Consider the following 112,008-nt stretch of genomic DNA (forward strand, 5'->3'; position numbering starts at 1 on the left):
ATACAACGATAATATAGTCCATGAATAAGAGATCTGAGATTACAGATAATTACAATCCCTCCTCTATAGTGGAGGTTGGTTTATGGGTTTTAGCCGGTTACACCTACAGTCTATGGCCTTATCTATGAGTTACACTCGCTGTCTTTTTGATTCCTCACAGTTCATTATATTTGTACTCACTCTGGTGTTTCAGAGAATAACGCACAGCACAGCCCAAACAACAACTCCGTTCTTGTTCGGAGCTCACACGCGATCTGCGGAGGCTCCACTACGGCGGCAAGCACGAGTGTAAACAACGCTTTACCAGTTCACACGCGCCAACAGTCACAAACCGCCGCAATACTGACGTTAAAGAATGCTTCACATGGCGGCTTTTTTACTCTGAACAAAGTGAAGTATAACACAACAGTGTTGGCGCCAACAGCGGGCGGCTCCCCCATTTGAACAACTTCTATTCAACATGTTACCAACGTTACCTCCGCTGCCGCCCAAACGGAATGATATCACCACATATCTCAAGTCCCCACGTTATACACAAAACATACACGACTTTACATACATTAAAGAGGCTGTGTAACACTTTCTAACTGGCTTGAACGTGAACGTAACCGCGATACTGGACCAGTGTTTAAGCCAGGTAAACACCGGGAAAGACTGGCCTGTGTTAAACAAATACAATTCAAGTGTCTACTATAGCATAGCGCTGGCGCATTGCCGAAGCAGTAAATGCTGCATGTAGCCGTAAACATCACCATGTTATACCATTATAGCGGGGCTTACATAGTATTCTACACACAGTTAATAGCGTAGCTAACAAAGCTACATGTGGTAGCTAGCTAACTAGTTGAACTCATTTAATTCATCTGTCAGTTGAAGTAGGTCAGTGCACATTACTGATAACATTGGTTGTCTAGTAAAAAACACACTTACCTAACTAGGGAAACTTCAGGTCCAACTTCAGTCCCAGCTAGTTAGACTTTCCGTCCACAAGATGTTCGACCACCACGCTCCGCATCGCTGTCAGCCCCGACTCAGACGCGAAACCCCGTACATGACAGCAACACGCATGCGCGCCGTCGTTACGGGGTTTCCAACTAGAAAAATAAGGCTTCACTCAGAAATGCTTGTTAAACCGTTTTGAAATGACTTATTAGGATGAAGATAGGGAGGAGTTTGCTGGCCTGGCACGTTTTTGTTAGTTTCATATGGCAAAGCTTTGTTTCTAAGTCAGGTTGATTCGAAAACATTTATGAGGTCAACAATTGCTAGTTGGCTTTTTTACAGTGTAGGGATTCTTGGTCTCCATGGGTCACCCTTCAGGTTCCCCCCCCCCCCCCCCTCTTTACCCAGGAGCCCCTTCAGGTTCCCCCCCCCTCTTTACCCAGGAGCCCCTTCAGGTTCCCCCCCCCTCTTTACCCAGGAGCCCCTTCAGGTTCCCCCCCCCCCTCTTTACCCAGGAGCCCCTTCAGGTTCCCCCCCCCCTCTTTACCCAGGAGCCCCTTCAGGTTCCCCCCCCCCTCTTTACCCAGGAGCCCCTTCAGGTTCCCCCCCCCCCCCTCTTTACCCAGGAGCCCCTTCAGGTTCCCCCCCCCCCCCTCTTTACCCAGGAGCCCCTTCAGGTTCCCCCCCCCCCCCCCTCTTTACCCAGGAGCCTCGCCTGTCATCCCTCAACCCCCTCCCGCTTTCCTTTCCTCCACTCTGATATCTCCACCATGGAAATTCTCTTATATACATGTTTATTTATAGTTTTCTCACGTGTGATTTTATTATATTATGCATGTTATTACTCACCTTTTTAACTCTTTTAATTGTCCTTCATTGCTAATTAATTTATGTTTTTTTAATATAAGACAACAGTAGAAGACACGATGGATCAGGTGACGGCTCAACGAGGAAAGAAGAGGCGACGGACACTCATGTTGTTTATGTCGGTGGTTTAATTTCTATATAAACACTTGGCACACTTGAGTTAACCTGACTGGTTTTACATTCAGCCTTCAGACAGAAAACAGGGGACAGAAAACATCAAACTCACATCAGCTGATCGCCAGGTTACCTGTTGTTGTTATCATGGCTGCTCCAATTGTTTGATCACTCTTTCAATCTGCCCTTTGAGTGACACTGCTGAACTACATTTCCCACAATGCCTCCATCACAATAGCCAGATTAAGGCTGTGTATAGAAGGTCAAATATATATATTATAAATTATTTACCCAAAGCCATTAATTCTTTCTAATAAATAGCTTATTAACATACATAACTATAATGAAGTCAGTATTCTACTACAGGGTCTTAAAGCTGAATCAGCTCTCTGAGATCAGGAGGTGACACTAAATATATTTTCACCTCACTCATAACAACACAGGGCATGAGTTTAGTTCAACTCTGTGATGTTCCAGCTGTGTGAAGCTTAAGGTGGAAGGTTGAGCTCTCGTCCAATCAGAACTTCTGTTTAGACTGTTGGAGCTGCAGCAGCTCTCACTGATGATGTGTTCAGAGAATAATAATAATATAATAACTACGGCTTATGTTATGTTTAATTTAGTGGTTGTTTAGAACTTCAGCTTTCAATTCATTTGTTTATCTGATGTTTTCTGTCTATTGTAATAAATCAATATATATACAATATATATATATATATATATGTATATAATACCATCCTGTAGCACCAACACATTAAACTTTCTGCAACTAAACAAATTAAGGCTCAAGATTATATGTTAGGTCGCCATGGAAACTCATCTACATCCACAATGGCACAATCAGAAGAGACAGTTGGTTTGATTGACAGTTGGTTTGATTGACAGCATGCCACTCTTCAGACTTCTGTTCAGTCACCATGGTGATAGTTTTAAAGCTGCAGGTACAGCCGGACGAGTCTCATTAACAAATACTGTTTTACTTCTTCTTCTCCTCTCCTAACGATCCAGATCATCCATTCTGTTTCCTCCGTCTTTCTCTTTCTCTTCCATTTTCTGACTGTCATCCTCCCTTTTTTTCTCCTGCTTCTCACCCTCTTTCTCTCCCTCCTCTCTCTCCTTCTCCCTTTCCTTCTCCCTTTCCTCCCTTTCCTTCTCCCTTTCCTTCTCCTTCTCCCTTTCCTTCTCTCTCTCCTTCTCCTTTTCCCTTTCCTTCTCCCTCTCCTCCCTTTCCTTCTCCTTCTCCCTTTCCTTCTCCCTCTTCCTTTCCTTCTCTTTCTCCCTCTCCTTCTCCCTTTCCTTCTCCCTAGTTCCTCCCTGGTTCTTCAGGTCCTGAAAGACCTCGGTGAAGAAGTGTGGGTCAGCATTGATTCTCAGCATGTCAGCACTCAGCCAGTCGATCAGCTCCAGCGCTCTCTCCCAGAATGCATCACGGCTGGACTCCACTAGGAAAGGTTTCAGGGGGTACGAGATCTCGTTGCCCAGGTAGGAGTAGGCCAGGTAGAGACAGGTGAGGAAGGTAGCGTGGAGCTCCTGCTCTGAAGACATGTCCTCGTCCACCGCCTCCCTGCACAGCAGGTACACAAAGACCAGACTGGCAGGACTGATGAAGCACTGGTCCTGCAGGGGGACAAGAAGAGTAGTACTACTCAGAGAGTACTAGTACTATAGAGACAAGTAGTACTGCAGAGAGGAGAGTACTAGTACTATAGAGACAGAACAAGTAGTACTGCAGAGAGGAGAGTACTAGTACTGCCGAGATCAGATAAACGTGTACTACTTCCAAAGCATTGAACTTTGGGGGCAGAGCCTTCTCCATCACTGCCTCTGAAACGCTCTCCTCAACATATCAAACATTCTCCCTCACATCCTGTTTAAATCTGCTTTAATCTTTAATCTATTGTTATAATAATCAACACAAGGTAATCCTTTGTTTTGTTCTTCTTCTTGATATGTTTTTACCATGTTAAGAGCCTCTGAGTACCCTTTAAAGCATATAAGTACACATACTAATAAACATAATTACACATTTTAGCAAGGATGGACACAATAAGACAGAAATAAATGAGCACTATACGGTTTGTTATTGAATTGTGAGGACGAGTTTGAGGACTAGATGTAGAGGTCTGGGGACTAGATGATGAATGAAACCGACCTGCCAGCCTTGAACCAGAAGCGCTCGGTCAACGTTTCTGAACCACAGGACGATCTGATTGGACGAGAGCTCCTTCAGTTTGACACAACGTCGACACAGAAAGTCAGAAAGACATCGAAGGAGTTCACCTGTGGACGCCTGCAGAGGAAAGGAGACAAGGAGAAGATACCAGGAGAGAGGAGACAAGGAGAAGAGACCAGGAGAGAGGAGACAAGGAGAAGAGACCAGGAGAGAGGAGACAAGGAGAAGAGACCAGGAGAGAGGAGTCAAGGAGAAGATACCAAGAGAGAGGAGACAAGGAGAAGATACCAAGAGAGAGGAGACAAGGAGAAGAGACCAGGAGAGAGGAGACAAGGAGAAGATACCAAGAGAGAGGAGACAAGGAGAAGATACCAAGAGAGAGGAGACAAGGAGAAGAGACCAGGAGAGAGGAGACAATGTAATACAAAATATATTATTAATGAATTAATTACATTTATTCATAATTAATATATATTTTTTGCAATACTCAGACAGTCGTATCTGGTTGGTGGAATTAAATGTTCCATAAGTCCCGCCTTCAAGAGCAGACTGGCCAATCACAGCATTTCTCTCTGGATGGGACTGCGGCTCAGTGGAGAGCAGGTCCTTCAATCAGAGGAACCGGCTCAGGCTCTGCTAGTCCATGAGCAAGACAATTAAGCCCAAAATAGCTCCCGTAGCTGTGCCTACGGTGTAGAAAGGTGATAGAATCTGATGACTGCAATGGATTCTGTCAGGAGTTCAGTTAGTGACAGTGTGGTTTCCATGGTAACTGAGCAGCAGAGGGGGCGGGGCTTGGCTCATGAACAAGTTTCATAAACAGCTGGTTCAAAATATTCATCTAAATTCACTCTGATTTGAACTTTAAATGTGTTTCATTGATTTAAAATGATGAACTCCTTTAATGTCTAAAGTGAGAGTTGTTAGTGTTTGTTCAGTTTATATTGTCATTTATTTCATGTTCATGAATCTACATTAAGTATAAAATGTAAACATTAAATACAGAAATAAGTTGTGTGTGAATGTACTGTTTATGCATATTTTTTAGGGAGAATATATATATAAATAACACACACACATATATATATGTATATGCACAAGCACACAAACTCACTCACACACACACACACACACCTGCACCACCACCCTCCGTGGTGAGATGATCAGGTCTGGCCTTCCCTGGTTCTGGTTCTGTTCCGGAACGGTGGGTACGGGTACCGGGATGGGTCCGTGTTTGTGTCCGACCTTCAGAGCTCTGTGGCGGCTGTCGATGGCCTGATCCGGATGCTCCTGCTGCACGTGTCCAGGCTCGGACACCACGGGCTTCACCTTCTTCCCGCCCTTCCTCTTGGCTCGTGCGGCAACGAGGCGTTTCTTCCAGCTGAGTGCGTGCAGCAGTACCGGGTGCCGCTTCTTCTTCTTCTTCTTCTCGTCCTGCTCCTCTTCTTCCTCGCAGGTCTCTGGTGGTCTCTGCAGCGCAAGCTTCTCCGGCCCGCGAGCTGCAACTTTGCGCGAGCCCGGAGACAGAGACAGCGCTGTTCCCATGACGACTACAACACCGAGCAGCGCGAGCCTTTCTGCAGCAGCGGAGGAGCTGTCTGACTGTCAAACCGTTAAGAATCTAAATCCATCATGAAGACAAATCAATGACCTGTCTGTCTCTCTGTGGTGGTCTCGACGTGTCCCCCTGTCTCTACCTGTCTCTCTCTCTGTGACGCAGCCTGATGGACCATGAGGGCGGGAGTCCTGCAGAGAGCTGTCCGTGGTGCTGAACCGGTTTAAAGCCGCAGTGAGGCGACACATCAAAGGGATACGGCTATTGTTATGATCATATCATTATTAATATTATCATGGTTATTATTATCATCGTTATTAGTGTTGGAGATTATTCTCTATTTAATATTATTATTAGTGTTAATGATTATTATATATGTATTATAATTTATTAGTGTTGGAGATTATTTTATATTTAATATTATTATTAGTGTTAATGATTATTATATATTTAATATTATTATTAGTGTTAATGATTATTATATATTTCATATTATTAGTGTTAATGCTTATTATATATTTATTATTATTATTAGTGTTGGAGATTATTATATATTTAATATTATTATTAGTGTTAATGATTATTATACATTTCATATTATTATTAGTGTTAATGCTTATTATATATTTATTATTATTATTAGTGTTGGAGATTATTTTATATTTAATATTATTATTATTATTAGTTCATTCAGAATAAACTTCACTGATCAACAAACTAAACTGAGTTTTATTTCAGTTTTATTTTCTCCACTGAAAAGAACTTCATTTAGACTGAGTTCAGTTTTGCATAAAATAATATTATGCGAAGTGGATTGCAGGGCCGGTGGTTCGAACCCCGGCTCAGGCTCCACTAGTTGCTTGTTGATGTGTCCTTGAGCAACACTTAACCCCAAAATGTCTCCTGTAGCTGTGCCTACGGTGTAGAATGTGATAGAATCTGAATTGTAAGTCGCTTTGGATAAAAGCGTCTGCTAAATGACTGTATTGTAATTAATTTGTATTAATTTAATATATCACTTTGATCTTTGATCAACTCAACCAGACAATCAATAATCAATAACTATTGATCTGCTCCCTCCTTCAGTTGATTCATGATTATTTATTTGAGTGTCATATTCACTTGTTTATGTAACTTTATCATTTTATTGATTAGTGATTATTTACTTTCCCTCCAGAGATTTATTTAGTTTGTAACCTGCAGTTCACTGAGTCTCCGCCAGAGGGAGCTCTTCTATTCTAAGTACTGAAGTACTTCTACCACAGAGTATCACAGAGTACCGAGATACTTCTACCACCGAGTATCAGAAACTACAAGAGTACTTATTTATATATATATATATATATATATATATTTTATTTATATATATATATATAATTTTTTTATTATATATTTTTTATCATTTTTATCAATAATTGTATTAAATTAATTTCAGTTTATTCTCACTGAGCTTTCCGTTATTATTGTTTTCGCTGCTTTGAGAAATCTGTTTTTAAAGGCGCTATAAAAATAAAGTTAGTAGTAGTAGTAGTACTTCTACCACCGAGTATCCCAGAGTACTGAGATACTTCTACCACTGAGTATCAGAGACTAAAGTACTTCTACCACTGAGTATTACATTAGGTGTGCTGCTTTATATTTGCTTGTAATATTAAACATTATATTATTATATAATAAAACATTAAATATATTTTTAAAAACGTGTGTTGGATTCTTAGACTAAATATATTTAAATGTTACATATTATTTTATTATTAATGTTCTACCCTGTGTGTGCGCGTGTGTGCGCGTGTGTGTGTGTGTGCGGGTGTGTAGTGGGCGGAGCCTGTGGCAGCAGAAGGCTCATTGTCTGAGGCCGACTCTCTCTTTCTTTCTTCATGTGGGGGAGGAGAGGGGGAGGATTAACCGGCTGATCTGCGACACGCGCTCACACACATTTCATATTACCAACACAACAGCTTCATCTGGATCAGCATCCTCTTCATCAGCATCCTCTTCATCATCATCATCATCATCAGAAGCAGCATCATCAGCGGCGGCGGCGGAGAGGACGAGAGACAAAGAGACACACAGACAGACGGAGAGACAGACAGACGGGATGGAGAGACCAGCGATCTCTGCCGTCTAACGACAGACAGACAGGAGACACAGACAGGAGACACAGACAGGAGACACAGACAGGAGACACAGACAGGAGACACAGACAGGAGACACAGACAGGCCTTCATCACCTCGACCGCCCGTCTGTGTTCTGTGTGTGATGGCCGACCACATGTTCCTGCCGCTGTGCGTCTGTTGAGTGTGTATTGTTGTAGGTGGGTGTGTTCACTGTGTGTGTGTGTGTGTTCGGTGTGATGGGTAACGCAGAGAGCATGGAGACCCAGCTCGCAGTGATCCGGTCCAGAGCCGCTCCGGTTCGACTCCCGATGCCCGACCCAGCAGAGCTGGAGGAGCGGTTCTCCATCGCCCTGGTAAATACACACACACACACACACACACACACACACACACACACACACACACACACACACACACACACACACACACACACACACACACACACACACTGAACGTTTGATATGAATGTATAAATGTTGAAATAATAATTGTTTATTGATACTGAACTCTATTCTATTTATTTGATTTAGTAAATCACAGATTTCTGTCTTTGTATATATTTATTATTTCTGTCTTCGGCTTTATCATCAGTGATGAAATGATCACATTCTCTGTTTTATTCTGGTTTCCATGATTGTGTGTCTTCCTGTTTGGGAGCTGGTCTTCACTGAACCTGAACCTGAACCAGATCCGTCTCACATTCAGACTTCGACTTTACTTTATAAATGTTCCAGAAATATTTCTTTACTTTTGGTTTACTGGAGTTTAGAGAACAGAAACAAGTAATAGAGGACTGGGCTGAGATCCTGGGTCTGGAGGGTCTGGAGGAGGACTTGGGGGGTCTGGAGGGTCTGGAGGAGGACTTGGGGGGTCTGGGGGGGTTTGAAGTTTTTTGGATATTTCTCTGGAGGTTTTGGATAGCTGGCTGGATTTAAGGGGACCGGTTCTGAATGTTCACTAGAAGTTCTAAACTCTTTTTTGGACAAATTGTTTCAGAATTCGATGAATCTTCCTCCTGACAAGGTGCGTCTGCTGCGTTCCTATGACAACGACAAGAAGTGGGAGCTGATCTGTGATCAAGTGAGTGTGTTAATAAAGTTCATGAGTTTGAATCTGTTCTAGAACCAGGACTTAGTTTGGTGGTCCGAGACTCTTCACAGAAACATTTATTAACAATATTTCATCATATTAACAACGACTTTCTGTAGTTTTACACACTGATCGTTGTCACACATTACACATTATAATTCATTCTCATTACAACAGTTGAGTCATTTGTGATTTCTGGTGGGCGGAGCCTCACATGTGATGTCATCCTGCTTCAGGAGAGGTTTCAGGTGAAGAACCCTCCTCACACCTACATCCAGAAACTCAGAGGCTTCCTCGACCCGGCAGTCACACGCAAGGTGAGCTGGGAAATGTAGTTCATAGACGTTTACAACAGAAGTCTTGTTGTTCTGTTTATTGTAAGACTATTTTATTATTATTATTTACATCATTATTACATCTAAATGTCTTTCTTCTGTCTGTCTGCAGAAGTTCAGAAGAAGGGTCCAGGAGTCGACTCAGATGCTTCGAGAACTGGAGATTTCTCTTCGCACAAACCACATCGGGTACCCGTCTGTCTCTCTGAAACTCTGTCGCCTGGAAATTACATTTATATTCAATTCATTTGTTAATGAATCTGTCCGGTCGGTTAAATGAATGTTGGCCTCTGGGTTAGTGTTCAGATCATCATCATAAAGCAGACAGCACCGTTCTGAACGCGTGAATGAACTCGTCATCAGTAAAACTAATTATTTGATGTTCGAAACAAACGACACGAGTCGACAAAACAATGCAGACTTAAATATGTCAACATCCTCCTTTCTTCAACACAAACAGCTTCTACAACCACCAGAGATTCACTGAAGCGTTTCTCTGTCAGAACGAGTCCTTCAGACTCCAACATGAAAACTATTAAAACAGATTCACGACTGAAAGGACTCGTTAGTGTGAAAATACTGATTCATTTCAAGGTTTAGCTTGTTCCACATAACCTCTCTCTCTCTCTCTCTCTCTCTCTCTCTCTCTCTCTCTCTCTCTCTCTCTCTCTCTCTCTCTCTCTCTCTCTCTCTCTCTCTCTCTCTCTCTCTCTCTCTCTCTCTCTCTCTCTCAGGTGGGTCAGAGAGTTTCTGAATGAGGAGAATCGAGGTCTGGATGTGTTGGTCGAGTATTTGTCCTTCGCTCAATATGCCGTCACGTGAGTGTGAACAAGCTAAATCCTCCATCGTTACATATTTGCATGTTTCTTTGAATTCTCCCAGTTGGAACCTTTAAAGGTGTTTAAACTGTTGTTCGTTGAAGCCGGTCCTGTTCTTGTGTTCAGGTTCGATGGAGAGCCGTCTGAGTCTGGAGGTGAGGTCTCGTCCATCGACTCTCCCTGGAGTCGGTCCATAGAAGACCTTCATGGAGACTGCAGCCTCCCATCCCCGTCCTCATCTGTTCCCAGAGCAGCTCGACACTCCATCAGGTAGCATGAACACAACCCTGATGTCTGAGCAGAGACCAGCTGTAATAATATAATAGTAATAATCTGATGTCTGAGCAGGGACCAGCTGTAATAATATAATAGTAATAATCTGATGTCTGAGCAGGGACCAGCTGTAATAATATAATAGTAATAATCTGATGTTTGAGCAGGGACCAGCTGTAATAATATAATAGTAATAATTTGATGTCTGAGCAGGGACCAGCTGTAATAATATAATAGTAATAATCTGATGTTTGAGCAGGGACCAGCTGTAATAATATAATAGTAATAATCTGATGTCTGAGCAGGGACCAGCTGTAATAATATAATAGTAATAATCTGATGTCTGAGCAGGGACCAGCTGTAATAATATAATAGTAATAATCTGATGTCTGAGCAGGGACCAGCTGTAATAATATAATAGTAATAATCTGATGTCTGAGCAGAGACCAGCTGTAATAATATAATAGTAATAATCTGATGTCTGAGCAGAGACCAGCTGTAATAATATAATAGTAATAATCTGATGTCTGAGCAGGGACCAGCTGTAATAATATAATAGTAATAATCTGATGTCTGAGCAGGGACCAGCTGTAATAATATAATAGTAATAATCTGATGTCTTTGCAGCTCTGCGATGGTGACGCGCTCCAACACTCTGCCGAGTCGCCGAACTCTGAAGAATTCACGACTCGTCTGTAAGAAAGACGACGTTCATGTTTGTGTCATGTGTCTGAGAGCCATCATGAATTACCAGGTAACATTTAAATGTACATGAAATACATCAGGTACTGTTCTACATGGTGCTTCTCTCTGAGCCGCTACTTCATCTGTGTCCTCAGTACGGATTCAACATGGTGATGTCTCACCCTCACGCTGTCAACGAGATCGCCCTCAGCCTCAACAACAGGAACCCCAGGTCAGTACTACAAGTACACAAAGTACGAACCAGGAACTAGACACAGGTACACAAAGTACTAACGAGGAACTAGACAGACACAGGTACACAAAGTACTAACGAGGAACTAGACACAGGTACACAAAGTACTAACGAGGAACTAGACAGACACAGGTACACAAAGTACTAACGAGGAACTAGACACAGGTACACAAAGTACTAACGAGGAACTAGACAGACACAGGTACACAAAGTACTAACCAGGAACTAGACAGACACAGGTACCACTAACCGTCTGCTGGTCTTTCTCTCCCCGTCTTCATCAGGACGAAGGCTCTGGTGTTGGAGTTGTTGGCGGCGGTGTGTTTGGTCAGAGGAGGACATGAGATCATCCTGTCAGCCTTCGACAACTTCAAAACTGTAAAAATCACACACACGTCAGTTTTATGTCACAGTTACAAACCGTTTAGAAAGCGATTCTTCTTCTGCTGCCGCTGTTTGACTTCTTCGTTGGTGCCAGAGACATTCACATACACACTGTAGTGTTGAACACACAGCTCTCTACAGACTGATGGATTTAGTATTCATGGCTCGTTGATCTTCTGCAGGTTTGTTCGGAGTCGATGCGTTTTGAGAAGTTGATGGAACATTTTAAGAACGAAGACGACAACATCGACTTTTTGGTACGAGAGATGAACTCTATGTGAACTTTAATGAACTATCTTTAGAATGTATATGAGGATTACATCAGCAGGTAAATAACTGAACTTGTGTCTGTTGTTGCCGTGGTGACGGTGGTCAGGTGGCCTGTATGCAGTTCATCAACATCGTGGTTCACTCGGTGGAGGACATGAACTTCAGAGTACATCTGCAGTACGACTTCACAAAACTAAACCTGGACGAACACCTGGAGGTAACACGGTCACATGTCCCGCTCTCAGCCAATCACACGAGGGCTGTCTCTGTGTTAACCCGTGTCTCTACCTGTCTCACCAGAGGCTGAAGCACACAGAGAGCGACAGGCTTCAGGTTCAGATTCAGGCGTATCTCGACAACGTGTTTGACGTCGGGACACTGCTGGAGGACGCCGAGACCAAAACCGCTGCTCTGGAGCGAGTGGAGGAGCTGGAGGAGAGCATCGGCACAGTAAGACAGACAGGTGGAGAGACAGACAGGTACTGATCTGTCTCTCGCTGTTCTCAGATGTGGAAGCGTCTGCTGGTCAAAGAGAACAATGAGAGACAGACAGGTGTCGTCTAACCCGTCCCTGTGTCCCTCAGATGTCGGAGCGTCTTCTGGACGTGGAGAATGAAGCGATGCTGAAGATCGTTGAACTGGAGAAACAGCTGATGCAAACCAACAAGGAGCTGGACAACACCCGGGTCAGTGCCGTTGCCATGGAAACCACACAAACATTTGGACACCATAGAGACAGACACCGTCTGATGATGTTTCTGAACCTGAACACAAGATAGAAATGTAAATGTTGGAATGTTCCTCTCACTTGTGCAGGAGGTGTACGCCAGCAGTAACTCTCAGGTGCACACCTTGCGGCGGATTGTTCGGGAGAAGGACCAGACGATCCGGCGTCAGAGCCGTCTGGAGCGACAGGCTCAGGAGGCCCAACAGGCCGGAGGACCCGGAGCTCCTCAACCCCAGAGAGGAGAGGGAGACGGGGGAGTTGGTGACTCCGCCTCCCCCTCACCGCCACCTTGTCCAAACCTGTCCCCCAGGTGAGAGACGTCCCCGTTTACTCCGCTGTCAGAGACTAGCTGCTATATTTCTCTCTGGTGGTGAATACTAGACTAATGTTCATCACACAGACGTACGCAGGAATAAATCCCAAATGAAAAGGACCCAGAACAGAACCCTGAGGAACCCCCTGAGGAACCCCCTGAGGAACCCTCCCCTCATAATCAATACTGTGAATGATCGTCAAGTACTGTGTTGAGCCACATGTCAGAGTTCCAAATCAATGCAAAAAAGGGGAAAACGTTTTCTTCCTGAACAAAAATGGAACCCAATGACTGATGATTGTTGATTGTTGATTGATTACCGTATTGATTCCACAGTCCTGAGACCGTAGCCTATCACAGCATGGGACCGGTGATAGGCGGAGCTCCAGGGATGCCGGTCCCTCCCCCTCCACCTCCTCCGCCACCAATGCCAGGCACAGGTGAGTTTCAGCAACACAATGTTCAATCCTAAAATTCATAAAGGAGTTCCCACTGCAGTAAAAGAAATAGTACTGCAAAGTGATGCTACCAAATACTCAAAGTACTCCCAAATGATAAACTTTTAGTCCAAACATTTACACATTACCCGTTTTCTTTCTTCTTCTCTTTGTCTTTTAAGTGTCCAATTGGTCATACCCTGCACCTCCCCCCCCTGCTCCTCCTCCTCCCCCTCCTCCACCTCCTCCTCCTCCATGTCGGACCAGTGAGCTCTCCTCCTCCGTCCCCATGCCCCCCCCTCCTCCCCCTGTGGCCCCCCCTCTCCCAGGTTCGGGTGGGCCCACGGTCATCTTTAACTCTGGACTTGCAGGTGAGACTGAACAAGAGGGTTTAAATGATGCATTTACAGACTGAGGTAACGTTCAAAAATATTATCGGAAATATGCACTTAAAGAGTAACGTGACATCAGGACGAAGGTCTGTTTGTTTCTGTTGATACTGTTGGACCACCATGATGGTGTACGGGAGTACACCTGTACGTCATTTAAGGTGTACTGGAGTACACCTGTACGTCATTTAAGGTGTACTGGAGTACACCTGTACGTCATTTAAGGTGTACTGGAGTACACCTGTACGTCATTTAAGGTGTACTGGAGTACACCTGTACGTCATTTAAGGTGTACTGGAGTACACCTGTACGTCATTTAAGGTGTACTGGAGTACACCTGTACTTCATTTAAGGTGTACTGGAGTACACCTGTACGTCATTTAAGGTGTACTGGAGTACACCTGTACTTCATTTAAGGTGTACTGGAGTACACCTGTACGTCATTTAAGGTGTACTGGAGTACACCTGTACTTCATTTAAGGTGTACTGGAGTACACCTGTACGTCATTTAAGGTGTACTGGAGTACACCTGTACTTCATTTAAGGTGTACTGGAGTACACCTGTACGTCATTTAAGGTGTACTGGAGTACACCTGTACGTCATTTAAGGTGTACTGGAGTACACCTGTACGTCATTTAAGGTGTACTGGAGTACACCTGTACGTCATTTAAGGTGTACTGGAGTACACCTGTACGTCATTTAAGGTGTACTGGAGTACACCTGTACGTCACTGCAACAAGGTGAGAAGTTAAACCACAGCAAATATTTAACAAACACGAACAGATGGATTGTTGTTTTCATGTTTTAACCTCTAAAACTTTCTAAAACGTCGATTTACAAGATGTGCTTTAAGTTTATTTCTATTCAGATTTCTACCATCTTAACTCTCCATGTTTCATGGAGTCTTTTTGTCTATGAGTTTGCCAAATAGTTTGCCGATAGTTGTGAGGGTTTAACTGGACGTGTTGGGGTGAACCCTCATGTTCATAGAGGCTGATGACCTCCTGACATGAAGCCTTCAGGGAATCCTTCACTGATATCAACACGTGTTTCTGACGTGTCCTCTGTTGATCTTTCTTCTTGTTGGTGGTGAGCCTGAGTCGCAGGTGTTTGGTTTTACTTTCCAGTTATTATAAGTGAATCGACCCCTTCCAGCCAATCACAATCCAGAATTCTCAGTTGTCATGGTAACTGTGCAATTTAATTTAAACATGTTTTTTCTCTCGTTCTGCTGACAGACGGTCCTCTCAAGTTATTCTGTACGTTTACTTACTATCTTACATTTTACATCTTTACATTTCTCCATAATCCTCCATCCTTCACCGCTCCACCACCGCTCCACCACCCCTCCACCTTCGCTCCACCACCGCTCCACCTTCGCTCCACCACCCCTCCACCACCGCTCCACCACCCCTCCACCTTCGCTCCACCTTCGCTCCACCACCCCTCCACCACCGCTCCACCTTCGCTCCACCTTCGCTCCACCACCGCTCCACCACCGCACCACCACCGCTCCACCTTCGCTCCTCCACCATCGCTCCACCACCGCACCACCACCGCTCCACCTTCGCTCCTCCACCACCGCTCCACCACCGCTCCACCTTCGCTCCACCACCGCTCCTCTTCGCTCCACCATTGCGTTACAGCGCGTTAGGTGAACGGGGTTAGCGTTATAGTGAACGTCTGTTCAGTTTCTACTTTTGTTGTTGAAGGTGAACAAACAGCCGTCAAACTCAAAGACCAAAGTGAAATTTGACTTCACATTCAGTCCGAACACACTCTAGGTTTTCATCCTTCTCAAAGTAAATGTGATGATGAGTAGACTACCTGTCTCCTTGCTCACCTGTCTGTCTCTGTGATGAACAGCGGTGAAGATAAAGAAGCCGATACAGACCAAGTTCAGGATGCCTGTGTTGAACTGGGTCGCCCTGAAGCCAAGTCAGATCAACGGGACCGTCTTCAACGACATCGACGATGAGGCCATCCTGCAGGTAATACAACAGTTACATTCAAGTATTCAGGTTATTTAGATTTTAAGGGAAACATGTGTTATTTATAAATATATGAAAGTCAAGGTGAGAAAAGCTTCAAGCTGCAGAAAGTGAGTAAACAAGGTCTGAAGTATACTTTGGTCAGTTTCACTTGACAGACTGTTTATTGCTGAGGTTGCTGTACAGCCTGCAAGGCTTTAATCAGTGCTGAAGAGATTGTACAACAGAGGCTGCCTGTCTCTCTCTCTGTGTGTCTCTCTCAGGACCTGAATGTGGAGGAGTTTGAGGAGCTGTTTAAGACAAAGGCTCAGGGTCCAGCAGTGGACTTGACTCTATCCAGACAGAAACTTCCTCAAAAAGCTCCATCCAAAGTTTCTCTGCTGGAGGCCAACAGGTCTAAGAACCTGGCCATCACTCTAAGGAAGGCCGGCCAGGGACCGGAGGTCACTTGTCGCGCCATCCACACGTAAGTCCACCAGGAACAATAAGACTGGTGCAACTACCGAAAGTACTACCTGAGGAGTCCAGACAGTATTACTAACAGTGGACGGTCTGTATTTCATCTGGGATTCAATGTAACTCAACAGTGTATTTTGTGTTTCTGCAGGTTCGACCTACGGACAGTTCGGGTGGACTTTGTCGAGTGTCTGATGCGTTTCCTGCCGACTGAGGCCGAGGTGAAGCTTCTACGACAATACGAGAGGGACAGAAAACCTCTGGAGGCTTTGAGTGACGAAGATCGCTTCATGATGCAGTTCAGTCGCATCGAACGACTCACTCAGAGAATGTCCATCATGACCTTCATGGGCAACTTCACAGACAACGTCCAGATGTTAACTCCGGTAAGACAGACAGAGAGGAAATGAAGATCAGGGAAGATGTATGAAGGGTTTAAACCAAAGGCGATAGATACGGTCTTTCATGGGTTAAATGGGATAATTAAATGCTCACTGAATATGAGATGTTCTTTAGAAAACATTTTTTTAGGATTAAATATACTTTAAAAAAATCAACAAATCAAAGATATTTGAAATATTGATCCACTTTTTAAATATGTCATAAACAAGTAAAAAGGGAAAAGAGAGTCAAACAAATAGAGACAGACAGGTAAACAGACAGACAGTTGTACAGACTAATGGATGTTTGTTGTGTTTTCTCTCAGCAACTCCACGCCATGATCGCTGCTTCAGTTTCTATAAAGTCATCTCAGAAGCTCAAGAAGATCCTGGAGGTCAGTCTGTGTTTGTATGGAAGTATTTACACTATAAATCAGTGGCGGGCCGTGCGTTTTATACCTTCACTGCTGAAATACCACCTTATAACCACATGATGGCGCCACAGCTAGGGGTATTATTCGGTTCTACGGCTGTAACTATAGACGTATTCGTATGAAACCGTTCGTACGAGGCTTACAAACCGAACAATACGTTTGAATAATACTAGTACATTTGGAAAATGCAGAAGCTTAAATTGTAGGAAATATAATGTTTTCTGCGCTCAGTAGGAGACGATGGTCTGTGTGACCTCTGAACCGGAACAACAACAACAGCAGCAACAAAAAACAGCTGGGGCTCCGCAAGTGTTCCGGGAGGCTAGGCTAACTAGCTTAACGGGAAAACAACAGCAGCAACACGCATTCTGCTGCACACTCAAGGGCCATTCAGATATTAGATGTAAAAAAACAAACCAGTTGACTTACCAAATGCTGAACACATCCTCTTTTCTTTGTTGACAAAGAGTTAAATCCCAACTCACTAATCCGTTTCTCCTCCTTCAGCCGTTGAGTGTTAAAAAACAAAGCTAGGTAAAAGAATAAATAATCTACACCAAGCAAAATGCTAAAAATATCATAATTTCTTCCATATCTTTCAATTTGAACTCTCACTACTCCGACTAAGACTCTGCTGTAAGTTTCGTTTCACAATAGTCACGTGCTCGCCCACTGACCAATCACAGCACACGCTGCACCTCACTGCAGAGCTGCTGCTGCAAACAGAGCTGCACGTAATGCTGACGTAGCTGTAGGCCAGCTAGCTGCTCTGACAAGTCAAAGAATACGCCCAACATGTCAAACTAAAGATCTGATTGGTTGAACACTATGACGATCAACAACATCGTCCCCATTCACTTAACCTGCACATGGATTCACTGGTGAGTCTGCAGGCCTGGGGCCTCTCTTCTACCTAGAGACACAGAGGTGAACTCTGATTGGATAAAAGCTCTACAAGGTTCTATTATGTTGATATGTATATAAATGTATATCATTAAAGAACGAAAAGTAAAACTACACCTACCTTCTGTTCTGTAGATCATCTTGGCTCTGGGGAACTACATGAACAGCAGTAAGAGAGGAGCTATTTACGGATTCAAACTGCAGAGTTTAGACCTGGTAACACACACACACACACACACAAGAACAATACTTGAGGTTTATATCGGAGAATATTTGTAATAATATCCGTGTTTGTGTTTCAGCTCCTGGAGACAAAGTCAACAGACAGGAAACAGACTTTGCTTCATTACATCGCCAACGTAGTGAGAGAGAAATATCCTGCAAAGTGTTTGTTCTACAACGAGCTTCACTATGTGGACAAGGCTGCTGCAGGTGAGTCTGTCAGCCAATCAGAGCGCTGCAAGACAGACTGTGGAGTGTGTCCTCACCTGTCTTCTGTCCTCACCTGTCTTCACCTGTCTTGTGTCCTCACCTGTCTTCTGTCCTCACCTGTCTTGTGTCCTCACCTGTCTTGTGTCCTCACCTGTCTTCTGTCCTCACCTGTATTGTGTCCTCACCTGTCTTCACCTGTCTTCTGTCCTCACCTGTCTTCACCTGTCTTCTGTCCTCACCTGTCTTCACCTGTCTTCTGTCCTCACCTGTCTTCACCTGTCTTCTGTCCTCGCCTGTCTTGTGTCCTCACCTGTCTTCACCTGTCTTCTGTCCTCGCCTGTCTTGTGTCCTCACCTGTCTTCAGTCCTCACCTGTCTTCTGTCCTCGCCTGTCTTGTGTCCTCACCTGTCCTCACCTGTCTTCTGTCCTCACCTGTCTTCTGTCCTCACCTGTCTTCACCTGTCTTCTGTCCTCACCTGTCTTCACCTGTCTTCTGTCCTCACCTGTCTTCACCTGTCTTCTGTCCTCGCCTGTCTTGTGTCCTCACCTGTCTTGTGTCCTCACCTATCTTCACCTGTCTTCTGTCCTCACCTGTCTTCTGTCCTCACCTGTCTTGTGTCCTCACCTGTCCTCAGTGAGTCTGGAGAACGTGCTGATTGATGTGAAGGAGCTGCAGCGCGGCATGGAGCTCACCTGGAGAGAGTTTAGTGTCGGACACAACGCCACGCTGAAGGACTTCATCAGCAGACACGAATCACGACTCGGCAAACTGCAGGAGGACGCACGCATCGCTCAGGTGAGCGCACGCACACACACGCACACGCACACGCACACGCACACACACACACATACACACACACACACACACACACACACAGAGTTTAATTTGTTTTACACAGAATATGGCGACCACGCCGATCATTCTCCTCTTCAATGACGGAGTGAATATGAACTGAATCATGACTTCATGCTCAGAATGTGACGGTGGTTCTTAGTTTAATATGAAGCTTCATGTGAACGTTTGTGAGGAAAGACAACATATATTTAAGATCTCTCACCCGGAGCTCCTTATTGAATCATTTTCGTAAAAAATGTCCAAAACATTGAAGATTTTCTTCAGTATAAAAGTAATTCAGTGATATTTAGGCTGAAAAAATGATTGAAGTTGTAGCACACAGCTAACTTAACTTAACTTAACTTAACTTAACTTAACTTAACTTAACTTAACTTAACTTAACTTAACTTCACAACTTCAAGGACTTTACGGGCAAAACTAAATGGCTGAGAAGTAAATTCACTTTTTAATATTCTGAGGATTTCAGGACTTTAACTCTGGAATAAAATAAATGAAAGATTAGATGCTATTTTATTTTAAAGATATTTTAAGTGTTTATGATATATGAGTATAAACAATAATACATTACTTACAATTTCTTTAATGCTGATGACATCACTGTTACTCATCCAATCACAGCGCAGCAGGAAGACGTAACAAACATCTGATGATTATTAATCTGCAGTGTAAAATCGAACCCGTTCCTTTTGTTTGGATTCTTCAGGATGCATTTGAAGACGTGGTGAAATTTTTCGGGGACAGCTCCAAGACGATGCCGCCGTCTGTGTTCTTCCCCATCTTCGTTCGTTTCATTAAGGCCTACAGGGTGAGTGACACGTCTCAAGCCCCGCCTCCCACACAGGGGGCGTGGTCTACGGACATGAAGGACCCTCAGGTCTTCAGCTCAACACAAAATAAGGTTGATGTGTATTCAATGTGTGTGTTTCTGTATATGTGTGTGTTCAGCTGGCAGAGGAGGAAAACGAGCAAAGGAGGCGTCAAGAACAAATGTTACTGGAGAAACTGGAGCAAGAGGAGCAGCAGGAGGAGGAGGAGACCAAGGTGAGACTGTGACCTCTGACCTGTCCCACCGGTGGAACTGCTGAGTCATGATTTACTGTCGACAGTGTAGAAAGAATGGAAACCGTCACTGATCGCTGGCAACAAGACTCACTCGTCTCCGTGACGACGCTGGAGGCTCTGGCTGCTGCAAGGTTTCATTTTTGGAACCAGAAGTGACCATATTAGGATGGGAGGGCGGAGCTTCAGAGGAGCAGGGCTCAGAGGCGGAAGGTCTCATTAGCATGACCAATGCTATGTCAGCAGCTAATGCTAGTGCTAGTTAGCAAGCATCCATCATGTACACATCAGTTGGTGAGATCTCTGAAGATCTTTCTCCTCCTCCTCCCCTCATCCCCTCCTCCTCCTCCCCTCCTCCTCCCCTCCTCCTCCTCCTCCCCTCCTCCCCTCCTCCTCCTCCCCTCCTCCCCTCCTCCTCCTCCCCTCCTCCCCTCCTCCTCCTCCCCTCCCCTCCTCCTCCAGTCTCCCTCCCACAGGGTGAAGCGGCCGCAGCAGGAGCTGCTCACAGAGCTCAGACGACGACAAGGAAAAGACAGCTGCCATGTGTACGAAGGGAAGGATGGAGCCATCGAGGACATCATCACAGGTAACACAGCGTTCCAGGTGAGCAGTGTTCTCTTCTTCTGTCTGCCGTCTGATTGGCTGTTTTGTTCCGTCTCACCTACAGCTCTGAAAGCCGTACCCTTCACGGCCCGATCAGCCAAACGCAGCTCTCGCTTCTTCTGTGACCCCGCCCACTCTGAGGAGCACTACTGAGGGGGGGGGGGGAGATTTACATCATAGCTAAAGAGTTTATGTCAGCATGTTTGAGGAGGATGTCTTCTTCAGATGGCCACGCCCACTTCTAATCGAGGGGACCAATTAGCACTTTGAATATATTTGATGTGACCTGATGACATCATGACTTGTATGTTATTTTTTGGTCAGTTTGTGTTCACAGACACCAGCTGACCTCTGATCCGTCCCTGGTTCCAGAGTCCTGGTTCTGGGGCAGCAGGTCTGTGGTTCTGTGGTTGTTCTGGGTAATTCAAGTCTTTAACTGGATCTTGTACAGGGTTCTGCTCCTTTATTGTGTTCTACTGTATTTACTCACCTTTCATTACGAGCGTTCACAATCTAAAGAGTGAAACTCTTTGATCTGTGACCCGGTTCACCTGAACCCAACCGTCCGCTCACTGCATCTGAAGTCCTGCTGTTAGCCTGTTAGCCTGTTAGCCTGTTAGCACACCAGCAGAAACTTCACAAATTCATATTAAAGAAGTATGCCATTCAGAAACTTCCAGCGATGAAAGTTTGAATTCTGCCGTTGATTTTTAAAATGTGTGACCTGAAGCTCAAAGCTGCAGTTTGAACGGTCACAGTGGGGGGGCGCTGGAAACACATCTCCATCTCCCCATCAAGAACAGTTTCCCTTCCAACATGAATCCAGATTTGAGATAAGAGACGATGAACTGACTCTTCAGTCTGGAACATGAAGTTCAGGACACACCTGGAAGAAGATTCATCAGATTCATGGCACGTCTGGACCAACAGTACTTTACACATATGGACAGACCTGCAGGGTTGTCCTTCAAGGCGTTCTGGTCCTGTCTCAACCCGAGACCTGGACAGGTCAAAATAAACACACCTGGACCAACGAGGACAGAGCGGTGGAGGTGTCCTTTGGTCTGCTGGAGTCCCCCCCCCCCCCACAACCCTTTTCATTAAAGATCATAAAACATCATTTCAAGTTAAAACAAAAGAAAAAAAGTGAAACAGCACAAAGTTTTCTACGTGTAAATACATTTTCTAGAAAGCTGTGTCGCGTTGCTCGTTCTGTGTTTGTTGGTTGTTGGTGATTCTGCACTTGGTGCTTTAAATAAACGCACCGTGTCTACATGACGTCCGTCTCTTTAATACTGTGACACATTTGATGCTTCAGTGTAACATGTTGATATTAATATCTTCTACAATCTTACTGGAACTAAAACACACGGATCTACTGAACAACGCGAGATTAAACTCTTTATTAACAAAGAAAGGAGGACTTTGTCTTTAAACAGTGAACAGCAGCTCTGGTAAGTTAAATGTGTTTGTTTTTACATCTGCAGCAGCTTTAATATGCTTGTTTATATATTATTATTTGTACAACTTGTTTGTATGAAGATGGATTTTTGTTTGGTTTAATATGTGATAGGAACCATTGTTACGTCCAGTGTTGCTCTGGGGACACATTTAGACGGTGCACAGCAACAAGAAGACACGTAAAGTGGCAGACGTCTATATACTCCACGCAAAGTGTGAAAGTTAAAGTGTGAAAGTTAAAGTGTTAAAGTTAAGTTAAAGTGTTAAAGTTAAGTTAAAGTGTTAAAGTGTTAAAGTTAAGTTAAAGTGTTGAAGTGATCATCTTTCATGTGAACTCATTTTCTCTCTCGGTGTTACAGATGAATAAATCCGTCAGGAACAGAACTACGGTGTATTTGCTGGAGGAGTGATCGTTACTAGTGTTCGTGTGTCTCTGGTGTTGTTATGATGGTGTTGTGTATTTGCTGGAGGAGTGATCGTTACTAGTGTTCGTGTGTCTCTGGTGTTATTATGATGGTGTTGTGTATTTGCTGGAGGAGTGATCGTTACTAGTGTTCGTGTGTCTCTGGTGTTGTTATGATGGTGTTGTGTATTTGCTGGAGGAGTGATCTTTACTAGTGTTCGTGTGTCTCTGGTGTTATTTTGATGGTGTGGGTATTTGCTGGAGGAGTGATCGTAGCGTTGCTAGTGTTCGTGTGTCTCTGGTGTTGTTATGATGGTGTTGTGTATTTGCTGGAGGAGTGATCGTTACTAGTGTTCGTGTGTCTCTGGTGTTATTTTGATGGTGTGGGTATTTGCTGGAGGAGTGATCGTAGCGTTGCTAGTGTTCGTGTGTCTCTGGTGTTATTATGATGGTGTTGTGTATTTGCTGGAGGAGTGATCGTTACTAGTGTTCGTGTGTCTCTGGTGTTGTTATGATGGTGTTGTGTATTTGCTGGAGGAGTGATCGTTACTAGTGTTCGTGTGTCTCTGGTGTTGTTATGATGGTGTTGTGTATTTGCTGGAGGAGTGATCGTTACTAGTGTTCGTGTGTCTCTGGTGTTATTATGATGGTGTGGTGTATTTGCTGGAGGAGTGATCTTTACTAGTGTTCGTGTGTCTCTGGTGTTATTATGATGGTGTTGTGTATTTGCTGGAGGAGTGATCGTTACTAGTGTTCGTGTGTCTCTGGTGTTATTATGATGGTGTGGTGTATTTGCTGGAGGAGTGATCTTTACTAGTGTTCGTGTGTCTCTGGTGTTATTATGATGGTGTGGTGTATTTGCTGGAGGAGTGATCTTTACTAGTGTTCGTGTGTCTCTGGTGGACGTTGCTCCTCTGATGTGAATAATATCTGAACGATGCTCTTCAGTGTGCGGTGGAACGCGTGTTTCATCTCCTCAGTTTTTTGATGCATTGTCCGTTCATGGCGCAGCATCCCGTCACGTATTCATGTGACGTTGTCTGACGTCAGTGTGTTTAAAGGTGTTGAGCTTCATTTTTACACAAAACAAATAACGTTGCGTCATAATGAGCACAGCAGTGAAGCCCAGGAATAAAACGCAGGCCCGCCGCTGTGTAGCTGTACTTTTAAAACATAAGAGCGCAATAAACTACTTTAGAATTAATTATTGAACTTTGTGCATAACAATAACACTTTAAACTGATGAGTTTAACGTGTTTAAACCAAATGTTGAGCTTTAGTTCATAGAGCAGCACTACTTTAGATTCATTATGAACTTCAACACAACAATGAGATTAATCACAAAGAAATCATGAGATTAAAAATGTAAATCGTTGCCGAGCACTAATATATAATATATAATACTATATATAATAATATGACAGGCGTTACCGTGAGCATGTTTAATGTGTCCGCAGCTTTTTCACTGAAGTTTGTTGAGTATGAAAATAATGTGACTCTTTGTATTAATTTATGCTGAATCAGTGATTTCATCCAGTTATTTAACAAAAACTTCAAACAATGGTCTGAAGAGAGAACAATGGTCTCCGCTCTAACGCTGCGTTACCAACAAATAAACAGGAGACTCAAGTGAAGACGTTTTTATTTAAAGTCAGGATTTGTGATATTAAAAATCAAACAGACTTCACTTCTGTTATTAGGTTATAGGTCAAAGGATCCTTTGAGTTCAGTTTCACATTATTTAAACGCTGGTCCGATGTCTTTCAGGTTTTATTTGATTTTTACTTCATGTGAACATTACTGAGAGAGGCCTCTGATTGGCTGTCACTGATTCATCCTTTTTTTATTTACAGTTAAACTGCTGCAAATACTTTGTGAAAATAAACATTACATCAGAAGTAAATGGATATTTTTGATCAACAGTGAGCTCACAGTTTCACAGCGTTGATCACTTCCTGCATAAGACAGGCGATCATCCAGAGAACGAGTTTGAAGGCCGACCTTTGACCCCAAGTCCTGTCACCTGTAAACACACACAGTGAGTCAGTGGTGCAGGTGAAGCGGTGGTGCAGGTGAAGCGGTGGTGCAGGTGAAGCGGTGGTGCAGGTGAAGCGGTGGTGCAGGTGAGTCTCACCTTGAACGTGCCTCCAGCCAGCGGCTGTTGTCTTCTCCCTGATTGGTCGAGGCCCAGACTGGCTGAGGTCACGTAAAGGTCAGAGTAGTCTGGACCTCCAAAACAACACGAGGTTGTCTTCATCACCGGCAGAGAGACCGTCTGCAGCCGCACACCTGAGAGAAGACAGGTGATCATCATCATCATCATCATCATCATCATCAACGCAGCATGAACTTCCTCCAGTTCTTCATCATGAACTGAACATTGTTCATTGTTGGTCCGTGCAGGTCGTCTGTGTGACTGTTTTCAATCTTCACCTTTTGTGTCTATAAATACTAAATGTTTACGCTCTTCATCGCTCCTCTTCATTTTTAACGTGGACGTCTGGACTAACCGGTAACGGGGTCGATGTGGACGACTCGTCCGCCGTTGTAACACGCCACCCAGAGACGACCGTCAGCATCGACCGTCATCCCGTCAGGAAGCCCCTCCCCCTCCTCCATACGATACACCACACGCCGGTTACCTAGGCGACACACACATCAAACATGTGTATCTGTGCACTGAAGTATAAATACACACGTACTACAGTACAAGTACACAAATACACACACGTACTACAGTACAAGTACACAGTTACCGATGTGTCCGCTGGTCGAGTCGTAGTCGAAGGCGTCGACAGTCAGAGACAAACTGTCGATGTAGAAAAACGTCTTCTGGTCCAAAGACCAGTCCAACCCGTTAGATATGTCCACCTGAGAGACAGACAGGTAGAGAGAGACAGACAGGTGACAGAGAGACAGACAGGTAGAGAGAGACAGACAGGTACAGAGAGACAGACAGGTAGAGAGAGACAGACAGGTGACAGAGAGACAGACAGGTGACAGAGAGACAGACTGGTAACAGAGAGACAGACTGGTACAGAGAGACAGACAGGTACAGAGAGACAGACAGGTGACAGAGAGACAGACAGGTACAGAGAGACAGACAGGTAGAGAGAGACAGACAGGTAGAGAGAGACAGACAGGTGACAGAGAGACAGACAGGTGACAGAGAGACAGACAGGTAACAGAGAGACAGACAGGTGACAGAGACAGACAGGTAACAGCACCTGTTCATGAGTGGTGGACTCACCTGGCTCAGGTGTCTGGTCACGCTGAGGTCAGAGGTCACAGAGAACAGGGAGCCTTGTTGTCTCTGGACCTCGGCCGGTCGCTCTTCTCTCCCCATCGTACCTGAGACGCCACACACTGTTACCATGGCGATGTTACCTCAGACAGGTTCCTCAGGTGACCAGACTCACCTGCCAGCAGGCGTCCAATCGGATCGACCTTCCCGTCGTTCAGTCGGTTATTCTTTTTGTCCTCGTCGACCTCCACCAGTGATGTCACTGTCTGAGTTGACCAATCGACAGCCACGATGCTGCGGCCCACACCGGCCACATAACCGCCTGATCTACGAGGAACTACGAAGCCCACCGTGTCCCCTGAGGACCCACAGGAGGTGTGAGACAGGTGTCTTTTCTTAAACGTTCTCTAAATGTTTCTGAAAGGCTCTCATTGGCTGACCTGTTTCCAGAGACTGGATCTGATTGGTCGATGGACTCCAGCGGTGGATTTTCTGCCCGCCGATGTCGACAAACAGCAACGTCTGCTCTGACTCCTCCCACACTGGCCCTTCACCAATCAAAGCGCTCGCCTTCACCACGCACTCCACCTTCACCGATGACATCATCAACTGGCTGTCTGGACCAATCACAGAAGGGGATTCAGCTCACACACTGTTTCCATGGTCACAGCCGGCTCACAGACACACACACACACACACACTGACACAGACACACTTTTAAGAATTGTAAAAGTTTAGATATTTAATCTTCAATGTTTGCAGTCAAATCAAAATATAAGAAGAAGAGAAGCGCAGAAGAAGAGAAGCGCAGAAGAAGAGAAGCGTAGAAGAAGAGAAGCGTAGAAGAAGAGTAACGGAACTATAAGCATGAACCGACTCGCGCGCCCCCTTCAGTGAGGCAGAGGAACTGTTCGCTCCTCTTCACTGAGGTTTGATGTCAACATGTGACTAATGAGCTATTCTCTGCAATAAAGGAGTTATAATACAAGTGTCTACAAATATTAGTGGTGACAAACAATGAGAAAACAGGCACGCGCTCAACCTGTCTGTGAGGGATTGCGCAATCTGAGGTGATGCACATCACGTGTCTGAACAGGAAATGAGCTAATTCACAGATTCTGATTATAAAACTGCTTAAAATTATTGAAATCATACAAAAATTAAATTTATAGCACAGATTAGAGAAATATTTATTTTATTTTATCATTATATGTTTTTTACTTTTCACTCTGCCTGTACTAGTACTATAATACTACACAGTACATGTTAGTACTACACGGTGTACTACATATAACATGTATACTCTGCATGTTTCTAAGTACTAAGCTAATACATCATTACACATTATAGTGTATTAAGTCATATTTTAGGAGAGTACTGCTCTACATGTACCACATTAAGATACTACATGTTATAGTACTACATGTTAGTACTACACTGTATTCTACATGTACCACATTAAGATACTACATGTTGATGTTACTGAATATTATACACTACATACTAAATTACAACACGGAATACCTCAACATGTAGTACCACTAGAGGTCATTGTACTACATAATACCACATGTACAGACAATAAGTACTGCATATAGATGTTTTAGAGTACTAGAATATGCAGTAATACTAGGATAAAGAACGCGTTAATACACATTATCCATCAAGATAATCAGCGCGTGAGTACTGCGTATTATACTGCTCGAACCCTAACACGTAGTACTTTCTCTCTTTGTTGCTGCCTTGCTCATCGACGTCACAATCTTTGGACTTTTCTACAACATTCGGCTCAAAATCATCACTTTAGAAGCACGTGACAGACTTCTGTCTTGACGTCACTCTTCAGACCGAGTCCTTGAAACCTTTAAACCGCGTGACTTCAGATACTTTTAAACACACGCAGTACTACTTTAGGACAACGTGTACTTTGTGTACTAGTACACATTCGAGGAAAAAAAGACAACGTACCTGTTGACTTACAGTCCGCAGTAACGTTACTTCCTTCTGAAGTATTTGAAGTAGTAGAACTCTCGACCGGATCAAAGTTCTTTGTTTTGTTACTTTGTATCAGCTGACCAGCTGATGGCTCCGCCCACAAAAACCGGAAGTACCGACTCAGCAAAATTAAAACGATATAAACTTCATGTGATCTAATGAGGAAGACCATGAGACGGGCCTGAAAGCTCCAGAGACAACTTCAAGTCAAATAAACAAAAAATAAACCAAACAAATAATTATAAAAATAATCAGTAAACAAGCAGAATATAAACTAAAAACATTAAAAGTAGAAAGTCTGTAGAACAAACAATCACATTTCCTGTAGCTTTTCACAATAAAACAACAGCTGGTTCTCTGGTGGAAGGCTTTTAATTTGAAGCAGCAACAGCAGGAAATGAAACTATACAAGTGTGATACAAATGATCAGTGATCAATAAAATCAGATCGATGTGAACGGGAGGCTCAGACAGAACCACAGAAGAAGAAAACATCACCACGGATCAATAACATGATGTGTCAGGTCTGACAATAAAGCACATGAAGAAGAAACTGGTTCTTAGCTGAAGATCACTATTTGGCAGCAGACCATCAGCTGCCTCTGTTCACACACTCTGAATGGAGGATCACTTTTTGGCAGTTGAGGCTCTGGCTCGGTTCAACCTGTCAATCAACAGGCGGTCGGAGGCGGAGCATCTGGAGAGGACCGCCCCCATCTCGGATTCATTCTTCCTCTCGATGGCGGCGTCCACAGCACCTTCCAGGTCACTGATTGGATGAGAAGAAGAGTTACCCGAGTGGTTGGGTCTCACCTGAGTGATGATGTCACCGGTGCTCTGAGTCGTACCTGACGGCCAGGTGAGCTTTGACCCTCTGCTCAGGTGTGACCTTGGAAACGTACTTCTTGGCCTCGTACTTGTTGTTACTCTTCATGCAAACTTCAACAAACGCCTGAAGAAGAGTCAATGCTAAGAATCATGGGAAACGTAGTTTTATCTTTGATTTAAAAGCTTAAAGCTAAAGGGGGTGGGGCTTACCAGGTAGCCAATAGGAGACTTCTTGCTCTTTGAGAACTTCTCTAACTCCTCCCACTCTTCCTTCTCCGCCAAAGACTTCAGTTTTAACCACCAATACCTGCACAGGTGAGAGACACAGAGAGGTGAGACAGGCAGAGAGACACAGAGAGGTGAGACAGGCAGAGAGACAGAGAGGTGAGACAGGCAGAGAGACACAGAGAGGTGAGACAGGTAGAGAGACACAGAGAGGTGAGACAGGCAGAGAGACAGAGAGACAGAGAGGTGAGACAGGCAGAGAGACACAGAGAGGTGAGACAGGCAGAGAGACAGAGAGGTGAGACAGGTAGAGAGACACAGAGAGGTGAGACAGGCAGAGAGACAGAGAGGTGAGACAGGCAGAGAGACACAGAGAGGTGAGACAGGCAGAGAGACAGAGAGGTGAGACAGGCAGAGAGACACAGAGAGGTGAGACAGGTAGAGAGACACAGAGAGGTGAGACAGGCAGAGAGACAGAGAGACAGAGAGGTGAGACAGGCAGAGAGACACAGAGAGGTGAGACAGGCAGAGAGACAGAGAGGTGAGACAGGTAGAGAGACACAGAGAGGTGAGACAGGCAGAGAGACACAGAGAGGTGAGACAGGTAGAGAGACAGAGAGGTGAGACAGGCAGAGAGACAGAGAGACAGAGAGGTGAGACAGGTAGAGAGACACAGAGAGGTGAGACAGGCAGAGAGACAGAGAGACAGAGAGGTGAGACAGGTAGAGAGACACAGAGAGGTGAGACAGGCAGAGAGACAGAGAGGGAGGTTGTAGAGCACTCGATCACCGTATCACCGTATGGTCGTCGTGTGTTCTAGCATCATGAAGCTGAAGTCAGGCTGTTATTTTATTTGTCACATGCACACACATGGAACCCAGCCCGAGCTCATAGGGAGCAGTGGGCTGCTGAGAAGCGCCCGGGCAGCAGTTCGACACGTCCCAGCCAAGAATCGAACCGTCGACCTTGCGGTTACCGGACAACCCTCCAGTGTGCCGCAGCCGCGCCCCTAAAAGCAGCGTCTCACCTTTTGTCAGGTACTCTGAAGTCTTTGTACAGTTGTTCTGCTTGTTTGTGGAGTCCTAAAGCCAGCAGAGCCTCCATGGTCGCCTGGACAAACAGGAAGTGACATCACAGGAAAGGCTGTGACTACATCCTTTCTGGTATCATTTGTTCAAATTAACAAGTAATAATAAGGTCATTGGCCCAATCCCAACACCCCCTAAAGCCTCAAACCCTGAACCCTGGAGGACTCAGACGTCAAAGTATACTGACTTACGGAAAGGGTCCATGAAGGGCACAAAATGTCTGCGAGAGCCTCAAACACTCGATGATCTGACAGCGGGACAGAACTAAACCCTCACGGACTTCACGGGAGCGCGCCTCAAAGTCCGTGAGTCCATAAGGGGGACGTTGGGATCGGGTCTTAAGAGTCAGTCGAGTTAAAATTACCTGAGGCACCTTAGGACCAAGAGAAACTCAACTACTCACACATTCCCGGTGGCCCCGCCTCTTAATGTACCTGTAGAGATAGTTCCAGTAGCCCCGCCTCTTAATGTACCTGTAGAGATAGTTCCAGTAGCCCCGCCTCTTAATGTACCTGTAGAGATAGTTCCAGTAGCCCCGCCTCTTAATGTACCTGTAGAGATAGTTCCAGTAGCCCCGCCTCTTAATGTACCTGTAGAGATAGTTCCAGTAGCCCCGCCTCTTAATGTACCTGTAGAGATAGTTCCAGTAGCCCCGCCCCTTAATGTACCTGTAGAGATAGTTCTAGTAGCCCCGCCCTCTTAATGTACCTGTAGAGATAGTTCCAGTAGCCCCGCCCCTTAATGTACCTGTAGAGATAGTTCCAGTAGCCCCGCCTCTTAATGTACCTGTAGAGATAGTTCCAGTAGCCCCGCCCCTTAATGTACCTGTAGAGATAGTTCCAGTAGCCCCGCCCCTTAATGTACCTGTAGAGATAGTTCCAGTAGCCCCGCCCCTTAATGTACCTGTAGAGATAGTTCCAGTAGCCCCGCCCTCTTAATGTACCTGTAGAGATAGTTCCAGTAGCCCCGCCCCTTAATGTACCTGTAGAGATAGTTCCAGTAGCCCCGCCCCTTAATGTACCTGTAGAGATAGTTCCAGTAGCCCCGCCCTCTTAATGTACCTGTAGAGATAGTTCCAGTAGCCCCGCCCCTTAATGTACCTGTAGAGATAGTTCCAGTAGCCCCGCCCTCTTAATGTACCTGTAGAGATAGTTCCAGTAGCCCCGCCCCTTAATGTACCTGTAGAGATAGTTCCAGTAGCCCCGCCCTCTTAATGTACCTGTAGAGATAGTTCCAGTAGCCCCGCCTCTTAATGTACCTGTAGAGATAGTTCCAGTAGCCCCGCCCCTTAATGTACCTGTAGAGATAGTTCCAGTAGCCCCGCCTCTTTATGTACCTGTAGAGATAGTTCCAGTAGCCCCGCCCCTTAATGTACCTGTAGAGATAGTTCCAGTAGCCCCGCCCTCTTAATGTACCTGTAGAGATAGTTCCAGTAGCCCCGCCCCTTAATGTACCTGTAGAGATAGTTCCAGTAGCCCCGCCCCTTAATGTACCTGTAGAGATAGTTCCAGTAGCCCCGCCCTTTTAATGTACCTGTAGAGATAGTTCCAGTAGCCCCGCCCCTTAATGTACCTGTAGAGATAGTTCCAGTAGCCCCGCCTCTTTATGTACCTGTAGAGATAGTTCCAGTAGCCCCGCCCCTTAATGTACCTGTAGAGATAGTTCCAGTAGCCCCGCCTCTTTATGTACCTGTAGAGATAGTTCCAGTAGCCCCGCCCCTTTCTCGTCGTCGAGTTTGCGTTGGAAACGTAGGAGACGCATCTCTTCCTCTGTGGCCTGTAGACAGAATATTTAAAGTTAGATAGTGAATGCTGGACAGAGCATTTGTGTTAGTTTCAGCTTTGAGCGTATATGCGTATATATATATATATATATATATATGAGTTTTACCTTTGCAGAAAACTCGTTCTTGGCTTTGTTGTATTCATCCACAGCACTCTGCAGCAGAGACAGACGGTTCTCTAACCTCTGCAGACAGACAGACAGGAATCAGACCTAGATCCAACTCTCAGGTGGTCTTGGTTTGGTTCTTTAGTCCACGTCAGAGTTAAACCTGTTGCTACCTTTTCTCTATAACTAGCAGTAACGTAGTAGTTGGCGAGTTCCTGGTGGTCATCATCCTGATTATAAAGGTCCTTCAGAGTTTCTGTTTCCTGCAGTTTACAGAACTAACACAGAAATACAACATCATCAATACCTACAGATCAATGAAGGACAGAATAATAACAGTGATGAAGATGAAGATGAAGAGCACCTGTCTGTAGAGGCTCAGTGCGACAGGTTGGTTCCTCAGAGTCATGAAGAAGTCTCCTCTGTTCATCTCGTTCTTCAGGTACGTCACCACCGTGTAAACTGGGAACACAGGAAACCATCAAGGTGACGTCATCTACATGACAGACAGGTGGTGGGCGGGGCTAGCACACACTCACCGAGGTCAGTGTCTCCACTCTCCACAGCTTTACTGAGAGCCAACTGACTCCTCTTCATCTTCAACAGCAGAGGAACCTGCTCACCTGAGCGAGCCTCGAAGTCCAACAGCTGACACAGAGGTATGAGAAAGAGTCAGTCTGTGTGTTTCTATACAGGTAACAGGTATATAACTCACACTGTGTGTGTACACTGATCAATAAAGGGATATCTTGTTACCTTGATGGCGAGCTCGGTGCGTCCACATTCGTACGCTTTAGCTGCGATGTGCGAGTAAGAAACACCAGGTGAATCTCCCACCTTCACACACACGGCTCGGGCTATGGCCTCGTCTGATAGGTCCTTCTGCTGCACCTGAGCTCACAGGTGAGTCAGTAACGAGCAGTGTTAACGCAGTCAAACATTCTGAAGGTGAAGCAGACTGAGAAGAGACAGGTGAGACGGGTGAGACGGGTGAGACAGGGTACCTTGCATGAAGCCCAGTGTTTCAGGACTCTGCTGACTCCCTGATAATCTGGAATCTTCAGGTAACGACACATTTCTATCGCTAATGGATAAAACTGTCGATACACCAACCTGGGAGGCAGACAGGTACAGAGAGACAGACAGGTGAGAGGACGACAGATCAAGAGAGATGGACAGGTGAGACAGGTGAGACAGGTGAGACAGGTTGGATGAGCTGATTCACCTGTCGATCAGCACCTGTAGAGTCAGCTGTTTGAATCTGAGGTCAAATGTCAAGGAGCTCGTTACCATCTGATTGGCCGGTGGTCAAACATCAGACGATGACATCAGTCACTAACCCCCCAACCGCTACAGATTAAAAGCAGATTTTACACATAAATTAAAGGTACACTACATGTCCCACGATGCACTTGAGTCAGAGGATACTGAGTGTGAGTGAGTGGCAGCCCGACGCTGATCTCTCTGACGGCATTCAGCACTCTGAGTTCTCTGCAGGTCGACACGAACGGATCGGGACTGAAGTCTGTGAGGAAGCACTTCCCGAAGGACGCGGCCTAGTGGACGAGAGACAAAGAACACAGAACAATAGTACAGAACAAACCACGTCCACCTTGGAACAATGAAACAATGTACAGAACCCGGTGGATGTTCTCATGTTCTTACCCTCATCAGGGATTTCTGCGTGTTTGTGTCGTATTCGTGTCCTGCTGCCTCAACGCACTGTCGGACTGCTTCTCCCAGCATGCTTTGCTCCTTGATCTCTCTCAGGTACTCGTCAGCCTTCTGACTTGACTTCTACACAAAATACAAAAAGAAAGAGAAATATTTATCATCAGAGAAACATGCAGTGAGACCGACTTTGTTGTTCTTTCAGACAGACGGCTTGTTACCTCGTACTCCCTGTGGGCCTCCAGCAGCAGAGCTCCAGGAGCCATGGAGGCGATTTTGAAGATGTCTTGACAGACCAGAGGAACCTCCTGAAGCAGCTCCTGATTGGTCGAGCTGATGATGCGAACTCCGTCCAGCTCTCCGACCAAAACACACTGGTCCTCTATGGGGAACCTGAGGTCAAAGGTCAAGGGTCAAACGTCACCTGAGCAGACAGCGGTCTCCTTAAACAGGTGAGGGTCTTTAACATAAAACCAGCTTAACGAGTCCAAGGAGAACCCTAACAAGCTCCAGGAGAACAATAACGAGCTCCAGGAGAATAACGAGCTCCAGGAGAACCATAACGAGCTCCAGGAGAATAACGAGCTCCAGGAGAATAACGAGCTCCAGGAGAACAATAACGAGCTCCAGGAGAACCCTAACGAGCTCCAGGAGAACAATAACGAGCTCCAGGAGAATAATGAGCTCCAGGAGAACAATAACGAGCTCCAGGAGAACAATAACGAGCTCCAGGAGAACAATAACGAGCTCCAGGAGAATAACGAGCTCCAGGAGAATAACGAGCTCCAGGAGAACAATAACGAGCTCCAGGAGAACCCTAACGAGCTCCAGGAGAACAATAACGAGCTCCAGGAGAATAATGAGCTCCAGGAGAACAATAACGAGCTCCAGGAGAACAATAACGAGCTCCAGGAGAATAACGAGCTCCAGGAGAACAATAACGAGCTCCAGGAGAATAACGAGCTCCAGGAGAACAATAACGAGCTCCAGGAGAATAACGATCTCCAGGAGAACAATAACGAGCTCCAGGAGAATAATGAGCTCCAGGAGAACCATAACGAGCTCCAGGAGAACAATAACGAGCTCCAGGAGAATAACGAGCTCCAGGAGAACAATAACGAGCTCCAGGAGAATAACGAGCTCCAGGAGAACAATAACGAGCTCCAGGAGAATAACGAGCTCCAGGAGAACAATAACGAGCTCCAGGAGAACCATAACGAGCTCCAGGAGAACAATAACGAGCTCCAGGAGAATAACGAGCTCCAGGAGAATAACAAGCTCCAGGAGAACAATAACGAGCTCCAGGAGAATAACGAGCTCCAGGAGAATAATGAGCTCCAGGAGAACCATAACGAGCTCCAGGAGAACCCTAATGAGCTCCAGGAGAACCATAACGAGCTCCAGGAGAACCATAACGAGCTCCAGGAGAACCATAACGAGCTCCAGGAGAATAACGAGCTCCAGGAGAACAATAACGAGCTCCAGGAGAATAACGAGCTCCAGGAGAATAACAAGCTCCAGGAGAATAACAAGCTCCAGGAGAACCATAACGAGCTCCAGGAGAACCATAACGAGTTCCAGGAGAACCCTAACAAGCTTCAGCAGAACAATAACGAGTTCCAGGAGAACCCTAATGAGCTCCAGGAGAACCATAACGAGCTCCAGTAGAACAATAACGAACGCCTGGAGCATTGGGCTGACCGAGTTGGTTTGTGGTTCCAGTCTGAACTGGTTTCAAGGATACTGGATGGTGTCTCCACACGCTCCGACCACCATGAGCAGTCTGTCCCACATCAACACCACAGACGGCTGCTGACTCTTTGGTCTGCGACACCTGGACAGGTACAGATGGTGAGACAGGTCAGTGTTCAGACAGGTAAACAGTAAGAAGCAAACACAAGGACAGACAGGTATAGATGTACAAACTAAAACGGTACATAAGACAGATAAGCAGGTTAAATAGGTAGACAGACAGGTAGACGTACCAGACCATCTGTTTGGGAGGGGTCGACTTCTTAGTGTCGACTTCACTCATTTTGTCCTGCGGACACAGAAGCACCTGTCAATCACGAACACAGACTCCGCCCCCTCAGGTCAGATCAAACAGTGAGTTGGAGCAGCTCACCTGGAGATGGGAGGGGCCTGTCCACAGGTGTCCAGAGTCAGTGAAGAGAGCCAGGTATTTATAGCTGAAAGACACAGACATGTGGACGATACTGCCGGCCTGAGGACCGAGACCTGGAGGACACTGAGGACACAAGGGTACAAAGACAGGTGAGGTTAGTTACCTGTCTGTACTTGTCTGTAAAACTAAAAGACGATGGCATGTAGACTGAGACCTGGAGGACGTGGAAAACAGACAGGTGAGGTTAGTTGCGTCTGTCCCTTTCTATCTAACTCTCTCTCTCTCACCACCACAGTACAGGACGTGTTATCCAGGATGTAGAGTTCAGGTCCGTTGGACAGGAGGACTTTAGTCTGCCTGTCCTGGTTCAGGACGACCCAGCAGGACGGTTTCCCCTGTAGACCTACAGACAGACAGACAGATTAGATTCAGTTCAACACGATAACCCAGATTAAGAGGTGAACAGGTGTGACCTACCTGGGACTTCAGGTAACCTTCTGAGCTTCAGGTCGTCGATGTTCGTCGCCAATATGAAGCGTGATGAGCCCGTTACTATGGCGACCCCTGTTCCATAAGGAGAGTGGAACACTTTGGCTTCTAACACCTGACTCTGGACCACTTCCTGTTTACAAACACAACAACAACAACATGTTAACGCCTGACTCTGGACCACTTCCTGTTTACAAACACAACAACAACAACATGTTAACGCCTGACTCTGGACCACTTCCTGTTTACAAACACAACAACAACAACAACAACATGTTAACGTCTGACTCTGGACCACTTCCTGTTTACAAACACAACAACAACAACATGTTAACGCCTGACTCTGGACCACTTCCTGTTTACAAACACAACAACAACAACAACATGTTAACACCTGACTCTGGACCACTTCCTGTTTACAAACACAACAACAACAACAACAACATGTTAACGCCTGACTCTGGACCACTTCCTGTTTACAAACACAACAACAACATGTTAACACCTGACTCTGGACCACTTCCTGTTTACAAACACAACAACAACAACATGTTAACGCCTGACTCTGGACCACTTCCTGTTTACAAACACAACAACAACAACAACATGTTAACACCTGACTCTGGACCACTTCCTGTTTACAACAACAACAACAACATGTTAACACCTGACTCTGGACCACTTCCTGTTTACAAACACAACAACAACAACATGTTAACACCTGACTCTGGACCACTTCCTGTTTACAACAACAACAACAACAACATGTTAACACCTGACTCTGGACCACTTCCTGTTTACAACAACAACAACAACATGTTAACACCTGACTCTGGACCACTTCCTGTTTACAAACACAACAACAACAACATGTTAACGCCTGACTCTGGACCACTTCCTGTTTACAAACACAACAACAACAGCATGTTAACACCTGACTCTGGACCACTTCCTGTTTACAACAACAACAACAACAACATGTTAACACCTGACTCTGGACCACTTCCTGTTTACAACAACAACAACAACAACATGTTAACACCTGACTCTGGACCACTTCCTGTTTACAAACACAACAACAAGCACACAACATTAACTCACTACAACTACATGTTAGTTCACATGTTAACAGACTGACCTGTCCCATACTGAGGTGGTTAGTTAACAGACTAGTTAGCAGACTAGTTAGTAGACTAGTTAACAGACTAGTTAGTAGACTGACCTGTCCCATACTGAAGTGTCTCTTGAAGGATCCGAACAGATCGTAGATCAGAACTGATCCGTCCTCCTGAATACACAACAGCTCATCATTAACCGTCCAACCCAAGTGGACCACTGGACCGCTCTTCCACTGAAAGAGAGACAGACAGACGGGTACAGAGAGAGACAGACAGACGGGTACAGAGAGAGACAGACAGACGGGTACAGAGAGAGACAGACGGGTACAGAGAGAGACAGACAGACGGGTACAGAGAGAGACAGACGGGTACAGAGAGAGACAGTATTATCATGACACAGTGGAATCTAACCACTAACCCACACAACCTTTTGTAGAACCCGTCTGACTCTAATACATGAGTTTGATATCACAGAACTATAGAAACAGCATCACGTTGAACACAAGTCTGTGTTTATATGAGTACTAAGTTACTTTGTGTATATTAGTACTAGGTTACTTTGTGTATATGAGTACTAAGTTACTTTGTGTATATGAGTACTAAGTTACTTTGTGTATATTAGTACTAAGTTACTTTGTGTATATTAGTACTAAGTTACTTTGTGTATATTAGTACTATGTTACTGTGTGTATATTAGTACTAAGTTACTTTGTGTATATTAGTACTAGGTTACTTTGTGTATATTAGTACTAGGTTACTTTGTGTATATTAGTACTAGGTTACTTTGTGTATATTAGTACTAAGTTACTTTGTGTATATTAGTACTAAGTTACTTTGTGTATATTAGTACTAGGTTACTTTGTGTATATTAGTACTAGGTTACTTTGTGTATATTAGTACTAGGTTACTTTGTGTATATTAGTACTAGGTTACTTTGTGTATATTAGTACTAAGTTACTTTGTGTATATTAGTACTAAGTTACTTTGTGTATATTAGTACTAGGTTACTTTGTGTATATTAGTACCAAGTTACTTTGTGTATATTAGTACTAAGTTACTTTGTGTATATTAGTACTAGGTTACTTTGTGTATATTAGTACTAGGTTACTTTGTGTATATTAGTACTAGGTTACTTTGTGTATATTAGTACTAAGTTACTTTGTGTATATTAGTACTAAGTTACTTTGTGTATATTAGTACTAGGTTACTTTGTGTATATTAGTACTAAGTTACTTTGTGTATATTAGTACTAGGTTACTGTGTGTATATTAGTACTAAGTTACTTTGTGTATATTAGTACTAGGTTACTGTGTGTATATTAGTACTAGGTTACTGTGTGTATATTAGTACTAGGTTACTGTGTGTATATTAGTACTACGTTACTGTGTGTATATTAGTACTACGTTACTGTGTGTATATTAGTACTACGTTACTGTGTGTATATTAGTACTAGGTTACTGTGTGTATATTAGTACTAAGTTACTGTGTGTATATTAGTACTAGGTTACTGTGTGTATATTAGTACTAGGTTACTGTGTGTATATTAGTACTAGGTTACTTTGTGTCACTGATTAACACCATGCTGGAACACAAACATGGTTCCACCACATAAGAACGTTGGTAGAACCAGAGGAGAGAGGAGAAGATGGAGAACACTTTGCTTCCTAACGGATCTCCTCGATTCCTTTCCTTGCTTTGAGGAGACAATAACAACACTAATGATGAAGCAGGAAGTGAGGTTCAGAGGACGGTGTGTGTTTACCGGGAAGCTGGCGATGGAGACTCCAGACGCAGAACAAATCTCTAACTGAGGACGAGAGCTCGGAGAACGTCCGTGAGGTTCTCTGAGGAGAGCTGAGACACAACGGAACCCTTTATGAAAACACTGGTACTCCTTCATCGTTATCGCTGAATGTTTATGAGTGCATTCATGTTTATGTGTGTGTGTGTGTGTGTGTGTGTGTGTGTGTGTGTGTGTGTGTGTGTGTGTGTGTGTGTGTATATATATATGTATGTATACGTGTTAGTGTGTGTGGTGTGTGGTGTGTGTGTGTGTGTGTACCTATTGGACCTCCATAAGGAGCTGCAGACACCAGACAGTCTCTGAGTGTGTGTGTGTGTGTGTGTGTGTGTGTGTGTGTGTGTGTGTGTGTGTGTGTGTGTGTATATATATATATATATATATATATATATGTATGTTAGTGTGTATACGTGTTAGTGTGTGTGTGTGTGTACCTATTGGACCTCCATAAGGAGCTGCAGACACCAGACAGTCTCTGAGTGTGTGTGTGTGTGTGTGTGTGTGTGTGTGTGTGTGTGTGTGTGTGTGTGTGTGTGTGTGTGTGTGTGTGTACCTATTGGACCTCCATAAGGAGCTGCAGACACCAGACAGTCTCTGAGTCCGTCCCTCAGGTTCCAGCTCATCTCATAAAGTTCACTTTTACTGAAAACAAACAGAAACATGATGATTTATTATTTCAGCTCATATTAAACTTCTGCTGTTTTTCACCAGACTCCATTTAAACAGTTCAACATTTAAAGCTGCTGCGTTTCTCAGCGAAGTTTTAAAAACCTTGTTCACGTGATTGAAGGAGGATTGTGAAGCTAAACGTCTTCTGATCAATTCGTCTTGAAGAGAACTCACCTGAGGCTAACAGACAGCTAACAAACAGGTTAACTCACAGCTAACAGTCACGTTAGCAGCCCACAGCGAGCTAACGGCTAACATGTAATGACAGCTTATGTACAGCTGCAGTGTGTTGTTAGCTGCAGAGCTAATGCTAATAGCTGTCTAATGTTAGCTGCTAATGCTAACTGCTGTCTGACCAGTAAACCAGAGATAAACTGACCGATAGAAAGCTTCACCCAGCGGGTTCCAGTTGGCTGTGATGAACGACATGTTGTCTTCAGTGTGATCATTCTGCGTTTAACTCAGTCAGGTGATCAGCTGCTGCTTCTTCTTCTTCTTCTTCTTCTTCTTCTTCTTCTTCTTCTAAGGTCCATTAAACAGCATTTTGTTGATGTCGCCTCCTGGTGGCTGCAGATATGTATTAAACTAAAACTGTCTTCATTAGTTAAGTTTATGAACTAAAACAAGACTTTATATTTTCTCAATACATTTTCATCTAAAGTAAACCATATCAATTACATATAAAGTCATCAGTCAAGCAGATCAACTTGATCATGTAAAACAGCAGCAGACCAACAATAACAGATAAACATTTAAAAAAGAATAAACTACTACAACTACTACTATAAAACCAAATAAAGCACAAAAGGCGAAAAAACGAATTGTATACACAACAAAGCAAAAAATAATAATGAAACACTCGGTTGACAATAAAGTTTGAAAGTAGCTCTCTGACTTTAGAGTTAAAGTTTGTTCTTCATCCAGACAACATGTTGGATGCTAATACTAATACTAATACTAATACTAATACTAATACTAATAATAACAGTAACACTAATACTAATACTAACAATAACAGTAACACTAATACTAATACTAATACTAACAATAACAGTAACACTAATACTAATACTAACAATAACAGTAACACTAATACTAATACTAATACTAACAATAACAGTAACACTAATACTAATACTAACAGTAACACTCGTACTAATACTAATAGTCATACTAACAATAACACTAGTACTAATACTAATACTAACAATAACACTAGTACTAATACTAATACTAATACTAACAATAACAGTAACACTAGTACTAATACTAATACTAATACTAACAATAACAGTAACAGTAGTACTAATACTAATACTAATACTAACAATAACAGTAACACTAGTACTAATACTAATAGTCATACTAACAATAACAGTAACACTAGTACTAATACTAACAGTAACACTCGTACTAATACTAATAGTCATACTAACAATAACACTAGTACTAATACTAATACTAATACTAACAATAACACTAATACTAATACTAATACTAACAATAACAGTAACACTAGTACTAATACTAATACTAATACTAACAATAAAAGTAACAGTAGTACTAATACTAATACTAACAATAACAGTAACACTAGTACTAATACTAACAGTAACACTCGTACTAATACTAATAGTCATACTAACAATAACAGTAACACTAGTACTAATACTAACAGTAACACTCGTACTAATACTAATACTAAAAATAACAGTAACACTAGTACTAATACTAACAGTAACACTAGTACTAATACTAATACTAATACTAACAATAACAGTAACACTAGTACTAATACTAACAGTAACACTCGTACTAATACTAACAATAACAGTAACACTAGTACTAATACTAACAGTAACACTCGTACTAATACTAATACTAACAATAACAGTAACACTAGTACTAATACTAACAGTAACACTTGTACTAATACTAACAAAAACAGTAACACTAGTACTAATACTAACAGTAACAGTAACACTAGTACTAATACTAATACTAACAATAACAGTAACACTAGTACTAATACTAATAGTCATACTAACAATAACAGTAACACTAGTACTAATACTAACAGTAACACTAGTACTAATACTAACAGTAACACTAGTACTAATACTAATAATTATACTAATACTAACAGTAACACTAACACCAACAGTAACAGTACTTCTACTAATACTTATTCTAATACTAATACTAACACAGTAAAACGTTTCATCAGGAGGTTAAACACATCTGGACTGATCTGTTGAATTCCTGACATTCCCAAATACAATTAAAGGAAGTACCCCCCCCCCCCCCACACACACACACACACACACACACACACACACACACAGTACAGAGTAACGAGTGTATTGTGTTTGACTTCCTGTTTCCACCTCGTTCTTCTCTGACCTGCTGCTGAACGGTTCTGTGTTCTTGGTTCTAGATAAACATAATAAACATAATAATCAGGGGAGGAGAGAGTAAGAGTTATTCTCTCTCTCTCAAGTTTTTAAGGTGAAGTCATCTGGAAGGATCCATTGCTCTCTCTCTCTCTCTCTCTCTCTCTCTCTCTCTCTCTCTCTCTCCAAACAAACAGACCTGCCCTGTCGCCATGGTAACCTCTAGGAGTGGTAGAGAGACATTGACGAATGAACGAATGAGAGAGAGTAAAATATATTTATTGTTTTTATTTATTACATTTTAGATTCAAATGTTTGTTTGTTTCCTTCAGAACTATGAATACAGGGTTTGTATTTGAAGTCAAACAGAGTGTTCATGTGGCAGTGAAGCGGTTAAAGGTGTGGACGTTTCCACAGTTGGGAAGTTACATGGAAAGTTTTCTCTGAGCCAACCAATCAGAGGGCAGCACACACACACACACACACACACACACAGAGAGGTGGAGATCAGTGTTTTTCTGCAGCAGAAAGACTTTCTGGAGTCTCTCTGACGAGTGAGGACAGTCATGGTGACCACGGAGACCCACCAGACCCAGGACCTACTGGTCCCCCCTCTGAACCATGACCAGCAGGACCAGCAAGACCAGCAGGACCAGCAGGACCAGCAGGACCATGAGGACCAGCAGGACCAGGACCAAGTCTCTCCCTTATCCGCCCTGGTAGGATTTGACCCCGAGACGATGAGTCAGGGTCCCGTCAACGCCATCACGGTCCTCACTCTGCTGGACAAACTGGTCAACATGCTGGACGCTGTTCAGGAGAACCAGAACAAGATGGAGGTGAGCCAGGGACCACACCTTAAAACCAGGCCTGACTGTGGGGATCCAGTACAGACTTTAGTAAAGATTCCAGTCCAGACTCCAGTACAGGAACCAGAACTAAGTCCAGTACAGACTCCAGTACAGGAACCAGAACTAAGTCCAGTACAGACTCCAGTACAGACTCCAGTACAGGAACCAGAACTAAGTCCAGTACAGACTCCAGTACAGACTCCAGTACAGGAACCAGAACTAAGTCCAGTACAGACTCTGGTACAGACTCTGGTACAGACTCTGGTACAGACATGTATCCTGCCAAACCAAACTCTACTCAAGAAACTTTCAGCTTGTTTCTGCGTTTCTGTTCCTTTGATGAATGTTTGGCAGACAAAGATGTGATTCAGAGGTCACATGACCCTCAGCAGCACTCGGAGGTTAAATTTAACTGGTTACCAGATGTTTCACTCTGCTGTGTTTCTCACATCAAGAAGTCTTTGCTCACAGAGAGCTCATTTAAAACAAACATCGTTTCATAACTTTGACCTTTGGCTGCATTTTTAACTGAAGCACGAAGCACGAAGCAGACAAACTGCTTCCTGTTGTCTGGATTCATTCATGTTCAGGCTGGTTTGGTGGAAACAATAAAAGTGAGCTACAGAGCTACAGCAGTGGGTTAGGGTTAGTAATGTTAACGGGTTAGGGTTAGTAATGTTAACGGGTTAGGGTTAGTAATGTTAACGGGTTAGGGTTAGTAATGTTAACGGGTTAGGGTTAGTAATGTTAACGGGTTAGGGTTAGTAATGTTAACGGTAGTAATGTTAACGGTAGTAATGTTAACGGGTTAGGGTTAGTAATGTTAACGGGTTAGGGTTAGTAATGTTAACGGGTTAGGGTTAGTAATGTTAACGGGTTAGGGTTAGTAATGTTAGCGGTAGTAATGTTAACGGTAGTAATGTTAACGGGTTAGGGTTAGTAATGTTAACGGGTTAGGGTTAGTAATGTTAACGGGTTAGGGTTAGTAATGTTAACGGGTTAGGGTTAGTAATGTTAACGGGTTAGGGTTAGTAATGTTAACGGGTTAGGGTTAGTAATGTTAACGGTAGTAATGTTAACGGTAGTAATGTTAACGGGTTAGGGTTAGTAATGTTAACGGTAGTAATGTTAACGGTAGTAATGTTAACGGGTTAGGGTTAGTAATGTTAACGGGTTAGGGTTAGTAATGTTAACGGGTTAGGGTTAGTAATGTTAACGGTAGTAATGTTAACGGTAGTAATGTTAACGGGTTAGGGTTAGTAATGTTAACGGTAGTAATGTTAACGGTAGTAATGTTAACGGGTTAGGGTTAGTAATGTTAACGGTAGTAATGTTAACGGTAGTAATGTTAACGGGTTAGGTTGGGTTAGTAATGTTAACGGTAGTAATGTTAACGGGTTAGGGTTAGTAATGTTAACGGGTTAGGGTTAGTAATGTTAACGGTAGTAATGTTAACGGGTTAGGGTTAGTAATGTTAACGGTAGTAATGTTAACGGGTTAGGGTTAGTAATGTTAACGGGTTAGGGTTAGTCATGTTAACGGTAGTCATGTTAACGGTAGTAATGTTAACGGGTTAGGGTTAGTAATGTTAACGGGTTAGGGTTAGTAATGTTAACGGGTTAGGGTTAGTCATGTTAACGGTAGTAATGTTAACGGGTTAGGGTTAGTAATGTTAACGGTAGTAATGTTAACGGGTTAGGGTTAGTCATGTTAACGGTAGTAATGTTAACGGTAGTAATGTTAACGGGTTAGGGTTAGTAATGTTAACGGTAGTAATGTTAACGGTAGTAATGTTAACGGGTTAGGGTTAGTAATGTTAACGGGTTAGGGTTAGTAATGTTAACGGGTTAGGGTTAGTAATGTTAACGGTAGTAATGTTAACGGTAGTAATGTTAACGGGTTAGGGTTAGTAATGTTAACGGGTTAGGGTTAGTAATGTTAACGGGTTAGGGTTAGTAATGTTAACGGTAGTAATGTTAACGGTAGTAATGTTAACGGGTTAGGTTGGGTTAGTAATGTTAACGGTAGTAATGTTAACGGGTTAGGGTTAGTAATGTTAACGGTAGTAATGTTAACGGGTTAGGGTTAGTAATGTTAACGGGTTAGGGTTAGTAATGTTAACGGGTTAGGGTTAGTAATGTTAACGGTAGTAATGTTAACGGGTTAGGGTTAGTAATGTTAACGGGTTAGGGTTAGTAATGTTAACGGGTTAGGGTTAGTAATGTTAACGGTAGTAATGTTAACGGGTTAGGGTTAGTAATGTTAACGGTAGTAATGTTAACGGGTTAGGGTTAGTAATGTTAACGGTAGTAATGTTAACGGGTTAGGGTTAGTAATGTTAACGGTAGTAATGTTAACGGGTTAGGGTTAGTAATGTTAACGGGTTAGGGTTAGTAATGTTAACGGGTTAGGGTTAGTAATGTTAACGGTAGTAATGTTAACGGTAGTAATGTTAACGGGTTAGGGTTAGTAATGTTAACGGTAGTAATGTTAACGGTAGTAATGTTAACGGGTTAGGGTTAGTAATGTTAACGGTAGTAATGTTAACGGGTTAGGGTTAGTAATGTTAACGGTAGTAATGTTAACGGGTTAGGGTTAGTAATGTTAACGGTAGTAATGTTAGCAGTCAGCTGTTAGCCAAACAGCCAATGTTTTAAAACAAAAACCATCTCCATCCTAACGGGCGTTTCAGCATCGTTTGCGAAATGCAAACCTGAAAACGAAATATCACAACTATTCACCTACAAGAACACACAGGAACAAACAGGAAGTAGATTGGTTGTTGTACAGAAAATACGACAGAGTATTGTAGCTTTCTTTCATAATAGAAGGTTGTGTTTAAGATCTTCCTCTAAAATCTTCCTCTATAACTCAAACAGACACATTTTATGGAAAGTTTAAGAAGTTTTATTTTAGTTTAGTTACAACTCTGCGGGTGTCTCTCTTTCTCTCACACATCAAATTTACTTTAAAATGAACACTTAGAATTCAAAGTTTACTAGATTACGCGTCCATAAATGAGGTCATCACACGTGCCTCACTCGTAGCTCTGCTGCTGTCTGACGTCTGTCGACCTGGCTAACAGTCGTGCTTTTGTTCCTTTACGGTTTGTGAACAAAATAAGAATTAATTACTGACTTCAAACGTCCGCAATGTGAGCTGGAGATTGGACAATAACAGCTGCTTCATCCTCCTGTGGGCCGTAGTAGAGTTATACAATGCTGACTGGAGCTGAACAACATCAGTAACAGCTGTAATCAGTTATGTTGAATTAACCTGGTGGAGCTAACATTAGCTAGCATTAGCTAACATTAGCTAGCATTAGCCCTCCAGGTGATTCATGAAGCTTCTAAAGCTTCAGTCATTGGTTGGTTGTGTTCCAGGTGCATCAGGTGGAGATGGAAGGTGTGGTCAGAGGGATCCAGGCTGATATGACCAAACTGTCCAAGAGCCACAGTCACACCTCCAACACCGTCAGCAAGCTGCTGGACAAGAGCCGCAAACTATCCGTCACCATGAAGGAGGTAAATATATCACACCTGTTTCTAAATGTATCTTCACACCTGTATCTAAATGTACCTGTACCTCTACTCATACCTTCACCTGCTCCTGAAGGTTCGTGATAAGATGGAGCGTCAGGGTCACCAGGTGAGGAAGTTGGAGGCGAACCATCATCACCTGATCAGCAGGAACAACTTCAAAGTTCTCATCTTCCAGGTGAGTGTGATGAAGGGTCAGTTCAAGGTTGAAGTTCTCCAGTTTTTTCTACATCTGTAGAATTCTTTCTAGACAGTATGGTTCTCCACAAATAGATTCTCCTCAGACAGTATGGTTCTCCACTGATAGCGTTGCTCCCTCATCCATAGTAAAGCTCTCCTCAGACATTGGCTCTCCTCAGACATTGGTTCTCCTCAGACATTGGTTCTCCACATATAGTATGGTTCTCCAGTGATAGTAAAGTTCTCCAGAGACCTTTTTTCTTCACAGACAGTGTGGTTCTCCAGCTCTCTCTTTGTCTGTTGTTAATTTTCAATCTGTGGCCTTATTTGGTCGTCGGCTGCTGCAGGAAGTGAACTTGAGGTCTGAGCTGTCATCATGTGATCTGGTTGTCGCGGTTACAACAAAGTGAGTTATATTAAAGTCAGACTGCTGATATCCACAACTACAGTTTATTACAGGTAATAACATGTTATGATAGTTGAGTAAAGGTAACTAAGTACTGTACTCTGTTTACCATGTGTGCTGTACATGGTGGTCATGTGTTCTAACCTGCAGATCATTCCTGCAGCGTCAGTATCGTGTGTGTCTTATTTCACCAACACTAAACATTCCAGTCCTCCTAAGATACCCAGCATTCCTCACTGCATGTGTGGCTCAGTGGGTGTGGTTCTCTGTCCGCGTTTAACTCTTTCAGCTCTTCATCCTCCTGTTTGTGTTGTAGTTCTGCCTTAAAAGTATTTTTACACAAACTGGAAACTGCTAAACGGACAAAAGCATGTGGACAAATCTGTCGAGATTCCACCATTGGCTCACATTTTTTAATAGTTTTTTTAAGGAACCCCTTATGTTCCCTGGGCATTTCTCAAACCCCCAGGTTCCCCTAAAGATCACCCTACCATTTCCTCCGGTTCCCCCAAAGTTTCTCTCAGGTTCCCCCAAAGTTTCTGTCAGGTTCCCCTCAAGTTGACCTAAAATGTTCCTGTCGTTCCCCCACAGTGTCTCTCAGGTTCCCCTGAGGTTTCTGTAAAGGTCCTACTGAAGCTCCTTTAACCTCATGCTGAGGTTCCACTAAGGGCCCAGTAACATTCTCCAGGTTCCTCAAATATTTCCTCTTCTCTTCTTCAGGAGGAAAACGAGATCCCCTCCAGTGTCTTCGTGAAGGATCCTCCTCCATTCCCTCGTGATGAGATTTTGGAAGAAGGCGATGAATCGATGGCGGGCGTCACCGACGGCAACCGTTCCCAGGAGGGCGGGCTTCACACCATCGACCTATCGTCTGATGAGGACGTCGGGCTGGAGGCGGAGCTAGAGGACGAAGAGATGTGGCCTCACGATCTGGAGAACATGGAGAAGTCCAGGGCGGAGAAACTGAAACATTCCAGTCTGAAGAAGGTAAGAAACACAGACAGGCACACATGCAGACACAGAGGCGTGCAGACAGACAGGTGTTATAGTTTGTCTCTCTGCAGGTCGACAGTCTGAAGAAGGCGTTCTCCAGGCAGAACATCGAGAAGAAGATGACCAAGATCGGAACAAAGATTGTTTCTCAGGAACAACGAGAGAAGATCAAGAAGAGAACCTCCAGTCTGAAGGTTTCACCTCTGACCTTCAGCATCAGGAAGGTAGTCTGTGTTCTTCTGTTACTCCAAGAACCAGCAGGTTCTATTAATTCCTCTTCAGACTGATGGGCCCTAAGGTTCCTCTATGGTTCCCCCAAAGTTCCTCTAAAGTTCCTCTGACATTCCTCTATGGTTTCTCTGAACATTTTCCAAATGGCACCCCAAGTTTGCCCAAAGTATCCTGGATCAATCCTCAAGGTTTGACACCAGGTCCCCTTAAGGTTCTCTCTAGTCCTCACAGCTGGTCCACTAAAGATCCATAGGGTTCCCGTGTGGTTCCACTTCCTCTGACCTTTGGTTCTCTGTGTTTTCAGCCTCGGAGCAGCTCCGACTCTCAGCCCCCCGACGCCTCTCTTCAGGTGGACGACTCTGTGTTCGTCGAGGCCGACGTCGACCTCTCTCCACTGGGCGACACCGACCAGGAGGTCTCCTTCACCGAGGTCCACGCCCAGCTGGCTCCGGACGAGCAGGAGGAGGAAGAGAAAAAAGAGGAACAGGAGAAGGAGGAGGAGAAAGAGGAGAAGGAGGAGGAGCAGGAGAAAGAGGAGGAGGAGGAGAAGGGAGGTGTAGAGGATCTGTCGGTGGTCTCAGAGGGAGTCAGTGAAGGCTACGCTCTGTCCTCCACGCTGCCTCAAGAGGAGAAAGACGAGGAACCCTGAACTCAACATTTAGTGAAGTTCCTCTCTGGGAGTCAGATCAATCATTTATTATGACCTCACAACCATCAAGGATGTTCAGATTGTTTCCATGTTTCCACCTAAGCATGAAGACAGCTAGCTTAGCATAAACAGCTAGCTTAGCTTCCTCAGAGAGAAGAATAGTTCACTAAACGTTGACCTGTGCCTTTAAAGTGTTATCTAACTCCAACATTTTAAGTTTTCAGATTTTTAAATTTAGGTTTTGAATGAAGTCTGAGAATTTTCACAGTTTATTCTTCAACTGATCTGAAAACCTAAAAAATAAAAACATCACTAAATTTGGAGTTACACGTTCTCTTCTGGTCAAAGTTTATTTCATTTTTTATTCTTATTCTTGATATCACTGATATAAAAACACCCAAACTAACAATCAGCTAATCAATAAAACTAACGTACATCCATTAAGGAACCATAGAACTCAATCACTGAAAACATGGTGCTGAACAGATGTTCCTCTGATGTTCTATTCATTGTAACATTAAACTTGCTTTGAGGTTCCACAGAGGATTCTCCAATGTTTCCTTAAGATCTCCTTAAGTTCGCCCCAAAGTTTCTCTGATGTTTCATAATGTTCTCCCCCGGGTTCCTATAAGGTTTTAATGAGGTTCTAATGTTCCCCTAAGATGCCTCTAGGTTCGTCCAAAGTGTCTCTATTGTTTCACAAAGTTCTCCCCTGGGTTCCTCTAAGGTTCCTCTAATGTTCCCCTAGGTCTGTCCAACGTTTCTCTAATGTTTCACAAAGTTCTCCCCCGGGTTCCTACGAGGTTCCTCTAACATTCTACTTGGGTTTCCTTCTGAGGTTCCCTCACGTTTCCACTGAGGTTCCTTAAAGGTTCCCCCTAGCTTTTTCTTAAGGTTCCTCTCACATTCCCCAACGTTCTCCTGAGTATGTGTGTTGATATCTACACTGAGTAATAACCAGCCTGTTGATAATTGATCTGCTTATTAACTACATAAAAGTATTACTAACTGAAACAGTGATCAGCAGAACTGATCAAACAGTTTGATCTGTGACACAATCGATTTAGTATGTAAGAGGAAGGTTAAATACTCAGTATTTATGTACATGTATATATATATATATATACATGTACATACTGAGTTAAATACTTTTAATATATATACAGTGTTAAAAGCAGATTGATGTTTTTTCTCTTTGTTGTTTTCAGTTTTTTTTTATTACAAATATAGAAACTTTCTGCTGCCAAAGAACTTTTCCTGTTCGACTTCCTGTTAAAGTTTGACCTGAAATTTATAATCAATAAAATCTATGTGTAACCAAATTTCTGTTTCCTGGCTCTCATTTTATTTTATATGTATGTATACATGTATTAATACAAACACTTACATCATCATTATTTATTTCTGTGCTCTAAATGGTTCTAATGAACCTGTAAAATGGTTCTACAGCTAAAGATCTGTTCTGAATGGAGTCTGGTCTCTACTGAGACTCCACTGTCTCTGTGGGAGGGGGCGGGGTCAGAGAGTGGGGTGTCCTCCTCAGCAGCCAATGGGATGGTTCAGGGGCGGGGTTTAGAACCAACACAGCCAATAAAGACATGTGGGGGCGGGGCCCTGTAACGTCTACACATTCACACAGTTTGGCCTGATTCTTTACAGTGTGTCTGTCTGAGCAGAGTACTACCGCAGAGTACTACCGCAGAGTACTACCACAGAGTACTACCAGAGTACTACCACAGAGTACTACCAGAGTACTACCACAGAGTACTACCGCAGAGTACTACCGCAGAGTACTACCAGAGTACTACCGCAGAGTACTACCAGAGTACTACCACAGAGTACTACCACAGAGTACTACCACAGAGTACTACCACAGAGTACTACCACAGAGTACTACCAGAGTACTACCACAGAGTACGACCACAGAGTATTACTACAGAGTACTACTTGTACTGGGTGGAGCGCTGACATCAGATGGACTCAGTACTGCCCGCTGGCCTCTCTTTGGTCTCTGTCTTGTCTCTGTTAGCATGCGGCGTCCAGGTGTTAGCCGCCACCCTGCTAACACACAGGTATGGTGGGCGGAGCTCTGCGGAGGACAGGTGGGTCCTGCTGTGGCTCTTCTATGATGTCATCGTCCATCTGACACTGGTACGACCAATCAGAACCAGTTTACAGTTTGTTCATGGCTTCTTATCCGTTTCATTATTTGTTGTTGATAATCTTTAGCTTGTTATTGGCCTTATTGTTTGTTGTTTATCGTCCGGTTGTCCACAGGAAGGTCCGTTTGTCTACATGTCTCTTGTTGGGACGGTGGAGACGTCTGAAGGTCCGCTGGCTGAACTTTGTGAGTTTAACTACTAATTAAAATACTTCTACAGTACCGTCTATTACTGCTTTAAAGAAGGAACATTTAAAGAAGGAACTATTGTACTTTGAACACAATCCTTTGTCTCTCTCACTCCTTCCCCCTGTCCCACACCTGTCTCTCTCCACACCTGTCTGTCTCTCTGTAGGGAAGGAGTACAGTAAAGCTGATCATCGTTGGCTGACTTCTGATCCGACGATCGTCTCCATAGAAATTCTGACCGTCGTCCTCGACTCTCTACTCGGTTTACTACTTATACATGCAGTACTGAGGGACAAATACTACAGGTAATACTACAACATGTACTACAGACTGGACTCACACACTGAACCAGTCCTAACTATAAACCTGAACCAGTCCTACCTATAAACCTGAACCAGCTCTAACTATAAACCTGAACCAGTCCTAACTATAAACCTGAACCAGCTCTAACTATAAACCTGAACCAGCCCTAACTATAAACCTGAACCAGCCCTAACTATAAACCTGAACCAGTCCTACCTATAAACCTGAACCAGCTCTAACTATAAACCTGAACCAGTCCTAACTATAAACCTGAACCAGTCCTAACTATAAACCTGAACCAGTCCTAACTATAAACCTGAACCAGCCCTAACTATAAACCTGAACCAGCCCTAACTATAAACCTGAACCAGCCCTAACTATAAACCTGAACCAGCCCTAACTATAAACCTGAACCAGTCCTAACTATAAACCTGAACCAGCCCTAACTATAAACCTGAACCAGCCCTAACTATAAACCTGAACCAGTCCTAACTATAAACCTGAACCAGTCCTAACTATAAACCTGAACCAGTCCTAACTATAAACCTGAACCAGTCCTAACTATAAACCTGAACCAGTCCTAACTATAAACCTGAACCAGCCCTACCTATAAACCTGAACCAGCCCTAATTATAAACCTGAACCAGCCCTAACTATAAACCTGAACCAGCTCTAACTATAAACCTGAACCAGTCCTAACTATAAACCTGAACCAGCCCTAATTATAAACCTGAACCAGCCCTAACTATAAACCTGAACCAGCTCTAACTATAAACCTGAACCAGTCCTAACTATAAACCTGAACCAGCCCTAACTATAAACCTGAACCAGCCCTAACTATAAACCTGAACCAGTCCTAACTATAAACCTGAACCAGCTCTAACTATAAACCTGAGCCAGGCCTAACTATAAACCTGAGCCAGGCCTAACTATAAACCTGAGCCAGGCCTAACTATAAACCTGAACCAGCTCTAACTATAAACCTGAACCAGTCCTAACTATAAACCTGAGCCAGGCCTAACTATAAACCTGAGCCAGGCCTAACTATAAACCTGAACCAGCTCTAACTATAAACCTGAACCAGCTCTAACTATAAACCTGAACCAGCTCTAACTATAAACCTGAACCAGGCCTAACTATAGGCCTGGGCCACATGTAGCAACATGTACTACAGACTGGACTCTCTACTCAGTTTACTGGACTATCTACTTACACACAGTACTGAGGGAAAAAATACAACAGGTAATACTACTACTTGTGTGTTTACAGACACTTCCTGCAGGTCTCTCTGAGCGTGTGCGAGCTGTACGGAGGCTGGATGACGTTCTGTCCTGATTGGCTGATCGGTTCTCCTCACCTGGACACCTCGAACTGGATGCACCTGTGGGTCTACCTGGTCTTCTTTAACGGGGTCTGGGTCCTGGTCCCGGTTCTGCTGCTGGTCCAGTCCTGGTTTTCTCTGAGGAGGCTGCACAGACTCGGACCGGACGATGATGTAAAAAACAGGAAGACGATGTGAACTGATCACCGATTAATCGACATGATTGATCTTCAATGAAAGACTTAAAATCAATCAGCCTCATGTTTTCAGTCCTCATCTTATTTAACCTTTAGTAAAACTATCGTATTAATCAATACCTCACATTGATTGATTGATTGCATTTATATGAGAGTTAATGATCCTTTAAACCTTAAAGTTTGATTATAAAACAAACACGAAATCAATCATCTTTATATTTTTATTATTTCATCTACACAATTTTTTTTTGTTTTACTTTTAATCAATATAAATAATAAATATTGTGAATTTTAATTGCCCCCCCCTCATGTCTTCTTGATGAGTTTGCTGACCGATATGAAAGCCTGCTGGAGGCCGAGTCCCTTCAGAGCGCTGCATGCCTGGATCTCCCACAAACGCTCCTCATGACTGGGAAGATCCAGCTGATTGGAGATCTGATGTGGAGAGGAAGAGGAGGACATTAAAACCATTCAATTGAACTGGTTTGTTCCAAGTTTATGTTCATGTTATTTGATATGGACATCACAGTAGCATTAGAATTGTAACATACATTTATGCACAAAGCCCAGATGCACTGTGTTAAGTGTTTGTAGCAAAATGCTAATTTACAACACCTGTCCACAGGAGGCTTTGTTCTTTTTAAAAAGAAGTTAAAATGGAAATAAAAAAGTTAAAATAGAAAATAGGAACAGAGAAAGAAAATATATCCACAGATACATACACAAATACAAATACATACACAAATACAAATACATACACAAATACAAATACATACACAAATACAGATTCATACACAAATACAAATACAGATTCATAAACCTGAACCAGCCCTAACTATAAACCTGAACCAGTCCTAACTATAAACCTGGACCAGTCCTAACTATAAACCTGAACCAGTCCTAACTATAAACCTGAACCAGTCCTAACTATAAACCTGGACCAGTCCTAACTATAAACCTGAACCAGTCCTAACTATAAACCTGAACCAGTCCTAACTATAAACCTGAACCAGTCCTAACTATAAACCTGGACCAGTCCTAACTATAAACCTGAACCAGTCCTAACTATAAACCTGGACCAGTCCTAACTATAAACCTGAACCAGCTCTAACTATAAACCTGAACCAGTCCTAACTATAAACCTGAACCAGTCCTAACTATAAACCTGGACCAGTCCTAACTATAAACCTGAACCAGCTCTAACTATAAACCTGAACCAGTCCTAACTATAAACCTGAACCAGCTCTAACTATAAACCTGAGTCAGCCCTAACTATAAACCTGAACCAGCCCTAACTATAAACCTGAACCAGCTCTAACTATAAACCTGAACCAGTCCTAACTATAAACCTGAACCAGTCCTAACTATAAACCTGAACCAGCTCTAACTATAAACCTGAACCAGCCCTAACTATAAACCTGAACCAGTCCTAACTATAAACCTGAACCAGCTCTAACTATAAACCTGAACCAGCTCTAACTATAAACCTGAACCAGCTCTAACTATAAACCTGAACCAGCTCTAACTATAAACCTCTGTTTATTTTCTTTGTTCTGAGAAAAAGAGGAGTAGGGGGAGGAAGAGGTTGAACTAGTTTGTTCTGAATGAACTGGTTCTGATTGAACTGGTTCTGATTGAACTGGTTCTGAATGCACTGGTTCTGATTGAACTGGTTCTGATTGAACTGGTTCTGATTTAACTGGTTCTGAATGCACTGGTGACTTTGTCGTACCTCCCTGATGGTCATGGAGTCTGCCAGGTCCTTCTTGTTGGCCAGAACCATCAGAGGAACTCCTCGTAGCTTCTCCTCATTCAGAACCTTCTTCAGGACCTTCTGGGCCTCCGGAAGTCGAGCTGGATCACTGCTGTCCACCACGAAGACCAGAGCCTTACAGTCATCGAGGTAGTACCTGAGGAAGAGGAGGAGGAAGAAGAGAAAGAGGAGTCTGTTTGTTTGTTTGTTTTCTTTGTGTTTGTTTACTTCTTGTTTACCTCCAGTTGGCTCTCATGGTCTTCTGTCCTCCGATGTCCCAAACAGTCAGAGACGTCTTCTTGTCGAGGTTCAGAGTTCCTACGTTGAATCCGATGGTCGGAGACGTTTCCATCACCTGAAAGATAACGATCACATTCACACCTGGATATGACAATATATTCACCTGGACACTGATATTCATGAGTTAACGTTCACAGCTGAGACACATTGAGATGCACACCTGTCCAACATGAAGGAATGAACCTGTGGAGACTCACCTGTCCTGTCAGCAGTCTGGCCAATAGAGTCGACTTTCCTGCAGAGTCCAAACCCATCAGGACCACCTGGACACATAAACAGATATTTAAAGTTCTGGTTCATATCCCTGATCAGAGACAGGTGTCAGGTAAGTTTAAAGTTCAGGTGATCTAAAGTGTGACTTACCTGAGGAGAGGTGGGGCTGTGAGTCTGACCCATCACTCTTCTGCCTTCTTCTTCTTCTCTGGTGGAATAAAATCAGAGTAAAGTCGACCTTCTGACTGACTGCGTGTGACTAAACTCACCTGTCTAACATCTTTCAGGTGTGTTCAGTGAAGCCGTCGGCCAATAGGAGAGCCGCTTCCAATGAGAGCAGGTCATGTGACAGAGGGACAGGTCTGACTGCATTTTTGTATCAGAGGCAGGTTGAGTCACATTGAACACAGGAAGAAGAAGAGGAACCAACAGCTTCATTTCTTTGAGTTCAACAAACAGACGTGATGTTTGATGAATAGATACTTTAAATAATGAGGTTTAACATCTCATTTACATTTACAGTGAAACAGAAACAGAGAGGAAGAACTACAACAGGTTCATCGAGTACAATCTCACCATATATTTATATATATATATATATATATATATATATATATATATATATATATATATATAAAGTAAAAGTATATAGATACATATTTTATATATATATAAATATATATAGATGCATATATATATATACTAGTGCTGCGCAACGATTACATTGTTTAATCTCCATTAATCTCATTGTTCTGTTAAAGTTCATAATGAATCTAAAGTAGTGTGTTAAAGTGCTGCTCTATGAACTAAAGGTCAACAACATTTGGTTTAAACACTTTAAACTCATCAGGTTCTTGTTAACAGCAGGATTCTCTTCACACAGCAGCAGTTATAACACAGTTATAATGATTCTGATCATAGATATTCAGCGTGTTCACAACTTTATCTTCATGTGTGTCAGAGATGAATTTAAATATACATCTTAAACCTGAAACCTATCTACGTCATGTTATAATGTTTGTTAAACTCTCAGTAGTGATAACTAAATGATATGATTATTATACATATTACAAACTAAACACTTTAAAAACTCTACAACAATCATTCAAATGAATCATTTATTTGTTGGTATGTTGGTCAGACACTATGCTACGCTGATTAGCGTAACATGTGTGGTTTTTGTTATAAATGTACGTTGGTACATAGAGGGTGATGAGAAGCTGTACATGGAGGGACTTAGGACCCAGGGGAATGTAGGGGAAGCATGAACCTGTAGTCTGTACCGTGGCAGTAACGTGCAGCACGAGGAAGCTAAGCTAATAAAGAGTTAAGAGCAGTTTGTTCTCACGTGCTTATACGTTTATTTAAAAACACGACAACATGTATTTTATATTGTCACGATCCTGTAACGAGACGATCTTGCACGCGTGCAGAAGGAAGTGACGCCACACAAACAGCTGTTCACCGTTCACTGCCTGGTTTTTGTGTTAAAAATGTTGCTTAATAAAAAAAACTAAAAACTGCGTTAATTAATTAATGAATGCGTTAACTTGCCGAGCACTAATATATATATATATATATATATATATATATATATATAAATATAAATATATATATATATATATACACTTTTACTTTTAGCTTTAAGCCTTGTGGTCACTGTTTACATATTGTAAAATAAAGAAATAACAACAACAATAATATTATTACTAATAAATATAAACAAAATAATAAATCTAATGATACATATAATAATAGTAATAGTAATAGTAATAACACATCTTCTTACCCCCCCCCCCCCTTTCTTCCTCCTCCTCCACTCCAGACTCAGCGGTGAGGAGGAGGAGCTGTGTCCGGTGAGGAGGAGTCTATCTCCGGGTATAAATTCGGCTCCTTCCCGTCTCCTCCCTCCTTCTCTTGCTCCTCCGACGGCTCCTTCCTTCCACCTCCTCATCGTCATCATGGGCTTCGGTGACTTGAAATCTGTGTCTGGACTCAAAGTTCTGAACGGGTTCTTATCGGACCGGAGCTACATCGAGGGGTCAGTAGAGACCGGTAGAGACCGGTAGAGACCGGTAGGAACCAATAGGAACAGTAGAAACTAAGAGGGATCTAGTTCTGCAGAGAGAAGCTGGCAGCTGCTGGTCGGCCGCCATCTTGGCTCAACTGCTAACAGTTAGCATTAGCTGACAGTCCGTTAGCGGCCTTTAAATCACTGAAATGTGTTAAACCGACGTTAAGCTTTTAAAGTCAAGGGTCGTCTGCAGGAGAGTTAACTGATAACTGTTAAGAGTTAAAGGTCAGTTTTAGTTTATTGTCATTATGTGTTAGCTGCTTTATTAGCATTGAGCCACATGGTGCTAACTAGCTCACTAATGCTACGTGTCACATGAAGTTTAATGAGTTAAAGCAATGAACAGACTCTTAATGTCTCACTGATCCATATTTAAATGTATAGATCCATATTTAAATGGATATATCCGTATTTATGATCATCAGACTAAACACGTGCTAACAGGAAGTGATTGAGTTTAAAAAACTAGAGTGCTTCCTGTTGACGTCCATCTTTCTTAAAGGGGCAGTGTCGTCTTAACTTGTGTCTTTACAACACCACTACCTCTCTGTGACTCTCTCTCTCTCTCTCTACCTCTCTTTAACCTCTCTCTGTCTCTGTCTCTCTCTACCTCTCTCTAACCTCTCTCTACCTGTCTCCCTGTCCTCAGGTATGTCCCCTCTCAGGCCGACGTGGCCGTCTTCGAGGCGATCTCAGCTCCGCCCCCTGCTGACCTAAGCCACGCCCTCCGCTGGTTCAACCACATCAAGTCGTACCAGAGCCAGAAGAGCAGGTGAGGGTGGTGATGTCATCGACAGGTGTGTACACACAGGTGTGTGTGTGACAGCATCAGTGACTCCGCCTCCTCCTGTCAGTCTCCCAGGTGTGAAGAAGCCTCTGGGTCAGTACGGCCCCCCAGGTGTGGCCGACACCACCTCTGGCTCCGCCCCCGCAGCCAAGGATGACGACGACGACGACGATGACATCGACCTGTTCGGCTCCGACGAAGAGGTGACCTCACGTGATGTCATCGATGACCTGGTTCAGTTGATCTAAAATATATTGTATCTCGTGGGTTAAACGTTCCCTGTGTTTGGTCCTGCAGGAGGACGCAGAAGCAGCCCGGCTGAAGGAGGAACGTCTGGCTCAATACGCTGCCAAGAAGTCAAAGAGTGAGTGACAGCCGGCCTCAACCAATCACAGCCACAGCGTTCACCCCACGACTCTTCATGATGATCACAATCACCATCTTTCGGCTGACTACCTGATGGACACCCTTTTGTTTACCTGAGAGTCTCCTGACTTCTGTGATCACATGTTCAGACTGGTCTCCATGGTAACCGACCTCTTCCTCTTTAGAGCCCGCCCTCATCGCCAAGTCTTCGATCCTATTGGACGTGAAGCCGTGGGACGATGAGACGGACATGTCCAAGCTGGAGGAATGTGTTCGTAGTATTCAGATGGACGGGCTGCTCTGGGGACAGTGTAAGAGTACTACACACACAGTACTACATTAATACTACACGCAGTACTACATTAATACTACATCAGTACTACATGTAGAACGAGTCTTAAATCTAGTCGTGGATCAGTTCTTGATCATAAACTGAGTCTCTGCAGACTTGATGATGATCAAACTCACCATCTTTCAACTGAACCTGTGATGTCACAACATGATCTGAAACCTCTGCAGAGAAACAAACACTGATACATGATCTATGTGATCTATGTGATTGATTACAGCCATGCTGATACATTATCTCTATGATTGATTACAGCCCCGCTGATGCGTAATCTATATATATATATTTGTTGTCCTTCAGCCAAACTGGTCCCGGTGGGTTACGGCATCAAGAAGCTGCAGATCGGATGTGTGGTGGAAGACGACAAGGTGAGACGGGTTCACCTGTGGATCGGTTTGTCTCCAGTTGTTACCTGTGTGCAGGTGTTGACCTGTGTGTCTGTTGACTGTCTCAGGTGGGCACAGACATCCTGGAGGAACACATCTCGGCCTTTGAGGACTTCGTTCAGTCGATGGACGTCGCTGCTTTCAACAAGATCTGAAACCAAAACGTTAATAAAAAGCACTTTGACACAAAACGGACTCGTCTTTTATTAAGTGGGAGGAGCTACAGCAGCTGATATTTGTGATGTCACATTAAAGAAAATACCTGACTGAGTTGTTCTCATCTGTACTGAGGCGATGAAATAAATGACAATAAGTATTTAACAATACGGGTATAAATACACTAGATATGACGGTATTAAGTGAACAGAACACTGTATTGATTGTATTTTTAAGAATCTCAAAGTATGAAACATTGGCTTTACTTTATACTTAATATAAAGTTCTAAGCTTCAGTCCATCGGGTGTAATTCTCCTTCCGGCCTGTCGGCAGCAGCACCGTCCGGATTCTGCCTGTAATGAAGTATCAGAAGAAGAACCAGACCAGAAACTAAACAGAGCGGCAGAGCAGCGCGCGACGGAAGAACGCTTCAATCTCTGCGAAAGTAAACAAACGGCTTCAGGTAGACCAGCTGATCGATTATCGATTAACCGATATCTGCGTCATTAACTCCAACCGACCAATGAGCTTCAGTGTAACACAGCTAACTGCTAGCTAGCTTCCTGCTAACGCTGTTAGCGCTGCAGCGAGCTAGCTCCACGTCAATCAGCCAATCAGAGCGGAGCTACAGCTGCGCTCTGATTGGTCGACGTCAGAGGTTCTGATTATTCTAATATGTCAGTTATGATTTTATTAGCAACATTTATAATTAACATGTCTTCTGCATAAATATATATTTTTGACTGATACGTTTAATAAAGACTTTCTATAATCAATATATCGATATTTAATATATAGTCACTTTATGACTTAAATATTAAATAGACTGTACATAATCACTGTTACAATGATTTACGTCCATCCTAAAAGGAATATTTGGTGCTTTTTAATGGTTTCACTCATGAACTTAGTTGAAGCTGACGTGGTAATATTAATGTTATATTTTCAAGCTCATGGACTCTCCACCTGAAACTCTCACCTGGTTACCGTTGGTTACAGCATGGAGCGCTCTGATTGGATGGACGACTCACTGACTGCACTGCCTCCAGGTGAGACCTCAGTCACATGATCAATGCAGCTAAAACTGATTATTCTACAAACCTATAATTAATATAAATATATAATACATGTTTCAGATTTCCAGTCAGCAGGATGTCAGACTGTGATGAAGGTAAACAAATCAAACACACCCTCATATTTAGATTTATATTTCATTAACGACACTATACTGTGTGTGTGTGTGTGTGTGTCAGGTGACCAGAGGAAGGTGGAGTCCACCAGCAGGTGAGTCTACCTGTTTTTCAAAATCACATTTGAGGCTTTATTTGCTCATTAAACTCCTCAGTTTGGTCTCTACATGATATTGTCGCACCAACCTGAGACAGGTGCTCTCTGTAGACAGGTGAGGTTGATGCTGTTTCTCCTCCATCGTCCAAACACACACCTGAGTTCACAGGGTTTTTATCCCATAAAGACCACCAACACACTTGTGTTACTGCCCCCTGCTGGTCTGGAGGGAAAATGTCACAAACATCCTGACTTCATTTAAAGAATAAACTTCACACATTAAGCTGGAGTTTGAATTTAAGTTGTAGTATATAAAGTAGTACTTCAAATACTGAATGCTTGAGGTTTTTCCCCTCTCTCTGTCTGACAGGATGTGGGCGGAATCTCAGCCGGGTCCGTCCAGGTGTCAGCCCAGCAGACAGGGTTACTGTGGGTACTGCAGAGTCCTCTACAGCAACCTGGACCAGGTGCACCTCACACAGTCTTCATGTGCACACCTGAATCTGAGTTGCAGTCATGTGACCTGAGCAGGTAAATCAGATTTAATGACATCATACCGTCTTCTCTCAGCACCTGTCCAGTCTCAGACACGTGGATTCTGTCCGGGCGTCCTCCCGAGGATCCAGCACTGTCTCCTCCTCCTCCAGCAGCAGAACCAAACTAACTCTGCTGGAGCGCTTCCTGCAGGACGTCCTGCAGCACCACCCGCACCGCTACAACGACTCCAGGTAACTAAAACAAACACACCTATACATCTACAACGACCCCAGGTAACTAAAACAAACACACCTATACATCTACAACGACCCCAGGTAACTAAAACAAACACACCTATACATCTACAACAATCCCAGGTAACTAAAACAAACACACCTGTACATCTACAACAATCCCAGGTAACTAAAACAAACACACCTATACATCTACAACGATCACAGGTAACTAAAACAAACACACCCGCACCGCTACAACGATCACAGGTAACTAAAACAAACACACCTATACATCTACAACGACTCCAGGTAACTAAAACAAACACACCTATACATCTACAACGACTCCAGGTAACTAAAAGAAACACACCTATACATCTACAACGACCCCAGGTAACTAAAACAAACACACCTATACATCTACAACGACCCCAGGTAACTAAAACAAACACACCTATACATCTACAACGACCCCAGGTAACTAAAACAAACACACCTATACATCTACAACGATCCCAGGTAACTAAAACAAACACACCTATACATCTACAACGACCCCAGGTAACTAAAACAAACACACCTGTACATCTACAACGATCACAGGTAACTAAAACAAACACACCTATACATCTACAACGATCCCAGGTAACTAAAACAAACACACCTATACATCTACAACGACCCCAGGTAACTAAAACAAACACACCTATACATCTACAACGATCACAGGTAACTAAAACAAACACACCTATACATCTACAACGACTCCAGGTAACTAAAACAAACACACCTATACATCTACAACGACCCCAGGTAACTAAAACAAACACACCTATACATCTACAACGACCCCAGGTAACTAAAACAAACACACCTATACATCTACAACGATCCCAGGTAACTAAAACAAACACACCTATACATCTACAACGACCCCAGGTAACTAAAACAAACACACCTATACATCTACAACGATCACAGGTAACTAAAACAAACACACCTATACATCTACAACGATCCCAGGTAACTAAAACAAACACACCTATACATCTACAACGACCCCAGGTAACTAAAACAAACACACCTATACATCTACAACGATCACAGGTAACTAAAACAAACACACCTATACATCTACAACGACCCCAGGTAACTAAAACAAACACACCTATACATCTACAACGACCCCAGGTAACTAAAACAAACACACCTATACATCTACAACGACCCCAGGTAACTAAAACAAACACACCTATACATCTACAACGATCCCAGGTAACTAAAACAAACACACCTATACATCTACAACGATCACAGGTAACTAAAACAAACACACCTATACATCTACAACGATCACAGGTAACAAACAAACACACCTATACATCTACAACGATCCCAGGTAACTAAAACAAACACACCTATACATCTACAACGATCACAGGTAACAAACAAACACACCTATACATCTACAACGATCCCAGGTAACTAAAACAAACACACCTATACATCTACAACGATCCCAGGTAACTAAAACAAACACACCTATACATCTACAACGATCCCAGGTAACTAAAACAAACACACCTATACATCTACAACGATCACAGGTAACTAAAACAAACTCACCTATACATCTACAACGATCCCAGGTAACTAAAACAAACACACCTATACATCTACAACGATCCCAGGTAACTAAAACAAACACACCTATACATCTACAACGATCCCAGGTAACTAAAACAAACACACCTATACATCTACAACGATCACAGGTAACTAAAACAAACTCACCTATACATCTACAACGATCCCAGGTAACTAAAACAAACACACCTATACATCTACAACGATCCCAGGTAACTAAAACAAACACCTGTGTGTTACCTGTGTGATTTTGTCTTATCTTCAGGGTTTGTTTATTTCTTTGTTTCAGGCCGTCTCACGCTGACCTCCCGTCAGTCTCCGCCCCTCTGTTGCCGAGGGCGGAGCTTGACAAACTCGGATTTCCTGACGACGTCAGGCGGTCACTGGGCACTCTTGAGCACCTGTCATGCTCTGACCACGCCTCCTGCCAGCCGGCCAATCAGAAGGAAGACGACCGCGCACACAGCCAATCGGGAGAGGGATTCACAGGGTTTGGGAGTCAGGAGAGGCTGTCTGAGCCAATCAGAGAGCAGGAAGACGGAGAGATCATCACCACAGGGAACACACTGTCGTCACAGGTACAGTCCCCGCCCCCACACCATCAGGCCCCGCCCTCAGTCCACAAGAAGGCCCACAGGAAGACCAACAGGAGGAAAACCAGCACCTCCTCGACCTCATCACTGCCCCACCGGAGTCCAGACCCTGATCCCCGTCCAGACCCTGATCCCCGGCCCCCCACAGAGTCCAGGCCCTGGTGGAGCTGGCAGAAGGAGAGGAGGGAGGCCCACAAAGAGGAGGCGTTCTCCTCGGACCACAGCGACTCTCTGGACCGGACCATCGAGGAGGTTCGTCTGTTTCTATCAGATCTTCATCGTCAGCTGATCCTCAAAGTTAATCACATGTTTCTGTTCTCAGGTGATCCAGGTGTATTGTCATGGTGTCAGTTCCGCTCCCTTCCAGCAGGAGGAGACGGAAAGCTTCCACTTCAGCCTCCCCGTCTCCATCGAAACACAGAGTGACGACTGGGACTCACCTGTACAGGTAACCGTCGTCCTGCTGGAGGAGGTTTAAGGAGGTGAGGCTGTGATGGATTACATTGTTTTCTGTTGGTTCTGGTTTCACAGAGACGACAAACACTCGGGGACACACCTGTCCAGGTGAGCCAGGTGGGGGGGCAGGACCTGAGCGGTCTGATGGACGTTCAGGTGGACCTGGAGGACCAGGTGTACTCCTACCAGCTAGACTCCGCCCTCCACAGTGAGGCCAGGCAGGACCAGGGCTTCTGGAGTCTGCCGATAGAGGAGGTCTTACCTGCTCCAGAACATATCCCAGAATCCTTCAGGGGGAAGACCTGGACCCAGATTGAGCAGGAGGACGAGGGGAAGGTGGAGAAACTGGTCCGACAGTTCAGACGGGGGAGATTCATCTGCTACTTCGACACCGAGTCTCTGGCCAGGTATTTTATTGACTCACCTGTACTGATGTATTATATAGACTCACCTGTACTGATGTATTTTATTGACTCACCTGTACTGATGTATTATATAGACTCACCTGTACTGATGTATTATATAGACTCACCTGTACTGATGTATTATATAGACTCACCTGTACTGATGTATTATATAGACTCACCTGTACTGATGTATTATATAGACTCACCTGTACTGATGCACCTTTTTGTAACATACCTAACTTGTCAGGTACGGTAGGAGGAGCCAAAACAAAGGACGTGGTGAAAACAAAGAGTCGGAGCCAGCCATTGGTGTCCTGCCATTATTGGACGGTGATGACGATGACTCAGCATACGTTAGGAGCAGGAGGAGAAAGAGGCGGGCCTTCAGAGTGGCGTCCAGGTGTCAGGTGAGAACGACAGTTTTCTGTCAGTGTTTGTTGTAAGTTAACATCTTCATCACCTGTGTTTGTTCCTTCAGGTTGTTAAAGTCAGTCACAGCACTCAGACGATCCGATTGGCCGTCCCAGCTGTCTTTGAACCATCTTCGGAGGCCCCGCCCACTAGCGTCTCTCCAGCCTATCAGGACGCAGCAGAGAGGACTCCTGAGACGTGGCGCTGCCTCCCTCCGTTGTACTCAAACATCATCACACCTGTGCAGCCTCGCACCTCTCTGGTCTACCTGCTCTGCTCCCCCTCAGGCTCCGCCCCCTCCTACACACCTACACCAGACTCCGCCCTCAAGCGCTGCAGGAAGAAGAGGCGTCCGTTGGACGTGCAGGGGTTAAAGGTGAAATACAAACAGCTTCCTGTCCGGTTCTACGAGCCGAGCAGCAACCGCATCCTGAAGAATCCCCCGAGAGGCTCCGCCCCCTCCAGCCCGCCCCCCCCATGTGTCCGTCAGCTGTTCAGAAGTCTCAGTCTGGACCTGAACGCTGACAGGGACTCAGCACAAGACACAGTCAGGAGGCGGGGCAGGACCTCTCAAGCCCCGCCCCCAGAGCGGGGGAGGGGGGGGAGGAGGGACAGGACACGCCCCCCACCCTCCAAGACAAGAACCAGGGCTAAAGCCACCCCCTCACAGCCCAGGAGAGAAGGCCTACGTTCTACAGGCCGAGGGAGGAGCCGTAGGGGGCAGGGCTACGAGAGGGGGCGGAGCTAGCAGGACACCTGTTCAGGTAGCAGGACACCTGTTCAGGTAGCAGCCTCATTCATAAACTGCTGGACTTTATTGAAGTCAATATTAGAATGAAATCATCTGATCAATATGAAATGTTATTTTACGTTTGTGTGCAGAAAGTTAATTATGATTTATCTTTTTTTATGTAATAAAGTCATAAACATAAAAAAGCATATATTTGGAATTTAAATTGTAATAAATCATGATAATTTAAATATGCACACAAATAGAAAATGAAACTGGAATTTGATGAAATTATTTTATTATGACGTTGGCAGCTGTTTGTTTCTGTGACACTAAACACACCTGGTCAGGTGACACCTGCCTTTTTTCAGGTACTGTGGTTTGATTCTTTTTATACCTTTACACTCTGTTTATCTAATTATCAATAAGTTAATGTTTAATAAACAACTTTTATAACCTGAATACGAGTCGTCAGTGTGTGTCAGTTCTCACAGCGTCCACCAGGTGGTGTATCGAGTCGCCCACCTGGTCTGCAGCCTGCAGAAGCTCCGCCCTCTTCCTCTCACCTGGAGACAGGAAATTAAAAACATCATTACTAAAGATTTAAATGATTTATAGGAGCCTCTTTCATTCATATTAATTATATAATTATCACAGCAAACCATCATTTATAAATGTTTAAGTCACAGACCTGTCTGTCTCTCTCTCCACCTGTCTGTCTCCATCACAGTCTTCAGTCTCTCTACAGTCTCCCGCAGCAGCTCCACTGGACTACACGTCCCACAATCCTCTTCAGACAGACAGGTGTCCTCTTCCTGTGATCCATCCTGTTGTCCAATTGGACAACAGACCAGCCAGTCACCTGCAGTGTCCTCTTCATAGTAGATGTCATGTGACAGAGGTGTGTCCTGGTGCATTGTGGGAGATAGGGTTTGTAGTTCTACCTCGCTCCACTCGTCTTCTGTCTTCAGCAACACTTCCTCCTCGTCTTCCTCGTCTTCCTTGTCTTCTGTGTTTCTTCGCGTGTCAGATGTTGGTGGAAAGGTTTCTTTGTCCTCTGTGTCCTCTATGTCCTCTGTGTCCTCTGTGTCCTCTGTGTCCTCTGTGTCCTCTATGTCCTCTATGTCCTCTGTGTCCTCTGTGTCCTCTGTGTCCTCTATATCCTCTGTGTCCTCTATGTCCTCTGTGTCCTCTATATCCTCTGTGTCCTCTGTGTCCTCTGTGTCCTCTATATCCTCTGTGTCCTCTATGTCCTCTGTGTCCTCTATATCCTCTGTGTCCTCTATGTCCTCTGTGTCCTCTATGTCCTCTATGTCCTCTGTGTCCTCTGTGTCCTCTATGTCCTCTGTGTCCTCTGTGTCCTCTGTGTCCTCTATGTCCTCTATGTCCCCTGTGTCCTCTGTGTCCTCTGTGTCCTCTATGTCCTCTGTGTCCTCCCTGTCCTCTGTCTCTACGTTTTGTAGCATGTTGTTAGCTTGTTGTTGAACCTCCATATTGTTCAGAGCCTAAAGAAAGAAAGAGAAACATCTGTTAGAAATAATTATTTTGTTTTGTTTCTGTGTGTATCTACCTGTGTGTTGTTACCTGTGTGTTGTTACCTGTGTGAGTCTACCTGTGTGAGTCTACCTGTGTGAGTCTACCTGTGTGAGTCTACCTGTGTATAACTACCTGTGTGTATCTACCTGTGTGTTGTTACCTGTGTGTATCTACCTGTGTGTATCTACCTGTGTGTTGTTACCTGTGTGTATCTACCTGTGTGTATCTACCTGTGTGTTGTTACCTGTGTGAATCTACCTGTGTGTTGTTACCTGTGTGTATCTACCTGTGTGTTGTTACCTGTGTGTAACTACCTGTGTGTTGTTACCTGTGTGTATCTACCTGTGTGTTGTTACCTGTGTGTTGTTACCTGTGTGTATCTACCTGTGTGTATCTACCTGTGTGTTGTTACCTGTGTGTATCTACCTTTGTGTATCTACCTGTGTGTTGTTACCTGTGTGTATCTACCTGTGTGTATCTACCTGTGTGTTGTTACCTGTGTGAATCTACCTGTGTGTTGTTACCTGTGTGTATCTACCTGTGTGTTGTTACCTGTGTGTTGTTACCTGTGTGAATCTACCTGTGTGTAACTACCAGTGTGTTGTTACCTGTGTGTATCTACCTGTGTGTAACTACCTGTGTGTTGTTACCTGTGTGTATCTACCTGTGTGTTGTTACCTGTGTGTTGTTACCTGTGTGTAACTACCTGTGTGTTGTTACCTGTGTGTATCTACCTGTGTGTATCTACCTGTGTGTATCTACCTGTGTGAATCTACCTGTGTGTATCTACCTGTGTGTATCTACCTGTGTGAATCTACCTGTGTGTTGTTACCTGTGTGTATCTACCTGTGTGTATCTACCTGGGTGTTGTTACCTGTGTGTATCTACCTGTGTGAATCTACCTGTGTGAGTCTACCTGTGTGTAACTACCTGTGTGAGTCTACCTGTGTGTAACTACCTGTGTGTTGTTACCTGTGTGTTGTTACCTGTGTGAGTCTACCTGTGTGTAACTACCTGTGTGTTGTTACCTGTGTGTTGTTACCTGTGTGTTGTTACCTGTGTGTAACTACCTGTGTGTTGTTACCTGTGTGTTGTTACCTGTGTGTTGTTACCTGTGTGTAACTACCTGTGTGTTGTTACCTGTGTGTTGTTACCTGTGTGTTGTTACCTGTGTGTTGTTACCTGTGTGAGTGAGCGCTGCAGATGGAGGTTGTGTTCTCTCAGCGTTTCCATGGTAACCTCCATCTCAGAGCACCTGTCCTCCAGGATGCTCTGCTCTGATTGGATGGTGAGCCTCCAAACCTGCAGCTCCTGCTCCATCAGCCTGAAGACAAACAAAGAAGAAGGAGAAGGAGGTGGATGAGGAAGAGGAGAAGGAGGAAGAGCAGGAGGAAGGGCAGGAGGAGGAGGAAGAGCAGGAGGAAGAGGAGGTGGAGGAGGAAGAGCAGGAGGAAGAGTAGGTGGGTGGTTTCATTCTGGTTTCTCACCATTTGTCTCTCTGCAGGTTTCTGACCTCAGTCAGCAGAACGGACGCCTTCAGCTGATCAACAACAACACATCAAAGTTATTATTTTGATTATTATGATTATTATTATAAAACAGCCCACAGGTCATCAGAGGTCACCTGCTGAGTGGGCGTGTCTTCGTCAGAGGAGGGACTGTGACTAACAGCTGAGGCAGCCAATCGTGTTGAGGCATCAGAGGGGGGCGGAGCACTGAGAAAACAACTATTAAAACCGGTCTTAAAGGGGAGGGGTGAAGTTTGAACTCACACCTGTCTCACCTGTCTGGAGTCTCCCCTGGCTCCACCCACATCAGGCCCCTCCTACTGTGGGCCTCTCTCTGAGTGTATCGCCGTGGCAACAGGGCGTGACGAGCGCTGTGCACTAACGAGGACAGAGACTCTCTCCAGGTGGGCTGACAGACAAACTGAGGATTAACAACTAAAGCTTTGTGTACCTGTCTGTCTGTACCTGTGTAACCTGTGTGTGTTACCTGTATGCTGTAACCTGTGTGTGTGTGTGTGTGTTGTTACCTGTGTGTGTGTGTGTGTGTTGTTACCTGTGTGTGTGTGTGTGTGTTGTTACCTGTGTGTGTGTGTGTGTGTTGTTACCTGTGTGTGTGTGTGTGTGTGTGTTGTTACCTGTGTGTGTGTGTGTGTGTGTTGTTACCTGTGTGTGTGTGTGTGTGTGTTGTTATCTGTGTGTGTGTGTGTGTGTGTTGTTATCTGTGTGTGTGTGTGTGTGTGTTGTTACCTGTGTGTGTGTATGTTGTTACCTGTGTGTGTGTGTGTGTGTTGTTACCTGTGTGTGTGTGTGTGTATGTTGTTACCTGTGTGTGTGTGTGTGTGTGTATGTGTGTATGTTGTTACCTGTGTGTGTGTGTGTGTGTGTGTGTGTATGTTGTTACCTGTGTGTGTGTGTGTGTGTGTGTGTGTGTGTATGTGTGTATGTTGTTACCTGTGTGTGTGTGTGTGTGTGTGTGTGTATGTTGTTACCTGTGTGTGTGTGTGTGTGTGTATGTTGTTACCTGTGTGTGTGTGTGTTGTTACCTGTGTGTGTGTGTGTGTGTTGTTACCTGTGTGTGTGTGTGTTGTTACCTGTGTGTGTGTGTGTGTGTGTTGTTACCTGTGTGTGTGTGTGTGTGTGTGTGTGTGTTGTTACCTGTGAGCAGAACTCAAGCACTGGATGGTGAGTTTTGTGTTTCCTCGTCTGTCTGTCTGTCAGGAAGCAGCTCTGACACACGTGGACGTTCACACACTTCATGCAGCGATACCTGAACACACACACCTGATATTTATGATGATGTTTATTTAACTGTGAATGAAGCGTTCTGATTGGACGGTGCTGGCTCACCTGAGTCCGGTGATGGGGAGGGTCTTACAGGTGTGGCAGCGGACGGCGTGACGGACGTTCTGACTGACGGACAGGCGGTAGAGAGTGGGTAACCATAGCAACAAGAGAGGCTCACTCTGCAGCCATGACAACACGTGTTCTTCACCTGCCGTCGGGGTCAACACCTGTAATGTCACACAGGTAAATGTGTTGCCATGACGACCACTAATCACCTGAAGCCGCTCGTTTTCTCACCCCATTAAAACACGACCTCACTGCAGCCTCCACACCTCCGAACACTCCGTCCTCCTGCACCGCCGCAGGAACCTGAACACAACACAGATGTCAGAGGGAGGAGAGAGGGGCATGCTGGGAAATGTAGTCTGTGAAGTTTTTACCTGGCTGAGGTCCTGCAGCAAAGATCTGAGTCCAGATCTGTTGACTGATCCTGAACTGTTCTCTGAGAGCCTCACCAGAGCTGCAGAACATAAGGCTTTTATTCTGAAGGAAGCAGTGTTCTGAACTACAGACAGAACATCAGGCTTTTATTCTGAAGGAAGCAGTGTTCTGAACTACAGACAGAACATCAGGCTTTTATTCTGAAGGAAGCAGTGTTCTGAACTACAGACAGAACATCAGGCTTTTATTCTGAAGGAAGCAGTGTTCTTAACTACAGACAGAACATCAGGCTTTTATTCTGAAGGAAGCAGTGTTCTTAACTACAGACAGAACATCAGGCTTTTATTCTGAAGGAAGCAGTGTTCTGAACTACAGACAGAACATCAGGCTTTTATTCTGAAGGAAGCAGTGTTCTTAACTACAGACAGAACATCAGGCTTTTATTCTGAAGGAAGCAGTGTTCTGAACTACAGACAGAACATCAGGCTTTTATTCTGAAGGAAGCAGTGTTCTTAACTACAGACAGAACATCAGGCGTTTATTCTGAAGGAAGCAGTGTTCTGAACTACAGACAGAACATCAGGCTTTTATTCTGAAGGAAGCAGTGTTCTTAACTACAGACAGAACATCAGGCTTTTATTCTGAAGGAAGCAGTGTTCTTAACTACAGACAGAACATCAGGCTTTTATTCTGAAGGAAGCAGTGTTCTTAACTACAGACAGAACATCAGGCTTTTATTCTGAAGGAAGCAGTGTTCTGAACTACAGACAGAACATCAGGCTTTTATTCTGAAGGAAGCAGTGTTCTGAACTACAGACAGAACATCAGGCTTTTATTCTGAAGGAAGCAGTGTTCTTAAATACAGACAGAACATCAGGCTTTTATTCTGAAGGAAGCAGTGTTCTGAACTACAGACAGAACATCAGGCTTTTATTCTGAAGGAAGCAGTGTTCTGAACTACAGACAGAACATCAGGCTTTTATTCTGAAGGAAGCAGTGTTCTGAACTACAGACAGAACATCAGGCTTTTATTCTGAAGGAAGCAGTGTTCTGAACTACAGACAGAACATCAGGCTTTTATTCTGAAGGAAGCAGTGTTCTTAACTAGACAGAACATCAGGCTTTTATTCTGAAGGAAGCAGTGTTCTGAAATGGAAAACAGACAGGCAGACAGACAGGCAGACAGACAGACAGGTTCTCACCTCTGTATTTAACCAGCAGAGTTTCAGCTGACAGAGCGATGAGAGAAGTTTGAAGAGAAACCGTTGATATGAAACCAAACTGACTCCTAGAAGAGAAACAATGTTTTTATAGATTTATATAAATAATAATAATAACAATAATAATAATAATAATAATAACAACAATAATAATAATAACAATAATAATAATATACAGTCTGACCGGTCGTTGAGCCTGAACATCAGACTGCAGACCTCCTCTGGAGTTTCCACAGTCACATGACCCGGCACTTCCTGTGACACGCTGTGGAACATCCTGTTCAGGGTCCGGGTCACTTCCTGTCTGTTTAAGCCTACTTCCTGCTGCAGCTTAGCTCCGCCTACTGAGTGGAAGGCTGCAGTGATGTGTCGAAAAGACACCACGTCCACTGGAACCCAACACACACATATATACATGTACTACAAGTAAAGTACATAATACATGTAGTATAACACTGAGTACTCACTGTGACTGAGTCTCTGCAGAGACACACGCTTCATGTAGTACATGTATGTAGTATAATACATAATACATGTAGTATAACACTGAGTACTCACTGTGACTGAGTCTCTGCAGAGACAGCAGCTTCATGGCGACTCTGTAGACCGACGGACGGATTTCATTCAGTCCTTCTGAGTAAACATGTAAACATGTAAACATCAATAAACATCTAGTAAACATGTAAACATCAATAAACATCTAGTAAACATGTAAACATCAATAAACATCTAGTAAACATGTAAACATCAATAAACATCTAGTAAACATGTAAACATCAATAAACATCTAGTAAACATGTAAACATCAATAAACATCTAGTAAACATGTAAACATGTAAACATGTAAACATCAATAAACATCTAGTTGATTTCTTTCAGCTGATTATTTGAACCCAAAATCACCAAAGAGACGAGTTTACCGATGCTGTCCAGATCCATGATGATGTCACCGGAAACCTAAGAAATCAGGACAATTAATTACATTCTGAAATATTATTACATCAAGTATTACTACTACAGAATACTAGAGAATACTACAGAACACTACAGAATACTACAGAATACTAGAGAATACTAGAGAATACTACAGAATACTACAGATTACTAGAGAATACTACAGAATACTAGAGAATACTAGAGAATACTAGACAATACTAGAGAATACTACAGAATACTACAGAATACTAGAGAACACTAGAGAACACTAGAGAACACTAGAGAATAGTAGAGAACACTGGAGAACACTAGAGAACACTAGAGAATACTACAGAACACTAGAGAACACTACAGAATACTAGAGAATACTAGAGAACACTAGAGAACACTACAGAATACTACAGAATACTAGAGAATACTAGAGAACATTAGAGAACACTAGAGAATACTACAGAATACTACAGAACACTAGAGAACACTACAGAATACTACAGAATACTAGAGAATACTAGAGAACATTAGAGAACACTAGAGAATACTACAGAATACTACAGAACACTAGAGAACACTACAGAATACTACAGAATACTAGAGAATACTAGAGAACACTAGAGAACACTAGAGAACACTAGAGAATAGTAGAGAACACTAGAGAATACTACAGAATACTACAGAATACTAGAGAACACTAGAGAACACTAGAGAATAGTAGAGAACACTAGAGAACAGTAGAGAACACTAGAGAATACTAGAGAATACTACAGAATACTACAGAATACTAGAGAACACTAGAGAACACTAGAGAATAGTAGAGAACACTAGAGAATAGTAGAGAACACTAGAGAACACTACAGAATACTACAGAATACTAGAGAACACTAGAGAACACTACAGAATACTACAGAATACTAGAGAATACTAGAGAACACTAGAGAACACTAGAGAACACTAGAGAATAGTAGAGAACACTAGAGAATAGTAGAGAACACTAGAGAACAGTACAGAACACTAGAGAACACTACAGAATACTACAGAATACTAGAGAATACTAGAGAACACTAGAGAATAGTAGAGAACACTAGAGAATAGTAGAGAACACTAGAGAACAGTACAGAACACTAGAGAACACTACAGAATACTAGAGAATACTAGAGAACACTAGAGAACACTAGAGAACACTAGAGAATAGTAGAGAACACTAGAGAATACTACAGAATACTACAGAATACTAGAGAACACTAGAGAACACTAGAGAATACTATAATAGAGAATATAACAGAATAAACTCACGTTCAGTCGTTCGGAGTCTAAAAACAAACGTGTTCTTCTGTTAAAGACTCAAAGTGAAGATGATGAATTATTGATGAAGGTTCATTTGTCATCACAGCTGCTTCTCACCTGTCAGCCCGCTCACCTGCTGTCTGTGGACCAATCGGCAGCTGGCAGAGCGATGACATCACTCACTGACTGACTGAAAGCAGCTTCATCACCTCGACTGAAGATGTAATGAAACATCCTCTTATTGTTAATGTTCGACAGCCTCCTATTTAAAATGTCTTTATTACATTAAACTGACTTGATGACCTTTGACCTCTCTGTTCATTCGTTATTGTTTTAGTGTTTTTACAGTGCTGCGTTTCCTCAGAGGAAGCTTTAAATGAATGTGTGATGAGAGTGGTGTGATGATGATGATGATGGTGTTTGAATGCGGCCGCTGTGCTGCAGCCTGAACACGTCCTCTGTCCTCGTGTCCTCTGTCCTCGTGTCTCTGACCTCCTCTGCTCTTTGTCTCCATTCAGACTGAAGCTGATTGTTTGTCTCTGAGCTCTCTTTGTTTCTGGGTCGTTCCAGGACACAACACTGCAGCTTCTCTTCTTCTGCACTGAGATAAACGCCACAACACAGAGCCTCTCTTCCACCACCATCATCATCATCATCATCATCACCACCACCGAGGGTTTGTGATGTGATGATGGTCAGTCAGAGAGTCAGAGAGAGAGAGTCAGGTACAGGGGGACACAAGAGGATGCAAATGACCTCAAAGAGACATAAAACAACCACAAAGACAAAAAGAGACACGAAACCACCTCAAAGAGACATGAAACCACCACAAAGAGACATGAAACCACCACAAAGAGACATAAAACAACCACAAAGACAAAAAGAGACACGAAACCACCTCAAAGAGACATAAAACAACCACAAAGACAAAAAGAGACACGAAACCACCTCAAAGAGACATGAAACCACCACAAAGAGACATGAAACCACCACAAAGAGACATGAAACAACCACAAAGACAAAAAGAGACACGAAACCACCTCAAAGAGACATGAAACCACCACAAAGACAAAAAGAGACACGAAACCACCTCAAAGAGACATAAAACAACCACAAAGACAAAAAGAGACACGAAACCACCTCAAAGAGACATGAAACCACCACAAAGAGACATGAAACCACCACAAAGAGACATGAAACAACCACAAAGACAAAAAGAGACACGAAACCACCTCAAAGAGACATGAAACCACCACAAAGACAAAAAGAGACACGAAACCACCTCAAAGAGACATGAAACCACCACAAAGAGACATGAAACAACCACAAAGACAAAAAGAGACACGAAACCACCTCAAAGAGACATGAAACCACCACAAAGACAAAAAGAGACACGAAACCACCTCAAAGAGACATGAAACAACCACAAAGACAAAAAGAGACACGAAACCACCTCAAAGAGACATAAAACAACCACAAAGACAAAAAGAGACACGAAACCACCTCATAGAGACATGAAACCACCACAAAGAGACATGAAACAACCACAAAGACAAAAAGAGACACGAAACCACCTCAAAGAGACATGAAACCACCACAAAGACAAAAAGAGACACTAAACCACCTCAAAGAGACATAAAACAACCACAAAGACAAAAAGAGACACTAAACCACCACAAAGAGACATGAAACAACCACAAAGACAAAAAGAGACACTAAACCACCTCAAAGAGACATAAAACAACCACAAAGACAAAAAGAGACACGAAACCACCACAAAGACAAATAGAGACACTAAACCACCTCAAAGAGACATAAAACAACCACAAAGACAAAAAGAGACACGAAACCACCTCAAAGAGACATGAAACCACCACAAAGAGACATGAAACCACCACAAAGAGACATAAAACAACCACAAAGACAAAAAGAGACACGAAACCACCTCAAAGAGACATAAAACAACCACAAAGACAAAAAGAGACACGAAACCACCTCAAAGAGACATGAAACCACCACAAAGAGACATGAAACAACCACAAAGACAAAAAGAGACACGAAACCACCTCAAAGAGACATGAAACCACCACAAAGACAAAAAGAGACACAAAACCACCTCAAAGAGACATGAAACAACCACAAAGACAAAAAGAGACACGAAACCACCTCAAAGAGACATAAAACAACCACAAAGACAAAAAGAGACACGAAACCACCTCAAAGAGACATGAAACCACCACAAAGAGACATGAAACAACCACAAAGACAAAAAGAGACACGAAACCACCTCAAAGAGACATGAAACCACCACAAAGACAAAAAGAGACACGAAACCACCACAAAGACAAAAAGAGACACTAAACCACCTCAAAGAGACATGAAACAACCACAAAGACAAAAAGAGACACTAAACCACCTCAAAGAGACATAAAACAACCACAAAGACAAAAAGAGACACGAAACCACCACAAAGACAAAAAGAGACACTAAACCACCTCAAAGAGACATGAAACAACCACAAAGACAAAAAGAGACACTAAACCACCACAAAGAGACATGAAACAACCACAAAGACAAAAAGAGACACTAAACCACCTCAAAGAGACATAAAACAACCACAAAGACAAAAAGAGACACGAAACCACCACAAAGACAAAAAGAGACACTAAACCACCTCAAAGAGACATGAAACAACCACAAAGACAAAAAGAGACACTAAACCACCACAAAGAGACATGAAACAACCACAAAGACAAAAAGAGACACTAAACCACCTCAAAGAGACATAAAACAACCACAAAGACAAAAAGAGACACGAAACAACCACAAAGACAAAAAGAGACACTAAACCACCTCAAAGAGACATGAAACAACCACAAAGACAAAAAGAGACACTAAACCACCACAAAGAGACATGAAACAACCACAAAGACAAAAAGAGACACTAAACCACCTCAAAGAGACATAAAACAACCACAAAGACAAAAAGAGACACGAAACCACCACAAAGACAAATAGAGACACTAAACCACCTCAAAGAGACATAAAACAACCACAAAGACAAAAAGAGACACGAAACCACCACAAAGACAAAAAGAGACACTAAACCACCACCGTTTCAGCTGCATTGGTGTTGATGGCATTAACAACAGGTGCACTAGAGGGGCAACAATGAGACGACCCCCAAAACAGGACTGGTTTTGCATGTGGAGGCCAATTCAAGTTCCTCCCTCTGGATCTCTGTGACTGGTTTTCCTCTCGTGTTGCTTTAGAGTCATCGTCACTGGGAGCATGAGGAGATTTATTAACCCTTCAGAAGTTGCACAGATTGTCCAACTCCTCCAGGATGGCATGTCCACGTGTGCCATTGCAAAGAGACTTGATGTGTCTCCAGCACAATCTCCAGAACATGGAGGAGATTCCAGGAGACAGGCAGTGACTCCAGGAGAGCTGGACAGGGCCGTAGAAGGTCCTCAACCATCAGCAGGACCGATATCTGCTGCTTTAAGGAGGAACAGGTTGAGCACTGCCGAGCCCTACAGCATGACCTCCAGCAGGCCACTGGTGTGAACGTCTCTGCCCAAACAATCAGAAACAGACTTCATGAGGGCGGCCTCAGGGCGCGACGTCCTTCAGTGAGCCCTGAGCTCACTGCCCCGCACCGTGGAGCTCGATTGGTATTTGCTATAGAACACCAGAATTGGCATGTCCACCACTGGCGCCCTGTGCTTTTCACAGATGAGAGCAGGTTCACCCTGAGCTCCTGTGATAGACGTGAAAGGGTCCGGAGAAGCCAAGGAGAACGCTGTGCTGCCTGCACCATCGTTCAGCATGACCGGTTTGGTGGTGGGTCAGTGATGGTCTGGGGAGGCATATCCATGGAGGGACGCACAGACCTCTACAGGCTAGAGGACAGCAGTCTGACTGCCATTAGGTATCAGGATGAAGTCCTTGAAGCCATGGTCAGACCCTACGCTGGTGCAGTAGGTCCTGGGTTCCTCCTGATGCACGACAATGCCCGGCCTCATGTGGCAAGAGTATGCAGGCAGCACCTGCAGGATGATGGAATTGATTGAATGTTCCTCACGAACACCTGACTTAAACCCGATAGAACACCTCTGGGACATTATGTTTCTGTTTCTCCATCAGACGCCGCCAGGTTGCTCCTCAGACTTCACAGGAGCTCACTGATGCCCTCAGACAGATCTGGGAGGACATCCCACAAGACACCGTCGTTGTCTCATTAGGAGCCGCGACGGTGTCAAGCATGCATACAAGCACGGGAGAGATTGAGAAGCATTTTGAGTTGCAGAAATTGAATTTTGGCAAAATGGACTAGCCCGCATACATCATGTTTTCACTTAGATTTTCGGGGTGTCTATACAATGAAGCCCTCTGTAGGCTGGAACCTTTATTTTCATCAGAAGATGTCGCATCCTTTCGTTCCTGAGACATTAAACTATCAGTAGAGATATCCAACTTCATTTCTCTTCACATTGAGATCTGATGTGTTTTCAACGTGTTCCTTTCATTTTTTTGAGCAGTGTATATATAAGTATGAGTATATGTATACAAATACTTCCTCTATTCAAACTGATGAGAATCAAAGTAAAAACAGAAAACAATCAAAGTTTTTCGAAAGTGTATCTACAGGCTCCTCCCAGGGGGCGTGGCCTCTCAGCTCCACTCAGCTGTCAGTCTGAGTCTTTACTCTGTCTGTGCTCAACATCAACAAGAACCAAAGTACTGCTGAACAAGAGTATTCCTGTTACTGCTGCTGCTGGGTGAGTACACACAGTACACTCAGTACTGAACACTGTTCTTTACACTGTTGTTTGTTGATGTGTTTGTCTCCTCGTGGATGAATGTGCTGCTGTGGACTCGTTCAGATGTGTGAGCTGTGCTGAGGTGAAAATGAAACGCTCCCTGGGGATCTGTCTGGTGTTCTGCTGCGCTCTGATCGGACTGGGTACGTTTCTCTCAATGTAGATTCTTCTTCAACAGATTATTGGATTTAAACATTGATTCTGATCCAGAAAATAAATCTGAATTTAAAGAATCAACAATTTAATTTCTAAACAGATAGAAAGACAGATATAATAGAATGATTATAAAATAGATATCATTTGTGGTAAACGGGTTAAAAAGCTTTGAAGAACATGAAGGATCTTGTAAAGACATTTATCTGATCATTATCTAAAGATTAATGATTTATTTCATACTTTTTGTTCCCGCTGACTTCACTGGTTCGTGTCTGAGATAAACATGGATCATAAATCCAGGACCAGGTCCCTCACAGTCCTGAACTGTAGTTCTCTGTTTCAGGATCAGCCATCCGCTGCTTCAGCTGTAAGGACTACACCGCCAGCTGCTCCAAGCAGAGAGAGTGTAGCTATGACGACGCCTGTCTCACACTCAGCGAGAGAGGTACCTGTACACCTCTACACCTCTACACCTCTACCTAGACCTGTACCTCTACACCTCTACACATCTACACCTCTACACCTCTACCTAGACCTGTACACCTCTACACCTCTACACATCTACACCTCTACACCTCTACACATCTACACCTCTACACCTCTACACCTCTACCTAGACCTGTACACCTCTACACCTCTACACATCTACACCTCTACACCTCTACACCTCTACACCTCTACACATCTACACCTCTACACCTCTACACCTCTACCTAGACCTGTACCTCTACACCTGTACACCTCTACACCTGTACCTAGACCTGTACCTCTACACCTGTACACCTCTACACCTCTACACCTGTACCTAGACCTGTACCTCTACACCTGTACACCTCTACACCTCTACACCTGTACCTAGACCTGTACCTCTACACCTGTACACCTCTACACCTCTACACCTGTACCTAGACCTGTACCTCTACACCTGTACACCTCTACACCTGTACCTAGACCTGTACCTCTACACCTGTACCTAGACCTGTACCTCTACACCTGTACCTAGACCTGTACCTAGACCTGTACCTCTACACCCCTACACCTCTACACCTCTACACCTGTACCTAGACCTGTACCTCTACACCTGTACACCTGTACCTAGACCTGTACCTCTACCTAGACCTGTACACCTGTACCTAGACCTGTACACCTGTAGACTTGTACCTAGACCTGTACCTCTACCTAGACCTGTACCTGTACCTCCGTTCCGCTTCCTGTACACATACCTCTACCTCTACACATAGACCTGTATCTCTGTTCCTCTTCCTGTACCTCTACCTAGACCTGTACCTCTACCTGTACCTCTACACCTGTCCCTCTACACCTGTACACCTGTACCTAGACCTGTACCTCTACCTGTACACCTGTACCTCTACACCTGTACCTCTACACCTGTACACCTGTACCTAGACCTGTACCTCTACCCTCTACCTAGACCTGTACCTCTACCTGTACCTCTACACCTGTCCCTCTACCTGTACTTTCATGTCCTCAAGATCCTGAAGAAACCAGATCAGCTTTGAACTAACTCAGATATTCTACTGAGATTCTACTGTTTCTATTGTTCTGCAGGTGGAATGACTTACCGTCAGTGTCTGAAGTACTCAGACTGTGAGTACGGCCGCCTGGCCCAGATGTTCCCCCAGGTAACAACTACTCTACTCTACTCTACTCTACTCTACTCTACTTTATTCTACTCTACTCTACTCTACTCTAACAAACCATTGCAACCATAGCTGTGAGCACAGAGAACAGGTGAGTGTTTGACTCACCTGTTGGAGGTTCTTCATGAAGATAAAGTTCCTGTAGACTTCAGGTCATTCACTCAGGTGATGACCTCAAAGGTGCACCTGGATTCGGTTGGTCCTGTACTCTGTTGGTCCTGTACTCGGTTGGTCCAGGACTCTGGTGGTCCAGGACTCTGGTGGTCCAGGACTCGGGTGGTCCAGGACTCGGGAAGTTGAGAGAGTGGTTATTTCATGCATTGATGTCTGTGAGGGGGTTTGAGGAATGTGCTGGGAGCAGAGGTGTCTGATCCTGAAGAACAATGGCTCGTTCTGTTTTGGAGGCGGTTGAGGAGCACATGGCTCGGCGGTTGGGCGAGTTCTCTCCGTGAACAGAATAACCTCTCTGATCAATAACTCTATCGATCTTTTCCAGGTTTCCAGTTTCACCTTCAAGTGCTGCAACTCTGACCTGTGTAACTCCGCCCCCTCCTCTGCAGCGAGCTCTGTGATTGGTCTGCTGACCTCAGCGGCAGTCATGTGGTGGTGCATCCACTGAAGAGTGCTGCAGCTCTACGGCGCCCCCTGTGGCCGAAACATGTAACAACAGCTTATTTAACAGTCTGATCAATATATTCAGTCTTCTGATCAATAATTCAGTCTTCTGATCAATAATTCAGTCTTCTGATCAATATATTCGTACTGAACACTTATCACAGATCAATATTGTGTAAAGAAATATTTTGCCTGCTGATTGATTGATTGATTATTAAAAGATTGATGAAACCATAGTAACACTATTTGTATCAGCTGTTTTACAGGAAACTGAACCTCTAACTACATGGCCTTCAAAATAAAATGTAACTGAAACGATCTGAAGCTCTTTAACTTCTGTGAATTAAATCAATAAATGGAGACAAACTGGAAACACTTTGATTGGTTGGTTGGTTATTGTAAGTTGTGTGGTCAGACAGAAAGTACTTTTTTTAAACTCATAATTATAAAAGTAAAAGGATCACATGATATAAAGAGAACACAGCAGCGTACCTGAGTGGCTTTCATTCATAAACTCACTGCAGGTACACAGGCGGACAGGTGGACAGGTGGACAGGTAGACAGGTGGACTGGTAGACCTACACTGCAGGTAGACAGGTGGACAGGTGGACAGGTGGACCTACACTGCAGGTAGACAGGTGGACTGGTGGACAGGTGGACAGGTAGACCTAGACTGCAGGTAGACAGGTGGACAGGTGGACAGGTGGACAGGTAGACCTAGACTGCAGGTGGACTAGTCTTTAAAAAGGTTATATTTAAATGTTTAATAATTAATACAAATTAAACGAGGTAACGACAGAACTGTTTCTGAATAAATTGCTTTAGTTTGTAGTTTTTATACGGTGGTTCAATATCATTTACCATCCTGTTTTTACAGTGTAGTGTATTTTACAGGATAGTGTCGTATCATGTTTTACAGTGTATTATTGTATATTTCTACAGTTTAGTGATTTTTTTCTCAGAGCAGTGTTGTCTGTTAAACCGTACAGTTATTTTTTACAGTATTATGTTTTATTGTCTTTTTGAAGTATAGTGAATTATAAGATTTGCAGTATAGTGCATGTTTTTACAGTGTAGTATTGTATTATGTTTTTTACATTGTATTGTGTTTTTTCTACAGTGAACTATAGTAATGTGTGTATTTTTTACAGTGTAGTACTGTGCGTATTTTTTACAGTGTACTTGTGTGTGTAACCGGAAACGCGTTCGGTCCGTAACCACTCAGCTGTTCGAGATGTGTCACGTCACATTCTGTCAAATTCTCTTCTAAAGACGGAAAAATACAGGAAGTTGGTCAATGTGCCTTCAGAATAAAAGCATGTATATAACAAAAATAATAAAAAATAACTGTTTGCATTGCCGTATCAAATGTTGACCAGTTTAGTTTTCTTCAGTAATACTTTTACTGTGATAAGTACCTTCATGCGTTTTCATTTGTTTATTTTAAATCATGAATTTAAATAACACAACAAAACATTCTTTGTTCAATAACTATTAAAGGAGAAACTAAGAATACAGTTGAATGTATTATTTGTTTCTGAAGTATAAAAACAATCATGATAAAAACGTTAAAAACATCTTAAAGTGGATTATTGTTCACCGGGCTTTTATTGTGAAATCAGACCCCGGAAGTTGTGACAGTGTTGTGTTATCGAATTGATGCAGAAGAAGAAGTGTCAGGTTTGCTCGCTGAGACGCTGACAGAATGAAACTTTGATAAAAAATAAGAGAACACGAAGCTGTTGCTGACGTCATCATGGCTCTAAAGGTAAGTTCGCTCACCTGTGACGTCACACCTGCTGCTGCGCATCAGAACCGACCGCTTGCTGCCGGTCAGTGGTTATAGGGTCAGTATATGTATATATATATACATATACATATTGATGTATATATATACATATACTGGTCAGTGGTTATAGGGTCAGTATATGTATACATATATGTATATATATACATATATGTATACATATACTGGTCAGTGGTTATAGGGTCAGTATATGTATATATATACATATATATATATATATATATATGTATATATATACATATATATATATATATATATACATATACATATATATATATACACACTGGTCAGTGGTTAGGGTCAGTATAAAACCGTATATATATATATATATACAGTTTAATGTATTATTATATATATATACTGTATATATATATATATATATATACACAGTATATATATATATATATATATATATATATACTGTGTATATATATATATATACTGTATATATATATATATATATATACACAGTATATATATATATACACAGTATATATATATATATATATATACACAGTATATATATATATACACAGTATATATATATATATATATACACAGTATATATATATATATATATATATTACACTGACTGTTTAACAATGAGAACATGTACTAAATGATCTAAAGACAGTCTGTGGGGCTCTCATGGAGATATTAAATCAGATGATGATGATAAATATAATTGACAACTTCGAATTTCTAACAAAACCAAAAACAAGGAAATGGTGTGAAAACATGAACGGTTACTGATAGAATATATCAAAGATAAAAATAAAGACCAAAGAACTACAGAAAGTGTCTTAAGGGATATAAATACAACGAGTTCAATCATATCATTTAAGAGAAATATCATTTGTTTGTTTTGATGTTTTCTTCAGCAATGAAAACAGAAAACAGAAACTATCTGTTCAACAATGTGAACGAATCCTCCAGGAGTCTGGTGGGCGGAGCCTGAAGCTGTTGACTCAAGCGTTCCAACAGGAAGTCGGTTCATGAGTTTGTAGTTTCACTGATAACCAGACTTTTCCTCTCAAACACACACAGGTCTTCACTCCACTTATGAGGACGCTCACCGACAGAACCTGAACCCTGAAAGCTGCAGAACTCAACACAGAAGAAAGACTGAACATCATTCATGACTTTCTTTGTTTCAGGCTGAAGTTCTGTACGACTTCACAGCTGAACCAGGAAACAACGAGCTGTCGGTCCAACAGGGGGAGTCGGTCACTGTGCTGGACCAGGTACAAATACACATCTATGTACAAATACACACAGCATACGTGACACACACTCTATCATAATGGATGTGTGTGTGTTTCAGACTGTGGGGGGGGGCTGGATCCAAGCCCAGAACTCCAGCGGACAGACCGGACTGGTACCTGAGGGATATTTACAGGTGAGTTCAGTTAATGGGACCAGGACCATCGACTCTGAACCAGAAGAAGTTAGTCTGAAGATCTGAGCAGTAAAGAACACAAAGAGAGACCAGCAGGTCCAGTGTCGGGGTCTTTGGTCCTTCATGTTGTTGATGTGTTTCAGGTCGGTAACAGCGGCGATGGGAGAGACGGGGACTCCTGGTCCAGACCTGGTGCAGTAGCTGGTACCCCAACAGCAGGATGGGACAGTCACACGCAGCAAGGTAACTAATCTCAGGTCTGGACAGTCTGCAGACGTTTATCAACCAACAGTTCAACAGAACACTGTCCCGTCTCCAGCAGCTGTGGAGGACGACGACGGCGAGTGGGACGACGACTGGGACGACCAATCAGAAGGCTGTTACCATGGTGACGATCAGTTGGATGAGGAGGGCGGGGCTTCAGGACGACCCTCCGTGAAGATCTCCCTGAACAAGTAAAAAAATCCCAACAGTAGATCCCAGTAGACTCTAGTAGAGTCCAGAACATCCCAGAACAACCCCGTAGATCCCAGTAGGTCCCAGTAGATCCCAGTAGACTCTAGTAGAGTCCAGAACATCCCTGTAGATCCCAGTAGGTCCCAGTAGACTCTAGTAGAGTCCAGAACAACCCCGTAGATCCCAGTAGGTCCCAGTAGACTCTAGTAGAGTCCAGAACATCCCAGAACATCCCCGTAGATCCCAGTAGGTCCCAGTAGACTCTAGTAGAGTCCAGAACAACCCCGTAGATCCCAGTAGGTCCCAGTAGATCCCAGTAGACTCTAGTAGAGTCCAGAACATCCCTGTAGATCCCAGTAGGTCCCAGTAGGTCCCAGTAGACTCTAGTAGAGTCCAGAACATCCCAGAACATCCCCGTAGATCCCAGTAGGTCCCAGTAGACTCTAGTAGAGTCCAGAACAACCCCGTAGATCCCAGTAGGTCCCAGTAGACTCTAGTAGAGTCCAGAACATCCCAGAACATCCCCGTAGATCCCAGTAGGTCCCAGTAGACTCTAGTAGAGTCCAGAACAACCCCGTAGATCCCAGTAGGTCCCAGTAGATCCCAGTAGACTCTAGTAGAGTCCAGAACATCCCAGAACATCCCCGTAGATCCCAGTAGGTCCCAGTAGACTCTAGTAGAGTCCAGAACATCCCAGAACATCCCCGTAGATCCCAGTAGGTCCCAGTAGACTCTAGTAGAGTCCAGAACAACCCCGTAGATCCCAGTAGGTCCCAGTAGATCCCAGTAGACTCTAGTAGAGTCCAGAACATCCCTGTAGATCCCAGTAGGTCCCAGTAGGTCCCAGTAGATCTCAGTAATCTTGTGTGTGCTCAGGTTCCCGTTCTCCAAAGGTCCGAGTCCTGAAGTCTTCTTGTTAGCCAAACCTCCAGCTAACACCAGAGACCTACTTCCTGTCTATGTGAGTAATCCTGGATCAGGTGTCCTCATATCTATCTATATCTATATATGTATATCTAGAGGTCACATTTCATGTGTGTCCTGTTGGTTTATGACGCGTTTAATAAAGTTTTATTGAAAGGTGGGCGAGGTCGGTCCGGTCTGGTTTTACCCGTCGACTCCTCTCGACTGTTTGATCGCCGACCCGAAGAAAGAGTCCAAACTGTACGGCCTGAAGAGCTTCATCGAGTACCAGATCAGTCCCACCGTAAGAGTACACAAGTACCACTACGATAACCACAACAACACACCGAGAAAAATACACTGTGATACTACTACCAATACACAGTAGTAGTAACACTCCGACGGTCTTCTTCCAGACGACCAACAGACCTGTCAATCATCGCTACAAGCACTTTGATTGGCTGTACGAGCGTCTGCTGGAGAAGTTTGGCTCGGCTCTGCCAATCCCCTCGCTGCCTGACAAGCAGGTGACAGGTGAGCCGTTTACACGACAACCACACCTGTAGAACCAAGTGTTACAGCTGTAGTAGCAGGTGTTACACCTGTGGACCAGGTGTAACACCCGTACGACCAGGTGTAACACCCGTACGACCAGCAGGTGTAACACCCGTACGGCCAGCAGGTGTAACACCCGTACGGCCAGCAGGTGTAACACCCGTACGACCAGCAGGTGTAACACCCGTACGACCAGCAGGTGTAACACCCGTACGACCAGCAGGTGTAACACCCGTACGACCAGCAGGTGTTACACCCGTACGGCCAGCAGGTGTAACACCCGTACGGCCAGCAGGTGTAACACCCGTACGACCACCAGGTGTAACACCCGTACGACCAGCAGGTGTAACACCCGTACGGCCAGCAGGTGTTACACCCGTACGGCCAGCAGGTGTTACACCCGTACGGCCAGCAGGTGTAACACCCGTACGACCAGCAGGTGTAACACCCGTACGACCAGCAGGTGTAACACCCGTACGACCAGCAGGTGTAACACCCGTACGGCCAGCAGGTGTTACACCCGTACGGCCAGCAGGTGTAACACCCGTACGGCCAGCAGGTGTAACACCCGTACGACCAGCAGGTGTAACACCCGTACGACCAGCAGGTGTAACACCCGTACGGCCAGCAGGTGTTACACCCGTACGGCCAGCAGGTGTAACACCCGTACGGCCAGCAGGTGTTACACCCGTACGGCCAGCAGGTGTAACACCCGTACGACCAGCAGGTGTAACACCCGTACGACCAGCAGGTGTAACACCCGTACGGCCAGCAGGTGTTACACCCGTACGGCCAGCAGGTGTAACACCCGTACGACCAACAGGTGTTACACCCGTACGACCAGCAGGTGTAACACCCGTACGACCAGCAGGTGTAACACCCGTACGACCAGCAGGTGTAACACCCGTACGACCAGCAGGTGTAACACCCGTACGACCAGCAGGTGTTACACCCGTACGACCAGCAGGTGTTACACCCGTACGACCAGCAGGTGTAACACCCGTACGGCCAGCAGGTGTAACACCCGTACGGCCAGCAGGTGTAACACCCGTACGGCCAGCAGGTGTAACACCCGTACGACCAACAGGTGTTACACCCGTACGGCCAGCAGGTGTTACACCTCTAGAACCAGGAGTTACACCTGTATGACCTGTGGCCTCTGTGTTTGAGTGTGTACCTGTGCTTTCAGGCCGGTTCCAGGTGGACTTCATCAGGGTGAGGATGGAGCAGCTCCAGGCCTGGATGACTCGGATGTGTCGTCACCCCGTCGTCTCTCAGAGTGACGTCTTTCAGCTCTTCCTCACCTACAGAGACGAGAAGGTGGGTTAAGTCCCGCCCCCCCCCTCACACTGCAGTAGATGTTTCAGCCAATCAGCTGCGAGGAGGTTTGGTAGCTTGGTCCTGATTGGCTGACGTTGGTGTTTCAGGAGTGGAAGTCGGGGAAGAGGAAGGCGGAAAAAGACGAGACGGTCGGACCGATGATGTTCAGTCTGATCGAACCTGAAGCTGCAGAACTCGACGCTGCTGAAGTGTACGTTACTAAAGGGCCCTTACTTAATAACTACACCTTTGTGTTCATGTGTGTGTGTTCATGTGTGTGTGTTCATGTGTGTGTGTTCATGTGTGTGTGTGTGCAGTGAACAGAAGTGTGAACTCTACAGTCGCTTCACAAAGTCGATGGACGACGGAGTCAAAGAGCTGCTGACTGTTGGACACTCGCACTGGAAACGTTGCACCGGACGTATGTTTATGTATTTATACACACATATATATTTATACACAGAAATATATATTTATAGTACACACATATATATATATTTATAGACACAAATATACATTTATAGAAACATACACACAGAGATATACTGTATATTTATGTATTAATCTGTGTGTTAATGTGTGTGTGTGTGTGTGTGTGTGTGTGTGTGTGTTCAGCGCTGCCTAAAGAGTACAATCGGATCGGTCGAGCTTTCAAGAACCTGTCAGCTGTTTTCATCAGCAGCAAATATCCAGGTGAGGAGACGTGTATATATATATGTATATGTGTATATATATATATATATACACATATACACACACACACACACACACACACACACATACATACACATATATATATATATACATACACACACACATACATATACACACACACACACACACACACACACATATATATATATATATGTGTATATGTGTATATATGTATATGTGTATATGTGTATATATATGTATATGTGTATATATGTGTATATATGTATATATGTGTATATATGTATATATGTGTATATATGTATATATGTGTATATATGTATATATGTGTATATATGTATATATGTGTATATGTGTATATATGTATATATGTGTATATATGTATATATGTGTATATATGTATATGTGTATATATGTATATATGTGTATATATGTATATATGTGTATATATGTATATATGTGTATATATGTATATATGTATATATATGTGTATATATGTATATATATGTATATGTGTATATATGTGTATATATGTATATATGTGTATATATGTATATATGTGTATATATGTATATGTGTATATATGTATATATATGTATATATGTGTATATGTGTATATATATGTATATGTGTATATGTGTGTATATATGTATATATGTGTATATATGTATATATGTGTATATATGTGTATATATGTATATGTGTATATGTGTATATATGTATATGTGTATATGTGTATATATATGTATATGTTTATATATGTGTATATATGTATATATGTGTATATATGTATATATGTGTATATATGTATATGTGTATATGTGTATATATATGTATATGTGTATATATGTATATATGTGTATATATGTATATATGTGTATATATGTATATATGTGTATATATGTATATATGTGTATATATGTATATGTGTATATATGTATATATGTGTATATATGTATATATGTGTATATGTGTATATATGTATATATGTGTATATATGTATATATGTGTATATATGTATATGTGTATATATGTATATATGTGTATATATGTATATATGTGTATATGTGTATATATGTATATATGTGTATATATGTATATATGTGTATATGTGTATATATGTATATATGTGTATATATGTATATATGTGTATATATGTATATATGTGTATATATGTATATGTGTATATATGTATATATGTGTATATATGTATATATGTGTATATGTGTATATATGTATATATGTGTATATATGTATATATGTGTATATATGTATATGTGTATATATGTATATATGTGTATATATGTATATATGTGTATATGTGTATATATGTATATATGTGTATATATGTATATATGTATATATATGTGTATATATGTATATATATGTATATATGTGTATATATGTGTATATTTCAGGAGAGGAGACGCTGACTGACGCTCTGACTGCTGCCGGTCAAACATACGAGGAGATCGCAGAGATCGTCGCTCAGCAGGTAAAACACCTTTAAATAGAATAAAATATTTATCTATAAATATAAATATATATATATAATATAAGTATATGTATATACAAGTTAATTTCTGCATAAACTGTGTTGTCTCTGGTGACCTTTGACCTCCATCAGCCTCAGAAGGACCTTCACTTCCTGTTGGAGACGAACGGAGAATATAAAGGTCTGCTGGGATGTTTCCCAGAAATCATTGCTGTACACAAGGTACTTGTACCACACACAGTGCCACTAACACATACTGTAGTACTACAACACGCAGTAGTATCCCAAAGAAAGAATCTTTGTCGTTAACGTACTTTAAACAGAAAATGTTGTCTCACCTGTTGACTTTAACGAGGGGGCGGGGCTTCATGTGAGGTTTTGGTGATGACGCTGAGGGGGCGGGGCTACACGTGAGGTTTTGGTGATGACGCTGAGGGGGCGGGGCTTCATGTGAGGTGTTGGTGATGTCGCTGAGGGGGCGGGGCTTCATGTGAGGTGTTGGTGATGTCGCTGAGGGGGCGGGGCTTCATGTGAGGTGTTGGTGATGTCGCTGAGGGGGCGTGGTCTGTGTGTTCAGGCTGCTTCAGAGAAGGTGAAGGAGGCCGACCGGCTGGTTTCTACAGGAAGAATCAGCAACAACGACAAGAAGAGCATGAACCACCGACTCAGCTGCATGAGCTACTCTCTGCAGGGTAACAGTACACACAGTACTACACACAGTACTGCACCTCTATATGCATAATACGCAACGTAATATACAACTAAATACTGCAAAACATTCAGAAATATACATTGACTCAGCTGCATGAGCTACTCTCTGCAGGGTAACAGTACACACAGTACACACAGTACTACACACAGTACTACACCTCTATATGCATAATACACAACGTAATATACAACTAAATACTGCAAAACATTCAGAAATATACATTGACTCAGCTGCATGAGCTACTCTCTGCAGGGTAACAGTACACTGTGTGCATTAGTACACACAGTGTGTATTAGTACACACAGTACTACAGTATTAGTAACCAGACTCTCCGTCTCTTCCAGCTGAGATGAATCATTTCCATAGTAACCGTATCTATGACTACAACAGAGTGATGCAGCTTTACCTGGAGCAGCAGGTGACCTTCTACCAGCAGGTGAGGGGGGGGGGAGGGGCTGTGGGGGTGACCAGCCGTGTGACCTCATCTCTTCTCTGCTCTCTGATTGGTCAGATCGCTGATAAACTGAGAGGAGCTCTGACACGGTTCACCACACTGTGAGGATGACATCACTGTGACATCACTGCCCGATGACATCACACAGAGGATGACATCACTGCCCGATGACATCACACTGAGAGGATAACATCACTGTGATGTCATCACAGCTACACTTTTAACAAGATAGTGACATCACAAACGTTCTAATATGATTTTATTTAAATACTTTGTTTGAATTCTTCATGTTTTAAAAAATATTAATGTTTTAACTGTATTTTCACATTAAATTCATCTTTGTACTACTTCATTTATTACTTATTGATACCACAGGTAGTACTACTTCATGTTATTATTAATAATATATTTATTATATTAAATTAGGCCTTTATCATAGAATATACTGGTACACTAAATATATACAATTTAAACTTGAAATAAAAGTATATTGTTTCCAACAATTCTCAGATAAGTATTTTAAAAATGATATCTAATTTTAAATACGTCTTATATCTGCAGTCTAGATAAAATACATATATTAATTTCCTCTATAAATAGAAATGTATTTACATATAATTCATAAAGCACAATTAAAACAATGGAAAAGTAGCATAATTATACAAATTAAAAGCACACACACACACACACACACAAACACACACACACACCATGTTACTTAAGGTTTGTGTTTAATTTGCAAAGTACAGAAAACATAATTTCTACATTTCTGCTATCTTTAGCTTCCTGTTAGCATCATGATGTTTAGCTTCCTGTTAGCATCATGATCTTTAGCTTCCTGTTAGCATCATTATCTTTAGCTTCCTGTTAGCATCATGATCTTTAGCTTCCTGTTAGCATCATGATCTTTAGCTTCCTGTTAGCATCATGATGTTTAGCTTCCTGTTAGCATCCCTACAGTAATAATTGAAACACATTCTGAGGTTATTGGTTGTAGAAGAACTTCAGTTTCTTTCTTCGGCAGCGAGGAGGACGGCGGCGGCGCTTTCCTTCGCTTCCTGCAGCAACGCCGCCGCTCTCTTCTGAGTCTGCGACACAAAAATATGATTCAAGATTAATTAACTTTATTTAAACAAAGGTCACTTACAGAGCACGCAGACGCACTTACGGCCATCTTGAAGGCGTCGTCTGCGATGTCTTTGAGGTTGATGGTGACGTTGTAATATGCTCCGAAAACAGCCGTCTCCAACGCTTTAGCTGCCACCTGAAGACACAGACTTCAAATTAAAGGTTTTATTTATATAAAGTTTTATTTTGAAAACTAGCATCTCCAACGCTTTAGCTGCCACCTGAAGACACAAACTTCAAATTAAAGGCTGATTTAAAGTTTTATTTTGAAAATATCCGTATCTAAAGCTTTCGCTGCCTCCTGAATAATATTTAATTTGAAACTTTTTTATACAAAATCCACACATTTAATTTGACTCTCTGCACTGAAACCATTGTGGTTGATTCCTGATCGGGTTGTGTCGGTGGTTTCGGTCACCTGAGCGTCCGACTTGCAGGCAATGTTTCCGTAGACAACCATTTCTTTAAGAGGCGACCAAAGGACGCTGATCCTGTCAGCCAGAGCCAAGGGCACGGCCACCGCCCGCTGCAGCCCCTCCTGCATCGCAGCCTCCCTCCTGATGACAGAGGACAGATCATAGTGTATCTGATGTAAACTATATGTTCACATGATTACAATGTGTATGTATGACGCTACATATACAGTAATGTGGTCACACTCATGATGAATGTTGATGAATGTTGCATTGATTGACATAATTCCATAAAATCACCTCTTCATCTCCTCTGCGGTGTTCTTCGGCATCTTCAGCGCCGCCTTCAACAGAAAGAGACAAATGTTGAATAATGACTACTCATGAAGAAGAGGAGGGACGGTTTAGGACGTGTAGGCGCTTTGGACTCCACCATGTAGCTGTTGAAGGCGGTGGAGTCGGCGTCCACCATCAGCAGCAGCTCGTTCGTGGCCTGATGGAACGGAGGGATCAGCCTCCTCATCCTGTCGTCCTGCTTCTCAAACTGTCTCTTCCCGTAAGTCATCTGACCTACCATGGCGCCCAACGCCGCTCCCTGCAGGACAGGAGTGCTCACACTTTATAATATATGTATATATGTATATATATATATATATATATATATATATATATATATATATATATATATATATATATATAGATTAGAGTTTGATAATGATGCGTTCTGGTACCAGAGCAGCGATGGCAGCAGAAACCGATCCTCCACCAGGAGCCGCCGTTCGAGCGGCGACACTCTGAACAAACTGCTGCAGAGACAGAGACACCAGCCGGCTGTCCTCCTGTGACCTCACCATGTACCTGCACAGGTAACAACAGCTGGTTGTGAGTCTATACAGTAATAAAGTCTCGTCATCTTGTTGACCTAACGGTAAAGACTCACTCTATGATTCTCTCCTTCGGCTTGAATGGACCGAGAGAGTCGAGGCCGAGTTTACTGATCACCTGACGACACAAAGAGACGTCACGTCTTCCTCATTTCATCCATAATTAATGCTCAATATATAGAAAACACATCCAGTCTCCCACCAGCCGGACTTTGTGCTCCTCTTCCACGATGAAGAGTCGGTCTCTCTGGATGTAGAAGTCAGCAGAGTCCAGCACGGCCTTCAGAGGGATCAGGCCTACGATCTGAGAGCCCACCACCGGCAGCTTCAGCTCCTGAGGACGACGTCCATCAATCATCAATCATCAAAGATCAAAGTCTAACAATGTGATGATGCTTCTGCTTGTTGAATGTCCTCTGACCTCAGCCACCCTGCAGACCTCCTGGTGCACAGTGTGCAGGGGGGTCACCTCGTAGTCCAGGATGTTGGTGGACACCTGAGCGATGTTGGCCTCGTCCAGGTACCAGCCCATCCCCTGCACCTTCTGCAGCAGCCCCGGCTGGTCCGGAGGCAGGGAGAGGTTACTATGACATGAGATTCACTGAATGCATTCAATAGTTCACAATGTGAAGAATTAACAGGATAGACATTGAGAACTCAAACTCCCAGCATGCACCTGGTCTTTCCCTCGGCCCTGCTCCCTGAGGTCCAGAGCGATGCGGTGAGCCTGCTCTTTGGTGCCGATCAGGTTCACGTTGAAGGCGATGAGGAACTTGCGAGCGCCCGTTACCGTGGCGCCCCACGACGGCACGAACACAGCAGGACCGAAGTCAGGCGACCAATCAGAGAGCTTCAACTGGTGGACAGGAAGACAAAACATTCCTCCTGTTATTATGGTTTTGGATGTTTGACGTTTTCTAGGGCTTTTATTCTGAAACTACAACACAGTTCTGTAATGTTCACTGAACCCTCTTTACTCACTGTCTCCTACATTTCCCACAATACCTTGGTTGCAGACATGGTTGGAGAAGATACAGAAAGGTTCTCACCTTGTCAGGTAAAGCTTCGTACTCTCCGGTTCTCACAGACGGAAGATTTCTTCTGGATTCTTTTTGTGCTGCTTCACCGTAAAGATAAACTGAAGACATGAAGGGATTATTAGCCACAATGCTAACGTAGCGCTATGGACGCAATCATCACCATCAATGGAAGTTACTGAAGCTGTGAAGCCAAACATGGCCGACTGGTGTTTATGTGCCTTAAAGGAAACTGTCAACAAGTCCAGAGGTCAAACCTCATCAGCGCCGATGTGTTTTATTGATTCGTGTTAATCACACACACACACACACACACACACACACACACACACACACACACACACACACACACACACACACACACACACACACACACACACACACACACACACACACACACACACACACACACACACACACACACACACACACACACACACACACACACACACACACACACACACACCTGGGGTCAGCAATGGTGTCCGACAACTTCTGTTTGATCTATATATGGATGATCTGTCCAAGCATTAAAAGCCTGTAACACTGGTGCATGATGGGTAATACTCTGGTTAACCATCATGTATGCAGATGATCTGGTGAGTTTTAGTCCATGTAGCGCTATGTGTATATAGTGTGTGAGTATCAGACATGAATCAGTTATTAATCAGACATGAATCAGACATGAATCAGTTATTAATCAGACATTAATCAGACATGAATCAGTTATTAATCAGTTATTAATCAGTTATTAATCAGACATGAATCAGACATGAATCAGTTATGAATCAGACATGAATCAGACATGAATCAGTTATTAATCAGTTATTAATCAGTTATTAATCAGACATGAATCAGACATGAATCAGTTATGAATCAGACATGAATCAGACATGAATCAGTTATTAATCAGTTATTAATCAGTTATTAATCAGACATTAATCAGACATGAATCAGACATGAATCAGTTATTAATCAGACATGAATCAGACATGAATCAGACATGAATCAATTATTAATCAGTTATTAATCAGTTATTAATCAGACATGAATCAGACATGAATCAGACATGAATCAGTTATTAATCAGTTATTAATCAGACATGAATCAGTTATTAATCAGTTATTAATCAGACATGAATCAGACATGAATCAGACATGAATCAGACATGAATCAGTTATTAATCAGTTATTAATCAGACATGAATCAGTTATTAATCAGTTATTAATCAGTTATTAATCAGTTATTAATCAGTTATTAATCAGACATGAATCAGTTATTAATCAGTTATTAATCAGACATTAATCAGTTATTAATCAGTTATTAATCAGTTATTAATCAGTTATTAATCAGTTATTAATCAGACATGAATCAGACATGAATCAGACATGAATCAGTTATTAATCAGTTATTAATCAGTTATTAATCAGTTATTAATCAGTTATTAATCAGACATGAATCAGACATGAATCAGTTATTAATCAGTTATTAATCAGTTAGTAATCAGTTATTAATCAGTTAGTAATCAGTTATTAATCAGACATGAATCAGTTATTAATCAGTTATTAATCAGTTACTAGTCAGACATGAATCAGTTATTAATCAGTTATTAATCAGTTATTAATCAGTTATTAATCAGTTATTAATCAGACATGAATCAGTTATTAATCAGTTATGAATCAGTTATTAGGTATCTCACCGGGGACGTTCAGCATCTCTGCCAGCTTCCGTCCGAAGTCGTCAGCACAGTGAACACAGTCGTCCATGGAGACGTTCTGGACGGGGATGAAGGGACAAACGTCCAGCGCTCCGGTCCGAGGATGCTCACCTGAACAGGTAACACACATGTCAGCTGTTTCCTGTTGTGGTGAGGAAGTAGCTGCTCACCTGAACAGGTAGGTAGCCGCTCACCTGAGTGCGTGCTCATGTCGATGAGGCCGAAGGCCTGCCGGGCGGCGTTCAGCGCTCCCTCCACCACGGCTGCAGGTGAGCCCACGAAGGTGTAGACCGTCCGGTTGGTGGAGGCTCCGGGGTCGACGTCCAGCAGGCTGCAGCCCGGCGTGCCGGAGACGGCTGCTGCGATGGCATCGATCACCTGAGACACGAGTCATCGATCAGCTGCTTCATTATCTTATTAATGAAGGCTTCATAACGGAGGAACTCTGAGTACATTCTGATAGTTCTGCAGGTACTCGTTGAGAACATTGATTTAGAAACTTACAGATTAAAGAAACAACTATATATTATAATATATTATAATATTATAATAAAAGACAAACCTCTTTGTTTCGACCCTCTGAGAAGTTGGGGACACACTCGACCAGCTGAGCCATGACGTCTGAATGAAGAGATTCAAACTCAGTCTGCAGGTCTAACTTCACCCCCCAAAACCCACAAACCCCCCAGCGCTCCTCTGACAGAGTCCAGTCTACTGATTAGCTGCAGGTCAGTGTGTGGGTCAGCTGACAGCCATTACTGATTAACACAAAGCTCAGAGGCAGAGACACGTCTCAGGTTTAAATCTTCACTCTGAATGAAGCGTTTCTCACTTTTCACGCGTTAAACGCTCCGTTTCAAGCTGACGTCGTTCAACCTTCAACACACTCAGAACGTTTAAAACTGTGAAGCTGGTCCTAGATTGTTTTCTAACAGCAGTGATCGAGCATATATAGAGTATTTATTTAGTATTTATTAGAAGAACTTCTTCATAATAAAAAGAAATGTAGAAAAGCTGCCAGTGAGACATGATGGTCGGTTTACGTTTCCTCTGGTTACTTGTTGGGTTAAATATTTGGAGAGTTACATCAGAAAGAACCAAACTCCATCAGACGTTGAAGAGTTAATCAGTGACCAGATGGATCTCTGACAGCTGATTGGTTCAGAGCAAAAACAATCCGTCCTCCTCTTTGTTGACTGAGATCAGAAATACTTCAGTTATTTTATGATCCGTCCAACAGAATGAGGACTTCACAAGTTGATTCTTTGATATTAGAGAAAGTTCATAATTCATATATTATATATATATATATATAATATATGTGTATATTCTGAACATGTTTTATGTTTTTCTAGTCGGAGGACGTTCTATTCGTGTGATTTCCATCAAACAGACAAACTTTATTACATGTAAATGTAGCTCAAGGTTTCACAGCTGAGCTGTAACTCCAGCTAACAAGTAATAAATAGACGTAAACTTGAACCAATAAACTTTATGATGTTGATGAAGAACTTTGTGCTGCTGGTTGTTTTATGGTTTCATCTCTATGATATAAACTCAGATAAAGAAGCGGAGCTCAAACAGACTTTAAGTCTCAGACCTGCAGCCTTTCATCAACATGGACTCTCTGTTCCTGGTCGGCTTCACTTTGGGTGAGAACGCTTTTATTCTGAACGTTTCCGTCTGTGAGTTCTTTATGGTGAAATGATTCACCGTCATATGAATCCTGTAAATACAGCAGCTTTGTTCATGTTCAGAGACTCATGATGGAGGAAGTTCAGCCTCACAGAGCTCTGCTTTTAATCTCATAATAGGAATTACTTAGTCATTCATTCATTAGTCATTAATTATACATTCATTAGTCATTATCTTTTGTCTTCTGTCAGCTGTTCACCTGGCCTCTAGAACTGGAGCTCAGTCACCATCACCATCATCTATCACCACTGTGGTCACAATACCTGCTACTACTGCCATCCTTACTACTGCCAATACTACTGCCATCCTTACTACTACCAATACTACTGCCATCCTTACTACTGCCGATACTACTGCCATCCTTACTACTGCCGATAGAGCTACCGATACTACTGCCATCCTTACTACTGCCAATACTACTGCCATCCTTACTACTGCCAATACTACTGCCATCCTTACTACTGCCGATAGAGCTACCGATACTACTGCCATCCTTACTACTGCCAATACTACTGCCATCCTTACTACTACCAATACTACTGCCATCCTTACTACTGCCGATACTACTGCCATCCTTACTACTGCCGATAGAGCTACCGATACTACTGCCATCCTTACTACTGCCAATACTACTGCCATCCTTACTACTGCCAATACTACTGCCATCCTTACTACTGCCGATAGAGCTACCGATACTACTGCCATCCTTACTACTGCCAATACTACTGCCATCCTTACTACTACCAATACTACTGCCATCCTTACTACTGCCGATAGAGCTACCGATGCTACTGCCACCAGTGATCTGACATATAGGACTGACTACCCTACTACTACTACTACTACTACTACTACTACTACTACTACTAATCCGACCATTGGGACTGACTACTCTACTAATACTACCTCTACCCCCCCTCCTATTACTACTTCTCCCACCTCTGCCCCCCCTCCTATTACTACTTCTACTACCTCTCCCACCTCTACCACCCCTCCTATTACTACTAATACTACCTCTGCCCCCCCTCCTATTACTACTTCTACTACCTCTCCCACCTCTGCCCCCCCTCCTATTACTACTTCTACTACTTCTCCCACCTCTGCCCCCCCTCCTATTACTACTTCTACTACCTCTCCCACCTCTGCCCCCCCTCCTATTACTACTTCTACTACCTCTCCCACCTCTGCCCCCCCTCCTATTACTACTTCTACTACCTCTCCCACCTCTACCCCCCCTCCTATTACTACTTCTACTACCTCTCCCACCTCTACCCCCCCTCCTATTACTACTAATACTACCTCTGCCCCCCCTCCTATTACTACTTCTACTACCTCTCCCACCTCTGCCCCCCCTCCTATTACTACTTCTACTACTTCTCACACCTCTGCCCCCCCTCCTATTACTACTTCTACTACCTCTCCCACCTCTGCCCCCCCTCCTATTACTACTTCTACTACCTCTCCCACCTCTCCCCCCCCTCCTATTACTACTAATACTACCTCTGCCCCCCCTCCTATTACTACTACTACTACCTCTCCCACCTCTAATCACCCTTCTACTTCTACTACTACTAATCCGACCAATGGGACGGACTACCCTACTACTTCTACTACCTCTCCCACCTCTGCCCCCCCTCCTATTACTACTATTACTACCTCTGCCCCCCCTCCTATTACTACTAATACTACCTCTGCCCCCCCTCCTATTACTACTAATACTACCTCTGCCCCCCCTCCTCTGGTTTGTGGTAACGGTGGGGTTCCTCTGAATGGAGTCTGTATCTGTCCTGATGAATGGACCGGAGAGACTTGCTCAGAAGGTGAGTTGGGTTTAGCAACAATACAAGAAACTAAAAGTTGTAATAACTGAGTTGTTTGTTTTGTTGATAGCTCCTCTTGCACCCCCATCAGGCCAAAGTGTGCACAGAAATATTACGTATAGTACTTAAGGTGAACCAGTGGGTTCTCCTTTTAGGAATCAAGCTCCATGATGGGTTCAAATCAGCAGTGAGCCAACATCATGTTGGGGTCTACTGAACCTTTTAGGGCTGATAGCATGGCATACTTTGTGTTAATGGTCCTGTCCAACACAAACGAGTCAATACTGATCTTCCATTCAACTTGTCCCCATAGAAAATTTCTGCCGCTTCCAAGAGTTGGGTAACTTCAAATTCCCTCGTACACCCATCGGCTGGTTTGCTTATTCTGAAGAGTTATGTCCCAAAGAAACGAGAAGCGGTACGTCTCTACATCCAGATAAACCTTCACACACCGCTGAGTTTGAGTCCACCACATTAAACTCTGACTCTTTCATCCAGCTGGGAAACCCAAGGCTTCCACCAGATGTTCCAAGAAGAACGGACTGCCGAGCTTCCAGCGTCCTCCAGATGTCCTCCAGTGTGACCAGACCCTCAGTGACATACAACTAAACGTGAGGATATCTCACGTGAAGTAAAGGTTGAATGTTAGTTTGTTTAAAACAATCGCAGATGCCCGAATGTCCCTTCCAGACATTAGTGTAGAAAGGTGTGTTCAGGGCCGGTAAAGGACAGATTCAGTAAGGAGACGCAATAATAACGTCTTTGTATCTCAGCTTACCAGCCCGGCTGACTTTGAGAACCTGGCGAGCAGCACCCAAATTCTGACCTCCAAACCTGAAGAGCTGACGGCTGAAGACATTACAGCAGCTGCTCAGATCGTCAACACTCTGCTGCTGTCTCCGAACGCCTCAGAGGTACGAGCAGCAACACGGAGGCTTATGAAACTATGAGACCAGTGAACCCTTCAGCTGAACATCCCTCTGAAGATGCAGTTTGACACGACTCTCATTGAGTAATGGTTTTTGTTGCAGAGCGTCCGGGTGGCAGCTGTCTCTACAGTCAGCCAGCTGCTGAACGCCGGCCCGACGGACGATAGCGAGGAAAACGACGCCACTCTGGGGTAAACTACAGTCCAGGATGTATCTCAGGTGATGTTTTCTATGTGTTAATATGAATATCTTGTGTCCAGCCTTACGGTGACCCTGGAGCAACTCTCTGTGAACCTCGGCCTTGGTCTCAAGGCATCCCAGTCTCAGGTGGTTCAACCAAACCTGGTGATCCAATCAGCACGAGTCTCTGCTGCAGACTCTCAAGGAGTCCAGTTCACTTCTCTCTCAGGTCAGCGAGATGTTTAACGTCTACAACTGGAGTCAGTTCAGACAGAACTTCTTGAGTTTTTAATGTTTTTCTCATGAAATCATGATGAATTTATGGATCCATAAATCTAAAGTCTCAATGCTTTTTCAAAGTCTCGAACAAAAACTGCTCACTGGCAGACGAACACAAGCTTTCTGAATCTGAATCTGTTTGGAGTTTATTAAATGAGGCTCGTGGAGATTTGAAGTCGTCCAGTTGAATCAGTCCACATAAAGGTTCATTAATCTTCAGTGGAGCTTCTTTATTGTTTTATGGTTTTACTATTTATTTTATGGTGTCGTTGTTTCTGCAGCATTGAACTTTAACATTACATTTGATTCATTGTGAACCTAAACATCCCGAGGATATTATTATCTGTAACGTCCATTAATCGTCACGTTTACTTCAGTATCAAAGTAATCCATTACTCTGGCTTGAGTTGGATTCATTTGGTTTGTGTCCATCGTCTAAAGAATAGAAGTCTCAGTACTCACAGCAGGAGCTTGATGTCGAAGGACTACAGGAGCCTGAAAGAGACAAAAATAAGAAACATTTAAATCATACGTTTGTCCTCAAAAGTCAAACATTTGTGACTTTTAGCCTCAAAGCTAACGGATTATTTCCTCTCATGTTCATAATGTTTTCATGACATCACTAACTATTCTGTTTCGTGTTGCGTTCAGGGACGTCAGGCAGTTTTGTTGCTGACCGCATTCAGCTGAACACCAACACACCAACGGTCGTGGTGGAAAACGGGTTCATAGCCGACGCCGTGGTTCACGTTCGATTCCCACCAGGTGAGTGTCTCATTTTAAAATGTGGTAAAATGACATGTTTAGGTACACCAGAGGAAACTACCACACGTTTTACTGCCAACGTTATTTGAGCAAAAATCTTTCTGTAGTTTCACCTGAAACCACAACGTTCTCCAGCAGCTGCACTCTGAGCCTGTGAATGTGTTTGTGTGATTGTGAAGCAGAAGTCAGTGAGAAGTCGTCCGAGGTCTCGTTGGGGTTCGTTCTCTACCAGAACGACCGCTTCTTCAGGTCCCGGCGTTACAGTCGGACTCGGGCCTCCATCAGAGTCCTGTCGGCCTCCGTTCACGGTCCGAGGAGCAGCGTGGTGCCGCAACATGTGGAGATACTGTTCAGACCAACAGTAAGGAAACCGCTGCTGTCATTTCATTATTGGCCTGAATGACACCAGTCTAGTTGTTGACACTAAGTGTCCTGAATGAGCCGTCCTCTGCTGGCGTCTCCGGGACGTTTATCTGACGGAGATAACACACTGATGACGGACAGCGCGAGTGAGGAGGCAGTTTGTTTTATTGGCAAAGATAAAGCTCATTAATCTGCTGAGTCAGAAGTCATCGGATCAAATCCATCCAATGCAGCCATCACTGAATGAACTCTTCAAACAGTAGAATCTTTATCCGACACTGTGCAGCAACGCAGCTTTAAACTAAATAACCAGACATTCAAATGTTGATTTAGAATTCGTATGCAGGGACATCTTACGATCCGAATAAGCAGGAGAAAACTACGGCTTCATTTAACTGTTCAAAGTCTCAATCGGTCATAGAAGTTGATCTGCTGCTGTTCCAGGTGATCAACGGAACGTCTCTGTTCAACTTCGCGTGTGTTTTCTGGGACTACGGTGTGCAGGACTGGAGCACCGACGGCTGCTCCAAAGGGAACGCTTCAGACGGACTCCTCAGATGTTTCTGCAACCACACCACCAACTTCGCTGCTCTCTGGGTGATCCAACGCTGCAGCACATGTTCACAGTTTGACATCTAAACACAGAAAGCTGTCGGTTTAGTGAAAACCTTGTTTCTGTTTCAGTCTTTCAGAGAGAACTATGAATATGCAGAAGCCCTGGATGTGATCTCTATTGTGGGATTGTCCTTTTCTTCTCTGGCTTTGATTGTCACAATAATTCACCAACTTAAACAGAGGTACGCCCATCTTACTTTGTAGATTATAGTTCATGGTTTTTACTTCTTTATTAAGGCCTTTCATTGGTCCTGACTTGCTGACGACAGCTTTAAGTAACATTTTGAACTTGACTTCACATGGAATGGAGTATTTCTATAGTGCAGTATTGCTCCTATTGAGGAAATGATCTGAATACTTCTTCTAGCTTTCAGATAAACTGTTGCAAGAAGAAGGACGAGGTTAAGGTCAAGGACTCCGAAATCGCTCTGCTGTGCATCTGTGTCAGCCTGCTGGCCTTCATCATCACCTTCGTCACTGGAGTTGGAAGCTCCAGCAGACGGGATGTGGAGGTCAACACTGAGACCAACAGCCTTCTGGACCGCGATGAACACGTGGAGCCGGACAGCGGCCCGTGTTCGGTGGTGGTCGCTGTGCTGCACTTCTTTCTGTTAGCCACCTTCATGTGGAACGGCCTCTACGCCACTCTGACGCTGCTGCTGGTCCACATGCACAGAAGTCTTCCTTCATACTGGACTCCCCTCAGTGTCGCCGTAGGATGGGGTACGATATACTCAGTGAGGGGCTACCGCCATGCTAGCAGCTTTGTGAAGCTGATTTAGACTCAGTGCTGCTTGGAGCTACATGCGGACATTTTAGTTGAGCATGTTAGCATGAAGCTAATTACAGATGACTGGTGATGGAATGTCTTTAGTTTTGCAGGGCATGAATCAAAGTATTGTCAGAGGAGCCTCGGTCCTGCTGAAGTAGAAGGGTGGGTCTCATCCTGGTCTAGGAGGTAGATGATGGCTTTGTCCACTCCAAAGTTCTCCTGGTCAACAAACTGCAGGCTGTGTGACCAGGAGCCTGAGGTGGGACAGTCTCTCCAAGGTCTTCATCAAGTGCTACGTCAGGGCCATGGGTCTGTAGTCATTCAAGACTTTGGGGCACCACTTTTTGGGTAGCGGAACCAGGAGACCTTTTTGAGTCTTTATGAGACTCAGGTTGAAGATGTGAAGCCAGACAAGTCCTGAGCACCTCAGTGAAGGGCTGGACCTGGAGTGGAGGGTGTTCGTAGCGTAAGTTGAGAAGTGTGGAACGAGGTCCGTGTGTTGAACATGATGGTAAATGTCCTCGATCTGATCAGGATCAGAGACGAGGATCAGGGCTGTGGACCTGTATGCTTCTATGACACAAGCAAGAGGTAAATCCAGAGTTTGCCCCGGAACCTCGGTGACGAGTTGCTCCCTGATATAAACAATGATGCTCATCGCTTCACTATAGCTACTATATAGCTACTTTAACCATCGTAAACATGAAAAGAATGACAATAAAAGGTCAACAATAGATGATATGTTTCACCTTATTGATTAAAATAACAGGAACAACTTCAACTGTAGAAACAAATGAAATGTCTTTTGGTTGTTTTGATGAATGAACTGGTTTCACGTTCTGTCTCAGGAGTCCCAGCCGTCGTCATGGCGATCACATTGGGCGCCACCTACAGGCCAGACGGCCCTCTGGGATACCGACAGGAGGAGTTGTGGGTTCATAATTTAATCATTTATTATCTGTTCACTGATGTGCAACAATAACCTGTGTGACGGTTCAACTTTTCCTCAATCGTCTGAACTTTCTTGAATTTCCTGTTTTAAAGTAAACAAATGTTTGTTAAATAGTAGAAAATATAAAGTTTACTTTGAGTGAAATGTTTATTGTAAGACCTCCAATGCTTCATTCCATCACATTTCCCACAAATTCATTCATTATCATTTTAAATAAAGTTTTGTGTGTTTGATAAAACACAGGTATTGTTCTTTTTTGTCAGTTGCTGGCTCGCAGCTCTGGATAAAAACAAACAGTTTGACTTTGGGAAGCCGATGTTTTGGGGTTTCCTCCTTCCTGTCGGTCTGATCCTGGTCTACGTCACCGCTCTGTTGGTTTTTATAATTAGCAGGTAACGCGTCCTCTTCATTTACTGCGGACATCACAACGTTCCAATGTGTTTACTGATCAAACTTTACTTTCTGTCAGGTTCGGTTGTAGCATCAAACGTCCGTCTTTGTGGAAGAACTTCCTCATCAGTTACTCTCTGGTCATGTCACTGGGTCTGTCCTGGGCTCTGGGGTACCTGGTGCTGGTCACTACAGGAACCACCCACCTGATCTTCAGCATTGTCTTCTGCGTCTGTACAACCACACAGGCGAGTTACTTTGATCTACATTTTACGATTTGTTTCCAAAGGATTGAGAGCTTTAGGTTCTAAAGCCACGGTCGGCCCTCTAGGTTTGGGGGGGTCATCTCTGGTGGGGAAAGAACCTGAGCGGTACCAACTAGATGGAGGTGGACTCACCTCCATACACAGCACTGGTTCTGGAACCAAACTCCAGGAGAGGAGACTGACTCTGACCTTCTCCAGAGTTCAATCGATGATGGACTTCGTGGTTGTATCCTCAGATCTGGGGCCTTCTGGGTCTCGGACACTCGGGTGAAGAGAGGAGCAGAGCTGTGGAGGCTGCCGGACAGACCTGGTCAACCAAACCTGTGTAATGAGGGTGAACTGGGGACGTCACAGAGGGCCAAATACCTGGGTCAAGGAGGAGTTCAGGGAGACGATGAAGAAGGACTTTTTAATGGTTGAGGAAGTTGTGGAAAAAGACTCTAGAGGGTAAAACAGGGATCATGATGTGTTCATCAGAGGAGGACTGTGGACCCGGACTGGGGCTGAAGATCAAGTGTATGTCCTCCTGCTGTTTAGATTTTTGGTAATTGTCCTTAAGTCCTGCTTAAAAGAGGACGGACAGACGATTACTTGTTATTCTTTTGGATTGAATGAAAAACTGTAGCAGATTAGAAAACTCTTCATATTGAGTTTAAAGCACAACAGAAATATGAAATAAAGAAACTTTCCTTCGTGTTCTTCTGCTGTTTTCAGGGGTTGCAGATTTTCATCCTCTTCACAGCCAGAAGGTCGGATTTCAGAGCCTCCGTGTCCCGGTCCATCAAGTACGTCTCGTCCGTCAAGCGCAAACACTCAAAGTACAGACTGCAGAGGAACTGGTCGTCTACCAGCTCCGAGACCTACATAGACCTGAAGGACTTCAAGGAGTCCGACAGAGACCTGAAGGACTTCAAGGAGTCCAGCGACACCAATCTCTGATCAGCTGATCTCAGATCAGTCAGACTTTGTTAATGGAGACACTTTTAGAGGAACTCGTACCTTTTGATGACGTCTCCTGGATGATGGACACCCACAGAGCAGACCCAGGATCCAGGTTCCAGAATGCATTGGAACCCCCTGAGAGAAGACTGAAGGCTGGCTGAGAAAACAGGAGAACAAAACACAGAAGTATAAATAAGAAATCAGGTGAAAATCAAATGTTGACAATTTGATTTGTAGGTGGAATATGTAAAATGAGTTTTTCTACAAACTACAGAGTCTCAGTTTTATGCAGTTAGTAACCGATTCCATCATTATGATCAATAATCTACAATGTTTAGCTCTTCTGTTAGCGGCATTCTTTAAATCCAGCATATTTTGTCATTGATATTTGTATTCTAACATTTATGTTCTCGATTTTTGTATGTACATTTACTCAAATATTAAACACAATTTTAAAGTATTATTACTTGTTTTCTGCTACTTTATACTTCTACTTCAGTAGTATCAGCTTGTAGTTACTTTTTACATTTAAAAATAAACAATTATCTTATCAAATATGATGGACATTCTACATAATTAATAATAATAATAACACTTTCTTTTTTTACTGAAGTAAATATCTTGAACATTGAACCACTAGAGGAGGTCCATACTGGAGACATTGAACCACTAGAGGAGGTCCATACTGGAGACATTGAACCACTAGAGGAGGTCCATACTGGAGACATTGAATCACTAGAGGAGGTCCATACTGGAGACATTGAATCACTAGAGGAGGTCCATACTGGAGACATTGAATCACTAGAGGAGGTCCATACTGGAGACATTGAATCACTAGAGGAGGTCCATACTGGAGACATTGAACCACTAGAGGAGGTCCATACTGGAGACATTGAACCACTAGAGGAGGTCCATACTGGAGACATTGAACCACTAGAGGAGGTCCATACTGGAGACATTGAACCACTAGAGGAGGTCCATACTGGAGACATTGAATCACTAGAGGAGGTCCATACTGGAGACATTGAACCACTAGAGGAGGTCCATACTGGAGACATTGAACCACTAGAGGAGGTCCATACTGGAGACATTGAACCACTAGAGGAGGTCCATACTGGAGACATTGAACCACTAGAGGAGGTCCATACTGGAGACATTGAAGCACTAGAGGAGGTCCATACTGGAGACATTGAACCACTAGAGGAGGTCCATACTGGAGACATTGAACCACTAGAGGAGGTCCATACTGGAGACATTGAACCACTAGAGGAGGTCCATACTGGAGACATTGAACCACTAGAGGAGGTCCATACTGGAGACATTGAATCACTAGAGGAGGTCCATACTGGAGACATTGAACCACTAGAGGAGGTCCATACTGGAGACATTGAACCACTAGAGGAGGTCCATACTGGAGACATTGAAGCACTAGAGGAGGTCCATACTGGAGACATTGAACCACTAGAGGAGGTCCATACTGGAGACATTGAACCACTAGAGGAGGTCCATACTGGAGACATTGAACCACTAGAGGAGGTCCATACTGGAGACATTGAATCACTAGAGGAGGTCCATACTGGAGACATTGAACCACTAGAGGAGGTCCATACTGGAGACATTGAACCACTAGAGGAGGTCCATACTGGAGACATTGAATCACTAGAGGAGGTCCATACTGGAGACATTGAATCACTAGAGGAGGTCCATACTGGAGACATTGAACCACTAGAGGAGGTCCATACTGGAGACATTGAACCACTAGAGGACGTCCAAACTCCAGACAAACATCTGGTTTTAACATCCAGCAGTGAAAGTCAGAAACAAACTCAGACTGTAAAAGCTCAGTGTGATGAATTCAGTTTTTTTATTTCATCAAACATCAGTTTGTAAAACAGGAAACTGAATCCTGAAGGAGGTTTGAGATAAATGAGTTCATAAATTAACTTTAAATGACTGAAGGATGAATAATAAAAGACTGTGGAGGAAACAAAGTGATGCGTTTATATTTCTTCTGAACGGAGGATTCTGCTGTTTGAGAAACATTTGATGAACATTCAGTCTGATAAACATGGCCTGATCTCTGGTTCTGGTCTCTGAGGTTTGCTCTGGTTTCAGGAGGTTTGTGAGGGGGGACTGAGTCCCATCATGACCGAACCAGCATCAACACACAACAAACTCACGGGTCGGTTCTGGAGTCCAGTTTGAAGCGGTTTTTCAGTCTCACTTGTTTTAGATTAAACGATCGAAAACTTTGTCATTATTAAAAGTAAACATGTTTTCTTTGAGGACAGTTTGTTGTTTATTGTTGTCAGACTCTGTGAGGTGAGTTTACATTTTTAAAAACACAAAGCTCTTTATTGTCTGTTAAAGTGAGTTAAAGTGAGCTGCAGAGGGGCGTTTGTTTCCCCTGTGGGGGTGCAGAGGCGGGCGGGTGGAGACAGTGTGTGGAGTCTGGAGCAGATTAAAAGCTCAGAGCAGCTCTGACTGGAAGCAGATGTGGATTCAATGTTAGAGGGGGTTTCCTCTGTGTGTGTGTGTGTGTGTGTGTGTGTGTGTGTGTGTGTGTGTGTGTGTGTGTGTGTGTGTGTGTGTGTGTGTGTGTGTGTGTGTGTGGAGCCCTGAGGCAGCATTCATGAAGCCGACTTCACAGAGAACAACATGTCAGCGTTCAGCTTTCAGAAACATGAAGCAGCAGCTTTCTGAATACACTTTATTTACCTTCTTTCTTCTTCGGCTGGGTTTCCCAGCATGCACCAGGAGACGAGCAGGTGCCTTCAGATGGTGTTCTGATGGAGCTTCAACATTCAGCGATGCATCGCTTCCTCTTTGTTCACTGCTTCCACTGGGTGGTGAACAACGTGTGCGTTTGTCGGTTTTGTGAGAATCTTCACACGTTTGTCTGAACCCGACTCTGACCTCAGAGCTGCCAGAACCAATCACAGGAGGCGGTGTGGACGGAGCCCCCCCCCCCTGAGACCCCCCTGTAATCTGATTGTCTCTTTATTGACGGTGCTGAGAGCAGCAGAGTGGAAACATGTGGACAAACTGAAACTTAAGACAAAGACAGTTAGAGACATTAAAGTACTCTTTAGAATCACGTTTAAGGTACTTTTACTTCCTGTTTCAGGTTCTCTGATGTACATTTACTTACTCGACTATACAAGAAATGAAAGGAGCTGCAGGACATCAGAGACACAAAGAGACAGATCTTCTTCCTCCTCTTCCTCTTCCCTAATAATCCTTGTCTCATTATTTCACCTGTTTAAGCTTCTGATCCTAAAACGACTGGTTCAGACGGATGTTTATGCTCCACATACGAGTCTAACTTCACATCCAACCATATTTTATATATATATATATATCAGTGGTGGCCGTCAGGGCCTGCAAAGCCTTCTCTGCTGGCCTAAACAGAATCACAAAGTTATAGCTATTTTATAATTTAATAATTTTTCTTAAATACATTTAATTTTTTCTTATATGTATTATAATTTATATAAATATTGTTCCCATTATCTTATTTTCTCAATGCACAGCTACTGTGCTCCTCAGCTGCTCTGCTTCAGTGCAGCTTGTTTTAAGTAGAGCTTTGATCCAATCAGAGTTCACCTCTGTGTCTCTAGGTAGAAGAGAGGCCCCAGGCCTGCAGACTCACCAGTGAATCCATGTGCAGGTTAAGTGAATGGGGACGATGTTGTTGATCGTCATAGTGTTCAACCAATCAGATCTTTAGTTTGAGATTCTTAGACGGCCAGAGCGGTTTGCAGGCCTACAGCTACGTCAGCATTACTGCAGCTCAGAGTCCAGGTGCAGCTCTGCCGTGAGGTGCAGAGTGCGCTGTGATTGGTCGGTGGGCGAGCACATGACTAAAGTGAAACTTATGCTTGCTAGCAGAACTCAGGTTGTAGCATTCAGAGTTCAAGTGGAACGATATGCAAGAAATTATGGCAAATTATGTTTTTTTTTACCTAGCTTTGTTTTTTTAATATGAAATGGCGGAAGGAGGAGAAACGGATTTAGTGGCGGAGTTACTGGGAACGCTTTTCTCAAGAAGGACATTTCTGAACAAACTGGACAGTAAGAAACGACCCCACAGCTAGCAGCCCTGACCAGCCAGGAAAAGGATCTGTATGCAGCGTCGGAGAAGCGTTGCACATGTTATGGCTGTGAATGTGTTTCATTTTAACTGAGCGTCGGGACTTTTGGAGACTCGAGTGGATCTACAACTCAACGACCACGTTCACAGGGAAACAGCTTGTAGAACATGAAGTACTGAATGAAGTACTTGTGAGTCGATGTACTTGTTACATTCCTCATGTCATCCATCAGACTCAGAGTTACATAACGCTCTGCTTGCAGGGATTTTCCTGCTAACTGGAACCAGACCAGGACCTGCAGCAGCTCTTATTAAAACACACAGCGAGCTCTCGTGGGGCCCCGCAGCAGGACGGGGCCCCACGAGAGCCCCCAGAGACGGGGCCCCACGAGAGCCCCCAGGGACCGGCAATTATATTTAAAAGAGTCTGTTTGAACTAATTCTTGGGCCAATAAAGGCTCTCTGCTGGCTGCAGGAGGACCCTGGGATGTTTACTGCGTCATGTCGTCAGATCTTTACAGGCCAGAGCCAGAGGCCACAACAGTCCCCATGAGTCCACAAGAGTCTGAGGGCATAATCACAACCAGCAAGACCTGCAGAGCCAAAACCTCCGATTCAGATTCTCCTCCTGGGACTTTCAGTCTCTGCTCAAACCATCAGGTTCTCTTTTGGACCTGGTGCCGGTCTGTTTAAGTAATCACGGTCCTGGTTTGGACGGCCCCCAATGAGATCCAGGGGCCAGCGCTGATTAAGTGATTTCTTCTGGAAGAGACGTTCAGATTCAAACTTCTGTTTCAAACTCTTCAAAAATGAAGAACACACAGGAGGAGAAACCACACGACTGACTGTGAATCAAAGAGAGAACGTTTCTACACATGTACAAGTACACAGACTATGTACTTGTACTCTGTATTTGTTTCTTGTATCTTAATATGTTGAGTCCATGAAGCATCATGTGAAGCGCTTTTATTTTGAAGGACCAGAGGAATGAGCGGTATCTCTTTTAAATGCATGAGGTCATCTTTAATGATGAGGTCATCAAACACCACAGAAGAAGAAACCAGCTGTAACGAGGACTCTGATGTCCCCTCTGGATTCAAGGACAACTGGACCTGGACTCAGACTGGTCTGTCCTGGATTATGGAACTGGGTTTGATGGAAACCAGCTCTGCGGTTCAAGGACGTCTTTCTACACATGGACTTCCTCCTGGTCCACGTGTCGGGTTTCTCTCCAGAGACTTTAAATCAGCAGCAGCAGGACCAGATTACTGTCACTATAGTTATTATCATGATTATTATGTCACTATTATTATCATCGTTATTATTATCTCAATGTCATTATTATCAATTATTATTGTTGTTAGTAGAATTACACGTATGATTCATTTATTCACAATAAAGTTGTTCGACAAAATAAAATGTCTAAAAATGTGTTTTCTGGAACTTATTACTCATAATGTAAACAATATGAACTCCCACTGCAAGTACTTTATCTTCTACTACTACTACTTCAGCTAGTACAACTTGTAATACTACAACTACCACTGCAAGTACTTTATCTTCTACTACTACTACTTCAGCTAGTACAACTTGTAATACTACAACTACCACTGCAAGTACTTTATCT

The 112,008-nt window shown here is 43.5% G+C and overlaps 14 protein-coding genes across 19 annotated transcripts; 8 read left to right on the forward strand and 6 right to left on the reverse strand.

Annotated features, from left to right (window-relative positions):
* Positions 1-3,174: 3,174 nt before the first annotated feature.
* LOC306715238 (cyclin-dependent kinase 5 activator 1-like) lies at positions 3,175-5,899 on the reverse strand (the record flags this gene model as incomplete). Its single annotated transcript, XM_079185552.1, has 4 exons — positions 3,175-3,540; positions 4,076-4,213; positions 5,231-5,673; positions 5,794-5,899. Coding segments are annotated over 4 exons (1,053 nt in total), but the record flags the coding sequence as incomplete, so codon positions are not given.
* Positions 5,900-8,005: 2,106 nt separating this feature from the next.
* fmnl2b (formin-like 2b) lies at positions 8,006-21,009 on the forward strand (the record flags this gene model as incomplete). Its single annotated transcript, XM_079185717.1, has 28 exons — positions 8,006-8,122; positions 8,766-8,849; positions 9,095-9,175; positions 9,306-9,382; positions 9,928-10,011; positions 10,138-10,281; positions 10,912-11,038; positions 11,124-11,200; positions 11,506-11,599; positions 11,788-11,862; positions 11,982-12,092; positions 12,176-12,325; positions 12,460-12,561; positions 12,692-12,912; positions 13,252-13,355; positions 13,535-13,723; positions 14,981-15,001; positions 15,609-15,733; positions 15,997-16,199; positions 16,341-16,575; positions 16,896-16,964; positions 18,042-18,122; positions 18,209-18,338; positions 18,974-19,134; positions 19,898-19,999; positions 20,140-20,235; positions 20,716-20,839; positions 20,921-21,009. The coding sequence occupies 28 exons, from the start codon at positions 8,006-8,008 to the stop codon at positions 21,007-21,009; spliced, it is 3,273 nt and encodes a 1,090-aa protein (XP_079041843.1).
* Positions 21,010-24,345: 3,336 nt separating this feature from the next.
* Positions 24,346-28,047, reverse strand: rgn (regucalcin). 3 transcript variants are annotated; one of them, XM_079185751.1, is made up of 8 exons: positions 27,933-28,047; positions 26,405-26,581; positions 26,140-26,322; positions 25,971-26,071; positions 25,477-25,591; positions 25,231-25,362; positions 24,855-25,009; positions 24,346-24,743 (listed from the first exon to the last, which is right to left on the reverse strand). In XM_079185751.1, exons 2-8 carry the CDS (start codon positions 26,568-26,570, stop codon positions 24,693-24,695), a joined length of 903 nt encoding a protein of 300 aa, XP_079041877.1. In that variant the 5' UTR covers positions 26,571-26,581; positions 27,933-28,047; the 3' UTR covers positions 24,346-24,692. The 3 variants fall into 3 exon arrangements, with proteins under 3 accessions (XP_079041877.1, XP_079041878.1, XP_079041879.1); XM_079185752.1 differs by having other exon boundaries at positions 26,405-26,664; positions 27,933-28,035; XM_079185753.1 differs by having other exon boundaries at positions 26,405-26,577; positions 27,933-27,988.
* Positions 28,048-28,322: 275 nt separating this feature from the next.
* vps16 (VPS16 core subunit of CORVET and HOPS complexes) lies at positions 28,323-40,384 on the reverse strand. Its single transcript, XM_079185749.1, has 24 exons — positions 40,242-40,384; positions 39,747-39,835; positions 39,155-39,246; positions 37,497-37,625; positions 36,263-36,407; positions 36,073-36,188; positions 35,786-35,908; positions 35,646-35,701; positions 35,405-35,494; positions 33,882-34,053; positions 33,655-33,786; positions 33,418-33,545; positions 33,215-33,250; positions 32,994-33,102; positions 32,746-32,880; positions 32,529-32,637; positions 32,354-32,451; positions 32,163-32,267; positions 31,990-32,067; positions 31,789-31,875; positions 30,039-30,121; positions 28,997-29,093; positions 28,807-28,910; positions 28,323-28,727 (listed from the first exon to the last, which is right to left on the reverse strand). Exons 1-24 carry the CDS (start codon positions 40,289-40,291, stop codon positions 28,586-28,588), a joined length of 2,505 nt encoding a protein of 834 aa, XP_079041875.1. The 5' UTR covers positions 40,292-40,384; the 3' UTR covers positions 28,323-28,585.
* Positions 40,385-42,743: 2,359 nt separating this feature from the next.
* Positions 42,744-50,443, forward strand: cavin2b (caveolae associated protein 2b). Its single transcript, XM_079185987.1, has 6 exons — positions 42,744-43,094; positions 46,490-46,630; positions 46,722-46,823; positions 47,952-48,218; positions 48,296-48,448; positions 48,760-50,443. The coding sequence occupies exons 1-6, from the start codon at positions 42,822-42,824 to the stop codon at positions 49,102-49,104; spliced, it is 1,281 nt and encodes a 426-aa protein (XP_079042113.1). The 5' UTR covers positions 42,744-42,821; the 3' UTR covers positions 49,105-50,443.
* Positions 50,444-51,051: 608 nt separating this feature from the next.
* On the forward strand, positions 51,052-53,314 carry ebpl (EBP like). Its single transcript, XM_079185734.1, has 4 exons — positions 51,052-51,255; positions 51,382-51,451; positions 51,621-51,759; positions 53,027-53,314. Exons 1-4 carry the CDS (start codon positions 51,079-51,081, stop codon positions 53,274-53,276), a joined length of 636 nt encoding a protein of 211 aa, XP_079041860.1. The 5' UTR covers positions 51,052-51,078; the 3' UTR covers positions 53,277-53,314.
* Positions 53,315-53,486: 172 nt separating this feature from the next.
* Positions 53,487-55,756, reverse strand: arl11 (ADP-ribosylation factor-like 11). Its single transcript, XM_079185733.1, has 5 exons — positions 55,692-55,756; positions 55,526-55,591; positions 55,268-55,383; positions 55,008-55,185; positions 53,487-53,710 (listed from the first exon to the last, which is right to left on the reverse strand). The coding sequence occupies exons 1-5, from the start codon at positions 55,722-55,724 to the stop codon at positions 53,582-53,584; spliced, it is 522 nt and encodes a 173-aa protein (XP_079041859.1). The 5' UTR covers positions 55,725-55,756; the 3' UTR covers positions 53,487-53,581.
* A 1,671-nt stretch (positions 55,757-57,427) lies between these two features.
* eef1b2 (eukaryotic translation elongation factor 1 beta 2) lies at positions 57,428-59,716 on the forward strand. Its single transcript, XM_079186025.1, has 7 exons — positions 57,428-57,582; positions 58,265-58,387; positions 58,470-58,605; positions 58,700-58,766; positions 58,954-59,079; positions 59,418-59,485; positions 59,572-59,716. The coding sequence occupies exons 1-7, from the start codon at positions 57,503-57,505 to the stop codon at positions 59,656-59,658; spliced, it is 687 nt and encodes a 228-aa protein (XP_079042151.1). The 5' UTR covers positions 57,428-57,502; the 3' UTR covers positions 59,659-59,716.
* Positions 59,717-60,028: 312 nt separating this feature from the next.
* On the forward strand, positions 60,029-66,360 carry zdbf2 (zinc finger, DBF-type containing 2). 2 transcript variants are annotated; one of them, XM_079185342.1, is made up of 10 exons: positions 60,029-60,123; positions 60,611-60,709; positions 60,797-60,944; positions 61,318-61,414; positions 61,518-61,675; positions 63,597-64,152; positions 64,223-64,348; positions 64,432-64,763; positions 65,011-65,170; positions 65,242-66,360. In XM_079185342.1, exons 2-10 carry the CDS (start codon positions 60,661-60,663, stop codon positions 65,920-65,922), a joined length of 2,307 nt encoding a protein of 768 aa, XP_079041468.1. In that variant the 5' UTR covers positions 60,029-60,123; positions 60,611-60,660; the 3' UTR covers positions 65,923-66,360. The 2 variants fall into 2 exon arrangements, with proteins under 2 accessions (XP_079041468.1, XP_079041469.1); XM_079185343.1 differs by lacking the exon at positions 60,029-60,123 and having other exon boundaries at positions 60,613-60,709; positions 60,797-60,831; positions 60,914-60,944.
* A 15-nt stretch (positions 66,361-66,375) lies between these two features.
* dytn (dystrotelin) lies at positions 66,376-72,832 on the reverse strand (the record flags this gene model as incomplete). The annotated part of the gene is made up of 14 exons (XM_079185553.1): positions 66,376-66,470; positions 66,596-66,921; positions 68,609-68,764; positions 68,928-68,974; positions 69,065-69,155; positions 69,224-69,357; positions 70,104-70,215; positions 70,296-70,459; positions 70,530-70,601; positions 70,673-70,752; positions 71,876-71,961; positions 72,078-72,282; positions 72,452-72,526; positions 72,814-72,832. The coding sequence occupies 14 exons, from the start codon at positions 72,830-72,832 to the stop codon at positions 66,376-66,378; spliced, it is 1,662 nt and encodes a 553-aa protein (XP_079041679.1).
* A 5,953-nt stretch (positions 72,833-78,785) lies between these two features.
* On the forward strand, positions 78,786-81,749 carry LOC306715587 (CD59 glycoprotein-like). Its single transcript, XM_079186002.1, has 5 exons — positions 78,786-78,894; positions 79,000-79,079; positions 79,436-79,537; positions 80,662-80,735; positions 81,250-81,749. Exons 2-5 carry the CDS (start codon positions 79,025-79,027, stop codon positions 81,370-81,372), a joined length of 354 nt encoding a protein of 117 aa, XP_079042128.1. The 5' UTR covers positions 78,786-78,894; positions 79,000-79,024; the 3' UTR covers positions 81,373-81,749.
* Positions 81,750-83,020: 1,271 nt separating this feature from the next.
* Positions 83,021-91,584, forward strand: LOC306715622 (sorting nexin-9-like). Of its 3 annotated transcripts, none has more exons than XM_079186044.1 (17): positions 83,021-83,136; positions 84,333-84,419; positions 84,500-84,574; positions 84,718-84,817; positions 84,894-85,029; positions 85,907-85,991; positions 86,112-86,237; positions 86,350-86,467; positions 87,678-87,808; positions 87,916-88,019; positions 88,126-88,229; positions 88,424-88,501; positions 89,899-89,975; positions 90,108-90,197; positions 90,553-90,667; positions 91,032-91,123; positions 91,199-91,584. In XM_079186044.1, exons 1-17 carry the CDS (start codon positions 83,125-83,127, stop codon positions 91,244-91,246), a joined length of 1,578 nt encoding a protein of 525 aa, XP_079042170.1. In that variant the 5' UTR covers positions 83,021-83,124; the 3' UTR covers positions 91,247-91,584. The 3 variants fall into 3 exon arrangements, with proteins under 3 accessions (XP_079042170.1, XP_079042172.1, XP_079042171.1); XM_079186046.1 differs by having other exon boundaries at positions 91,032-91,105; XM_079186045.1 differs by having other exon boundaries at positions 84,897-85,029.
* A 350-nt stretch (positions 91,585-91,934) lies between these two features.
* ftcd (formimidoyltransferase cyclodeaminase) lies at positions 91,935-102,183 on the reverse strand. Its single transcript, XM_079185750.1, has 16 exons — positions 102,102-102,183; positions 101,686-101,718; positions 96,883-96,941; positions 96,515-96,698; positions 96,303-96,431; positions 94,616-94,704; positions 94,243-94,422; positions 93,988-94,125; positions 93,769-93,900; positions 93,623-93,684; positions 93,414-93,540; positions 93,116-93,277; positions 92,983-93,026; positions 92,688-92,826; positions 92,310-92,405; positions 91,935-92,229 (listed from the first exon to the last, which is right to left on the reverse strand). The coding sequence occupies exons 3-16, from the start codon at positions 96,934-96,936 to the stop codon at positions 92,146-92,148; spliced, it is 1,620 nt and encodes a 539-aa protein (XP_079041876.1). The 5' UTR covers positions 96,937-96,941; positions 101,686-101,718; positions 102,102-102,183; the 3' UTR covers positions 91,935-92,145.
* On the forward strand, positions 99,748-106,740 carry adgrg7.1 (adhesion G protein-coupled receptor G7, tandem duplicate 1; the record flags this gene model as incomplete). Its single annotated transcript, XM_079185555.1, has 15 exons — positions 99,748-99,835; positions 100,149-100,253; positions 100,334-100,446; positions 100,609-100,749; positions 100,867-100,955; positions 101,025-101,173; positions 101,875-101,988; positions 102,171-102,349; positions 102,796-102,948; positions 103,036-103,148; positions 103,334-103,689; positions 104,587-104,668; positions 104,954-105,082; positions 105,160-105,328; positions 106,061-106,740. Coding segments are annotated over 15 exons (2,205 nt in total), but the record flags the coding sequence as incomplete, so codon positions are not given.
* Positions 106,741-112,008: the final 5,268 nt, after the last annotated feature.

The sequence above is a fragment of the Pholis gunnellus genome, assembly GCF_910591455.1.
Source record: "Pholis gunnellus genome assembly, chromosome: 24".
Taxonomy (NCBI): Eukaryota; Metazoa; Chordata; class Actinopteri; order Perciformes; family Pholidae; genus Pholis; species Pholis gunnellus.

What these genes read in the sequence shown, in the direction of transcription:
- rgn (XM_079185751.1), bottom strand. Translation starts at nt 26,570, where the DNA reads ATGATGTCATCGGTGAAGGTGGAGTGCGTGGTGAAGGCGAGCGCTTTG. An exon ending in GATCCAGTCTCTGGAAACAG is followed by an intron (nt 26,323 to 26,404) that starts GTCAGCCAATGA and finishes GTGGGTCCTCAG; the next exon opens with GGGACACGGTGGGCTTCGTA. An exon ending in CCACATCGACCCCGTTACCG is followed by an intron (nt 25,010 to 25,230) that starts GTTAGTCCAGAC and finishes GTCTTCTCTCAG; the next exon opens with GTGTGCGGCTGCAGACGGTC.
- vps16 (XM_079185749.1), bottom strand. Translation starts at nt 40,291, where the DNA reads ATGTCGTTCATCACAGCCAACTGGAACCCGCTGGGTGAAGCTTTCTAT. An exon ending in ACACGTCCTGTACTGTGGTG is followed by an intron (nt 35,909 to 36,072) that starts GTGAGAGAGAGA and finishes TTGTGTCCTCAG; the next exon opens with TGTCCTCCAGGTCTCGGTCC. An exon ending in CGCAGAAATCCCTGATGAGG is followed by an intron (nt 33,546 to 33,654) that starts GTAAGAACATGA and finishes CTCGTCCACTAG; the next exon opens with GCCGCGTCCTTCGGGAAGTG.
- cavin2b (XM_079185987.1), top strand. Translation starts at nt 42,822, where the DNA reads ATGGTGACCACGGAGACCCACCAGACCCAGGACCTACTGGTCCCCCCT. An exon ending in TATCCGTCACCATGAAGGAG is followed by an intron (nt 46,631 to 46,721) that starts GTAAATATATCA and finishes CTGCTCCTGAAG; the next exon opens with GTTCGTGATAAGATGGAGCG. An exon ending in AACATTCCAGTCTGAAGAAG is followed by an intron (nt 48,219 to 48,295) that starts GTAAGAAACACA and finishes GTCTCTCTGCAG; the next exon opens with GTCGACAGTCTGAAGAAGGC.
- ebpl (XM_079185734.1), top strand. Translation starts at nt 51,079, where the DNA reads ATGGACTCAGTACTGCCCGCTGGCCTCTCTTTGGTCTCTGTCTTGTCT. An exon ending in AGGTCCGCTGGCTGAACTTT is followed by an intron (nt 51,452 to 51,620) that starts GTGAGTTTAACT and finishes GTCTCTCTGTAG; the next exon opens with GGAAGGAGTACAGTAAAGCT. An exon ending in CTGAGGGACAAATACTACAG is followed by an intron (nt 51,760 to 53,026) that starts GTAATACTACAA and finishes GTGTGTTTACAG; the next exon opens with ACACTTCCTGCAGGTCTCTC.
- arl11 (XM_079185733.1), bottom strand. Translation starts at nt 55,724, where the DNA reads ATGGGTCAGACTCACAGCCCCACCTCTCCTCAG. An exon ending in CCAGACTGCTGACAGGACAG is followed by an intron (nt 55,384 to 55,525) that starts GTGAGTCTCCAC and finishes GTTATCTTTCAG; the next exon opens with GTGATGGAAACGTCTCCGAC. An exon ending in ACTCCATGACCATCAGGGAG is followed by an intron (nt 53,711 to 55,007) that starts GTACGACAAAGT and finishes TCTCCACATCAG; the next exon opens with ATCTCCAATCAGCTGGATCT.
- eef1b2 (XM_079186025.1), top strand. Translation starts at nt 57,503, where the DNA reads ATGGGCTTCGGTGACTTGAAATCTGTGTCTGGACTCAAAGTTCTGAAC. An exon ending in TACCAGAGCCAGAAGAGCAG is followed by an intron (nt 58,388 to 58,469) that starts GTGAGGGTGGTG and finishes TCCTCCTGTCAG; the next exon opens with TCTCCCAGGTGTGAAGAAGC. An exon ending in TGTTCGGCTCCGACGAAGAG is followed by an intron (nt 58,606 to 58,699) that starts GTGACCTCACGT and finishes TTGGTCCTGCAG; the next exon opens with GAGGACGCAGAAGCAGCCCG.
- zdbf2 (XM_079185342.1), top strand. Translation starts at nt 60,661, where the DNA reads ATGGAGCGCTCTGATTGGATGGACGACTCACTGACTGCACTGCCTCCA. An exon ending in AAGGTGGAGTCCACCAGCAG is followed by an intron (nt 60,945 to 61,317) that starts GTGAGTCTACCT and finishes TCTGTCTGACAG; the next exon opens with GATGTGGGCGGAATCTCAGC. An exon ending in CACCGCTACAACGACTCCAG is followed by an intron (nt 61,676 to 63,596) that starts GTAACTAAAACA and finishes TCTTTGTTTCAG; the next exon opens with GCCGTCTCACGCTGACCTCC.
- LOC306715587 (XM_079186002.1), top strand. Translation starts at nt 79,025, where the DNA reads ATGAAACGCTCCCTGGGGATCTGTCTGGTGTTCTGCTGCGCTCTGATC. An exon ending in CTGCGCTCTGATCGGACTGG is followed by an intron (nt 79,080 to 79,435) that starts GTACGTTTCTCT and finishes TCTCTGTTTCAG; the next exon opens with GATCAGCCATCCGCTGCTTC. An exon ending in TGGCCCAGATGTTCCCCCAG is followed by an intron (nt 80,736 to 81,249) that starts GTAACAACTACT and finishes GATCTTTTCCAG; the next exon opens with GTTTCCAGTTTCACCTTCAA.
- LOC306715622 (XM_079186044.1), top strand. An exon ending in CATCAGCAGCAAATATCCAG is followed by an intron (nt 88,502 to 89,898) that starts GTGAGGAGACGT and finishes TGTATATTTCAG; the next exon opens with GAGAGGAGACGCTGACTGAC. An exon ending in AAATCATTGCTGTACACAAG is followed by an intron (nt 90,198 to 90,552) that starts GTACTTGTACCA and finishes CTGTGTGTTCAG; the next exon opens with GCTGCTTCAGAGAAGGTGAA.
- ftcd (XM_079185750.1), bottom strand. Translation starts at nt 96,936, where the DNA reads ATGGCTCAGCTGGTCGAGTGTGTCCCCAACTTCTCAGAGGGTCGAAAC. An exon ending in CTGCTGCCATCGCTGCTCTG is followed by an intron (nt 93,278 to 93,413) that starts GTACCAGAACGC and finishes CCTGTCCTGCAG; the next exon opens with GGAGCGGCGTTGGGCGCCAT. An exon ending in ACGACGCCTTCAAGATGGCC is followed by an intron (nt 92,230 to 92,309) that starts GTAAGTGCGTCT and finishes TTTGTGTCGCAG; the next exon opens with ACTCAGAAGAGAGCGGCGGC.